The sequence below is a fragment of the Dryobates pubescens genome, chromosome 20 (assembly GCF_014839835.1).
Source record: "Dryobates pubescens isolate bDryPub1 chromosome 20, bDryPub1.pri, whole genome shotgun sequence".
In the NCBI taxonomy this organism is placed as follows: domain Eukaryota; kingdom Metazoa; phylum Chordata; class Aves; order Piciformes; family Picidae; genus Dryobates; species Dryobates pubescens.
Genome location: NC_071631.1, coordinates 13,190,431 through 13,315,089, shown reverse-complemented (window position 1 = coordinate 13,315,089; position 124,659 = coordinate 13,190,431). Strand labels below are relative to the sequence as shown.

Genomic DNA, 124,659 nt, shown 5'->3' with positions numbered 1-124,659 from the left:
GAGTATTACCTGTGCAAGCCCTGGGGGCAGTTCCCTGCTCCAGGCAAGTGCCTACACATGGACCTGGGTACCACCACTGTGCTCTGCCTGCTGGAAACACAAGCACAGGTGCAGGCAGAGCAGAGATATTCCCTCATGCCAGGGAGGAGGAAATGCAGCACACCAGCATGCCACAGGAGAGAGGGTTGATGCCTTGTGACCTTTTCATGGTTGTTTTATCCTCTCTTGGCTGATTCCTGTGCCCAGGAGGGATGTCCTGACCGTGCCCTTCCCTCAGCGCTGCATCAGCAGCCATCGCCAGTGGGATTGGTAGCATAGAGTCTTGCTGTGCTCCTTTCCAGTGCTGCCTCCTTGAATTTCCCCCCTGAACAGGTGATGCTGCCACATCCCTCCCTGGGGTCCCTTGCCATGCAGCCCCTGCAGTTGGCAAGTCTTGCTCATGCTGCCATCCTGCCTTGCCCTGGCACCCAGCCCGGCCCCCAGCCCAGGTTCACAGCAGTTTCTCCCAGTGTGGAGCTGAGAGTCATCTTCCCACTCAGCTGGAGGGCTGGAACAGCAGGTGGCTGAGGCAAGATGAGTGTTGAAGTCCCTGAATGCCTTCCACTGGCTGTGGGGCTGCTCAGAGCTGCCTGCAGAGCCTTAGGGCTTCAGCCACCCTCTGTCCTTCACTTCCACCTCTGTGGAAAGCTGGTGTGGGAAGCAGGGGCCAGAGAGCTGCATGAACTTGGCCAGAAAGCTCATTTGGTTAAAATCAGATTTGAGCTTCAGTAAGAAAACACCCAAACTAATGAAATTATGGGCAGTGTGAATTAAGGGGCTGAGCTGAGCTGATATCTATCCAGCGAGGAGCAAACAGCAGCCGGCTGAATCGGGAAGCCATGCTTGAGCCTAGCAAAGATACAGCCATTTATTTATTTATTTAAATTCTGCTTAGATTTAGGGTGGAATTAAAGCCTAGTGTGGAGTCTGATCTGTACCTCTGGGTGGTCCCTCAGAGATGTACCCCAGCAGCTGCTTTGGTGCTGGCAGATAAACTCCTCTTTGTCCTTTAGCCTGGGAAGCGTTCGCTGTGCTGGCAGGGCTGGAGAGAGGAGAGGTGCACAGCCTCTTCCCACATGGCTTCAGTGGCCCATACAACCCCTGGGAGAGGGGCATGGGGATTACGTGACCACAAAGTGGTTTGTAAAGTCCTTCCAAGTTTTCTGCCCTCCTTTCCCAGCTGTCCTGCAAGAGTCCCCATGGAAAAGAGTGTTTTCGACCCCTGTCCTGGAAATGAGTGTTGTAAGGAGCTGAGCTTTGGTTGCCAACAGAGGGCTAGAGTGAGTTGCCCTTTCTCCCTGATACATGGAGGGGAGGCAGTGAGATCTCCAGCAGTCTGCAGGAATGAAGGAGCCTGTGTTGGACCTGTGGGGCTGTCTGATGGTGAAGGGGAACTGGGGAAACTGGGAGGCAGCTGCCATTCCCTAGCAGTCAGGATTTACTCCTGTGTGCAGCTCACCCTGCAATTTGGTCCTCCTGTGCTCTGCTCACTTGCAGCATCCTGTGCTGCTGGGGCAAGAAATAGGGTGGGGTGGGGCCAGTCACACACTTTTGGGTCTCAAATGGGTGCCAGAGGCTCCCTGCACACATTCTGCTTTTCTCAGCCCTATCCATTGCTGTCCTCAGGAATGCTCCACCCACAGTCCTTCTACTAGTCTCCCCCATTGCCTCTGTTAATGACTGATGGCAAAAATTACTCTGGATCCTGCATGTGCTGGGGGACAGGACCCTGCAAGTTGAAGCTTCCTCTCATCTCCTTTCCTCTGGGTACGTGGCTGCAGTGTCCCATGGTGTGGTGGGAGGGAGTGAGGTGATGCCACACAGCCTAACTGGCCCCACTCCTAGTGTTCAGGGTGTGGTTCCAGCCTGAGGAGCCCCAGGGCTTCTCATCAATTTGGAGAGAAGTGCCCCCAGGCAGCTCTGACTCCATGCATAGAGCATCCATGGCCAAGCTCACTGCCTTTAGAGAGACTCCACTGTTCCCTGTGGCTGTAGGGACAGCACCAGCACAGGCAGAGATGGCTGAGCAATGGTTTTAAACTAGAACAGGGTAGGTTTAGATTGGTCATTAGTGAGAAGTTCTTTACTAGGAGGGTGGTGAGACACTGGAATGGGTTACTCAGAGAAATTGTGGATGCCTCATCATTGGAAGTGTTTAAGACCAGGATGGATGAGGCTTTGAGCAACCTGGTCTAGTGGGAGGACTAGACATCTTCCTGGCAGGGATTTGCAACTAGATGATAGATGATAGATGTGGCAGGGAGGTTGGAACCTGATGATATTTAAGGCCCTTTCCAACTCAAGCTGTTCTGTGATATGACTGTGGTGTATCCCCTCCCATGAGCACTTCAGGTGGTACTGCTCTTTCCCTGCCCTTTCCCTTTCCATCTCCAGCCCAGCAGATCTGAGCAGCTTTGGTGGCTCTGCTGACGCCGGGCTGGAGGCTGCCTGGCTCAATTACAGAGCTGCCTGTGATGGGGGAGGCTTTGCTTTCTGATAATTATCCAGACAAACAGGCCTGGACCATCTCCCTGCAACCCCGAGGCAGGGCAGAACCTGGCTGGTTGAGGCTGGACAGACATGATCTCATCGGGCAGCAGTGATTGATGGGGAGGGAGAGGAGCTGCAGTCTTCACCTGCAGCTGGGATGGGCAGCAGCATCCAGACCCTGTGGGATGCAGCTTTCTTTGCAGCCCTGGAAGGTCTGAAGCTCTCCCATGGGAGCTCCACATCCTCCCCATACAGCTCCTTCCTCCCATTCCCTCCTCTTCCCTTCTCACCCGGCCGTTATTTGCCTCTGTAATGACTTTATCGATCTCTCCGAGGGTACCGGGGCTGGGCTGCAGTGAGAGCTGCTGCACACACTCCCTGTGAATCATCTTGCTAAACCCTTGACGCTAATGAGCCTTTGGCAACCGCAACCCAAAACCTCTGCTCCTGCCTGTGCCTCTCCCCGCTGTGCCTGCCTTGTCGGAGGCTCATGTGCATTAAATAGGGACTTAACAGCTCTCTCTGCATTTGGCAGCCAGGCTCCCCGCTCCAGCCTGAAGTGTCAGGGTTAGTTACAGCAGGCACCCATCTGCTGGTGCCCACATCCCCTCTGGTTCCAAGCAACCATGGGTTGTAGCTCAGTTCTGGGGTGACTTTGAGCTCCCCTAGCCTTGCACCACGTCCATCAGATCTCTCATGCGATTCCAAACCCAGCGGAGAAGCACAAAGCTGTCACTGTGTTCTCTGTGCCCTTAGATGTGTCAAATAGTTGCCACTAGCTGGTAGGATGGAGATGGTGTGGTCCTGCCTGGTGCTGCCTTTGAAACTGCTCTCCTATATTCTGTCCTCTGGGATGGTTCTGGATGTTCTCATTCCCCTGCTCTCTCATTCCCCTGCCTTGATGCAGGTCCAAGCTGGCTCCATCCACTGCACCAGCATGACACAGATGAATTTGGGTTGGGAAAGAGCCCAGCCATGAGCCTAGACTGCACAAAGGGGACACAGAATGGGAGCAGAGGGACCCTGCTTGCTTTGCCCTGTGACAGGCACCGCTGGGGCATCTCCAGACTTGCCTCAGCCTGCTGTGCTCTGAGCCAGCACTGAGCTAAGATGTGTCTCTCTTCACTTTCTGCCTGGCACAGCTGCCCCAGACATGACCAAGGAGTTTTATTGCAAGAAAAGAAGACATTTGGGTCTGTCTGTGGGCCCCAGAGCTCCCAGGAATCAGGGCTCTGGTGCTGCTCCTTTCAGCATCTCGCACACCTTGAGGAGATTGCACAAGAATTTGTGCCCCTTTCGTTGTTTAAGATGCATTTTAGGGACTCCAGGGAACACAGGGATGTGACTTCAGTCTTTTCTTTCCTGGTGCTGCCCAGACAGGGGCCATGGAGGGCTAACTCCCCATCTGCCTGGCATGGGGAAGGGGCTAGACTGGGCCCTGTCCCCATCCCTCTGTCATCCTGGAAAAGCTTACACAGATGTGTCCCTGCACACAGAAATGACACTGGGCAAAGTGGGCTGTATGTTGTCTCTGCTGATGTTCTGCACCTGGCCTCGATGCCACCACAACTGTCCCCATCTCCTGGGTCTGCCCGTAAGTCTCCAGTCAGGGACATCATTGCCGGCTGCCCTCAGTCCATAGCAGTGTGCAGGGCAGGCTCTTGTGTCAGCGGTGTCCCCAAGGCCAGTTCTGCCTGCTCACCAGCTGTCCCCAGCCCTGCCAGAGCCTCTGTCACCCTGGGGCAGTGAGTAGAGCTGCTTGCCCTGTCCCCATGTCCCTCCCAGCTGGCACCTCGAGCTGCATCTGCCTTGTTGTGGGAGCTAATGAAGGATGGAGACAATTTCAGGGGCAATTGATTAAATCCTAAATCAGGGAGGTTTCAAATGGCCTTGACCTTTCCCAGCTGTGGCAGGGGAGGCTGATCAAAGGCTGTTAAGAGAGAAGCACTCTAATAAAGATGTGTTATGCTGCAAAAGAGCTGGATGTGTCCTTTGGCCACTCCCTTGTATCTTCTGGCATGGCACAAGTAGGAGGCACCAGCAAGTCCCGAGGCTGAGCTGGCTCCCTCTGTGCTGTGGCTGTCCTCTCCCTCTTGCCAACAGGGCTGTGCTACTAGGGAGGTGCTGGAGCTGCTGGAGCTGCTTCTGCAGGCAGCTCATCCAGGGCTGCTGTCTTGGTCACTGTGTGGTCCCACGATGGGACCTTGAGAAGACATCAAGGACAGTTTGAGGACATGGTGGTGCCCAATGCCATCTGAAGGCAGTGATGAGGATGGATGCCAGCAATAATGGGGGTGAAGGTGTGTTGTTTCCAGCAGACTGCCATGTGCCGATCATTAAGGTACAACCCATGGGCTGTTGTGCATGCCTGATTGTATTGTGTGGACACAACTCATCACACTGATGACAGGGACATGCTTTGGGTGGCAGGAAGGGATGCTCTCAGGGCACCCACCCTAAACACCAGGAGCTGCTTTTGAGAAGCCCAGCGGGAAGTCCGGGGTGGGGGCGGCGCGGGCTGGAGGGGCAGTGCTGTGCCCTGGGGGGGCAGTAGCAGTGACAGCTCTTGCCGCGCCCGCCCGAGCGGCCCGCCCGCTTCACTTTCTCGCCGCTTCTCGCGCCCGAACCGAAGAACCGAGGGCGGCCCGCCCCCGCCGCGCTCCCATTGGTGGAGGCCGCGGTGGTGGGCGGGGCGGCGGAGGCGACACGTGCGGCGGCACCAGGAAGTGGCGGCGGGGCCGTGGTGGGGAGCGGGGACTGGAGGCTGCGGCCACTTCGGGGGCAGCACGGCGGCTGCAGGGACCGGGGGACGGCGGGCGACGGCACCAGGGTTGAGGTGCCCCCGGTAAGGTTTGGGGAGAGGCTGGTGGGGTGTCGGTGGTCCCTGCTTTGGGGCCCAGGGGGGTGTTTGGGTCCCACCTTCGGGCCCAGGAGGGTGTTGGGAACTCCCTTTTGGAGCCCAGGTGGGTATTTGGGTCTCATCTTGGGGCCTGGTGAAGTGTTTGGGATCACCCTTTGAGGCCGGAGAGGGTATTTGGATCCCACCTTGGGGTATGGTGGAGTGTTTGGGACCACCCTTTTGGGCTCAGGAAGGTGCTGGAGTCCCACCTTCGGGCCCTGTGAGGTGTTGGGGTTCCCCTTGGGGCCCGAGGGGACTTGGGGCGCTGGAGGGTGGGGGCTGTGGGAAGGGGAGAGTCTCCTTCTCTTTGGAGTCGGGCATCTGAGGGAGGATCAGACCCAGGCACCCACCCTACAGGGTTTGATAGCAACCGTGGGGCATGGTTGGGGGTCTGAGAGGGCCTTAGAGGGATTAAGAAAGCAATGGTGCGTGTATTTCTGTTGTGTTTTTATATGAATGTATAAATATGTCTGTATTTAGATATATTTATGTATAAACGTATAAATATTTGATGTATTTCCATGGCTATTTTTATACACGTGTGTATTTTGTCAGCAGTGCTGCTCCCTGGGCCCTTTTCCCAGTGCAGTGTGCTCAGATAACCTTCATCTGGTCCTCAGCAGCCACTTGGACACAGCCCTGAGCCATATTTCCCTAGGACTTGGTCCTTAGTCCCAGGACAGCTTTAGCCAGATGCTGTGGGGGTGTTTGCCTTCAGCACAAGCAAAATTGGGTTTCAGCACAAAGAAGTGCCACCAAGAAGTGGGACATGACTCATGTGCCCAGAAACTGCCCCAGGGATGTGGGACAAAGCATCCCCCTCACTTGGTGAGGTTTGAGCACCACTTCTTCCTGCTCTGTCCTGGTGCTGGCTTGGGGAACTGAGCCCAAAGTCACCCTGAGGTTGTGCACTCTATGGGATGTAGTGGATTCCAGCCCTCCTTGGCCCCTCTGAGCTTGGATTAAGTTGCAAAGGCTTCCTTAGGGCAGCATCTTAGACAGTGGAGGAAGGATGATTAGGCTTGTTCTGCTCTCTTTGGTATGGAGGGGTTCTTGGGGCACTCCCCCAAAAACCAGGGAAGAATTTGTTACTCTCTGTCTGGAAACACCAGGGTCTCCTGATGCACCTTGTCTCTCCTAGGTCAGCATGATCCCGGGGCATGGGCCGGTGATCCAGTCGGTGCTGGGAACTTTCCTCACGTGGGGGCTGACAGCTGCTGGCTCAGCGCTGGTGTTTGTGTTTTCCAGTGGGCAGGTGGGTGCTGGGGTCATGTCTTCCACCCCCCAGGAAGAGAACAAGGTCTGGGATGGAGGGCTGCACCGTGCTTGTGGGTGGGTTTATTGCTTGGTCCGAAGCATAAGGGACTTGATGTCCTGGGGCGGGAGGAGAGAAAAACCCAGCTTTATTTCTCTCCTGTGTCAACACAGAATAGGAGAAGGAAATCAAATTCCTGAGGCTGGGCTGTGGTATGTGCTGTAGCAAAGCTCATGGTGCTCAGGAGATGGGGCAGAGCTGCAGGCAGGGCTCTGTGTTTGGAACACCAGGTGGTTCTTCTTAACCTGGTTTTGCTGCCAGGCCTCCAGTGCCAGATCTGGGTCAGAAGCAGCAAAGTGCTGCTGGTGAAGGCATCTTGTATTCCAAAATTAGAGGCCTCTCTTGCTGCTCTGCTCAAAAATTGCCGGGATGGATTTATTATTTATGCCTCTCTTGTGATGATTTATTCAGGAGTTCGTTGCAAAGTGAGATTCCCTTTGCAGCAGCACTTTGGTTTTCTTCCTGGGGGAGGGTGATGTGCTAAAGAAATAAAACTCTGCTGGGGTACTGGAAGACTAATGGCTTTGTTTATAGCAGCTTCTAATCAGAGGAATTGAAATCTTCAAGAGGGGAAATGCAGGGCAGTCTGCACGGGTGGGCAGGGGAGCTTCTGGTTTGCCTTTCCACATCCTTTGGTGTGGGCACTGGATGGGCCAAGCCCAATCTAGGGAGTGCTGGTGGGTTGAGAAAGCCAGGATGCTCTTGGTGATCGTGGGGTGCCATCACCCCAGGATGCTGGCTCCGCTGCCTGAGCGGCATGGCTCTTGCCTCAAAGCACAGAGACCACTTGGAGTGCAGAAATGGGAAGAAGAGACTTATCTGAGTGTGGCAGCAATGCAGATGGCTTCACCCCTCTGCATGCTGGTTGCACTCTGCAGCTTCTGCCTGGAGCCAATGGTGGCAGTTAGTAACTGGTGTGGTTTGTGTTTGTGTTTTTGCAGAGGCGGATTCTGGATGGGAGCTTAGGCTTTGCTGCAGGGGTAAGTACAGCATCCTGCTACTCCTTATCTCTGCCTGTGTTCTCCTGCCCACACCTCTGAAGCCACATCATGCTTCATTTGGTTGCCCACTCACATTAGTGTTTCATGGGTAATTGCCTGAGGTGCAGGTGGAGCAGGGAAGAGCGCAGTGGCAGCAGTGGTGGTGGTCAGGTCCTGTGATGCCTCTTCAGTGAGGGTGGTGGTGGCACGAGGAAGGTCATGAGCTGTCCACGCTGGATTTGGCTTTCATGAATTAAACTCTTCTTATTGCCTTGGGTTTCTGTATCACTCTTGGGTTTCTTCATTGCTCTTGTGATGAAGATAGGCAGAAGAGGCTTTGTCCTGGAGGCTAAATGTGCAAAGCTTGCTTTGAGCTTCTTGCTGTCCTGCACAACATTGGTGCTTTAAGCCCTTGGTCAAAGGGACAGTAAAGAGACTGCAGCTCTACATCCAGACTGCACACTAAATGTGAGGATTATTGCATCTTCCTTGAAGGGAGATGTGAAATTTTGTGGCTTGAAATTGTGTTTGGGCTGGTGAATGTAGCTCTTCTCCTGCTGCCCAGCTGTTACTGTGATGGGGAGCAGGTGAAGGCTCATTCAGACTTGTTAGATCACATTTGTTTTCCTTCAGCAGAGCTCAGGGGATGTGCTCTGTGTGGTAGCTGCATCTTCCCAGGGGGCATGGTGGGTGCAGCGGGCTCTGCCAGGTGCCACTCGCTATGTCCTGGCTGTGTAGCTGGCACCTGGAACGTGGGCGATGCTGTCAGCTCTTGGGTGAACCACAAGCTCAGCAGCGTGGGTGATGTGTCCAGCAGAGCCTGGCAACTCTGCTCATGCCAAGGCTGGGTGTGGAGCAGGGCTCCTTCCTCCCTGTGCCCCTCCCAGACACTGTGGTGCCTCTAATGAAGGCACAGTTTGAGCGGTTGCAGCCCCGGAGACCATAGATCTTCTGCTGTTCCCAGTGCTGGGAGCAAACCAGCTGCCTGCCCTGGTGGTTGACATGAAAGGCTACAAAGCTCTCTGACAAGCTTCCCTGGAACGTGCCTGCAACCTGCTCATGGTGTGAATAATTCATCCTGCCTGCTGGATGGAGTGGATTCTTGTGCCATCGTTTGTAAATTAATCTCCCGTGTTAGGAATTGTCTGCTCCGGAGCTTTCCTCTGAGCTTTGGGTTTCTGAGCTGTGTGTCTCTGGAAGACACACCCTTGTCCCTGCAAGCCAAGTCAGAGCCACTTTTGTGGGGCTTAGGAGATGCTGCTGGGGACAGGGTGGGGCTGGGCTGTCCTCTTGCTGTGGCATGCTGTCTCCTGGCACAACTGTCCTGCAGCCGGGGGGATACTGGGGCATGGCAAGGTGTTTGCCCTGGCTGAGGGCTAGCTCGGGTGCTGCCCCATCCTGGCATCATGCTGCTCTTGTTGTGGCCACTGTGTCACCCTGCCAGGCCACTGAGTCATCCCTGCGTGGCAGAGGTGTGGCTTGGCTGGGGCAGCAGAAGTCCTGCAAACACTTGCTGTTCCCCCAGCTTCTTTTGATTTGCTGTGCTTGGAGCAGCAGAGGGGAGGTTTTTTCCTGGGGTTGCTCAGTGACTGGGTTGCAATGTCAGTGTGGACACCTTGTGATGCCAGGTCCAGCTGGCAGAAAGTGCTGCCACACAAACCACCCACGAGCTGCGGCTTGTGAAGGTTTCTAGGCCATGTTCAAGGCCTTCAGCTGCCAAAGCAGGTGCTGGTTGGGGTGAGGTGTCTTTGTCACCCAGGGTTACTGCAGACCTGCCCTGATCCTCTGTGGCCAGGACCAGCTCTTCTGGAGGAAGGTGCCAGGGATCCAGAGGTGATTGTGCCAAGGTTGTTCCTAGGGCTGCTGTGCTCACAGCTTGCTGTGCTCACAAGTCCTTGCTTGGTGATTGAGGGTTTGGTTGATAGTAATGTGGTGAAAGCACCAGAATTTGGAGCTTTTATCCTCCTTCTTGCTTGGTTTGCTCCAGAGGTTCCCCTAGCAGCTTGTGTCTGACAGGGGCTGGGTTATTCCCCAGCCTGGCAGGTTGGCTTCATGTGGGGGGGGGGGGGCGGAAAGCAGGTGGGTTTGATAGCTGTTTGTGAAGTTTTCTGTTTCTTCATGAAGTGTTTCTCCACATAGTGATGTTGCTCTGATCATGGACATTGCTCTTGCTCTAAAGGAGTTCTGTTTAAAACACAATGACTTTGATGTAGATCTCTTGCAGCTACGGCCAGGCTGTTTCTCCAAGTACTGGGATAGAGACAGAACTTTATCTGGGCTCTGAAATCTGGGCTGCTGGGTTTAATTAAACTTCCTCTGTGCTCTGTGAGAGCCAGCAAATCTCCTTTTCCTGCACTTTTAGGGGCAGGTTCCTGCTTCAAATCTTGCTGTTTCGGTGCTTAGCTCAGGATCCCTGACAGTCTGTGTTCCAGGGAGTGAGAACAGAGCTTTCTGAGACCAGGATCACTGGGCAAATGGGATAACAGATCCTTCTCTGTCCTGTTGGTAACCATTTGCCTGCTTGTTTTCTGGGAGCTTGCAAAGCAAAATAAACCCAGGATTAATAACAATCTTCTCTTACCACTGCTGAGCCATGAGGAGGATATGGGACAGGGATGGCCAGGTGAGCTCAAGGAGGATGATGTGGGTTGCAGAGTGTTGGTTTGGGATCCAGAAGATTGTGGCTTAGTGCTGCCTTCACTGCAAATGCATCATCTGATCAGGAGGGAAGCCAGAGTAAGCCTGGGCACAGGGTCTAATTGCTGCATGCTGGGAGAGCTGCCTGCATGTGCTGGGAACATCCCAACTGCCAAGCAAAATCTCCTTTTGGCATGGCTCAGGCTGACCACATCTGATGGCACAAATGTCATCTAGGGTGATGGGGACCCACGTGGCTGGTTTTAATGGCACAGAGGAGCTCAGCTTCTTCCAGCCTGGTACCTCTGCTCAAGTGTCTGAGCATTTAGCTCCTTGCTGCCTCAGTGTCCTCTCTGGAATTCATGGATAAGGGAGGATTTGCTATGTGAAAGCCTCTGAGGTGATGTGTTTCCATGGAGACAAGACTTCACTTGCTTGGGCATCTGATGTAGAATTCTGGCTTTTATCTTAAATCTTGATATTCTGAAAGAAGACAATACTTCAGATATTCTCTGTTATCTTGGTGTCATCCTGGAGGTGCTGTTCTTGCAGTTCTCTTTGCCCTGCAGCCTTGCATGTCTGTGCCTCTTCCTGGGTCATGGTTTGATTTCTTCTGTCCCAGGTGAAGCAGAAAATTGAATATTCCCTCTCAGTGCTGCTTAAAACAGCATCAGCAATTTACAGGACTCTGCTGAGGCTGGCTTTCATTGTTGGAGCCTTAATGAAGTCAAGCTAAAAGGTTTGGTGGTGAAAGTGTCCTGCCCCTCACCTTCCACTTTTGCTTCCCACCCTGCCAAGGGGGGGATCCTTCACTCATAATCACCTTGAGTTTTCTGATCCACACCCTGTTGATGTGGCTGCTCGGCTTGAAGCTGCTGTTCCCATCTTGGTCGCATAGGAGTGTGTTGAGATGTTGCTGCTTCCAATGGACAAGATGTGGGCTTTAATTTGGATGCAGCAGTGTGGCCCAGCAGGACCAGCTGTGGCTGGGGATGAAGATGCTTGTCCTGTATATTCTGCATTTGCAGAAGAAAAGCTCTGAAGCTGCATGGGATGAGCTGGGGCAGTGCTGGCTGCATGGTCTGGGTGGGGAGGAGTGTTGGCACCCCAGCATTTGGGAGAGCCGAGATAGGGCATCCACATGGAGTCCCTGCCTGGAAGGAGATGCTGGTGGCCAAGGGTCAGTGATGGAGACCTGGTGAACCTGGGGAGAGGCAGACTGTGCTTATAAATCCTGCTGCCTGCCCCATTTTGAAGGTTTTCCTTTGGTGGGGGGGGACACAGACCTGGGTTCAGTCATTTTCTGTGGCACAAGGCAGTTGAGTTCTGTGCCCAGGTTTTGTCTCTGGTTATGCTGACGTGTCCTAGGGAGGGGTTTGGCTTCTCTGCAACCTGGAGTTGCTTTAGATACGCAGCTGCCTTCTGAGTGCTTTTTCCTCCCCCATCTACCCCAGTTTGTTCTCCCAAGAGCTGGTAGATTTGTAGTGTTGTTGCATCTTGGCTTTGGAGCACAAAGTCTCTTTGCTAAAATGTCCAAATCCAGTTTGGCAGCAGGTGCGTGTCCTGGTGCCAGCGAGCTGGTGCTGTGGGTCCCCTGCTCCCTGTCTTGGCTGGGCTGAGTGAGGGGAAGGCTTTGTGCTGAAAATTGGACCCTCTACCAAAGTGGCTTCATGGTTTATTGATCTGAGGAGAGCCCAGGCAGGCTTTTTCTCTTTTCTTCCTGCCTTTGACAGCAGCTTGCTTGGTGACGTTGGTGGGCTCTGGGTTCCTGTCACCAGCTGGACGATTGCACAGACTGTTGTGATATTTTTGTGACTTCAGTCAGGTTGCTGGCAGAAGTCCCCACCCTTTTCTTAGTTCATCAGCATCATCTGATAAGGAGTGCTGCTGAACCAGAGGGGCAAGTGCTGAACAGGGTGGGCAGGAGCTGGCATCCTTGGGCAGAACCTTGGCTGCTTCTCTAAACCCACAGCTGAGCTCAGAGATGGGTTGAGGGGAGCCTGAAGGACTTTTTCCCTTCTCTTGGCTGCCGCAGGACAATGACTTCCAGATCCTCCATCAAGTAGGGTTAGGAAGTCCCTCTGCATAAAAAAGTGTAGGGCTTTTCCTTCCCAAACAAGGGAAGGTGCTTGCTGCATGCCAGCAGTTTGCTTCTCCAGCTGGTGAGGCTGGGGTGACTTTAAACTCCGTCATCTTCTTCCCCCGGAGCCTGTGTATGGCAAAGCTGGTGGGAGCTCCACCTGACTTCAGTGGTGATGGGATCTGGAGGCTGAGCAGTGTCAGGCCTCTGTTTTCCGTGGGGAGATCCTATCTTAACTTAAGCTGACAACATAATTCTGCAAAGCCTTTCCCCGTTGCTTGTGTTTCCATGTTGGGGAGTGTGGTTGTTTTTTAAAGGAGGTGGCATTTGAAATATGAAGTTTGACAGCTGTGGTTAAGCCTGACTTGACAGCCTGCTTTCTTCTTACTCACAGTGAGCTGAGATTTACTCCATCCCTCAGGGACTGGTGTCTCCAGCAATTGGCTTCTCGTTCTTTAGTTAGAAGTGATTGAAAATGTAGTAGTTTATTACGCACTTCTCTCCTGCAGGAGAGGACTTGTGCTGTGCCCTGCAGCATCTCCTCTGAGCAGCCTGCAGATGGGACTTTGAAGGGTTCCTGGATGGACAGGTGGGGTCAGCTTTTCCTCGTAGCACCCCTCCTACTGCTCTCTCCAGGCTTGTTTTGTTTGTTCCCACTGGATCCTGACCCTGCACACCTTCCTTGGTGGTGTCCTGGGATGTATTAAGAAGAGTGTGGCCAGCAGGGCAAGAGAGGTTCTCTTGCCCCTCTACTCTGCCATAGTGAGACTACATCTGGAGTATTGTGTCCAGTTCCGGGCTCCCAGTTCAAGAGGGACAGGAATATGCTAGAGAGTATCCAATGGAGGGCTGCAAGGATGCTGAAGGGAGTGGAACATCTGTCTGAGGAGGAAAGGCTGAGTGACCTGGGGCTGGTTAGCTTGGAGAAGAGCAGGCTGAGAGGAGATCTTATTCATGTTTATAAATATCTGAAGGGTGGGTGTCAAGAGGAAGGGGACAGTCTTTTTTCAGTGGTGTCCTGTGATAGGACAGGGGCAATGAATACAAACTGGTGCACAGGAAGTTCCACCTCAACATGAGGAAAAACATTTTTGCTGTGAGGGTGACAGAGCACAGGAACAGGCTGCCCAGAGAGGTTGTGGAGTCTGCGTCTCTTGAGACTTTAAAGACCCTTGTGGATGTGTTCCTGTGTGACCTGTCCTGTGTGATCCTGCTTTGGCAGTGGGGCTGGGCTTGGTGTTCTCCAGAGGTTCCTTCCAAACCCTACCGTGCTGTGATTCCAAGAGTGGGCTGCTGTCCAGGGTCAAGGTGCTTGCAGTGTTGGCTCTCACTGCTCCCATTCTATCTCCCAGGTCATGCTGGCTGCTTCCTACTGGTCCCTCCTGGCCCCAGCTATCGACATGGCCGAGGAGTCCGGCAGCTTCGGAGCCTTCGCTTTCCTCCCGGTGGCCGTGGGCTTTGCTCTGGGAGCAGCCTTTGTCTACATGGCTGACCTGCTCCTCCCAGCACTGGTAAGTGGATGTTCCTGGGCTGGGGAATTGTGCTCTTCCTTCAGCTCTGGCCTGGCAGGGGCTGCATTCAGATTGCTTTCTATCACAGGTTTAATAAACCCTGGGCTTTCTCCGAGCCCCAGGATGGCCCTGCCAGTGCCGAATGCAGCTTCAGGCTGGCTGCACTTGGAGTTTTGTTTTCCTTTTCCCCCCCTTTCCTATTTTTTTAATTTTATGTTTTTTAACTTCCTTCACACTTCTGCTTTTGTTCTTTTCACTAGCAACACTTGGCAAACAGCTCAGGTGTGACCTCCTGTTTCAGCCCAGGGGTTTAATTTGCAGTGCTTGCCAACCCTCTGAGTGTTTCAAAATCGAATGAGCCATCCTACCTTTGACAAGTGTTGCTAAATAAATAAATAACTTGAAAGCTGATGTTGGGTTGGGGTTCTTTTGGTTTGCTTGCTTTTTTTCTTTTACAGTTGAAAACACCAGAATGTCTTAGTCAGGAAAGATGCTTTCAGAAACTTTCAAAGAGCTGTGCACATTTGCTCTTTGTTTCAGTGGAAGGGAGGATTGCCTGTGGTTATGAGGAGTGTGAGGCTTTAGGTTTGAAGGGTGTTAAAGCTGTGTCCAGCCTGCAGCATCAGCTTGTCCTGCTGCCTTGCTTTCTGAGCCTCTCCTAACACCTACAGTCAAACACGTCCTCTGCTATGAAGAAAATTGCCCGATGTTCTGGTGTGGCACTTCCAGTGCAGATGGATGAATTAGAGTGAAGAACAGAGACATAACAGCAGTGTCAGATGACTGAAAGCCTGGTCCTGCTCCTCACCCTCTGCATACCCATGTCCTGCCTCTTTTCAGGACTCCCAAACCCTTTGCAGGATGCAGTGTGGGGCTGGGGGCTGCTGCTGGGCAGCTGGAGCCTTTGGAATGCTATCCCGTCTGGACTTTTTCTTTTGCTGCCCCAAGGTCTCTTGCCTGTGTTGGCCCTGGCAGTGACCCTGGTTACATGGTGCTGGATGGGGCCCAGGGTGTATCTGATCAGCTTCCTGAAGCTGATGTTTCCCAACAGGGAGGATAAACAGTTGTACCACAAACCCCACTTCTTCCTGATGCTTTGGTGTTCATCTCTGCTGCCTTTTGAAGTGGGAGAAGGAGATCAGGGGAGTGAAATTCTTTCATTGCAAAGAGCAGGATGGAGTGGTGATGAGGGTGGCCACCAGGTGTGGTGGGAGTAGTGCAGTATATATGAAAAGTACACAATTGTATCTTGCTTTAAATCCATAAAGATGGGAGAGGAGCTGTTGTGTCCTGGTTTCACACAGCTCTTTGCACCACACAAGAGAGGACATCCCACTGTATGCTTGTCCTGTGGGACTTATGGTAGATACAGGGTCTGCAGCCCCTGGCTAATGCTGCTGCCTGTGGGCTTTGCTTCCTGCCAAAGAGATGTTCCCTGCACTGGGGTGCCTCCTGCAGCCAGACAGCAGGCAGGACCCACCTTGTCAGAGCTTGTACAAGTGCAAAATGCTGCTTGCCCTTCCACTAGATCAGTTGGGCAGGGTCAGGAGAGATGAAGATGGATGAGCCTTCAGCTGATTCCCTGACCAGAGGCAGCAGCCATGGCTTCTGGGGCTGTTCAGCAGCTCTGCATTGGGCAAGGGATGGGACTTTTGGGGTGCTTTAGGAAGAGGACAGAGTACCCTGAGACGTGGTGAAGTCATGTGGGATGCTGTGGAAGGGTAGAGCTTACAGCTGAATGTATTGAAATAAAAAAATCAGCTGGTGCCTGGTCAGTCCTGAGCTGTCCTTGGGGCTGTGCTGGCTGGAGAATTTGGCTCAGGATACATCTCCCTTCACTTGGAGCTCAGACTTCTCCCTCAGGAGCCAGTGCTGCTCGGACAAGGGTTGAACCATTGCCTTTTCACTTCTAACAAGTTTTGCTTCTTTCCAAATGAGCTGAATTCCCAGGGCTTTGTTTTTCTCTCCCCTACTTAGGTGGTGAAGTGATGCTGGTGAGACCAGGAGGCACAGTGCCCCTGGGAGGTCAGGGCAAGGGATCTGATTTTAGCAGGCTGCTCTTTGCACAGGGAGCTTGCTCTCTGCCTGGCACTTCTCCATAATTGGTTTGCTGGATATCAACAGGTGGTAAGAGCTTCTAATGACTCCTTATCACCCCAGCCCTGCTCCCCAGGGAGGGAGCAAGGCTCTGCTCCCGCTGGAGCTCAAAGTAGTGCCCAAGTGTTTGCTTAATGTTTGAGCTGAGGGTTAAACCTCCAAGACAAACTGGTTAATGGTGCTGAACAGCTGCAGTCATTAAATTCCTTACAGAAGACAAATCTATTCTATTCCATCTTCATCTTTCACTGCTTCCTTCTGTGAAGCCTTTAAAGTGTTTTTTCACCCTTTATGGAGGAGGAGATGCTGGCTTGGGAGTGCTCTGCTTAGCTGGTTGAGGACAACAAACCCCAACAGGTCATTTGGGTGCATTTGGAGAGCAAGACCATTGCAGATCAGACCTCAGGAGGTGTAATGAAGGGGCTCTCCTTTGCTTTGGCCACTGTCTCCTGGCATGGTGTGTTCAGCCAAAGTGTGTCTTCACTGAAGTGTGTCTCCTCACATGTTGTGTGCATCAAGTGTCTTCACCAGCTGTGCTGGGTTTGGGGGCTGGGGAGATGGTGACAGAGCCTGGTCTGCAGCAGGACATTGCTATAGTTCCTGGAATATCTTAAACCACTACTGAACAGCCCCAGCAGCCCATCTGTTTCCTCTCCCCTGGCCACGGTAATGCTGCAATGGCTTTCTCTCCTTCCTTCACTCCAGTTTAACCCTATGGCTGCTTTTTAAGTAAGAACCTGGCTTTCAAATGGTTTTTGGGGAGACTTGTGGATGGAGAGGGACAGATGATAGAGTGGTGGAGATGCTATTGCCTTTGCTACAAAGGGTTGGGACTGAGGAGCTTCCATGTCAAGCCCTGAAGCCTTTGAGGGAGAGTTCACTTCACAACACTGCTCAGTGCAGTAGGTCCCTGATTGCTCAGTAGCTATTTTGGGTCTCCTGCTCAAGAATGCTGGAATATTAAGTATTATTATTCTCATCCTTCAACTCTGTCTTGCAGCTCTGCTGACGTGGCTGGGTTTTGTTCAGAGTGGGGTGTTTCATTGGATTTCCAGAATGGATTTCTTGCTTTGCCCTCTCTCTTCCTCCAGGAATCCAGCAAGAGCTCAGAGAATGCATTCAAGTTTTCAGACAGTCCCTGGCTGCTTTGGTTCCTCACATGCACATGTGTTGCTGTTGTCTGTGAGCTGCCAGGTCCTGCAGACCTCTCCTGACAGTGCTGTTCGAGTTTCCATGGGCATTGCCATGCCTATGTGGTTGGCTTTGGGTGGGATGCTGGGTCTAGGTACAGCAAAAGTGCCTGGGTTGAGGCTTTCAGGAGCTCCTTTGCTCCTGTGTTTTCCAGGTCGCTGCCTTTAAATGTTCCTTCAGGCAAGCAGGAATTCACAGGCATGAAGAGACATTGAGGTGCTGGAGTGGGTCCAGATAAGGGCAGCAAAGCTGGTGGAGGCTCTTGAGCCTAGGTTGTATGAGGAGAGGCTGAGGGAGCTGGAGTTGTTTAGTCTGAAGAAAAGGAGGCTGACTCCCCCTCCTCACTCTCTACAACCATCTGAAAGGAGGTTGGAGCTAGGTGAGTGTTGGTCTCTTCTCAGAAGTCATTACTGATAGGGCAAGAGGAAATGGCATCAAGTTAGGTCAGGGGAGGTTTAGTTTGGACATTAGGAAAAACATCAACACTGAAAGGGTTCTCAAAGGCTGGAACAGGCTGCCCAGGGAAGTGGTTGAATCACCATCCCTAGACGTAGTGAAAAGCTGTCTGAATGTGGTGCTCAAGGGTACGGTGTAGAAGTTGCCCTGGGAGAGTTTGGTAGTGATTGGTCTCTTCCAGCCATAGTGACTCTGTGATGGTGGTGGGGTTGGGAAGGTGACATAGACAGGGTTGAGGAGAAGGCAGACTGCCACAGTGGGAGATAATGAGCCCCTCGTGGGCTGCACAGCAGCTGAGCCCTACCTGCCCACGTGCCCCCAGCTATTACCCGCCTGCTTCTTTCCGCTCCTGGCTGTGTGACGTCCTCCTGGCTCCACGATCATTACACTAAATAGCATAATGAGGCTTAATCAGCTTCATCTCCTCTACCTTGAGGCTTCATTTTGCTTGGAAGCATCTGTCCACATGCAGAAAGCAGCTCTATCACTCCCACCATGCTGGCTGCAGGTCTGCAGCCAGAGCTGAGCTTGGTCCAGGAACCTAGATGGGTGCTGCAGCATTGGGAGGGTCTAGGGTCAGCCCTGAGGTCTCCCCTGGGAGAGCTGATCACGTTCTAAGGGGAGGGAGAGCAGGGCAGATGTTGCAGGAGAAGCAGGAGTTAATGTGTAATCCAGGGAGGGAGCTGATGGGCCATTACTCAGTTATAACTAGGAGCCTGCCAATACTTCTCATGTAAAAGATGATTGGGGATGGGAGTATGGGGAGCCAGGGCTGTAATTCTGTCCTGGAAATACCATCTCCATTGGACTGGTTTTTCCCTTGTCAGCAAGATGCAGGCTTTGTAGTTTTGGGGGTTGTTTGTTTGTTTGTTTTTTCCCTGAGTACAAAGTAAATCAATAAAGCTGCATGTGGTGGTGGCTGGACGATTCCATAGATTTAAGCCAAGGAGTAACTCCAGTGCCCTTTACAAACCTTTCAGCTGGGTTGGTGGGTGCCAGTGCTGGCCCCTCATGCTGCAGGACAGACCAACAAGGCTGAAATCCCTTCCTGGGGGCCCAGAGGTTGCAGTTCATATCCATTTGGCAATATTTTGGGCTGTGTTTTGCAGCTGGGTAATGGTTTTCAGGAGCAGGCTGGGGATCTTCACGTGGGATGGAAGAGAGTGGAGCTGGGGGTGTGTGTGTGTGTGTAGATGTTCATAGCAGGAGGCTGGATCCCATTAACCCTCTCCAAACGTAGCTGTGTTGTGCTCCTGCCCTCTTTGTCTTTTTTGCAAGTCAAGGCTTGCAAGCTTCTTTGGCATACAGCCTGGGACTGGGCATTTTGCAGAGTGAATTTTAGGCTATTTTTGGTGAGCACCCCTGGGAAAGATTGGAGAACTTGATAAAGAGATATCTGAGGGATACTCCCCTGCTTTAGAAGGAGGGGGGTCTCATTCAGCTCAGCTCGTGCCTCCAGGATGTACGTTTTGCCTTCTCAATCTGTGCAAGTCACGTATCAGGGGAAAGCTGAGAACAGAGTGTGGATGGTGAGGCTGCAGGAGGGGGAGGAGAGACCATCACACCCACTCCAGGCGTAGATGCATGTCATTTAAAATTGTAATTCTTTCTCAGGGCTGAACCACAGCTGGATCAGACCATGGCAAAGTGTCTTGCTTTGAGGGGGCTCCCTAGGTAGTGATCCCTAGCACATTCCCTGTGCCCTGGGGTAACAAGGCAGAGCAATCCTTTAGTGCCCTAGGTGTAGCTTGAGGATGTTAATGATCAGCTCAGCCCTGGTAGCAGTGTGTGCTTCTACCCAGTGAAGACAGGCAGCTTTAAATCCTGCTCTGCCTTCTGATTTGCATGGAGCTGGATCTGATGGGTTAATTGTTTCAGGAGGCAGTGAAAATGTGCTGGGTCTTGTGGCTGGTGTTAATTTATAATCGGAATCAAGGTTTGTCTTAGGCAATTTGCTGATTCCTCCAAGACGTGCCCAGCACAAGTTCCCATTCTTAATGTGCCTCTTCCTGTTCATCTGCAACTCCTAGAAAGTTAATTAGCTGCACATCCTCATTGCTGTGCTAGGTAGAGGCTTTGTTGATTCCAGCATTAGCCAAGGGACATGCCTGTCTGTAGGGCAGGCTGTGTGCATTTTCTGGCTTATTGAATGTTTGAGTGGGGGATTGAAGCAGTGTCCAGAGAGCAGCCCAGGGAGCCAGGCATGGTGGTGTGGGTGGCATCTTGCTGAGCTCAGCCTAGCAGCTGCATGTCTTGGGTCTCATAATCTTGGGGGTCATGTCATCTTGTGGCTCCAGTGAGGTGGTTTTGGTGGTGTTGGGGCATACAAAGTGACTCTTGACCCCTTTTTGACATGCAGGCTGTGTTCAGTCTCTCCTGGTCTGTGCTGCTGCCAGCCCTGCCTGCTGGGTCCTGCTGCCTGCAAAGGCAGCTTGGCATCGCCCTCCTGGTGAGAGCTGAGCTGGCATCAGGGGATGCCTGGATACAGACAGTGGGAATGGGCAGGTAGACAGCTGCATGGTTGCAAAGCTGGTCTGCATCTTGCTCATGCTGCCCTCAGCTCCTCAAAGCAGAGACAATGCAGCCCTGCTGCCATCACTGCTCCCTCAGACCTCTCAGCAGATCAGTGCTGCACCAAATCCAGCTTGACCTGGGGTTTAGCTTGTGCAGGGGCTGCCTTTGCCCTGCAGGGTGGGTGAGGATGGACTGGAGGGTTGCGTGAGCTGCGGCTTGACACTTGCATTCCTGATTTGCTCTGATTTCCTTTGCTTAGGGGAAAATAAATAGCAGCCCTTCTGTTTGTTTTGGTTTGTGGCATTCTGGCCCTTTTCCACTGGCCATGAAAGGAAGGAAGGATCTGGTTCTGATGACTGAGGAAGGGAAACCTTTTTTTGGGAGACTCATAAGGCAGTGTGGCAAAGCCTTCTGTTGGGAAATGTCCTTCCCCTTCTAGGTGTAAGTAAACAGGAGTACCTGGGCAGGAGATTTATGATCTTCTCAAACAAACCCAACCCAACTCTGCCCTGAGGCTGGGTGTGGAAGGTTATAGATCTGTGTGGGACTGAGAGAAATACAGAATTGTTTTGGCTGGAAAAAATCTCTCGGATCATCGAGTCCAATTGTTGACCTAAGATCACCATGGCCATTAAACAAGGTCCCAGAGTGCCATGGCCACAGGTTTCTTGAGCACCTCCAGGGATGGTGACTCCACCACCTCCCTGGGCAGCCTGCTCCAATCCCTGACCACCCAGTCAAGAAATTTTCAAAATATTCAATCTAAACCTCCCCTGGTGCAACCTGGGGAGATTTCCTCTTACTCTATCACTAGATTCTAGGGAGAGGAGACCAACACCCACCTCACTACAACCTCCTTTCAGGGAGCTGTAGAAAGCAATGAGGTCTCTCCTCAGCCTCCTTTTCTTCAGACTAAACAATCCCAGTTCACTCAGCTGCTGCTCATATGCTTGGTTCCAGCTCCTGCATGTCCTGTTCCAAGGGGAGGATTCTGGACATGAAATCATCTCTGGTGCTGATCACAAAACCCACCCCTGGGATCCTCTGAAAGGGTCTTGTTAGAGTCTCACTTCTTGAGGCCACCACCCAGACACCCCTAGAGCTTTCTTTAAGGTCTGTTTGTCCCTATGATCCATGACAGCCTGCTGGCCTCCCACCCCTTTCCTGCCTGTGTGCAGTGGTTGTAGGGTTTGAAATCCAGTAGTTGCTGGGTAGGATGACATTCTTTGCAGGAGGGGAAAAAAAAATAAGGCATAAAATAGTAATTATCCTAATTTCTGGAAAAGCATTTCATTTTATTAATGGAGGTAAAGAGTTATTTTCTTCCAGAGAGCAATTTGTCAGCTGCTCTTAATTATAATTCTCTCCCACTGCACATCAGGCATTTCAAAAAACCATTACATGGAAAGCAGCTCTGCAGAGAAGGACCTGGGAGTGATGGTGGACAACAAGTTCACCATGAGCCAACAATATGGCCTCATAGCCAAGAAGATCAGTGATCTCCCAGGGTGCATTAAGAAGAGTGTGGCCAGCAGGCTGAAGGAGGTTCTCCTCCCTCTCTGCCCTAGTGCGGCCACCCGAGGAGTCCTGGATCCAGTTCTGGGTTCCCCAGTTCAAGAGAGACAGGGAACTACTGGAGGGAGTCCAGCAGAGGCTACAAAGAGGGAAATGGAGCAACTGAGGACTAAAGGCTGAAAGACCTGGGGCTGTTTGGCCTGGAGAAGAGCAGATTGAGAGGAGGTGCTGATCAATAGCTAAAGGGTGGAGGGCAAGAGGATGGGGCCAGATTCTTCTCTGTGGTGGCCAGTGAAAGGGCAAGGAGCAAGAGGCACAAACTGGAACCCAGGAAGTTCCCTCTGAATGTGAGGAAAAGTTTCTTTGCTGTCAGGGTGCTGGAGCCCTGGAGCAGGCTGCCCAGAGAGGTGGGTTGTGGAGTCTCCTTCTCTGGAGAGATTCCAAACCTGCCTGGACATTGTGATCCTGGACAACCTGCTGTGGGTGACCCTACCTTAACAGGGCACTTGGACTAGATCTCCAGAGGTCCCTTCCAAGCCCCCCTGTGCTGGGATTCTGTGAGTACACAAAGCTAGAGGTAAAGAGCAGGGGACTTTTGAATCCAGGTCCAGGTTAAATCCCTTTCCCTGTGTAGGGTTTGTGGGGACAATCCCTACCTGCTCTGGCAGCAGATGAGGTGTGGAGCAGTTTGTTGGCAGTGTGGTTCTGCAGGCTGACAGCAGGGTCACACAGGGAGCAAGGAGATGGAAAAAAATCCTGCTGTAAAAAAGCAGGAATTGAGGAAACTTGGTTTAATACTTCATTCAATGAACTCCTGCAATAGAGAAATGTTTCCCTACCATTCCCTTCCTCACCCTGTGTGGGTTTTGCTGGCTGATAAAGGCTTTTCTCTCCTTCCTGGCTCAACCTTTGCTGTTTGAATTTCAATTACTGCTTGGGACCTGGCTCAGAATTGTAAAAGAGGATCAATTTCCCAGAAGGAAGAGCACACTGGAATAGCAGATCTCTCCTGTACCTGCCCAGGAGAACCTGGCACACACCACAGGGAAGGCTGCATTGCTGTTACAGAATCAGAGAGTGATAGGGACTGGAAGGGCCCTCTGGAGATTGCCTAATCCAGAGTAGGTTCACACCCAGAGCAGACTGCACAGCCAGGTGTCCAGGTGGGTTTTGCATGCCTTCAGAGATGGAGACTCCACCACCTCTCTGGGCAACCTGTTCCAGTGCTCCCTTAATGGTAAGAAGTTCCTCCTCATCTTTAGATAGAACTTGTTATGTTCAAGTTTGTTACTGCTTGTCCTGTTGCTGGGCACCACTGAGAAAAGATTGGCCCCCATCCTCCTGATACCAGTCATTCAAGTATTGATAAGCAATGATAAGATGTCCTCATCTGTCTTCTCCAGGCTAAAAATGCAGGTGTGCCACAGGGAGCCATAGATGGTTCCTTGGCTGTTCTTTGATCTTAAATAAATCTGCCTTTGAATTTGCTCATAACATAACCCCAAATTAATGCCTCCCCTGTGAAAAGTAAACCTGCCATTAAAATGTCAAAGAAGCAGCAAGTGAGGTTGCAGTTGGTTGGGTGGTGAATGTCAGGGAGAGGAAAGCTGCTTTCATGTAGATCCCAGAAAATACATGTGCATAGATCTAGAACTGCAGCACAATGCCAGCTTGCTCTCTGGGTAAGCTCTGACTCACCCAGACTGGCTTGAGAGTCAGGCAGTCTTGAGGGAGGTGCTTCTGCCCCACTGCTCTGCTGAGACCCCACCTGCAGTGCTGGGTTGCGCTCTGGAGTTGTCAGCATGAGAAGGACATGGACCTGTTGGAGTGAGGCCAGAGGAGGCCACAAAAGTGAACCTCTCTGCTGTGAGGCCAGGCTGAGAGACTTGGGGTTGTTCAGCCTGGAGAAGAGAAGGCTCCAGGGTGACCTTCCTGTGGCCTTGCAGTGCTAAGATGGGGACAGATTTTTTTAGCAGGGCCTGTTGTGACAGCACAAGGTGAGATGGTTTGAAACTAAGAGAGGGAGATTCAGACTGGAGAGAAGAAATGGTTTACACTGAGAGTGGTGGAACGCTGGCACAGGCTGTCCAGAGATGTGGTAGATGTCCCATCCCTAGCAACACTTGGATCCAAGTCAGGTTGTTTGAGGCTCTGAGCAAGCTGCTGTACTTGAAGATGTCCCAGATGGAAGTTCAGCCCTGCAGGGACAGTCCTGAGCTTCCAAAGGAAGGGAAATGAGTTAGCTTCTTGATGGTGGTAATCAGGAAGTGCCTTGTCCCTTATTATGCCTCTCTTCTGTAATGAATTAACAAATTAATTGCATTAGGTGCAGAGAAGGATGAGCCTCTCCTGTGGATTTATTGCTCTGTGCTTCAGAAAGGTGCTTGAGACTCCCCTGGCTCTGCTGCGGCTCCTGCAGACCAGCAGAGGAGTCGTCGTCTCTCCTGGGCTTTGGTGCTATTTTGGTAATTATGGGATGTGCAAGATGTGGAGAGGAGAAAATGAGCAGAAACCATGTCCTTGGGAACAGGAGCTGGCTGGGGGCTGTGGGGAGAAGGGGAGGTGGGGAGAAGGGGCTGTGCACCAGCACTGCTGCTGCTCCAGACGTCTTCTGCACGGCCGCATCGCTAATTGCAGGTCCGAGGGAAGTTGTGCTTTAATGTGTTGTAATTAGGCAGTTCTGGCATGGTGTGGCTCTTCCTTTGAGGGTGATGGATTGATAGCCCAGCCCTCTGAGGGGCTCCTGCCATCCCACCCTGCAGCAGCAGCCGCCTGCTTTGTTCACCCTTTCCCATTAATTCCATCTGCACTGATAGCAAATCGCTCCTGAGGAGAATCTTGTGTGAAAAATGAGCTGTTAATTGAAGTTTGGTCTGCTTTTTCTCTTACCCTTGGAAAAAAAAAAAAAGGGAAAAAGAGAGCCTTGCATAAGGGAGGACTGTGAAAATACATGTTGCCACGCTACAAGTACACAAGGTGGGGAAGGGGGGGCGGGGGACAGGGAGAGAGAAAAGAGGCAAAGCTGGACTCCATTAGACTTTAATAAGCATGTGGAGAAAAAGCTCTTGTTAATCCCATCCGAGGCTTAAAGGTTTATTGCTAACAATTAAAATCTCATCTTGGAGTGCTGACTCCGTGCCACAAACCGCTCTGCCGTGTCCTGCTGAGCAAAGCCTGCGGGCGTCGGGGTGGTGCTGATGCCGGGGGCAGGCCTAGAGAAAATATCCCTTAGGAAAGGAAATACTCCTTAAGCAGATAGCTCTTAGGAAAAGCAAATAGCCCTTAGGACCTGGCTGTGACTCTTTAACAGGCAAGTTTCCTCCCAGCAAAAACGACTGGAAGTGGATGTAGATCCTGGTTGGTTCTGTGGATATGGAGCCAGGCTGGGTTTGGTGGCTTTCAGAGCCAGGCTGGCTTGGGTGGGCAGCACTTATGAGCTCAAAACCTCCATCTGGAGCAACCATCCTTTGAAAAATGAATTTGGAGGTTCCTCTAAGGGGCAGGAGGTTGGTGACACAGAACCTGTCTCCTGTTGCTGCTGCAGGGGTGGCTTTTGTTTGGTTAATCAGTTGTTTGTTTTCTGGGTTTGTTTTTTTGGGGGTAGGATCTCGCAGGCAAAAGCAGCAGAAACATTCCTGGGCTTTTGTTTTGGTAGTGGCAAAGGTTACAAAACCTCCCTCCTTTCTTGCCCTGTAAAACATCTCTGTTGGAAAACATCACGTTTTGTAACAAACCTTCTGGGTTTCCCAAAGAGCCTGGGATTTACTGGTGTGTTCCTTCCTCCAGGCACTGCTTGTCCCAGCCTCATGCTGCTGGGGCTGCCTTCCCAGACCCGGTGCCAGCAACATTCTTGCTGTATTTTTACTCCCTCCTGGAAAGGCACAAGCCCCCATGTGCCAACAGGAAAAATCTGTGTGTTTGGTTTTAATATGAACGTTACTTTGGCCCAAAAAGATGCATTAGGCTGTGCCTGTCTCCCCTTGGAGCCTCTTGGTGGATCTGGGGCAGATGCTGCTCTCAGAGGCTGGGGCTGGTGGCATGTACCTGCTCCGTGGCACTGATGCTCTTGGGGGTCCAGCCACCCTGGGAGTGGGTAATCCAGCATCCTCTAGCTGGAAGGGCTGTGAGATACTTTCCTCTCACTCCTGTTGGAGAACAGATTTGGCTTATTTGAGGATTTGGGGTGAATTTTGATAATTCCACCTTCCTCCCTAGGCCTGCCAGACCTAGTTTCTGGGTGATCTCAGTGTTGTCAGGTCATGAGGTCACTGTGGGTTTTGGCACTGCCAAGGAGGTTTACCCTCAGCTGCTGTCAGATGAGGCATCTCCCAGGGGAGCCGCTGTGGTTGGGACTGCTCCAGGTTCACCCTGCAGGTCACTCTGGCTGTCCCCAGGCTCCTGGTGACACATCAGGTGGTGATTTATCCCTGCTGCCCTCACAGCCCCTCAGCAGAGGCTGGTGATTAAAGCTGCTCTTTGCAGTTTTCAAGAATTATGAGTTATCAAAGTGGCTGATAATTAGCAGTGAATAAAATGTAGTTGCAATAATATTACATTAGTAACAGATAAACTGATAGCAGCCTGCCTTAATATTCACTTAAGCTGCCCTGTTTGTGGTTATTAGGGAATGGCTCTGGTGTCATGTTGCTGCCAGCTGCACTGTCAGGACAAGAAAAGCCTCCCAGCCTCGTGTGCTCTGCTCACCAGAGAGGTTCCTGGAGCAGCTCTGCCATGGGAGTGATGAAATGGTTGTCTCTGGATGAACCTTCCCTCCCCGGTTCCCGCGGCAGTGCTGCCATAGCTACGAGCTGCGTGCCAGGCTGGGCTGGGGGAGGATGCGGGGCTGCAGGAGCCAGATGGAAGATGCTTGGTGTGGGAAGCAGGGAGCTCCCGGGCCTCCCCCTGTGGCTCTGGAAACACGTTGGTGATCCCAGTGTGGGCAGCAGGGCCGGCACAGGGAGCACACACCAGTGAGCTGTGGGGAGAACTGAGGTGCTTGGTGTGTTGCAGGATCAAGCCCTCAAGGTCTGTTCCTCCTTGGATGTGTGGATACTCCTGTGTTAATCGAGTGCTGGACTGATCGTTTGGCTCCTGGTGCCTCTGCTCAGGGTCACCCTGTTCCTACCTGGTGCTGAGCAAGCTGATGCTGGGGGATTTTCACAGGGGCTCCAGCAAGCTTCATTCTTGTGGAGTCCCCTCACTGGTGGAGGAAGCAATCTAGGTCCAGCACTTGGCTCTGGAGTCTGCCTGATCAGAAGAGTTTGTGTGCTGCTGGTGGGACCCACCTGTCACCCTGGGCAGCCAGACTGGGCTGTGCTGGGGATTTGGAGTTGTCAGGGCCCGTGGGAGTAGAAGTAAAGGATATTTGCTTGTGTCCTTCAGCTACATATTGGATGTCATTAATCACAGCCATGACTGCACCCGCTTGAGCACAGAGAAGAGCCTTTTTTATTGCCAAGTACTTATTCTTGAGTTATTGATTTTAATGTTTCAAGTAGGGGGTTGCCAGTGGTCCTGGCTTTGAGAGGAGCTGCAATTCAAGTCTTCTTAAATGCATACCTGCTAACTCCTTCCCTTAACCCATCCCTTTGTGCCAGGTTAATGTTGATCCAACTCATGCTTTTTGTCCCTCCAAAGAGGTGGAGGAGCACATTGGTTTGGGGGATGCTGTGCTGGGAGAATGCAGAGCTGGCTGATCACCTGACAGTGGGATACCTCGTGGCATCACGGCCTTTGAACCCCATCCCTGGCACATCTTCACCTGCCTAACTCTTTCTGCTCTTCTGATGAGCACAGAAGATCCTTCAGAGCAGTCAGGTGGTGGCTGGCTGCTTTTTTTTTTTTAATACTCATTTTTCCCAATTATTATGTTTAAAATGTTGAACTTCTGTAGGTCAGAGATAGGACAAGAGGAAATGGCCTCAAGTTGTGTTAGCCAAAGTTTAGACTGGACATGAGGAAAATTTCCTTCCCCAAAAGGGTTGTCAAGCCCTGGCACAGGCTGCCCAGGGCAGTGGTGGGGTCCCCATCCCTGGAGGGATTGAACAGCTGTGTAGATGTGGTGCTGAGGGACATGGTTCAGTGGTGACCTGGCAGTGCTGGGTTAATGGTTGGACTTGGTGATCTCAGAGGGCTTTTCCAACCCAAGTGATTCTGTGATTCTGTGAAATGAGGATGACTTTGCAGGAGTGTGGATGTGAGCAGGAGGAGTTGCCTTCTTCACTCTTGATGGTGTGGCTGGGGCATGGTGCTGCTCTTTGAGAGCTTGGCACACCCCATGGACACCAGCTTCCTTGGGGATTGCTGGTGCTGTCCTTGGACACCCCTTTTGGAACTTTGGGAATGATGTGAGCAGCTGAGGACTCAAGAGAAGAACCCGAAGGGTGCTGGGGGAGGGTGGGGAGCAGCTCTTGGTGGGTTACAAATGAGCGCTGCTGGCACCAGGGATCCGTAACTGATGGAGGCTCACTGGGGAGCATCCAGCCCTTGAGCTGCTGTTTCAAACAACAAAATAGCAGCTTGTGGTTTTACATGCAAATGGGAGCTCTCTGAGAACTGGGAGATTTCCAAGGGAGCTCTCTTCCTATCTTATCCTGTTTCATGTTTTTAACATAAATCTGCATATCTGCCTCTGAAGAGCCAGGGCCTCCCTGCCTGGTGCCTGCACAGCCTCCCCACAGGCACAGAGCTCAGTCTGGATGTGCAGAAGTGAAGCTGAGGGAAAGACTGCACTGAGCTCACTGGGGGCATGGGGTGTGGGGAGGTGGGGTGTCCCACAGAAACATGGGCTGGGGATGTGCAGCATCTCTCCTTCCTCTCCTTGCTCCCCAACCCTCTTTTCTTCCCCTTATAGCCTTCAGGTCTCTGATCTGTTATCACTGTCTCTCTTTTAATAAGTGTGAAATGAGGGCCTCTGGGCACCATCAAAGCATGGCTTGTTGTTGTCTTTTATTGCCTCTGTGTTAGCTCCTGGACAAGTGAGGAACATTTTTTAAAATATTTTTTTTCTTTTAATACAGTAGTAAAATTTATTCCATTTCTTTTCCCTGTTGAGCATCTTTTTGCTGGTATTTGGTGTGTTATGGTCTCTGTTTCCTGTGGCTTTTATGGAGCCTGTTCCAGGGTGTTTGCTGGGTTATAGCCAGCAGTAAGATATCCCCAGGGAAGAGCAGCATCACCAACCTTCCCAGGCAGGCAGCACCTCCAGATGGTGCACCAAGTGATCTGCCCAAAGCCAAACCATCAGCTTTTGTCATCATGATTCCTTTATTCATTTATTTTCCTTCACTGGCCAGGTGGGGAAGAGCAGGTTATTTCTCAGAGGTGTCACTCACTCTTTCTTTTCAAAATTGGATTCAGTTCAACAGGGAACTTGTGCAGGAGGTTGACTGGGCAGCAGGATGCAATCCAAGATCTTTGCTTTGTCTAAAAGCAAGTGGCTGCCTTCTCCTCCCTGCCTCCCTCTTTTGCCCAGCAATAGCAGAGTGATGCCATTGGTACTGGGGTGATGGATGCGGTGCCCAGGTGCTGGCACTCTTCATAGTTTCATAGAGTGGTTTGGGTTTGAAGGGACCCAAAAAAATTGAGTCCAACCCCCCCTGCCAGAGCAGGACCATAGGATCTAGCTCAGGTCACAGAGGAACGCATCCAGACAGGCCTTGAAAGTTTCCAGAGAAGGAGATTCCACAACCTCTCTGGGGAGCCTCTGTTGAGGTGGAACCTCCTGTGCTGCAGCTGACATCTATTGCTCCTTGTCCTATCCCAGGGAGCAAGTGAGCAGAGCCTGTCCCCTCCCTCCTGAGCCCCAGCCCTCAGGTATTTATAAACATTTATTAAATCTCCTCTAAGTCTTCTCTCCTTCAGACTAAAAAGCCCCAGGTCTCTCAGCCTCTCCTCATAAGGCATGTACTCCAGTCCCCTAATCATCCTCGCAGCCCTTCGCTGGACCCTCTCTAGCCGATCCCTGTCCCTCCTAAAATGGGCAGGGACACCTGCCACTAGAGCAGGTCGCTCCAGGCTTCATCCAGCCTGACCTTGAACGCCTCCAAGGAGGGAGCATCGGTGACCTCCCTGAGCAAGTTGTTCCTTTTGGGTAACAAAAGCAGGATCTGCCCAGTTAGGGAGGTGCTCTTCTCTGCAAAGATGCCTTCTGTTTTCTTGCCTGTTTTCACACGTGGGGGCCCTGACAATCTAATGACCTTTCAGTTGTCGCTCCGTAAGCAGAGCCGAGTGCAATGGGGGACTCCCGCATCCCAGAATAGTTTTCCTCCAAGATCTTCCTGTCCAAGTCTCTTGTTGCATCTCACTTTCTGAAATAATCAGCCCCCGTGGTTATTTCAGATAACGTTAATTGCTGGCAGGAACTAATTAATGTGGGTTGACTCTTCTCATTCTGATGCGTTTTTAACCCACTGACACATTCCAATTAAGGGCCTCATGCAGGGACCCGACTGCAATGACTCAGAGCAGTCACAGTTGGAACAAATCCTGTGCTTCACTGAAGGTCACTGATGCTGCTTCAAACCACCAGCAGCCTGTGTGGCTACCAGCAAAGAGCTGACCTCACCTTACCATAAGGATCTGGAGAAGAGAAGGCTCAGAGGAGACCTTATTGTGGCCTTCCAGTATCTGAAGGGGGCTGCACGAAAGCTGGGGAGGGACTTTTAGGGTGTGAGGGAGTGACAGGACTAGGGGGAATGGAACAAAAATAGAAATGGGCAGGTTCAGATTGGATGTTAGGAAGAAGTTCTTCACAGTGAGGATGGTGAGACACTGGAACAGGTTGCCCAGGGAGGTGGTGGAAGCCTCATCCTGGAGGTTTTTAAGGCCAGACTGGATGTGGCTGTGAGCAACCTGATCTAGTGTGAGGTGTCCCTGCCCATGGCAGGGGGTTGGAACTGGATGATCCTTGAGGACCCTTCCAACCCTAATGATTCTATGATTGCTGCCTGCTCTTCCAGCTCTTGCTCAGGAGCTGAGGTGCAGAGGTGCAGGTGTCTCTCACGGGCGGGTAGGATGGGTTTCCCTACGCCCAGGGGGATTTCAACAGGGCACCTCATCAGAGTTTCTCTGGGTTAATGGAGGTGAAAGCACCTTGATTAAACTGCAACAGAGAGCAGACAGCAAATCTGTGATTAGTATTAATAGTGGTGGTCAGACTGTGTTATGCAAATGATGGGAGGATAGACAATTTAGTTATTCATCTTTAACCTTTAGTTTTATTGAAGGTGACCTTAACCCATGGAGGATCTCCTTACCCTCTCTGGCTGTTCAGTGTATGTTTGTTTAGTCTGCTGCCATCAATCCAGCAGCTAATGCTGCGTTCCAGCCTCTGATACCAGGTGTAGCCAGGACAATCCCTCCTTGTGCGTGCTCCTGGAGACTGATTCCCAGCCCTACAAAGAGACAGGGACTCAGGGCAGAGCTGGTTCCACTGGTTCATACAGCCACCATGGTGGGGCACATTCCTTTCTCTCAGCTGTGTGGTTATGCCTTTAATCTCGTGTTTCCTACTGGTTTTGTGGGTTTGAGCAGCATGGGGACATCCAGAGACATCAACCTTCCTGCCACGTGCCCAGCACTGTGGGGAGAGGCAAGAACAGTGTTTGCTAGGGTTTGGTTGGGTGATGGAGATAAAGACTCTGGCACATCCTTCAGCTGTAGCTGGTTTTGCTTGGAGCTGTGTCCAAGTTGGCAGGAATTGCTCATGGAAGCAGCATGGACGTCTGCTTAGGTTCCCTGCAGACTTTGCATGTAACTGGACAATGTTGACTTTGGCCATCTCTCTGCTTTCTGGAGGTCACAAATGGTGCAGGACTATAGTCCAAGTGAATCTGAAGTTTCATTGGGCCCTCTGGATGAGTCCCACTGAACTAACACTGGGTGGCTGTGAACATCGTGTCTCATTTGATGCTCACATGGATTCAGTTTTCAATGAACTAGTTCACTTGCAAGCTCAATCCATGTTGAAGACATGGTAGCCTACTGCAAGCTTTTTCTGGGGTTAACCCAGCAGCTCAACTGTCTGACAGCAGTGAATGTCCTTCCTTGTCTGCTGCTTTCCTTCAGGTTGATTTTGGAGGGTGTTGTGCTTATGGAATTGCATTTTTTTGTGCTTATGGAATTGTTTCTTGCTCTGAGTGCAGTGGAATTTTGGCTTTCTCTCTCTTTAGCCTCATGGTGCTGGGCCCACAGCTCTTGTTAACCATGTCCTCGATATTTCTGCTGGAAATGCATATTTTAATCTAGACAAGAGGGGAAGCCAGAAGATGTGTCCCCATGCAGCTGTGAGAAGCTGCTGTGCCGTGTGCCCTGATCAACTTCCCAACCAAGCAGATGCCAGAGCGTTCCCTCAGGATGGGGCTGGGAGAAGGTTGAAAAGGTGACTTGGGAAAGACCTTAAATTTCTCTCTTGCTTTGCAGGGTTTCAGTGGCCCTCCCCATGCAGCATTTGCCTTGAGCTGTGACCAACGAGTGGTGAAAGAAAAATCTGAGCATGACCCTGCCCAGCAGCTGGACTACGAGAGCGAGCTGTCCATCCGGATAGGTAGAGCTGGGCTCCATCCAGGCAAGCATCCTGTCATATACCAGCAGGGACAATATCCCTATTTGTTACACTGCCACCTAGGCTGGCATGTATGTGACTGAAATTGAATTGGTTTTGACCTGTGCATGCAAAATGCACCTTTTCCCCTCTCTGGGTCTGGCTCTCTGCTGGCTCTCACTCTGGGAATCTTTCCTTCTCTCTTCCTACTTCAGTTCTCCAAACCACTTGCACGTCTGTCCGGGCCTATGAAGTATTGATAATTAGATATCTCATTCACCAGGGAAATGAAATCATCAGCTTGCTTGAGAGAAGCTTATTTTCAGCGTGGGCACAGTGAGCACTAACCCTGCCCTTGCCAAGGTGCTTCACGACACTGACCCTTGGTGGCCCTCCCTAATTACAGAGTAGGACTGGCAGTCATGCTGTCGCTCCTCGTTTTGGAGGTTAATAGAATTGTAGCTGCCAAAGTGTGGAATGAAATGTCTTGCTGACAGCTATTTCCTCTTTAAATAGGTTTTAAAAAGGGAACTTTTTAGGTAAGGTGGTGGAACCTCCTGAGGTTTCTTCAGGTCCAGGGTGTCTATATGGGATGGTTGGTGACCTGCCTTTCACCCAGCTGTGTGTGGGGACACATCCTCTGAGGAAACACAGTTTTCTATTCCTCTGCTTAATGGCAGCTTTTCAGTAGACAAAGGAAGTGTAATTTAGTGAACTAATCTTATTGCTCCTCTAAATTTTCTTGGTTGGAGAGGAACTGAAATAGTGGCTGGCAGTATCTTGAGTACGATTGGGAGCAGATTGAGATGAAGAAATGCTCCTTCATTTTGCAAAGAACCTTAAATTGGGCTCTGCTATCAAACTGCATTGCTTAATTGCATGTTTGACAAAGTAGTGATTCAAATCCACAGGATTTTTTCAGAGCTCTAAATACCAACTTGACTTTTTCCAAAGGAGTGGAGGGAAGTTTTGTGGGGGACTCAGTGGGCTTTGCATCCTTGGAGTCTTTTGGCTCCTGTGACAAGTGCAGGTTTGAAGGCTGCTGCAGGGTTTTTGATATAGTTGTAAGGTGGAAATTTTACATCCCAGGTACAGCTTAATTTATTCTTGAAGTAAGAAGAAAAAGTAGGAAAGCCTGCAATTTTCAGAAACTTCAGCTGGTGGAGTTTTCTGGTTTGTCTTTGCTTAGTGGCAAACAATAACAGTGCAAATGGTTTTGAGAATAGAAACTTTCCATCAGACTTCATTGTGGTTCCTCTCTCTGGGGAAATGGTGGCAAGAATCTACAGCACATTAATTCTTTCATTGTTTCTTGCTATGGGTTTGGGGGGGGGGGTTGTTTTAGGTATTTTTTTGCTTACTGAAATGAACTCAGTATTTTCACAAGATACCTCAAAGCCTTCCAAGAAAGCAGCTTTCCCCAGCTCTGAGTACTGCTTGGGTGTGCTTTGGGGAATGCTCTGGCAAAGTAATGGGTATTTTCAAAGTCTAATGGGTACTAAGAGGAGTATTTCAGACTTAATCACTGTTGAATCATTGACCCTTCCTTCATATTTCAGTCTTTTAAAATCGCTAAAGCCGTGACAACAAAGAAAAATCTCAAAGCACACTGCTGCCTTGTTTTGTGGTTGTCTTTGCTGCCTGGATGTGGTTGTGAAAAGCAAGGGAACTGGTATGAAGGTGGTTGGAGACTGTGTAAATATGCAGCTCTCCAGGGCCCTGCATATCTGAGGTCTTTGCTGTAGGAGATGTACATGTGTGTTTAATATGGCTACCTGAGACCTTGGGGGCAGAAGTAACTGTGGTCACGCTTGGGTGGTGGGATCCTCATAGCTGCACTTAAGCAGTGAGAAGTTTGTGGTTTATCTTTTTCAGAGCTGTAGAAAGGTGGGGAGGGGGAAGGAAATACAATAGAATTACAAAATTTTTTTGGTTGGAAGAGGCATCTGATTTAAGATCATGGAGTCCAACCATTGACACAGCACTGCCAGGGCACCACCAAATCAGGTCTCTCAGCACCACATCTTTATAGCTTCTTGATCTCTCTAGGGATGGGAACTCCACCACTGCCCTGGGCAGCCTGTTCCAGAGCTTGACAACCCTTCTGAAGAGGAAATTGCTCCTCATGTCCTATCTAAGCTGCCCCTGGCACAACATGAGAGCATTTCTTCTTGCCCTATCACTTGTAACTCAGAAGAACAGACTGCCCCCCTCACTACAACCTTCCTTTGTGGTGGATCTATCCCTCATCTACTCTGTTAGGAGAAAAAAGTTCTTATTCTACTTTTCCCCTTAGTTAGCAGTGTATTGGAGTGGTTCTATTCTTCCCCACCATTCCAAATCCTTTGGTTTTCCCATCCATGGTACATGGGAAGCATGGTTGTCTAAACCTGGCTGGGAGCCCCTTTCTCCCTCCATGACTGGGGCTCAGCTTCCCTTGTCCTCCAGCTCCTCTCCAACTTTCTGCTGCCCTGTGGTCAAAGGCAGTGCTGCTGGACTGAAACAAGAATTTTTTAATGGGTTTCCTCTTGGATGCCTGGAGTAAGGCTCAGGTATCCACGTGGAGTGGAGTATGGGCGGATTTGGTATCAATTGCAGTGCAAAGTCTGTGTCTAGACTCAGTATTTGATGAGTGGGATAATCACTAGGCTTTAATTACTACAAAGGAAAGAGAATCCAGCCTTGTCTTTAATATACCTGGGTAGGCAAGAGATGGAAATGCCTATTTCTCTGCTTCCCTTGGAGCAGATTGGGATGAAGCAGAGGAGGGTTTGTCTGTTTCTCTTGGTGCAGGTGTAGCCCCCTCATTGCTGTGAAGGGCCCCAGTGGGCTGTGACCTCCCTGCTGCTGGCTGCTCTGATCCCTGAATCTCCCATTGCCAACACAAGGTTTTGGGTCAGCTCAACCTGCTTGTGTTGATGAAATTAAAACCAGGGGAAATAATTCTGGCAGGGTCACCATGGGCTATGGGACTGGAAGGCCAGGTTTGACCCCTTGAATGGTAGCTACATGCAGGGTGTTCTTGGGTAGTTCTCAGAAAGGATTTACATACAGCAGTGCACCTTGAAACCTGAGCTGTGACTCATGCTCCTCTCAGCTGTATATTTAACAGCCAGGCATGTTGGTTCTTTATCCTGTCCTGGTGCTTAGTGATTCACATTGCTCCAAATCAGATTACAAAGTGGAGTGGAGTGGGAGAGCAATGATGTTCCTCAGCAGCCTCCTCCGCTCTTGCTTTCACATCCTTGCTACCCTGTTGCAGGTGGAAGCTGTTCTAGTGTTCAGGGATGGACTTTCTAAGGTGTGCTGGGGCAGAGTTTACAGCAGCAGCATGGTTGTGAAGTAGCCAGAGTAAAATAACCAGTATCACTTTAGTGACCAGCTGGGAGCATCCTCAGTTGTCTCAACTCCAGCCCTGAGGAGTTAGAGTGGTAGTCTCTGAGCTGGATGCTGACCCAAGCTGAAATTAAAGGTCTGCTGAAGTACCTGGCTGACCAGCAGGACTTCTACTAGCCCATTGTCCATCCCAGATGGACAGACATCTGTGCCAAGGGGGTGTGATGTGCTTCTGGCATCATGCTGCCAATGCTGTTCAGCCACTGATGTTATTAAAGGGGATCAGGGTTTGTTTTAATGGCTCAATGGACATTTGCTGTCAAATGGTACTGTGGTGTTCCTGCATGGATGTTCAGTGGGTGAATCCAAATGGGTTTAGCAGCTGGAAAGATTCTGGTGTTTGAAATGGTCTGCTTAAGAAATTAAGTGGTTTGGAACTGCTTACTTTAAATGTGCCATGGGGTTTGGAGGCATCATAGAGAAACCTCATTACATAGAATTTGTATTTTCTTTCCCTTAAATCTGAGCTGCTGCATCAGAACAGCTGCAGAGTCACAGAGGCTTGGGTGATGTTTCAGCTGGGAAAGCTCTGGAGAAGAAGAAAGGGCTGGGTTGGGGTAGCACATGGGCTTGGGGGGCCCTGTTGCCAGGGTGAAATCTCCTCCACAGAATTGGCCACTTCCCACCATAAGAGCACCACTGCTTTGCTGATGCTTCCCCATAAATTTTCTCCTTGTTCCCTTCTTCCCTGAGCAGAAGCAGAGGCCATGAAGGAGGGATGATGATGATAATGTATAGTCTCTCCAGCCATGAAACTCATCTTGATTCATTGGGGGAATATTCAGCCAGAGCCTTGTGTGTGCATCCAAAAGGTTCATTAAGTCATCACAGCTTACATAATGCGAGGCTCCTCCTGCAGAGTGGGATGCTCACCAGTTTGAGATGGTTCCAGCTGTATTTGTGATAACATTGACACCTTCACACTGTACTTCATCTGGAAAACTGCTGCTTTCAAAAGGCATCAAGTCACGTTGAGGTTTAATAGCCAGGCTCAATGCTGAACGCCTCTGGCCATGCCTGCATTGATTTAGAAGATGTCCTAATGCCCTTTTCTGGAGCGATTCAAATGGTTATTGACCATCCTTGTCAGGCTGGGTTGTGTGCTTGGGTTTTATAGTCATGACTAAATGTGAAATTCTATAGGCAGAGCTGCAAAAAAAAATATTAAATAATGAAATAACATGGGAGCATGTCATGCCTCGTGAGGTGATGAAATGCTGCCTTCACACAGAGATCTGGCCCCCATCCTTCTGGCCTTTCTCCTTGGATTAGGGATTTTGACTTTACAGGACTACACACAACCTGGGGGGGTTCATGAATCATAGAATGGCTTAGGTTCATCTACTCCAACCTCCCTGCTGTGGGCAGGGACACCTCTCAACTAGACTTAGTTGCTCAAGGCCTTATCCAACCTGGCTTTGAGTGCCCCCAGGGAGGGAGCATCCCCAACCTCCCTGGGCAGCCTGTTCCAGAGGTTTGTTCTCTTTTGCTCTTGGTCAGTGTTGTTACTGGGTCTAAAGATCTTCCCTCCTTCCGTTTTCCAAGAAGCACATAGAAATGTCTTGGTTGTATGTGCAGAGGACCCAGTTCTGCACTCCTACGCTTCTGGCAGCCTGCTGTAAATAAACCACCCAGTTAAGCAGGTTGCTCTGGGTGTAAGTCATTAGGATTTTCAACTCCAAACAGCCTGATCCCCAAGGAAATGTCACCTTGGATCCTACCAGGAGAGAGCCCTGGCTTTAGGTGTCCCATGCTGTGTCAAGACTGCCCAGTCTCCATCTCAAAGGGCTCTCAGGATGGACATCTTCGTGTTTCATATCCCATCTGTTTCTTGCTGCTCATTCCCACCTTGCAAGGGTGAGCAGAGCCTGTTTTCACACACCGTGGTGCTTGTGTTATTACTACTAGGGAGGAGGAGGAGAACCACTAGCCTGCAGCAGCATTGGCAGAATGACTTCCAAATTCCTTGGGTGGAATTCTTTCCTGTGAGGATGACTGAGCTCTGGAGCAGGCTGCCCAGAGAAGTTGTAGAGTCTCCTCTGGAGAGATTCCAAACCTGCCCTCCTGGGCACTCTGCTCTGGGTGACCCTGCTTTAGCAGGGGGGGTTAGACTGGATGATCTCCAAAGGTCCCTTTCAGATCCCACCATGCTGGGATTCAGTGAATTCCTTAAGATACCTGTGAGTTAGCAGTAGGTCTTTAGGTTCAGTTGCCCTCTGAGAAGCCTTGAGCTGGAAGGCTGTCAGACCCTTTGAAGAGAAGTCTTGAGCTGGAAGGCTGGCAGAGGTTGGGGGCATTTGTGGAACTGCTCCCCAGGATGAGCCTGGCATAACGTTTGGTAGCTTTGTCCTTTACTTCATTCTCAGTTGAACAGTGCTGGAATGGGTATGAGAGCTTCTGTCAAGTTCAAGCAGCTGCTTTAGCTGCCCAAAGAGGCATGAGCTGCCTCCACATTTGCTGCTTTCATGATTGCTTGGACAGGGAGAAGTGCTGTGCCAAGAGGAAACAACTGTCCATCCCTCTCTGCTGATGACATCTGCGCCTGTGAAGTGTGCTCTTGGCATCTCACACTGCTTCCTGCTGTTCTTTGCAAGTGGTGTCTTTCATGGCTTCTTGTTACTGCATCCTTCTTTCCTGGTCTTTATCCAGTGTCCTCCTAGAAGAAATGTGGCCAGAAGGGAATAGCCTAGCTACAGGCTCCTCTGTTTAATTCTGTTCCACTGTTAAAGTTGGAGGGGAGTTGCAGCCTTAATTCCATCATCTCCCTTTCAAGATGAAGACCCCGCAGCGAGGACCTGCAGGTGGCACTTGAGCTTTCCAAAGGAGATTGTGTGGGTGGAAGAGGCCAACACAACATTCATTTGCATGGGATTTGATGTACACTAGCACTGGTGGCATTGCTGGAGGATTGAGCTGTGCCCTGCAGGTATTGCAGTGGAGGATGTGCTCTGCAGGGATGCCTCATGCTGGGCATGAGGCACAGAAAGGGATAGGCGCTACCTGAGGACGGGAAGAGCTTTTGCCTTTGAGGTGGCTTTTCCTGTAAGCCTCTTATCCTGCCTGTGTCAACACAGGCACAGATTTAGCAGCACAAGGACATGTCTTTCCTGCTCTGCTGTTTGCTCTAGGGTCCAGCCATGTTTTTTGCCTGCAGAGATGGAGTTAGCAAGCAGAGAGGACCAGGCAGGTCCATAGTGCACTAGGGTACCATTAGGGTAGTGGAACACTGGAACAGGTTGCCCAGGGGGGTGGTTGGAGCCCCATTCCTGGAGATATTCAAGGTGAGGCTCAACAGGGCTCTAGGCAACCTGATCTAGTTGAGGGTGTCCCTGCTTACTGCAGAGGGGGTGGACCTTTGGAGGTGCCTTCCAACCCACACCATTCTGTGATCTGCTGTGCTTGGTGGCAGAGGAGCAGGTGTCTGCATGCTGGCTGTGTGTGGTGGTGCTGGAGGGTGAGCTCCTGGGGAGACCTTCTCACCTGCATGCCCAGCCTGCAAGACCGTGGGTGGTGGGATGCAGTTAGCACCATGCTATGTGTGCTTGCTGCTCCACTCTGTGCTCATTTTGAGGTGAGTTGTTAGTCTTTGAGGTTTATTAAAGTCTGTTGAGTGATATGCTGGTTAGGACCCACGCTCCAACATCAGCTGTGTTGGCAGGCTTGGAAGCTGCCCAGAGGCTTTCTGTGTGTGGTGCTTAGGGCCATTAATCAGAGGAGTCATTTCCCAAATTGAGCCTCGTTAACTCTGTGCAATGTTATCAAGGAGCTTTAATTTCCTGGCTACACCTGACAATCTGTTAAGTCTTTTTAATCCTCCAGCTGTATAAAACAGGCTACTCAAGCTCCTTCCCATCTTCAGCCTCTAGATGCAGGCAGCTCTGATGGCTTTTGTGTGATGCTGAGGGAGTGGTGATAGTGCTGGGGTCAGATGTGTACAGGCACTGGTGCTGTGATAAGTCCTCTGGTAAGAGCTCTCCTGGCTTAGCAAGGTAACAGGGTGTTAAAACATGCCCTGAGGAACATCTCCAGTTGCATGTTGAATCACAGATGGCTTGAGTTGGAAGGGACCTTTATGGATCATACAGTTTCAAATTCTCTGCTGTGGACAGGGACACTTCACACTAGACCAGGACGCTTGAAGCCTCATCCAGCCTGATCCTTAAACACTTCCACAACTTCTCTGGACAGCCCATTCCAGTCTTACCACTCTCCTAATAAAGAATCTTCTCCTGATGTCCAATCTAAATCTATCTTGTGTCTAGTTAAAAGCCATTGCCCCTTGTCCTCTCACCACAGACCTTTATAAAACATCCTTCCCTGTCTCTCCTGTAGCCTCTTCAGGTACTGGAAGGCCACTAAAAGGTCTCCCCAGAGCCTTCTCTTCTCCAGGATGAGCAGACCCAACTCCTTCAGTCTGCTTTCATCAGAGAGGTGTTCTAGTCCTCTGATCATCTTTGTGTCCCTCTTCTGGACCCTCTCCAACAGATCCACCTTCTTCTTGTGTTGGCATCTCCAGAGCTGGATGCAATACCCCAGGTGGAGTATCACAAACCCATATCTTGCCAGAGTTAAGGACAAAAAACCTGTCTCAGCCCAACTCCAGGCTAAAGGAGGATTAGCAGAAGTGGAGTTTGGGTGAAGCCCCTTTCCCTGCAGCTGCTTTCAGGAAATCCTGAAATTTCAAGGTTTATTAAACTGAGCTAACAGTCGGCATCCTTGCCTCCAGAGTGGGGATTGTTTTGGCTTCATTCAGTGAGCACAGTAATTCATTTATTTCCTAGCTAGAGTTCTTCACTTGAATGGGGATGGGAATAATTTTCAGTCACCCTGAGGAGGCTTTAGAGGAGTGAAATGAAAATCAGGAGCTCTAGCAGCCACCCTGTGTTACAGTGATGTTAGCTGAGTTGCTGGAGCAGGTCCAGAGAAGGGCAGCAAAGCTGGGGAGGGATCTGGAGAACAGGGCTGGGGAGGAGCTGCTGAGGGAACTGGGGGTGTTGAGTGTGGAGAAGAGGAAGCTGAGGGGAGACCTCATGGCTCTCTGCAACTCTCTGAAAAGGGATTTGAGCCAGGTGTTGGTCTCTTCTCTCTAGTATCAGGTGGTAGGATGAGGTGAAATGGGCTGAAGTTGTACCAGGGGAGGTTTAGGTTGGATATCAGGAAAAATTTCTTTCCTGCAAGAGTGGTCAGATATTGGAACAGGCTGCCCAGGGTGGTGGTGGAGTTACTGTCCCTGGATGGGCTCATAAAATGAGTAGATGTGGCACTCTGGGACATGGTTTAATGGCCATGGTGGTTAGGTCAATGGTTGGAGTCCGATCTTGGAGGTCTTTTCCAACCAAAGCAATTCTGTGATTGAGTGATGCCAGGGCATGTGTCATGAAGTGTAGGGAGGCCATCAGCTGTGCTTTGGAGGAAAGGGAATAAACTCCATTGAAAACAAACAAAAACCAACCAAAAGGCTGTTCCCTGGATTCAAACTAAACCAGCAATCATTTTGAGGATAACAAAGTGTATCAAGAACCACAGCCCAGCTGTGTCACCAAGGATGCACTGAAGCTTTGAGTGGGGAAGGTCTTGTAATAGCTTTGCAATGGATGGGCAGGGCTTGGAGCCATCCCAAAATGGAGCTAAGGAGGGCACTGAAGTGGTCCCCAGCCCCCTGCACATCTGTGCAGAGCAATTTGACCACATCATGGAGCCAGGCAGGTAGATATATCTATCTATACTATGTGTAGCTATCTATATGTATAGCAGCTTGCTCTGGGGTTCTGGTCACGCTTTTAGGTGACCTCTTTTCTTCTCTGCAGTGTGGCCCTCAAGGGAGCTGTGTAGGTAGAAGCCTGTGCTGCTTTGGGATTTTTAATTATTGGTGGTTTGAGCATGCTGGAAGCATCCTGGCTTCTTTGAGTCCAGTCTGAGCAACTGCAAACCTCTGCAGCCAAGCTACAGCTGTTCTCTGGGTGCAAAGAGGGAGGTGGAGGAACACCATTGACCCTCTCTTTAATATCTGCAAGCTTGACGTGCTGGTGTGGGGCTTTCTGTCTCTGCAAGGCTGTGCAAATGGTTCCTGAGCTGCTGACAGATGGGAGAAGTTTGGCAGTACCCAGTGATGGGTTGGTACCCTCTGTCTCCTGACTGGGACCAGTGGGTATTTGGGTGCTCAAATGCCTTTGCAGAGCTGACTCTGCTCCCCCCAAAGATAGATGAATGAAGACTTTGATCATTTGTGATTTGGAGCTGATGGGTTGGGCCTGGGAGCTCTTGGTGAAGTCTTCTGCACCACTGCTGCTGCACCTGATGGGTTTTGCTCTTGCAGACCAGTTCAGCTCCAGTTAAATCAACAGCTGAGCAGTCAGGGAAGCTGCTGGGACAGAGCTTATCCTCCTGGGAGCAGAGGATCAGGAACCTTTTTTTTTTTTTTCCCCCTTCTGAAATCAGTGGGTTTGTTTTCCCTAATCACTGATTCTGATGTGATTTGTGCTGGTGATTTCTTTCCCATCTGATTTCAATTTCAACACGTTTTCATTTCAGTTCACTGTGTCCTGAGACAGTTGTTCATGTCCAGGCCCCTCTTTTATCCTTTCCCACATGGTATATGACACAGGATGATGGAATATGCCTTTTCACTAAAAAAAACCCCAACAAATCCAAATAATCAATGCTTTATTTCCTTTTCCCTTGCCAGGAAGCTTTCCCAGATACAAATATTGACTGTTCAGATAAAAGCTACATTTATCCTATAATTGCTCTTTAACTAGTGGGACTGGTGGGTTTACACCATAATTGCTCTTTAAATCAGTGGGACTGGTGGGTTTGTACCAAAATTGCTCTTCAAACCAGCACAGTGCAGGGTGGGTGCTGCAGGATGGAAGCTCCTTGGATGAAGATGTTTAGACACCTGCCAAATGTTGGTGACCTGAAGTGCTTGGATAATGTTCTGAAGCAGCCTCTGCTGTTGCCCAGGTTATGCACAACAGGCAGCTGATGTGGCACATCCATCCTGTCCGGCACACCAGGGTGGCTTCAGCAGCAGCAGTATTTTCAGTGTTATTTTCAGTGTATGCACACCCTGAGAGGACAGCTGGGCAGGAGAGAGACCCTGCTGTGGGAAATGACAGGGAGCTGGTGGTGTTCTGCAGCAGAGGTAGGCACCTTCTGGGATCCCTGTGCCAGGATGTGGCACCCAGCCCATGGGGAGCCCATGGGTGTCTGCTCTGCCCCTGTCCCTGTGGGGTGTGAGAGGATGGCTTCTGCCCACAGCCACGTGGGGTGATGGTGTGGAGCCACAGAGGGTGTCTGATGCAGGAAGGCAATATCAGGACCTTTCCAAATCTTGCTTTTTACCAGGAAAATCCCAGGGTGCTTTTCAGCAGCTGGTTCCACCCCTCCTCTGGGAAGGGTCATGCTTGGTGTGGTTAATGCTGTGTGTGCACCCACTCCCAGCTGTGCAGGGCTTGGTGGCCTTTCCTGAACCAATCCAGGCTGCATTTCCCCCAGTCCTGGCTCTCTGACAGCACCCATGTCCCAGGGGCACTGGGAGACCCAGAAGCAGTGGGATGTGGTCCATCAGTCCCAGGATTCACACTGCTCCCTGATGAACAGCACTGCAGTCCCTGTGCCAGGCAGGCTGGAGAGGGGGTGCTGAGAGTTGGAGCAGGAGATTCTCTGAGCTTACGGAGGGATTTTTAGGAATTTGAAGGCAAGAAGCTCTGTGAGGGGCAGAGGTAATGAGGGCTGTGCTCTGGCAGCTCCTGCCTTGTGCAGAGACCCTGCTGCCTAATCAGGCAGAGGCTGTGATTGAGGCTTTGTCAGCTCCTGCTCTTTCACAGTGCCTCGATTTCATTTGAATTTCTCAGCATCTAAAGAGAGGGAGCTCCTGCTGGTGCCGTTCCCGAGGAGGGAACTCAAACTGCAGAGCATCTTCCCCTTCATCTGCCTGTTCCCTTGAAAGGGGGAAGAGCTTTGAAGCAGCTGCTCTGCTTTCCCTGCCTCCAATCTTCCTGCTGCTGCCTGCTGCATCCCAAAGCCATTCAGTAATGTGAAAATGTGCTTTGTGGCTGGGACGTGAGGAGGGGGATGTGGACCCCTGCCCAGGCTGGGACAGGTCCATGCACCAGGAATCCCAGTCTGGTGTCTGATAAATAACCCCAATTAGAGAGTATTTTTCTGCCTTTCACATCGGCACTGCCAGACCGAAATGAGTTTTGGTTTCAAGCTGAGCCCACGTAATGAGTTAGTTGCTCAGACATCCTGTCCATCACACAATGTCCTTCTCAGTGGGCTGCTGTAAATAAGGGCTTTATTTCATCCCCTTACAGAGGGCAAACAGCTTTCAGCCTGGCTGGGTGGATGATTGTTTGGCTTGGGCTTGGTGTTTCCTTGACTTGCAACATGGCACACATAGAATCAGAGGAAAAATCCCAGAACCCCAGGCTGGTGGGCTCTGGAAGGCACCTCTGGAGATCTAGTCCAATCCCCTCTGCTAAAGCAGGATCACCCAGAGCAGGTTGCTCAGGATTGTGTCCAGGCAGGTTTGGAATCTCTCCAGAAAAGACTCCACCACCTCTCTGGGCAGCCTGCTGCAGTGCTCCAGCACCCTCAGCAAAGTTTTCCCTTCATGTTCAGATGAGAAATAGGCTGTTCCTAGCTCGAGCAGGATCTGGGGAAGCGGTGCTGTCCTCTTCAGAGCCTGTTCTAGGAGTTACTTCATCCAGGTTTGGATGCAGAATTGCTGCAACATATGAGTAGAGATCTTAAACCAGCCTTTTCTCTTATTTTGTAGCAGTGTGGAAGCATGAGGATTGGTGAGGCTGGAGCAGCCCCAGCACCTGGAGCAGGAGCCAAGCCTGGCAGCTGCCTGCAAGGGAGGTGTAATGAGAATGTGCTGCCCTGAGTGTCTCTGTCCCTAGGGCCTGGGCTTGGGTGATGAGGCCTGATGGCAGCAGAGCAGGACTCACTGCAGGGACAGATTTGGCAGTGGGATTTGGGTTAGATTGGATATTAGGACAAATTTCTTCACAGAAGAGGTTATGAGGCATGGGAACAGGCTGGCCAGGGAGGTGGTAGAGTCACCGTCGCTGGAAGTATAGAAGATGTGGCGCTTAGCGACGCAGGTATGGGCATGTGGTGCTTAAGCATATGGTTTAGTGGTGGGATTATGAGCTCTAAGCAAGCAGTTGGGGTTGATGATCTCAAAAGCCTCTTCCAACCTCAACAGTTCTATAATTCTTGGGAGCTCAGCAGGAAAAGGTCTATTTTTTGCCCCCTGCTTTTAAAAGACTTGGTGGTTTCTTTGTATCTCATGTAAGCTTCCATTAAATCGCTTTATTTTTCAGACTGTGCTACCTGCAAGCCCTAAAGCTCCAGCATATTCCTGGCCATCTGTGTGTCTCTGTAACAGCAGAGCACTTGCCCCAGGCCCCGGTTTTGCCATCCTGGTGTGAGCCAAGTGGGTGATGCCCTCTGGGGCATGTGCTGCTCAATGATAACTCCCTTCTCTGGGGGTCTGGAGAGAGGGAGCAAAGCTGAGGCTGATTCTCTGTAAAGCCCTGAGATGTATCTGTGGCAGCAGATGGTGAGAAGTGCCTTAAAGTCAGGATGAAACAGCACTGAATTCCCAATTATCTATAATTAAAATGCTGCTTATTTATTTATTGTACTGCTGCTGGGCGGCTCCCCCTTTGTCAGGGGCTCTGACTGTGGGCTGCAGCTTGGTGCTTTCTCTGCACCTCCTGAGGGGAGTTTACAGCACCCACAAGCCATGCTCTGATTTAAAAAATAATCAGTAAATTGTTTGTCAGGCTCTTTCTGCACAGGAAGCTCTTCTCAGCATGCAGGTCATAGAAGGGATTGAATTGGAAGGGACCTTAAAGATCATCTGGTTCCAGATGGGGATTGTCTCCCAGTGTCTGTCCCAGGAACATGCAATTTGTGGAATAATTTTTTATTATTTTTTTTCCAGCTGCATATCCTTTGCTAGGTGGCCTTGGGCAGCTTTCCCAGAGTGTGACAAGGTCGCTGACACACTTGACTCTGAACACTTCATTAGCTTCAGAGGAGAGCTCAGCTTGCTCTGAGTCACAGCCGTGCCAGGCTCGGGGGTATTGGCCGTGCTCAGGAAGATGCCTTGCTGCTGGGTGCAGCAGCCCTGAAAAACATTTGTCACTTTATGCACTGTGTCAGTGTTTTGCTGGTCTGGTTCTAGGGGTTAGATTTGGGGAGAGTAGGGCTGGCCTCAGTACCATGTCGGTGCAGGGCTCAGAAATGCCTTCAGCTGGAAACAGGAGTTGCCTGGGAGGCTGAGTGCTGAGGGCTTTTCCATGGAAAGGCAGATAAAGGCTGCTTAAAATAATCCTTTAGTGAAATACTGGAGACAAATGTAAGAAATGGATGTTTTTCATGTCTGTGTGTGTGCTTCCCAGCTGAGTTCCCGTGTTGCAGTGGAGGAAGGAGAGCTTAGTGCCGTGCCACCAGCTGAGTCATCCCTGGCTTCCCACCCTGGGCTGAGGGAGATCGATTTGCTTTGGATTCAAAGGAGAGAAAAACAGAACCCAGCTCTCTCCTGTCATAAACACCAGCAGTGGTTCAGAGCCCTGATTTTTAAGTGATTCTTGAGAGGTCTTTGCTGCCCTCCCTTAGTTCCATGTCTCTGCCAAGCTGAGAGGATGGTCCTATGGATCTTCTATATACTGAGGAGCAGCAACATGCTGGAGCATCCCCTCTGCCCTATCTCCAGTGAATGCAGTGAGCTCAAGCCTGGTTAATGGGGAGGATGATGATGATGGGCACAGCTGTGTGCTCTGCATGGCCAGGGCTGTGTGCTTAACCCTCTGCAGGGGAAGATGTGGTCACACTCCTGGAAAACTGGCACATCTTTGCTGCAGGGCTTGGAGCAATCACAGAGGAGTCCTGGTGTGAGATGGACTGTCACAGAATCACAGAATGTTAGGGGTTGAAAGGGACATTGAAAGATCATTGAGTCCAACCCACCTGCCAGGGCAGGAGCACCTAGAACAGGTCACACAGGAATGCACCCAGGTGGGTTTTGAATCCTGACCCCCTCGAGCTGTCCAGGATGGCTGGCTTGGAGCTGAAGGCTGGAACCTGTTTCTACTTAAACTCTGCCAGAGACAGGAGGTTTTATTTCTGAGATGTTCATCCTAAATCCATAAATCAGAATTTATTGAAGGCAGAGAGTCTCACCCTGAGGCTGTGGCTGGATGCTGCAGGTTGAGCCCTAGTTTTGCTTTTCTGGCTTTACCCTAAGGAGTGCCTAAAATAGGAAAATGAAACATTTAAGAGGAGGCTGGATAGTGCTGTCACAAAGAAAGTCTGGGATCTTTTCAGTAACATGGAAGGATGTCTCCTGCTCTTCTGGCTCAGTTCGTATCTGTGTTCTTCCCTTTGGGCATTGCCCTGCTGCAATGGCCAAGTGCCTCGGAAGTGGGGTAAGTGAAATCTGCTGCTCTCCTTGCTGGATGCTCAGTTCACACCTGCTAAGGAGCATCCCTCAGGCATGGACTGGATGTTGGTGTGGGAGCATGCCTGTGGGTGCTGTTGGGATCCAACCCCCTATGTGTTGGTGTCACTGCAGGATTTAGGGCAGGGTCTCATCACCTGAGTCCCTGCCAGCTCTATGTAGCAGTGGTGCTCTTCTCCAGCCTCCTCTCTTTTCCATCCCACAATCCATTTAAAATGTGCTTTGTTTGCAAAAACCCTGTTGTCTGCTGGATTTTGTTCCTGTGGATTGAGGGGGTGGCTTATGTGTGATACCATCAGGACATCACACTCTGAAACTCTCCTGGCTCAGGCTGCGGGCAAGCGGGCGATGATAGATTGTGCTCCCAACAGCAGCCTGATGGTTTGGCTTTGCTAGGAGAGTTGGGCAAAAATCCAATCCTCTTATCCCTTCGGGAGGAGCTGGGATTGATTTTGTAAGTCCGAGGGCTGAGCTGCTGAGAACAAAGGAGCACTTTATTTATTTGCCTCAGAAATCGATTACTTACTCATTTTATTTCTCAGACTGAGAGTAGCCTCTTTTCCCAAGCCTGTGCTTGGGCTGCCCAGCCATGGCAGCCACAGATCCAAAGGGATCAGTGCCTTTCCCAGCTGTGGCTGGTGGGGGGTGAGGTTGGGAACCCCAAATGCGTCCCTCCAGACGTGGGGTTATTGCAGAGTGTGTGGGAAGCTGCTGAGCAGTGAATGCAACCTGTGTCCTGGGGTGGTCTGTCTCTAGGAGCTGAGAAAACATCAGCATCTGCAGAAGTTGTTGCTTCACAATTTCTCCCAAGTATCCTCCACCCCAGGAAGCCTCATTTTCAAATGAAAGGTTTGGGAAGATGCTATACAGAGAAGCTGTTAGGGGCAGTCTTGCCCCTAACTCCTGCTAACAGTGTCACTTGGCTGTCACTATGGGCCCTGCTCCCTTGTGCCTCTTGCATCTGTAGTTATCATAGAATGGCTGAGGTTGGAAGGGACCTTAGAGATCATCTACTTCAACTTCCCCATCACGGGCAGGGACAACTCTCATCGATACTCAGCTGCTCAAACTGTCCTTGAACAACCCCAGGGAGGCATCCACAACCTCCCTGGGAAGCCTATTCCAGAGTCTTGCCACCCTTGTACTGAAGAACTTCTTCCTAAGATTCAGTCTAACCCTACTCTTCCTCAGCTTACAACCATTTCCCCCTTGTCCTATCACTAGACACCCTTATGAAAAGTCCCTCTGCAGCCTTCCTGCAGGATCCCTTCAGTTATAGAATTGTTTGGGTTGGAAAAGACCTCTAAGATCATAAAGTCCAACTGTAAACCTAACAGCACCATTGCCATTACACCATGCCCTGGAGTGCCATGTCTGCTTATTTTTTGAGCACCTCTAGGGATGGTGACTCCACCACCTCCCTGGGCAGCCTGTTCCAGTGCCTGGCCACTCTTTCAGTAATGAAATTTTTCCTAATATCCAAGATCTGGTTAAAACCCTGGGCTCTAATGCATTTATTCATTCCTTCTTATTTCCAGACAAAATTAATTTGCAAAGAGAATTTCTCTAGCTGAAGGCACCGTGCCCTTTGTGAACACAAAAGGAGCAAGTAATGTTGAATACTGGCTGAGCCAGGATGAAAGAGTAAGAGAAGTAATGGAGAGCAAGAACTGAGGCGCTCATCTTGCCTGTCTCTAGTTTTGGTGTCTTGTAAGTGCTGCCAGGAGATGTCATGGTGGAAAGCAAGCAGCAGTATCCACCCTTCTGCTCTCTGGCATGGTCATGTTTGTACTGATAGCTTCTCCTGGCGGTGGTGCCAGCCTTGGTTTCTGCTCTGTGGATCTCCATGCTTTCATTCAGCTTGAATTAAAAGCAACAGGCAGCAGTGTAGAAGGAAGATGAGCCTGGGTATAATGTGGCAGTAAGAGGTGGAGTGAAATGCTGAGAGGGTGTGGAGCAACTCTCTCTGAGGAGGAAATGCTGAGGGACCTGGGGCTGATTAGTCTGGAGAAGACTTAAAGGGGTTCTTTTCAATGCTGGTCAATAGCTAAAGGCCAAACTCAGCACTGGTGGCCAGTGACAGGAAAAGGAACAATGGGCACAAACTGGAACCTAGGAGGTTCCATCTGAATGTGAGGAGAAACTGATTTGCTGTGAAGAATCTCTCCTCTGGAGAAATTCCAACCCCACCTGGACATTGTGATCCTGGGCAACTTGCTCTGGGTGACCCTGCTTTGAAGGGGGTTTGGACTGGATGATCTCCAGAGGTCCCTTCCAAGCCCCACCATGCTGGGATTCTGTGAAATTGAGGTTTGTGTATGGAGGGAACATGATGCCAGAGCATCCTTGGGCAGGAGACAGCGGCACCTCCTTTGCAGGTGTAGCCCCAACATGCCAGGACAGTGCTGGGACCCTGTAGTGATGGCAGCAGGGGCTTCCTCCAAGCCCATGGTTGCATGCCACTGTGCTGAGTTGCTTTGGGGCTGCTTGGAAGAACATGAGCCCCATCTTCCTGTCTGTAAGATTATCATCTGAGCCCTAATAAGATAACTCCTGGTAAGAATCCCTGTTTTCTTTTTAAGCAGGTAATGAGATTATTTACTTTTTTTCTCCCTTCAGAGATTTGCTACCTCTGATCTTGCTCAGATCAGAAGCTGTTCCCTGCCAAGGATCAGAGACCCAAACATAGCTCAGCGACCTGAAATGATTAAATTAACTGGAATGTGCAAAACTTTCAGCATGAAATGATCCAGTGATGCACTTTATCTACTGGGAACTCTTTAAAGAGCTCTTGGAAGTTAGCATGAATTAGTTTGCTTAAGAGGACCTGGTGCATGTAATTGCAGCCAGCATCGTGCCATTGCTCTCGCCCAAGAAATTAATCTTTAAACACCGCAGACGTGGAGTGGGGAAGGCTTTGGCAATCCTCCTGTCTTCTGACATTGGGCAATCTGTGTTGCCTAAGGGACTAGCAGCACTGTGGCCTTGCTGTTACTGCAGGTTGCCACCATCTGCTTGGTTGTTTCCATCTCACCTCGTGATCGCTCTGGTTTTGGTCCTTCACTGGGAGGTTGGTGGCACTGTTCCCTGGGAGGTTGGTGGCACTGTTCCCTGGGAGGCCTTACTGGGGAAGCCTCTTCATGGTTTCTGAGGTTCTGGTGGTTCTGCTGGGGTCTCCCTGTAGAGCATTACCCATTCACAGTTGTTAGTTACTTGGGAGAAGATCACAGCAAACGATGGGAGATCATTCTCCTTCTAAACTTCTCCACATCCTTCTATTCCTTGCCCTTTTGCTGCTGTAGCAGGAATTTATGGAATCATGGAGTCACTAAGGTTGGAAAAGCCCTCTAAGATCATTGAGTCCAACCATTCACCTAACACCACCATGGCCATTAAATCAGGTCCCAGAGTGCCATGTCTATGTTTCTTGAACACCTGCAGGGATGGTGACTCCACCACCTCCCTGGGCAGCCTGTTCCAATGCCTGACTACTGTTGCAGTAAGGAAATTTTTCCTAATATCCAACCTAAACCTCCCCTGGCACAATTTCAGGCCATTTTCTCTCATTCTCTCATCTGATAGTAGGGAGAAGAGATGAACCCCACCTCACCCAGTGATCCTCGCGGTCTCTTCCAACCTTAGTGATACTGTGATACTCCAACCTCCTTTCAGGGAGTTGTAGAGAGCAATGAGGTCTCCCCAGTGCTCTGGAGCAGTTGCTGGGAGCATGGCAAGAAGGAGGTACAGAATACAGAATTAACCAGGTTGGAAAAGACCTTTGAGATCATCAAGTCCAACCTCGTAAGTGCCTCATTCCTTCTCTTTTTAAACACTTCCAGTTGTAGTGACTCCACCATCTTCCTGGGCAGCCCACTCCAATGGCAAACCTCTCTTTTCTGTGAAGAATTTCTTCCTAACATCCAGCCTAAACCTCCCCTGGCACAGCTTGATTGATCTGGGTCCTGGGCAGGGGGGGGAGGTTGGAAATGTGCTGGGCAGAGAGGCTGCCAGTGTGATGTTTAAGCTGGGGTTTGGGTATCAGACTCTCCTGATGCCCTCTTTGGAGATGGAGTGGAGGAAGGACCTGGGAGGGCCAATTCAGGGCAGGTTGGTATGCTCCAGTCCTCTTGACTCCAAACTTCAGACAGATCCCAGCAATGATGGTGTGTCTGGGAGCGAGAGGCAGTCAGTCATGCTGAATTAAACAACCTTTTATGAAAGCTCCTGTGCACGCTTAGATAAATGAAGGCGCCTAATAGACAGTGAGTCATGACACTCTATTTATCTTCCTTGCTGAAAGCCTGAGCAGATGCAGGGACCTCTTTTATCTGCCAGAAACATTGGAAAATGAATTTGTTACGTACGGGAGCAGGGTGGGGGGCTGGAGGGGGGAGATCATGCCAGCAGGCTGGGGCTTCAGTCACTGCAAAGCAGTGTCCTGCTCCTGTGCCTGCCACAACCTCTGGCATAGTGATGGGCTTGGTGGCACTGGGCTCTGCTTGGGCAGCCTGTGCTTGCTGCTTGAGCAAACGGAGCTTTTGGTAGCAGTAAAGGAATGCTATTTTTAATAATACATCCTTATTATGACCATAGTTGGGCAACTCCTTTTCCAGCAGTTTTTGTAGGAGCTGGATTTTTCCCTGCTTTGGGGACTCATTCCAAAGAAGAGAACCTTTTCCCTTGGCAGTTTTATTTCCAGCTCCAGCATGATTGGTGCTGTCAGACCCGATCAGAGCAGAGATGTGCAACCCGGGACTCCTGCCTGCTCCCCTCTGCCTGGCTCAGAGCCTGTGGCACTCGCTGCCTCTCCCTATACCTACCTGTGAGGGGGAGAGCAGATATCCCTGAGAGGTGCTGTGCTTAATTACTTGCAGTAATTAAAACCTCTTCTGGAGGTGCTGGGTAAGAGCAGTGTGTCTGCATGGTGGCAGGGAGCAGATGCTCGCTAACAGCCATCTGCTCTTTAGCAGTGAGACCCTTCTGTGTTCCCTGAAACTTAGATTGGACATTAGGAAAAATTTCTTTATTGCAAGAGTGGACAGGCATTGGAACAGGCTGCCCCGGGAGGTGGTGGAGTCAACATCCCTGGAGGTGTTCAAGAAATGTGTGGACATGGCGCTTTGGGACCTGATTTAATGGCCATGGTGGTTTGGGGTTGATGGTTGTATTTCATGATCTGAGAGGTCTTCTCCAACCTTAGTGACTCCATGATTCTATAAATTCTTGCTGCAGCAGCAAAAGGAGGGCAAGGAATAGAAGCATGTGGAGACGTTTAGGAGGAGAATGATCTCCCATCATTTGCTGTGATCTTCTCCCAAGTAAGTAACAACAGGTAATGACCTCAAGATGCACCAGAGAAGGTTTAGGTTGGACACTGGAAAGAATTTCTTTACTGAAAGTGTAGTCAAACATTGGAACAGGCTGTCCAGGGGAAGTGATGGAGTCACCAGCCCTGAAGGTGTTAAAAAACCGAGATGGGACACTTCAGGTTGTAGTCCAGGGGTTGCAAAGGTGCTGTGTAAAAGGTTGGACTTGATGATCTTAGAGGTCTTTTCCAACCTTAATGATTCTATGGTGAGTCTTAATTACATGTGTGTGTTGTGGGATGGGTGGTTGGTGTCAGGGAGAGCAGTTGGACTGATGGCTTCAGAGCCAGGTGCTGCCACTAATCCTTGAAAAAAAGCCTTTAAAAAAAGAAAGATAAAATGAAGAAAGGTAATTGTGGTGTCCCCAGAAGGCAGAGCGTGCTGTTGCTGTAATGCAGAGCGAAGCGTGGGTGCTGCTGGGAGCGTGCCTGTGTCTGGCTCCACTTCCTGAGGGCTTGTGCTGTTGATTTTTGATGCAGTTTCTCTTCTGGGGCTTCCTCATGGTTTAAAAATGAAGGAAAATGAGAGGCTAGGGAGAAGAGGATGGTATGTACTGGTCCCTGTGTAGAGGAGCGTGCTGGGGAATGGTTCTGTCTGCCTCCTGCAGGCACCACTGTGCTTTGTGCAGCCTTCAACCAAAGGAAGAATGCTCCTCACTGGCTCCTCTGCTCCCCTGCCCGGGGTCCCTGTGGACCCACAGAGATGGTCCCACTGCCTGGCTGTGGCCGTTTGCACCCCATGTGAGTGGCGATGCCTTTGTGTTGCAGCAAGACTTGGAGCCCCGGGGAGGATTTTTGCAGAGTAGCAGCACTGATGGGACCTGTGTGCCACAGGGATGAAGCCCAACTACCACAAAACATTTGTAACATCTGCTCAAAGTTAATGGAGCAGGGAGGGTTTACGGAGGGGAGTGGGGAAAGGGCTGGGGTTTGCTGAGAGAGTTGTTAACAGCGTCACGCTTGCAGTACGGCTGAGTGTTTCTGTAAGGGCTTGGATTGACTATCAGGCCTTTGGGAATCCTCGAAATTTTCCAAGTAATTTTGATTTATTTCAGCCATTAGGGGAGAGAATTTAACGTGCAATTATCTCCTGCACCTTGGGAAAGGGATGTCAGCTATTCACGTTATCATTTTCTTCAGCAAATTGTTCCTTTTTCCGCACTCCACCCCTCCCAGACAAAGGGTCAGACCGAGCTTGCTCAGCTCTGGTTTTGAGGGAGCAGCTGTGGTGCATAATAGACATTTCCAGCTGCAAGCGAGCAGGTACTGGCAGTAGTGAGGGTGGTGTGGGGCTCAGAGGAGCTGAGAGGAATTTGGCAGCACGTTCGCTGGCGCTGAGCAGCTGCGGCTCTCCTGCTCTGTCCTGGTGCTTTGCTGTTACCTGGGCTTGGGGGCTGCTGCCCCGTGGGTGCAGTTAGAATGGATGATGTAGAAGGAGATGAGAGAGGCAAAGTGAAAGCTTTTGAAAGAAGATTGTGTGCTGCTTTTCTTCCTCTGCCTCGTCCCTGTGTGCATCAACGCCAAACCATTTTTACAACTAGCCGGCAAGTGACAGCTCATCGTAGATTTTAATAAGTCTATTGTGCATCCCTGCTTGGCACTATCTCTCCTTCCCTTCTCCCACACTTTTGAGATGGGAGCTGACAAATCTTTATAAATGAGGATGCTATTTCATCCCTTGCAAGTTTAAACTGAAGGAAGAAACACCAGAGCTGCCAGCACGGGACTCACGTTGCTGTGAGAGCCTGGAGATCTCTGCTTTGGCTGCTGGCAGGTCCAGAAGCAGAGTCTCATTACAGGAATTTGATGGGGAGAAGATGGAAAAGGATTTTGGAGCTGTAAATGATTTTCCTTCCAGTATCTTCAGCCAAGGGAGGCTCCAGATTCCTGTGAAAACATTTGCTCCAGCATGGAGAAAGAAGGAGATACTGGGATGCTGCTCTGGAGAGCGTGCCTGTGCCATGGCTACTCGCTCCTGCCAGCCCCCCCCCAGGCCCATCTGCCCCCTGGTACTATGGGGCTGGGCTGGAGGGGAAACTTACAGCTGATGGGAGGCTGAAATGAGTCTCACAACTAAGAGGGGATGCACAGGCTCTTTGCTTTGCTAAAGAGTGAATTAAGTAGCCTCATCCCTGGTTCTGCAGCCTGGTTGAGTATTTGAGATCTGTAGGAGAGAGGCAGGACTAAGCCAGGCCTAATTAGAGAGGAGGAGGAGAAGAGCTCTGAAGCAGATGTGAAAAGCTAGAGAGCTCCACAGACGTTCATTTGACTCGGGGAGCTGAAGTGCTGTCGTGAAGAGGGCTGGTTGTTTCTTTTTGTGAGCAGAGAGAGTAAATAGTGTATTCATCTGTTTGTGTACCCCTTCTGAGCGCAATAAAGCTGAGCTCACGGCTAATGCAAACAGTTTTCATTAAGAAATAATCAAAAATAAAAAGCCATTTCAGATGCTGATAAGAAGCCAGTTGGTTTTTATATTTCACCAGCAGTTTAAGCCACACTCAAAGCCATTTATCTTTTTCCAGTGCTGGCTGCAGAGGATATGAAAAATGCAGCAAGCTGCACACATGTAATTAAACTTTTGGCAGAATCTTTGCCCTGCAGCTTCACTAAAAAACTCAATAATGATAAATTGAGTAGAATCTACAGAGGACTTTCTTTTTGTTGGTGGTTGTTGTGATCAAGCTTTAAAATAATGTATGTGGCACAGATAATGATTTGCCACATAATAGCCTTGGCATCGTTCTTCCCATTCCCCTTGTGTCAGCTATTCTTTAAAAAGCACCCCTTGTCCTGCTCTTATCACTGCTCCAATTTGCTATTGAAGCTTTTCTGATTTCCAGCCAAGCCTCTGTTTAGCCCTAATTAGTGTTTTGTTCCCCTCAGCCCGTGCAAGATGCGGCGCTTCAAGCTGGGAGCGCTCTGGGTGCTGCGTGTTGTGTGACAGCCCCGTGAGTCCCCCTCCCATGCCGTGGCTGAGGCTGGGAGCTGGTACCAGCACTCCACTGTGATTATCCTTTTCTTTTTAAAATCTTTTCCAACACCACCTGAAGTAAAACACATCACTTGACCCGTGTGCTGTTTGTAGTTCTCCCTGTTAGATGCCACACTACTGGGAAAATAATGCTGTGGCTGGTTTTGGTGGTGCTGCCTTTATCCTCTGCTAATGCACTGATAATTTGTACAAGAGGCAATTTTGTGTTCCACTTGTCCATCCAAACCACCCTCAGCACTTCCCCTCTAAAAGCTGCATCTATCTTGTTTATCCTCCACAGATTTTCCCCCCTGCTTGCAGCTGGTGGGAGCAAAGCTCCTCACCCCTGTGGGCACTGTGGCATCTCCCTGTCCTTTGTCACCACTGCCCTCAGAGGAGCTTCAAATATGCTTGTGAAAAGTCTTAATTTCCATCAAAAGGTTGTTTGTTTGGGTTTTTTTTCAGTAGTAGCAAGCAGACTGCTTGTGAGTAAAATGAAATGATAAAAAGATATCTGCCAGGAGTAATATCTGTGTGAATGGATCCCTCAGCAGGTGGCAGGGTCATGCCCAGCAGTGGAGCTGGTCTGGGCATTGGCTTTTGTTAGTGAGAGGCCTAAATGGATCTTTTCTGGTAATTTGATACTGGGTAGAGAGTGCTGTTGGAATGCTGTGGTAGTTCTTAACAGAATGGGGACATCTGCAACTTCCCCAGTTATGCAACGTGAGGAGGTGAATGTTGGTCATGCATAGAATCACAAACCATGGAATGGTAGAGTGATTGAGTTGGAAGGGACCTTTAAAGCTCATCTCTCATTGCAGAGAGCAGGGACATCTGCAATTAGAGCAGGTTGCTCAAAGCCCCATCCAACGTGATCTGGAATGTTTCCAAGGATGGGACATCTACCACCTCTCTGGGCAACCTGGGCCAGTGTCTCACCAGTCTCAGCATAGAAAATGTCTTCTTTCTCTGTAGTTTAAATCTCGTTCTATTAGTTTCAACCCATTACCCCTTGTCCTGTCACAACAGGTCCTGTTCTGTCTGTCCCCATCTTTCTTATCAGCCCCTTTAAGCATTGAAAGGCCACCATAAGGTCTCCCTGGAGCCTTCTCTTCTCCAGGCTGAACATCCCTTGCTCTGCTCCCCTGCATTTTTGTGTCTGATGTTTGCAGGTATCTAGTTTCCACAGGTATAGACAGCCCTGAGCCACAGCTGGGTCACTCTGAGATGTTCATAGCTCCTCTCCAGGGCTTTTCCCCATGCCCATGTCCAGGCATTCAGCAAACATGCCTTTTCTTGGTGAAAATTCACCTACAAAGAGGAGTCAGGAGAGCTGAAATCAAAGCATAGGCAAGGGAGCTGAAAAAGATGCTTAAATAGCAGCAAAAGCCTTGTTCTGCCTTGCTGCAGGAGTCCTGGGGGACACTTTTGTGGTGAACCCATCAAACCAGAGACAAGGGAAGTAAGGAGAAAGAACAATTGGAATAAGGCAATGAAAACCCCAATAAACCAGCAGCTCCCAGCAGTTCTGTGTGTGAATGCATCATGATAGCTGGGATCAGCTGGGTCAAGGTGGCAGCAGGAGGTGGCTCTTCCCTTCCTGGGGACTCCATGTGTGCCCTGAGGGGACAGCCACTGTTTCTGGGCGTTGTGCCACCATGGGCTGTCCCTTCCCTGCTGCCAGCCCAGGGAGAGGTGCCATTCTGCAGGTAATGGTGCAGGAGGAATGGCCAAAAGGGAGAGAGAGGAGTGGCACAGCGTGGGGACAAATGAATGTCTGCAAGCAGAGCAGATGCCAAGGCAGAGCTGTTCTGTTCAGAGACAGAAAGTTGGATTTTTGGAAGCGCTGATGACATTTGGTTTATCAGTTTTGTTAAGTGCCAAGCAAAAAGCAGCTGAGAGGTTTCAATTATGTTGGCTCATTATGTCTAAACCATCAGGACAGGAACTGAGACATCTGAGGTTTCTACCCATAGCTCTGTGGTGGATTTGCTGTGTGGTTCTGGGTGAGGTTGTCTTGCCTCCCGTGCCTGTCCCTTGCCTGGGAGCACACAGACATGAGCTGTACTCTTATAATCAGATCTTCCCCAACAAAATGAATCCCTTGGTTTGTTTATTTCGTTTAGTTTATCAGAGAAGATGAGGGTAATGTAGTCAAGGACTTGGCTGGACAGTGACGTGGGGTGATGGATGAGTCCTTGACTTGGCATTTTGTCTGTGCTGAGGCTGGGTAAAGCCAGAGGAGGAAGCTCTAGCCTGAGCCTGGTCCTGGAGCAGAGCTGGGGGCAGGTGAGAAAGAGGTAAGGGAAGATCTAAGATTGCAGAGGAGGATGTGTTGAGCACTTGCTTCTCTTGAGTCAACAGCTGGGTTTGGTTTTTAAGCCCAGAAAGAGTCAGAAACACGAAGGATGGACTGGACCAGGTCTCACCACGAGGTGAGGGAAAAGAAAAAGTTAAAATAAGAGATCTGCAGCAATGGAGTGCCCTGCCTGGTGTCAGTAACACCATTCTCAGCTGGTGCTGTGAGAGATGAGAGCGCAGCAGAGGTGAGGCTGCAGTGTCAACAGGCAGCCTGTTTGGGCCTGGTTGAAGAAAACCCAAGTCACTGACAGGGCATTCTGCATTTTCCCTGCATTCCCCCAGCAGGTACCGGAATGCCAAATGCAAAGCCTCCCCAGCAGCCACCAACACCTCTGCCTTCAGCAAGTCTCCTGTGTTTGTTCCTCCCAAAAACAGCCTCATGAGGTGACACTGCCTGGGCTGCCACAGCGTGGCAGTTGCTTCTGCTTGGATTGAATGCTTATTGCTCTCCATACAGGAAAAATATGGTGCTTTGTCACTTGGGTGTAAACACTCTTCACTAGATGTCACATAAACTGTTTTTCCTCCTCTCTGGAAAGCCCGGGATGCTGGAGGGGGATTCCTGCACCTCTCTGCATCCTCATATCACTGTGTTTTTTGCAGAGGTGGCCCTGCAGCATGAACAACATAATGAGCACAGGGGCAGCGTGGGGATGGTGCTGTGGTGCAAACCCTTGCCATGCAGGTCCATGGGTCAGTATTGGTGGCCAGAGCAGGGTCAGCTGAGGAAAATCCTGTGTGTGGGGCCAAGGGGATGTGTGCCAAGCAATTAAAATAATCCAGTGGCCTGGCAGAAGAGGAGAATTTCATCTATAAGTGGCTTCAGCCTTGGCTGCCGCATCGCTAAGGGTCTGCCGTGCCAGTGTTCCTGCGGTGAACTGGACAAGCCTCTTGGCTGGATCTGCTTGTCCTTGTTATTGCTTCAAAAAAATATTTACCCATGTCCCTGCGGGCTGGAGTGAAGCTCTGCCATCAAATATTACTGCACATTATTGTCTGGGCTAGGGTTTGGGGACAGAAAGTGTCTGGCTCTGTCCAGCCACCACCAATATTTATCTGTTTGCAGAGCGACAGCAGGGGTCACGGTTTGCAGCCCTGGTGATGCCGTGCGGGGTTCCTCCTGCCACACAAGGAGGCAGCAGGAGGGAATCCACGTGTGAGAGCTGCCCAGTCCTGCTGCCATCAAGTGGGGTTTTAGTCTTTGCCTTGTTTAGGGGTTTTTTTGGTAGTAAAATCTGTTAAATCCTTGGGTTTATTTGCTGTGGTGTTGAGCACTGTTCGTGGGCCGCCTTCATCTCGGAGGTGGTAGGATGTGGAGTGTTGCTGACACCTCTGCTTTCCCAGGGTCACTTCCTGTGTCGGTTTGCATGGTCTCCCTTACCCTGAGGTCCTTAATGGCAGCACGAGGTGCGATGGGCAGGCATCATCCTCCTGCCACATGGCAGGGGAAGCGCTTGGCATTCCTTCAGAACGGCTTCAGACAGATCCTTGCACTCTGGCTGCAAGAAAAACATCTTGGAGTGGGTCAAGGGATGGGAGAGAGAGTTATGTAAATCCAGGGGGAGAGAGTTATATTGTCTAAATGTCAGATATCTAATATGAAGCCACAGCTGTGTGAGGTTGAGGAATTTGTGCTCCTTGTTCCTTGGTTTTCCTTTGCCTTTACATGCTGAAAGTGAATGATGAAGGTCCTGGTGCGTGCAGGCTTTATTACGGTGCTGTCTGGGGCTTGTTCCACCCTTCACAGCCCTAACTGGGGCTCGGGTTTTAGTGGTGTCGTTTTAAATAGGTGGTTAAAATAGAGCCGGTAGAAGTGGTCCTGCTGGGAGCAGAGGTTTGGGAGAGCCTGGGGTTGTCTGGTGATGTCTTTGTAAATGGCAGTGGCAAGTGTTTTGGTAGCGGAACAAATAGTTGCTAATTGCAGCTCAGTGCAACCCTTTTGAGACCAGGGTGAAATCGAATGGAAGTGTTTGGAGCTTTTCCTTCAACTGCAAAGGCAGTGGAACTGTAGACGTGCCAGGGTTGGGCTGGGTGGGATGATGTCATTATGGGTCCCTGTGGCTGCTGCCTGGCAATTCTGTTGCAGAAACCCAGAATCCAGTCACGGTGGGGGTTGGAAGTGATCTCTGGAGAGGCTCTGGTCAAAGTGCCCTGCTCAAGCAGGGTCACCAAGGTAGTTTGGTCAGGTTTGCATCTAGGTAGGTTTGGAATCTCTAGAGAAGGAGACTTAGCAACCTCTCTGAGCAGCCTGGTCCAGTGCTCTGGCACCCTCATGGTAAATATGTCTTTACTCATCATCCTCATAAACCACTGGCTCCAGAGCTTGGCCCCACCAGATCAGGGCTGTACAGGTGGGTGTGAGCCTGGAGTTGGGGATCCGTTTCGGGCCAGGACCAAGTCTTAGGATGAGGTGGCAGAGGAGGAACTTCTGTCTTAGAGTCTCCCTGGTGCTTGGGCTGTGTGATCTACGTGTGGGGAAACCCCTTAGCCTGACCTGAATCAGCGGGGCCAATGCACCCCCCTGCAGCCCTGCTTTGCTCAGCATTCTTCCTTCTCTGTGCTTTTTCCTTGCAGGAGGGGAGGCAGGAGGTGCCCAGCTGCCCATCTTGTCTCCCTCTTGACTGACTTCTGGCTGTTCTCTGTGCCCCCAGATAAAGGTGAGAACGGGGAGCCCTATCAGCGGAGGAGGGGCGCAGGGGCCAGCCTGCCAGACACACCCCCAGCATTCACTGTGACCAAGGATGGGGCCCCCACGGCTGGCAGCAGCAGCTGGAGGCGAATTATGCTCATGATCCTGGCCATAACCATCCACAACATCCCAGGTGAGTTCTTACTGCTGTCTACAACTACCTAAAGGCTGGGGGTTGGTCTCTTCCCCCAGGCAACCATCGACAGAACAAGAGGACATAGTCTCCAGCTGTGCAGGTGGAAGTTTAGGCGGGATGTTAGGAAGAAGCTCTTCACAGAAGGAGAGATTGCACCTTGGAATGGGCTGCCCAGGGAGGTGGTGGGGTCCACATCTCTGGAGGTGCTTAAGAAAAGCCTGAATGAGGCACTTAGTGCCATGGTCTAGTTGATTAGTTAAGGTTGAGTGATCAGTTGGACTTGATCTTGGAGGTCTCTTCCAATCTGATTGATTCAGTGATTCTGTGTCCACCTGTCCATCCATCTCAGCTCACAGGCAGCCCCTTCCTGGGCTTGCTGCCATCCTGGGAGGATTGCACAGGGCTGTTGCCTCCTCTCCCTCCTCCTTTCCCTTGCTGCTCGCAGATGGCACTCACCGAGTGGGTGCTGGGTGCCTTTTGACGAGGTTTAGCACATTAGCTCTTCTGCTCTTGGTAGGGATGAACCATGTGAGGTCTTGGCAGCAAAACCCTGTGTGGGGAGGGGGTCGGGGGTGGGGGGAGCTTGTGAGCTTGGGCTTGCTGCTGCGTTGTGAACATCTGCAGCCTCTCGTGCTGCTGCCAGGCTGTCGTGGGCGAAAGTGGTAAATCCAAGAGTATATTGAGAAAGATGAGATTGTAAAGATAACCAATTCTGGGCTCTTTTCCTTTCTCCTCTGGTCTGTGTACCAGCCAGAGATGCATTTTAAAGCGCTGCGCTTCCCAGCAGGAGCATCTGCAAATTGGGGTTTTCTTATTCAAGGGATGGAGTTTGCCAAGAGATGGAAAGCTGCAGAGCCCTGAGTCTTGGAGGGCTGCATCCTGCCAGGGGCTGGGCTTTGAGACTACGGAAAAAATGCCATAAAATAGAGATGAGATAAATCTGTAACAGCTGAGGACGTTTGGCTGCTCTGCAGTTCTTGGTGATATTGAGACTATTATAAAGGAACCTTTTCAAATGCTTGCTTTGCTGTTTTCTTCTCTCCTCCCTCTTCCTCCTCCCCTTTTCCTTCCTTTTGTTTTTCCTTTAACCATCAGAGCTGGGCAGGGGCAGCTGCCCCATGTCCTCACGTGTGCTTCTTGATTTTGAGAGAAGCTTTTATCAGATTCCAGGGCACCCACCTTAAATCCCATCCTTGGGTGAGAAGCCTCTGTTCCGGGTTTGTGGTCACAGATCCTGCATTTCTCCCCCTGCAAGGGCACCTCAGGGTTGAATGGCAGGAGGAAATCAAAGCAAGCACACCATGAGCTGCCTTGGCATTGGAGCTGTGCCGTGTGTGGGTGGTGTTCTCCTCAAGCACTCATGAGCTGCTGTCCCTTCCAGCCTCCCTGTGCTTGCTTGTCTCTGGGCAGGAACTGGTCATCAGTGCCCAGCACGTTTGGGTGCTTCTGCTCTCGTGGCTTGGGCTTTCCACCTGCTCAGGCTCTCATTTCTCCGACGAGAGCATTGCTGCACCTTCTGAGGGTTCTCTTCCCATGCACCAACAGTTTCTGTAAGTTAAGGCTGCTCTGGTCTTGTCATCAACAGCAAAATCCTTTCCTTGATTTCATCCCCTTTTTTTAAATTATAGGTAGATAAATCAGATGCCTTAGCTCAGCTCCATGTATTGCCAAGAGAGGCGGATGCCTGGCAGATGAGGCAAGGAGGGAGCTTTGAATTAGCAACACACACACACAAAGGGGGAAGGTGTTTGCTCTGAGTGAGCCATAATTGGATTTTACCCTTCAAAGTGTCAAGGAGCTGAGGTGAAGAGTTGTGCTGTGTGTGCATCTTGCTGCCTCTGGCTGTGTCAGCTGGAGATTCCTGTCTCTGACACCAGCAGAGAAAGAAAGTTTTGTGGAGGAGTGAAAAAGTGTCACCTGTAGTGATAGGTTAATGGTGACACAGCCCTGGCTGCCACAGCGACGCCAGTCTAACCTTTCAGTGCTTCTGCAAGAGTACAAAGCCACCCTTGGAGGGCTGCAGAGGCTCAGAAATTCTCTCTTGCATCTTAAAGGTCACAATATTAAAGCTTAATGTCCAGAAGGGTGTGTGGAAGTGATGGCCTGTGGCTGCTGCTGCTTGGCCTCTGCTCAGAGGCTCAGCTCAGTGAGGGTTTCTGGGTCGTGATGGGGTGTCTGTCCCTGCCAAGCTCTGTCCCCAGAGTCCCCCTCCTGCTGTTTTCCATCTGGTCTGTGCTTTTCCAGCAGCACCACAGTACTGTTATACTGTTGTGGGGCTGGATGGGTGACAGTGGCTGTTTGTGCTAGTGGGGCCATTCACTGCCTGCAAAGTCCAATACCCTCCTTTCAACAAGGATTTGCCCAAAGCCATCCAGAGGTTTCAAGGTGCAGAGGTTGGACTTGAGGCTGTGGCTGCCATTGTGCTCCCCAGAGCACCAGTTTCACTGATTTCACCCTAATTAATAATTCAGATTAAAACAGGAGCTTGTGGCCTGCCCAGCTTGTCACCAGGGCCTCTGGTCTTTCATGTCAGGTAGTTATAGGAGTAGGGGGAATGGACCAAAAATAGAAAGAGGTAGATTCAGATTGAATGTTAGAGGTAGATTCAGATTGAATTCTTCCCCATGAGGGTGGTGAGACACTGGAACAGGTTGCTCAGGGAGGTGGTAGAAGCCCCATCCCTGGAGGTTTTTAAGACTAGGCTGGATGTGGCTGTGAGCAACCTGATCTAGTGTGAGGGGTTGGAACTAGATGATCCTTGAGGCCCCTTCCAACCCTAACGATTCTATGATTCTATGCATGAAGTAGAAGCTGGTCCAGTCTACAGGATGGGGCTGGACTTGGCTGTCACCTAAGTCCTTTTGCCTTCCCAGCAAAGTCTCAGCAGCGCTGGTGGCACTTTCCCTGTGTGCTGTGGAGCAGGGTTTGGCAACACTGTAATGTTCTCCCTCAATTAGCTCCCCGCAGGCGGGAGGGCTGACACTATAATTAGCACAGACTCCAGCAGCGTAATGACACCTCAGGCAGCATGGGGAGGGGGAGGCGGGAGGTGCTGAGCTGACAAGTGGGGGACGATCAGCACCTTGACACCTCGGCAGGGCTGCCAGACATGGGCTAAGGACTTGCCTGGCCCTGGGCTGGCAGAATTGCTTGGTGCTGGTCTCAGCAGCAGTTATCTAGCTCTGCTTCCACATCTGCCTGCTCCCCTCTGAGCCCAAGGCACTTGCAGGGAGCCTGACATCAGAGGCTGTCCAGGTGGTTCCCTCATCTGTATAAAGCTTCTTAATGGGGAGGAAATTTTTTTTTTAGCTATTTGTCCTGTTGTGACAGGACAAGGGGTGATGGTTTGAAACTATAAGAGGAGAGATTCACACTAGATAGAAGGAAGAAACATTTTATGCTGAAGGTGGTGAGACACTGGCCCAGGTTACTTAAAGAAGTGGTAGATGTTCCAGCCCTGGAGAGCCATTCCAGGCCAGGTTGGATGGGGCTCAGAAGAGCCTGCTCTAGTATAAGATATCCCTGCCAGTTGCAGTGGGGATTGGACTAAATGGCCTTTAAAGGTCCCTTCCAACCCAAACCATTCTATGAAACTTCACATCCTTTGGGTAGGATTCAGTAGAATAGAATAGAATAGAATAGAATAGAATTAACCAGGCTGCAGCAAGAATGATGCAACTGAGGGGTTGCTCCTGTCCATGCTCGCCTTTGTGGACCTTTGGTCTGGCCAAGTGCCTCTGGATGTAGTTGTGCTCCTCTGACCCCTGTGGTGTTTCATATCTGAGCTCAAATTATACCAGGTTCCTTCCTCCAGTGATTAAAACCCTTACAAGGACCAGATCTGGCCCTGTTCTCCTTAGTTTTTGGGGAACAGGCTCCCTCTTATTACTGAGGGAAAACTTCTGTGCTTTGGGGGTAGTGCAGCACTGCATGGAGGCTGCCCAGAAGTGTTGTGGAGCCTCCTTCTATGGCGAGATTCCAAACCTGCCTGGACATGATGCTGAGCAACCTGCTGTGGGTAGCCCTGCTTTTAACAGTGTGGCTGGACTAGATGATCTCCAGAGGTCCCTTCCAAGCCCCCCACCAGTCTGGGATTCTGTGATTGCCAGCAGAGAACAGTTTTATTTACTCTGAGCCCCGTTTAGGGTGAGCATGTTTGGGTTCTTGGCACTGCATCTCCCTCTGCTTTCAGGCAAACGTGCTGGAAGCTGCTTCATGTGCGGCTGAGATAATTGACCGTGGAGCTCAGCCTGTGCTCACTTGAGCTCTGCCAGCAAGTGAAAGGTTTGTTAATTTGTTCCAAAGCTGGGGACTGTCAATGTAAAGAATAAATTGATAATGACAGGAGATGCCAAACTGCAGACTGTTCCTGCTAATTAATATTCATATATGCCAACTTTAGTGGAACATTAATTATGTATTTAATCAAGCCCTGTTTATTCCAGTTTATCTTTGTACCTTGGGTGGTTGTTATGCTGAAGACTTCAGATTAATTAAAACATAACTGGTGTATCACAAATAACAATTAGTGAGGTGTGAGTTGAGCTGCCTTGCTCTTTGTGCTAATTTAGGAGGAGAACCTGGTAGGACACGGCTTGTGAGGCTGTGGGTCCACTGCTGGTTCCCCAGGGAGCTTCTGGAGGAGCCTGCTCTGCTTTGAGATGAGCTGTGGTGGTGTGTGGGATGGGATGTCACTGCTGTGTGAGATCAGGAGGTTCCTCCAGTGTGGAGGTGCTGCAGGAGCTTTGAATTCTTACACCAGCCTACTTGAGGTGGGGGACAGGACCAAGGCCATGTTCTGAGACCATGGTGGTCCTTCATGGCACGTTCTCAACCTTCATGTGCTTCATGCCTCAGTTCTCTCTCCGGAATCATGGTGCTTGCATGGGCTATGTAGGGGTCTGTGCCTGCCTGGGACCCATGGTGACTTAACCAGAGCCTGGCTGGTTTTCTGGTGGGTATGTGGCAGTGGGCACGGGGGGAAAGAGTTTCCTCTGGCAGGTGGGAAATGTGGGTTTCTCTTCCACAAAAACCACCCAGCCGATGGCAGGCACCTAGCTGAGATCCCACTGCTGTGTGAACCACCGGTGCCCATCCCTCCCATCACCCTGAGGAGCATCTCCAGGCACACTCTTCTCTGCTGCCACTTGCTCTGGGGGGAGGCAGCACAGCTGCTGCTGGGGCAGGTTGCTAACAGGCAGGAGGTGATGCTTCTAGCCACCCTAATGTTGCCATGGAAACCTGAATGTTCCTTTTTCTTTGCAGTGCTTTGGGGCTGGAGGGGTAGGCAGAGCAGGGTGGCCCCATCCCCAGGAGCTGTGCGGAGCCAGCGTCATTCTTTTTGCCCCAGCCCTTTCCTTCCTGTGAGCAGACATCTTCCTTCTCCATATTCAGTCCTATCCCTCCTTGTGCACCCTCCAGTTCCGTTTCTGGGATGTTTCTGCCTCAAATGTCACTGCTAACTGAAGGTGTCCGGGAGCGGCAAATGGGATGTGGCAGCCTTGCTGTGGCATGCACAGAGCCACTGGGGCATGGTGTGAGGTGGCACTGATGTCCCCTGTCCAAGTCTCACATGGCTCCACCTGAGAGTTCCTCTACAGTTGCCAGAAACCCATTAAGAAGCTGGAATTTATGATTTTTTAATGAGAAGGAATAAAGCAAGGAGCAAGACAGAGTGTGGGAGCTAAATATGGAACAGGTTCACCCTTGGCAGTGAAGGTGCTGTAGGCAGGGGAGGGAGAGGTGGTGGAGTGTTGCTACGGGCAGGAAGGACAAGATTTCAAATGGAGAAACTTTCATGTCTGTGGGAAGGATGAATGAGCCTCCTGGGAAGCTGCACTGGCTTGGGTGGAAGGTCCCTGCACCCCCAGGTGACAGTGGCCAAGTTCATCCCCCTTGGAATGCAGGTGGAGATGGCAGTGAGAGGCACTGGCTGCTGGCACCAACACCATGCTTTGGCATGTGTCAGGAGTTCTGGGGACTCTCCTTCTCTGCTTGCCCAGGAGGGAAAGATTTATCCCCAAACTCATAGGCTGGGTATTGGCCAATGTGAGATGATGCCTGGGGGAAGATGCAACCCAGGGCTAGCACAGAAGAGAGGGTGCATGATTTAAACGCTGGCACTTTGCTTGTGTCACCCTGTCACCAGGCTGGTATCAGTGTCTTTGGGTGTCCTCACATCCAGGTGTAACCAAGTCCTTTACTTCAGGTGTTCCTCATGTTGGTGATAGACTTAAGCCAGGCACCTCCTGCCCAGCCCTTTGGCAGCCCTGTGGCTCCTCTCCAGGCAAGGTGCAGGCTCTGGCAGCAAGTGCTGTCACCCCTTTGTTTCATCCTGAGGACACAGGGGTGGAAGGAATGTCTGCACCAAGGCACAGTAAATGTCAGGCTGATGTGAGACAACCTCATTTGCAGCTTCTTCTGGGAAGGAGAAGGGCTCAGCTGAAGGTCTTGGGGCCAGATGGCATGAGACCTGCCACTGCCCTCTCCACCACCTCTGCACAGTGGGATTTGGCTGAGCACAGTCCAGGGGTGAGAGCTGCCTGTTGAGAGATGGGAGCTGCCTGGACATTTGCTTTGCTTTATGGCTTCTTACAGCCTGAACCAGTTTGTGTCCTTAGTGTCTCCTGCTTTATTGGTGTCTGGGGGAGAGGAGCAGATAGTGAGGTTTGGCTCTGGCTGTTGGCTGATGGGTCTGAGCTGCTGCCATCTTGCAGTGCCAGCTGCAGGTGGGGGAAGCTAGTGGAGACCCTGGTGTCATCTCTCCTTGACCCAGTCCCTTCTTGTGGACATCTCCAGTGATGGGCCCCATCCATTGCTCCTTGCCTGACCTGTCAGCATGTCTGCTAAGCCCAGCTGCTGGCATTGAGGGCTGTAGGTGTCCAATGACTCTTTCTGGTGACCACCAAAGCCAAGTGTATCCTGGGCTGATCCTCAGCAGTGTGGGCAGCTGGTGGAGGGAGGGGATTCTGCCCCTCTGCTCCACTCTGCTGAGACCCCACCTGCACTGCTGGGGCCAGCTCTGGAGTCCTCAACACAAAAGAGATCCTTCCCTGCTCTCCTTTTGCCCTTTCTCAAACTTTTCTTCCCCTCCCACCACTGGCAGAGCTCCCTCATCCCTCCCAGGAAAAAAAAGAGAAATCTTATTTTCAGAAAGCACCAAATCATTGCTAATTTATTTCTCTTTCAAAATCCTCATCTTTTGTTTTTGAAGCCTCTCTGGTGTCGCTCCCCCCCGAGCAAGGCAGGGGGAAAACCTTCCAAGAACAAAAGCAAACCTGATTGTATGGCTGGATGGGTTTTACAGCCTTCAAGGGCAGCAATTACCTGCCCAAGCTGCTGGCAGCCACACGAGGGGACAGTGGGGACTCTTCAGATGAGCGTTCAGACAGGTTGAAAATGTCACTGAGGGTGTTTACCTGTGTACTGGAGGAAAAGGTCTCAGAAGAAAAGGACCTCTGTGTGTGTTTGTGGTCTTCTGAATTTCCAGTTGCCTTGGAAACACAGCATAAAAAGCAGCACTAACTTGGGTAATCACAGCATTTGCATCCTTGAGTCCAGGCTGAGAGCTGAAACACTCAGCGACTCCTCAGAGCCCTGATCTTGTGCCAGAGCTCAGGATGGGGATAGGGAAAATGACAGCAGCCATCAACCTTATGTTGAGAGGGCAAGGAGAGTACAGAGTGCTCCTAAAATACCACTGCTGGATGATAACTGCATCCAGTGAAGCTGCCAGAGGAGCCGAGGCACACCTCGGACCCAGGAGGCATCACACACTTGTGCAAAGCCCTTGTGAAAAGCTCTCACACTACTCCAGCACCACTCACACAGGAGATGGGCTTGCTGGTCTCCCAAGTAACAAGTGACAGGACAAGAGAAAACAGCCTCAGGTTGTGCCAGAAGAGGTTTAAGTTAGATGTTAGAAACTCTTCCCCTAAAGGGTTGTCAAGCCCTGGCACAGCCTGCCTGGGGCAGTGGTGGAGTCCCTATCCTTGGAGGGATTGAGAAGTTGAGTAGATGTGGTGCTGAGGGACCTAATTTAATAGTGATCTGGCAGTGCTGGGTTAATGGTTGGAGTCAATTGATCTGAAAGGTCTTTTCCAACCTAAATGACTCTGTGGGTGAGCACCTGAGGGCAGGAGCAGAGCTAAGGTGACTGAAGAGGTTGCTGATTGTGCTGGCTCTGGCAGATCTGCTCAGTGCAGCTCTGAGGCTGTGACAAAGCTCCTCCTCTGGCACTGCTCTTCCACAAGGTTTCCTTTGAAGAGAGATTTGCCCAGAGAGCAAAATGCAGGGGACAGAAGTGCTCCTTTGTCTGAATGACTAAAGGAGCTTTGACAGAGGGGAGGGAAGAACCACAAAGACTTCCCCTCTGCAAAGTGAGTCTCATGGAATAAGAAACTCAGCAGCACAATTAATGGAAGCAGGAATCACATCTACATGGAAACAAAGGATGGGGAATGAAAATCAACAGATGGTGTGTAGTGAACTGCTGATTTGGAGAGGAAGAAGCAGCCTATGGTGGAGATGCTCACAAATATGGAGAGGAGGAGGTGACACAACAGCCTTTGGCAATGGGCTTGTCCAGGACCTTTCTTCCCATGAGAGCTGGAGCAGGATGAGTGGAACTACGAATCAGTCAACAGGCTGCCGACCCCAGAGCATCCAAAGGGACTCACAGCCAGGAAAGCCTGGGGTTATGCAGGGTCCAGGGGCAGCACGGACCTCAACATGTCCCACAGTCATTGCTGAGGCTTGGGAAACCTCTGATTCTCTGCAGCAGATCTTGAGTGACACACTCAGCTCATTGCTGTGATTCCTTTCAAACATTCCATTTAGAAAAGCCTGCCAAGATGACACAATAACTGTACTGCTTCAATAGCACAGGTTCAGCCTCTTTCAAAGAAGATGTCAAACCTCAAAATGACTCTGCTTTGCTGGTAAGCAAGAGGGTACACAAAGATTTACATGGGAAATGAACAGAATGAGCTTGCTGCCAGTTTGCCCACACTCAAAGCTCACAGTCAGCTCAGCCTTCTGGTTGCAGCCCCTCTCGTGGGCATTCTGCACATACTCCAAAAATTATAAGTGGCATGAGCAGATACTTCAGGTGGGGAAAGACACAGAAAGAGAAGGGTTAATGTTTCTATGTCAGCCACTTACAGATCCACTGCACTGGAGGCTCTGCAAATGGATAACCAGGACATTAGGTCACTGGAGATGGGTATGGGAAAGCAGATCTTACCCACTGAGGGCTCTGACATCAACTTGAAAAATATACAGCTGTGTGCAACTTCTTTTTCTTGGCACCATCAAGCAAAGGCAAAGAGAGGCATGGTCCTGAGCAACCCTGAAAGGTGGAAGGATTTGTGGTGGGCCACCACTGCAGAGGGCAAGGCAAAAGCCCCACAGCTTGGTGTGTGAGGGAGGGTGATAGGCAGGTGTGCACATCCCTCAGGAAAGCTTTCCATGTCAGAGAGAGGTTTTCCAAGGATTTCAGTGGCTGAAGCAGTTGTCAGCCCCTCTTGCAACCAGTGACAGAGCTGGAGAGTCCACACAACGTGGTGAAGGCACCAGGATGGGGGGGGGGGGGCAGTTAATTTAGCATCTCTTTGCAGAGCTGCAGGACAAAGAAGATTAAAAACATGACCAATCTCAGCCACTGTCAGGAAAATGCTTCTATTTAACCTATACAAAACGACTTTGCCTCCCTTGGGCTTCCTTGGTGTTACAATTCAAGATGCTTTATCCTGATAAGGCATTACCCAGGGATCAGACTAATCCTGCACTAACTTCAGGATCAGCTGCAAACCCTCAGTGGGCAGTGTGTGGCAGAGGCTTCTTTTCCTCTCTGCTTGTTTTCAGAGAAAACCACAAAACTTCAAAACCCGAAACTGCACAGAGATACAAGACCATGCTGGAGGGTCACCACAGAGCTTCCTGTTGTTAATGCATGATGGTATGGAGCCTGTTCTGACAGCCTGGTGATGGTGGTGGCAAGGGCAAAAAGCAGGATATCTTTACATGCATCTACCACCTATCTGGGCAGCCTGGACCAGTGTTTCTCCACCCTCATGGTAAGAAGTGTCTTCCTTAGATCTAATCTATTTTCCTCCACACTCTCTTACCTTCTGGCAGGATCACTTCCCTCCTCTGCACCCTCAGAAGGCACATTCAGTGCCACATTGATGGTAGCCATGGGTACATCAGGAGAGGACCACGCAGGAGCTGGGACAGCAAGGACAGGTCCAGTGAGGATGCTGCCTGAAGCACAAAAAGCATCTTCCCAGGGAAGGCAGCCAGCACAAAATTCAGAAAGGAAAAGCCAAGAGGGAACATCACAGCAAGGAGGAGCCAGTGCAAAAGGAAGGGCCATGGAGGGGGGAGCAGAGCACTGAGTCATGTCAGGCCACCACGGGCAGACTGAAGGTGACAGTGTGGTACAACATGACAGCCACAGCAGGGCAGCCAAGGAGAGATTTACACAGTGCATGAAAAGTTGGCAAGGAGGACATCAGCCAAGGGAGCAAAGTGAGGGCCATGCTGCTCCCTGAGCACCTCCAACACCTTCATGCTTGGCCGGAGGTCTCCAGCTGCCCCCGTGCTCCTCTGCCAGCATTCAAACCCCAGTGAGCAGAGGGGACTGGATGTGTGCAGCAAGCTGCTGCAGCCTGGCATTTGTTTTTACAGTAATTTGACTTCAGTGTCCCATCAGCAGAGCTGCAAACCAGCACAAGATGTTGTGTCTTGTTGAGCCAGGAGGACAATGACAACGTTCTTGTCTGCTCTAATCCACAGGAGCATTCGAGTTGGCTGGGATGGGCTTTGGGATGAGGCCCAGCACTGATCCGTCTCTTCCTGTTCACTGTAGAAGGCTTCGCGTGGGAAAGCCTTCCCTTTTCCAGCTTTGCATGGAGAGCTTTGCATCCACACTGAGATGTTCCTGAGGAGCCCAAAGCTCTGCAGCCCTGCTGGTATCATGTGGGCTTCTGAGATGCTGCATCACTGTGGTGCTCTGGGCTACAGGAGGCTGCCTTGCCTTTGGACTTTCCAGGGAACTCTTCTCCTTGGGAGGGAAGAGAGGAAGGTTTGCTCAGACAGGAGCAAGCTGCTGGCATCAAGGCAGCCCACAGCAGATGTGGGACGGTCCTGGGACATCTGGACATGGCTCTGTGAGGCCAGTTCCTGATCAGCCCTGACACCAAAGGTCTGTATACACAAATAACTTAAAGGAAAGATCAGCTGAGGAGTTCCTTCTATTTTGAAAGCAGAAGGCTCAGCCATTAAGAGACAGCTCTAGCCAGTCCAGACTTGCTGCTCTTGTTCTGTACACACTTGAGTGAAGGGGAGGAAACCCCAAACTATGCAGAAGTTGGGAAGCCAAGAGACTGAACTCATCCAGGAAGCTTCTTCGCTTGCCCTGGTCTGAAGTCCCCTTCTGCCACCACTCACAGCACTGAACACTGTTTCTTTGCCTTTGCACTGTCCAATATCTATTTTTCAAGAAAACACTTATTTTTCCAGCTTCCAGGAGCACCCTATCCCAGGCTCTCACCATAGCTGGGCTCATCCCACTGCACCTTGGCTGCCACTGCCACGTAAGCCTGAAGTTCAAAGGATCAACTTGAAAGCGGCGTGGCTGATCCCATCCCATCAAACCTCTCCCTTATCACCCACTGCCCGGGTCTGCAGGCGCTTGGCAAGCTGAAAGACTGGGATGAAATTAAGGAGGCTGCAATTTTCAATCCTATTCAGAGCAGCTTAAGCAGCCTGGCAGGGATCACAGCCCTCTGCTGCTGGCTCTCTGTCTCTGTCAGCAGCCAGAAACACCCCCTGCAAACCCAGGGTGCAGGTTTTGCTGGGCTCCCCGAGCTCCTGCCCTCATCACTCCTGTGCTGAGCATGAAATGAGCTTTGCAGCACTGTGGGAAGCTCCTCATAATCCTCATGAGAGGGCTTGTTCACAAAACCAACTGAAAATTAAAGCCCTTTAGAGTCCCTAGAAATCCAAATGAGTAAACAGCAAGCGTTGCTCACGGGGCCTCGGTAAATTGCAGTGGCAAGAAGTTAACCCCAGTTATTGTGTTACTGATGTGCCATAAAGAGCAAGAAGATGCTTTTCATCCCAAGAGTGTGGATAGAGAACAATATCCTACAGGAATGTTAGGAAAACAGTAAAATCCACACAACAGTTTTGGGGCCCTGGCTCTAAGAAGGACATTGAGGTGCTGGAGCTGGTCCAGAGAAGGACAATGAAGTTGTTGAAGAGGTTAGAGCACAAGTCTTGTGAGGAGCAGCTGAGGAAGCTGGGGTTGTTCAGCCTGGAGAACAAGAAGCTGAAAGGAGACCTTCTTGCTCTCTACAACTCACTGGAAGGAGGTTGGAGTCAGCTGGGAGTCGATCTCTTCTCCCAAGGAACAGGCAATAGGACAAGTGGAAACAGCCTTAAGTTGCACCAGGGGAAGTTTAGGTTGGATGTGAGGAACAATTTCTTCCCCAAAAGGGTTGTCAAGCCATGGCACAGCCTGCCCAGGGCAGTGGTGGAGCCCCCATCTCTGGAGTGACTGAGAAGCTGTGTAGATGTGGTGATCTGGCAGTGTTGGGGTAATGATTGGTCTTGATCATCTCTTCAACCAAAACAATTCTGTGATCCTGACTCACAGATCCCACAGTCTGAGTGAAGGCAAAATCTTGGTCTTGGCAGGAGGGCAAAGATGAGAGGAGAGAGGACAAGCAGGATTTGTAAATGACTTCTACCTGCAGCAGCACTACCACAGCTCTGCCTGCCAGGGAGATCAGGTTTCTGGGGCAGATAAGGAGAGCACAGCTCAGTAGAGCTTTATGCCTGCTGAGCTTTGAAAACAATGGGAAGAATTCTGGATTCCACAGCAGTAATTGCCTGTCTTTGTGAGCAAAGGAAAGCACCTGCAATGCTGACAATACTCTTTGCATGATCTAACACAGACCTGAGGAGCACAGGACCATGGGCACCAGCACAGATGCTGGGGCAGAGACAGTCTGGCAGGGTTCATCATGAAAGCATCCTCTGATTATCCTCTGAGGCACCTCTGCTATGAGGACAGGCTGAGAGAATTGGGATTGTTCAGCCTGGAGAAGAGAAGACTCTGGGAGGACTTGAGAGTTGCCTTCCAATACCTGAAAGGATCCTGCAGGAAGACTGGAGGAGGACTTTTCATAAGGGTGTCTAGTGACAGGAAAAGGATGAATGGTTTGAAGCTGAGGAAGAGTAGGTTTAGACTGGATCTTAGGAAGAATTTCTTCAATATGAGGGTGGTGAGACTCTGGAACAGGTTGCCCAGAGAGACTGTGGATGCCCTCTCCCTGAAGGCCAGGTTGGATGAGGCCTTGAGCAACCAAGTCTAGTTGAGAGGCATCCCTGCCCATGGCAGAGAGGTTGGAGTAGATGATCTCTAAGGCCCCTTCCAGCCAAAGCCACTCTATTTTCTATGATTAAACAAAGCAAGTTCATAAATGGTTACTCGAGACCTTCTCCTTGGTCATGCCAGTCATCACAAATGCTGAACTTGCATCAGTGCTCTGCACCCCCTGGCCCACACTTTACCTCCAGGCTGGGACCACACATCCCTCAGTAGCACCTCGAGCCTGGCAGCAGCATTAGCAGAGCCATGAGTGAGGTTAGCTCCCCCTGTGAGCATTACTGAAGCTAATTCTCCTGGGTCAGCAAATGAACACAGGAAGGTACTACAGATGCCAACATGTCATCAATTATTCATCCTGCTCTTTGAAGAACTGTTAAGTTCCTAGTGGGGAATTAATCTTGCTCTAATGAGGTTTGTATTGCTGTGAGTTTAAGCCTGTCCCTGTCGCCACTGTTCAAACTCTGTGGTTTTCCCCCTCCAACACTGAATTCCAGTTCCCTTTAGGTAACATCATTTTGCCATTACTGCACAAAAAACCCCACAGAGATTACCCAATCTCAGAGATCTTCATGTTTCTAGATGTCCACCATTAGAAGAGGAGCATGCAGGAGGCTAAAGTCATTTTGGAAAGAGTTTTTTTTCCCCCTTTTCTAACTTAACCAAAGCAGAAAGCAGTGGATCTCCCTTTGATTTGAAACACAAATCATGTGGCTGCTCTGGAGGTGACCTTGCTCAGCCACCACTTGCACACACACATGGCAGCACATCCCACCAGCTCTGGTAAGTCTTGTGTTCCCCAAAGCTCCATCTGCCCTCACTTGCACAAGACCAGAGATCCTGGCACAACAGTGCCAGTGCTCTTCCTCTTGACCTGCTGCTCAAGGCAGGTGACCCAGCCACTCTCTGCATTGCGTTTTCTCTTCCACATCCATGAACACTGACTCTTCCGAGCGAGAGCACCTGGATTTCTGGCATGACTTCCCTATAAGAAGCTGCTTGGCTGGATCCCACCTCCCTGTGCAGCACACGACCCTTGGGACACCTCCCCCTTCAGCCCATGTGGCTGCTCCTTGGGGTGCTGACAGCACTCTCCCCACTTCCCAGGACTTCCAGCAAAATGCCTGGAAAAGAGAAGGTTCCAGGGAGACTTTCTGGTGGCCTTTAAGTACTTAAAGGGACCTACAAGAAAGCTGGGGACAACTTCTCTGGGCAACCCATTCTGGTGTCTCACCACCCTCCTAGTCAAGAACTTCTTCCTAATGACCAATCTAAACCTACCCTGCTCCAGTTTAAAACCATGGCCCCTTGTCCTATCAGTAGATAGGATAGCCATGAAGAAGTCGTCGTCCTCCACACGTGCACGTGAAGAGGATCTGGGCAGCAGCAGCAGATTGTGGTGTGGACAGAGCAAACACACAGAGATCCCTCCAGCATTACATTGCCATGAATTATTATTAAGTGGTGACAGAGTGCTTGACCTGAAGGCAGCCCTTCAGCCAGAGAGATCCCAATTCCAGCAGGAGCTGTGTCAGAGTCACATTGGCCAAGCAGGATTTCAGCTTGTTCTGTGCCTCCTCTGCTGCCAGCTAACGAGGCCAGAGCGCTCCTAATTATTATCCCAACCGAAAGTCCTTTCAGCAGAGCACAAAGGCAAAATGTAAATGATTAATTTGCTGTTTATAGCAGAATGTATCATTATTTGTGGTATGAATTATTCACACGTCCCCTCTCCTCCACTGGGATCCTGACAAACAACAGCTTTTGTCTGAAGGGAGTGTGGGGGGCCAGGGAAGTGTCCTGGTCCCTTTTCCCTGTGGATTTGCATGCTGCAGCCCAGCCAGTGCTTGCATCCCTGCCAGCAAACAGTGACAGGACAGAAAAAAACCACCCAAAATCCAAAGCACCAGTGGGATTAATCTCAGACAAAGCAGTTCTGGGCAATCATTATTCCCAGGATTATTTGCAACCATGGGCAGATGCAGGCAGCAAGCAGGCAGAGCTGTGAAGCCTCACAGATCTCATCCAAGAGAGTCCAAAGTGCTGGCTGTGATAGAAAAGCAACAGGAGAAAAACACATTTTGGTGCTGTCTGCAGTCATAGAATTGGCTTGGTTGGAAAAGACCTCAAAGATCATTAGGTCCAACCATGAACCTGGCCATTAAACCATGTTGCAGAGTGCCATATCTATGTATTTTTTGAACACCTTCAGGGATGGTGACTCCACCACCTCCCTGGGCAGCCTGTTCCAATGCCTGACCACTCATTCAGCGGAGAAATTTTTCCTAATATCCAACCTAAACCTCTCTTGAAACAACTTGAGGCCATTTCCTTTTGTTGTATCACTTGATACTAGGGAGAAGAGACCAACACCTTACTCTAGCTTCCTTTCAGGTAGTTGAAGAGAGTGAGGAGGTCTCCCCTGAGACTCCTTTTCTCCAGTTTAAACAATCCCAGTTCCCTCACAGCTGCTCCTCACAACCCTTGTTCTCTAGACCCTTCATCAGCTTTGTTGCCCTTCTCTGGACCTGCTCCAGCAACTCAGTGTCCCTCTTGCAGTAACAGGGAGCCAACAACTCACACATATGAGTGTGGCTGGGCACGTGGGGCAGAGAGCTGCCAGCAACAGCACAGCTGGTACCAATGGGAAGTGCCTGCTCAGGTAATCCCACAAATACAAAAGGTGGGTGAGAGGAAAACCTGATAAAGGGTTGTGGGGTGACAGCAATAGGAAAGCACAGCAAAGCCAGGAAAATTGCAAACGGAGAGAAAGGACCTTTCTGGGTAGGGGACTGCAGGAAAGCCACCACAGAGCTGCCTCAGCATCACACATTGGCTCAGCCCCATTCTCCTGCTCAAGGACAGCTCTATGAACCACTCAGGAGTTCACCCAGGAGAGGCTTCACTGAAGCACCAATTCAGCAGTGTCTGAGGCCCATGACAGGTGTGCACTAAGCTGAGGGAAGGTGAAACATCTCAAAAGCTTCTGACGTGCCCAGACAGCTCAACCTTGCCGCTTTGATTTCAAAGGATAACAACTAATGGTGCTTCCAAGTTTTCCAGGGATTCACAGATAGGTTCCATCAAGGTTATGCAAGAGGTGATGAAAGCCAGCAGATGCTGACGAGGTCAAGCCAGCCATCACCTGGAAAAGCAAACAGCTCACTGGTGCTTTAAGAGCAGCTTGGACGTGAAGAAAGCCAAGCCCTGCTGCTGTGTGTGACACTGTGGATTTAAAATGCCATTAAAAGGAGATTTTAAGCCCCAGTGGGCTACCAAATACCTTACTCTGGGGGACTGCCAGGCAATGCCACAGGAGTTTTGTCTGAAAAAGTCTCCAGAACTGGGTGTTCACACCAGTGTGCAACCAGCTAAACTCAAGGAGTTTGGAGGGGACCGGTGAGCGAACCTGGTAGGATGTAACACAAGGTAACTCTGGGTGACCCATGGCAACAGATACAGGTGAAAAGCCAGCCCAAGAGAGGCTCAAGGTTTGTGTCCATTCAACAAGGTGGAATTTGTGGAGCACAAGGCAATTTCCATAATCCCACCTCCTGGTTTACCCAGCGGGAGCCAGACCATTCATTTTCCATCCCGTTCCACTCTTCTGCCCCTTTCACCAAAGCACAATGAACGTGGAGCAAACTGTCACTTCAATCCATCAAGCTGTGATGGCTGAACAGGAGCTGATGAGGCAGCACATGGCCACTGCTTACCCCAGAGGTACCTGGTCTGAAAGAATTAAAGTAAGTGCCCAACATCCTAAAGCTCCTTCATCACAGAAATGCTTCTCTGGAAGAAGAAAACTCATTCCAGTATTAATAAAGCTAAAAGCAAGAGACCAACCTGTGCTGGGAAGAGGCTCTCCCTGACCCCACACAACCTGAATCCATCACAGATATTTAATGTTTCATTCCTCACACGCAAATGATTTCTCAGGCCACTGCTCACCAATGTTTAAATGCAAGAGACCTGTGAGATCTGATGGGGGAGAAAGAAAGAAAAGGAGCTTCCACATGCATATTTCAGCAGACTTTCATTCCAGCTGGTGAAAATACCACATTTAATAGGCTTTTGTCAGCTTGGTGGCTGTTACTGCTCACGAAACACTGATCGCCAGCTCAAAATGATGCTGCAGAGATAAATGGACATTATCAGTCCTCTGCTGGCTGTCCAGGTGCCTGCCTACAAATTGGTTTTTGAAATATGAGCTGCTGTCAGGAAGGTGACTCTGGTCCCCCTGCCCACGCTCTCCCCCCCTCCTCGTAATGGTGCCAGAGCGATGAGCTGTGACACCCCTGGGCTGCAGAGGAAAAACCTCCCAACCATGTCCACATAACACATGGAGTTACATTTACATCAGGCTGTTCTTGCATCATTTCCTCAGGCACCCTGGACTTGACATCTCAGCCTCTGTCTGCCCAGAAGGAGCAAGGGGAAGTCTAGAGGGACCTGAGCTGGTGGCCACAGAGCAGAAAGCAGCCCCAGGGCCAGGGCCCTCCCTGTCCCCAGAAGTGCCACAGATGGGCACCCACGCCATCGAGGACAAGGAAGCAGTGATGCACAGCATGCGCAGGCTCCCAGGAGTGCCCTGCTGGTGCTTTTTCAGTTTCCACCTTTACAGGACCAGGTTTTTGCTGGTGGCATCTTTCCTTGAGCAGAGGAGTGGGTGTCCCACGGCTGCTGGGGCTGCCACTCACATCCTTTGCCTGGCTGCCGGCTCCTCGCCCAGCTGCCTCCCCACGCTTTCCAGCTTCTCACACAGAAGCTTAATGACTCTGAGCAAGCCCTTTCAAACCATCGAGCTGCTTAATAGATGAAAATGTCAAAATATGTGCTGATGAGGTGACAATTAAGGGGAGGTTTAATGAAAGGTTAAAGCAACCTTTCTTAGAGGGAGCTCATGTGGCCGAGCTCCTCCTGATCCCACATGAGTCATTGTCATGCCAAATGCTTCAGTTAACATTGAACACACAGCTCTGTCTTCATGGGCTGCATCCAACCTGACCTTTCTCCTCTTCCCCCCGGTTGCTCACAGGGCCATGGCAGCACAGCACCACTGCAAAAAACAGATGCCACATCCCTGATGCATCTGTGCCTGAAGGGTCCCTCTGGCAGTCAGATCAGAGATGTGTTGGGCAGCAGCCTCAGAAAGCCACGTCCCAGACTGGTTTTCCTCCCCCAGAGCAGGAAACACTGTGAAAAATTAATGACTGTTTCAGTGTGCTTCTTTCCATCCTTCTGGGTCATGAGCACAGGCTGAGCCAGTCCCAGGGCCGGCATTCTCCTCTGCTTCCCTTGACCCTCTTGCAGCACTTGAACTCCATCAAACTGCTGCACAACAGATTCACCACACATGAGGACTCCTTCCCTTACCCACGTCTTCCTTCTCACCTTCTCTGAAATTCAAGCTACAGACAAATCTCCTCCTGTTTTTTCTCACTGAAAACAATGCCTTTCAGCAGAAATCAAAGGTGCTCCAAGAGTGTCCAAGAACAGCCATTAAGAAGCAATGCAACCAGCAGAAGCGACAGTGGAAGGAGCTGTTCTGCAGAGAACAGCACCACACAGATGAGGCACAGATTAATTGGCACAGTTAAATGGCTTCCATCCTCATGCTCTGGTGAGCCCCAGTGGGTACCAAACACTTATTAAAGTCAACAATTGTGAAATAGTCTCAGTTTCAATAGACTACCACAAAACCCCTCATCATTCAACATGAATGTTACCAACCTCTAATGGATCTCTGAGAATATTCATAGAAATAATCACTTGGCTTCCTAGTGGAGATGCAATATCACACTCATTGCTCCAGCCTTTCCCTCAGGAGGCTGAGTGCATGGGAGCACCTGTCCCAGGAGTATGAATTCAATCAGTTTTTGCTAATGACAAAATAACCAGCCTGGAACTCAGCCCCTCCCAAGGAGCAGCAATCTGACAGCACAGTGTGCAACCCCTGCGCGCTGCAGCCATCCGCAGCCGTCCTCTCTCCGTGCTCTCTCCTCTGCAGCAACAAGAGAGTGCATCCTAAATTCACCGTCATCTGAGCACCAGCTCCACCACAGCAAATACCAGCTCTGCTTTCAGTCTGATGGACAAGCTCTACCTGAGTCTTGCTGCCTTGGTTTAAGGTTTAAAAACCTGGACTCAACCACTGCCACGTGGCAGGAAGACGCTGCAGGGAGCTCCCCTGGGAGATGCCAAACCAACCCATGCCTTAGGTACAAACTTCAGCTTGAAGCTCCTTCCTCACCAGAGGGAAGATAATCCCTTTTGTTTTGGACACTCTCCACTAGCTGGCATCCAAGAAGTACATCACAGAATCAGAACATCTCACGTTGGAAGGGATCCCTAAGGATCATCAAGTCTAGAAGTAAACCAAATGCCTAAGAGCATCATCCTGGCAGACACTCCTTGCACTCTGATGGGCTTGATGTGGTGATCACTTCCCTGGGGAGTCTGTTCCAGTGACTGGCCAACCTCTTGGTGAAGAACCTTTTGGTAATATCCAGTCTGAACTTGCCCTGATGCAGCTTTTCTGCAGGGCTGCTCTCCAGGCCTTCATCCACCAGCCTGTATGGATGCTGGGGACTGCTCTGACGCAGGTGCAGGACTTTGCATTTGGCCTTATTGCACCTCATGAGATTCACCTGGGCCCGCTTGTCCAGGTGCCTCTGGGTGAATCCTGTCCTTCAGATGTTTTATCTGCACCCTTCCCCTTGATCACTAAGGTGGGCAGGCAGGACTTGCCCTAGGTGATTCCCAAAGGAGCTGCACAGAGGGGGCAGTGGTGGATCACAGGGCTCCTGCAGCTGCTGTTCTCCTGGGAAGGCTCCTCAGGTGGTTTTATTTGGAGTTTATGGGATTAACTGTAACCCAAACTGAAGGGATTAACTGGAATCTAAAATAACCTGGAAGGTGGGAATTTTCTTGCTGAGTTTGAGTTTTCTTCTGCTTTGGAGGCTGTCTGTACAAATGTTGCACTGGTGCTTGTGCACAGGGTGACCAGAAACTGGGGAGGTGGCATTGCAGGGCTCCTGGTCTCATCTGTCCTTGCAGAGGTGACTTTCTGCAGAGAGGTTTGTTGAGCCTGAAAGTTTTTGAACAGACTTTGGTGGTTTGTACTGCTCAGCCCTTTGTTGAAACAGCATTTTGGTGGGGGAGGGTCCCGATCCCTCCAGTGGCCTCATATGTACAGAAACCTCTCCTCTCTGTGCTGGCTTCATGAGAAGCTGCTGGTTTGGGTTCATGGTGGGGAAGTACCTGGGCAGTCTGGCAGGCTCTGGCATTGATCTTTGATTAAATTAATTTAGATCTTAGATTAAATGAGAAGGGTTATGACCTGACCTGGAGTGCAGGAGGAGGGATGGTCCCAAGGCTGTTGTAGGCTTTGACCTTACTGTTTTTTCCCTTCCCATTTCAGAGGGTCTGGCAGTGGGAGTTGGATTTGGGGCTATTGGAAAATCCACATCTGCAACCTTCCAAAGCGCCAGGTAAGCCAGCACTCTGCTTCTGCTCTCTGTGTCAGGTTTTGTGTGTGCCTTCACTTCTTGGAAGTTGTCTGTCTCTTCCACGTTGCTACTGAGCTGGGGTGGTTGGAGATGCATTGGCTGAAGCTTGTCTGGAGGTACAAGTGGGAGCAGAAGGAGCTGAAGAATTTCCTAGTGCTGCTGCATTTTCCTAGTGGTTTGGCTTGTCAGCTGTGACAGCTAAATGCTGAGATTTTCCACAAAAGCAGCATCCCTGTGGGTAGGAGCAGCTGCTGGAGCTGTTGGAAAGTGTTTGGTGGATTTGATTTCCATCTCTGCCAAGGAGGGCCACTGGACTCTGGAACTGGTGGCAATAAAGGCTCTCAGTTCTCCTGGTGTCTCTGCCTGCCTGCTTCTGCCTCCTGCCCACCTGTTCCTGGCATCCCTGCCCATTTCCTCCAGCCCTACCAGCAGCTGCTCTTGACAGGCTGTTTTTGGCAGTGCCAGCCTTGCCCCTGTGCTACCAGGCAAACCCTTTTGTGCTTCTCCCCAGGACTGGTGTGGAAACAGGGAGTTAATTCAGCTCCTCCAAACTCTCTAAGTGGGGGGCTTTGGGTGGATTTTCACTCCAAGCAGAAGTAAAACCTGGGTGTACAGGCTGGGTGATGGCAGGCAGAGTCCTGCTGCTTTCCCACCACCAGCCTTCCCCAGGCAGAGCTGAAATTGGCCTGACTGGGTTACAGAAATGGGGAAAAAAGGAAGGAGTCTGGTGCAGAGCAGGAGCTGGAGGAGCTCTGGAAGAGCTGCTGGCACCTCTCTGTGGCTGGCTAGCAAACGGCACCCTCCTGCCGAGCCTCCTCGATGTGCTGTTGCTGAACACTTGTCTTTTTCTGTTTGAGTTTGACACTGGAGGCTCGTGGCATGATGTGGGCCCTCTGCCCTTTGATTCCCAGCCCCATGCTGTAGCTGATGTGGTTTAGGAACACACAACGTAGTCAGGCTATGAGTCACCTGCCCAGCCCTTACAGCTCATGGATGAACCTGCTGTGGAGGACAAGGGGTGACAGTTTGAAACTAAAAAAGGGAGGTTTAGGCTAGAGGGAAGGAAGATATTTTTCACACTGAGGGTGGTGAGACACTGACCCAGGTTGCCCAGAGAGGTGGTAGATGCCCCATCTCTGGAACCATTCCAGATCAGGTTGTTTGGGTCTCTGAGCATCCTGCTGTAGTTGAAGATGTCCCTGCTCACTGCAGGGGGATTGGACTGTGTGACCTTTTTTCAAGGTCCCTTCCCACCCAAACCATTCTGTGATTCTATGATTCTGTCTCAGCCACCCCATTCCTGCCAGATGATCTAGGGGTCCCCAGGGCTGCTTGTGGAGCTTTCCAGTTTGTCCAGCCCTTTCTCTGCCTGAGCACAAGCTGCACTTAGAAGGGCTCCACAATGACACGAAAAAAACCTCCCTCCTGTACCCTGTTACATCCCTGGCTGATGGGGGACCCATCCTGACAGCATGAGCCAAGCACCTGGTTTGCAGCAGATACCCTCCAGATCTGTGGTGAGCCAAGTAGGATGCACCCACTCTAGACACCACATTCTCTAACCTTTTGAAATCAAAACCTCTTCACAAAGTCTGCAGAGGCTCTAGAGATGCTTGAACAAAAGGACTTTTTTTTCCCCCATCAGCTGCTCAGTAGAAGCTAAGAAGCCAGAAGCAGCTGGTTCTTTCTCTGTATTTACAACAGCATTAATCATGTTAGATGAAAGGTGGAGCCTGCACCATGAAAATACCAATGCAAATGTAGTCAGCTGTGAAAGGAGACAAAACAGCTTCATTGCCATGAATCTGTCTGTCACTGTCATCTGTGGGCAGCCCAAGAATCACTCAGTGTAGTTGCTTCCCCGTGAAGCCATTTGGAAATCTCCAAGAGTAAAGTTTTAGGTGACTACTTTACACTGTGCAGGCTTAAAAATAGCAGTGGAATGCTGTGAGAAATAAGAGGCAAGTCTTGACACATTCAAAGGGCAAATTGCTCCTTGGCCAACCTCAGCTCTTAGGGGACATGACAGTCGTGACCCACTCGTGTCCATTATTATGCAACAGTGTTTTAACCTAACAGCAGCAGGTCTTGATTTACCTCCTCCTTTCTGATCCTGCTTCCCCCAGGGTGTGACTAACCATCTTAGCACCGAGCTGAGCTGGAGCTGGGGTGAGCAGCTTCTTGGGGAGCTTATTTAGAATCATAGAATTGATAGGGTTGGAAGGGACCTTAAGGATCATTTAGTTCCAATGCCCCTGCCATGGGCAAGGATACCTCACATTAGATCAGGTTGCTCAGAGCCACATCCAGCCTGGCCTTAAAAACCTCCAGGGATGGAGCTTCTACCACCTCCCTGGGCAAGCCCTGAGTTGTGCAAAAGTATTTATGAACCCTCTGACTCTTCAGCAAAATATGCCAACAACCTGGGGATGTTGGTAGATACTTCCAAGGTTGGCTGTGATTTGCCCACACTATCAGAGGATCTTCCTTGCTGACTTGTGCTTGGAGAATAAATTACAGAATAGCAGGGGTTGGAAGGGGTCTCTGGAGGTCATCTAGTGCAACCCCCCCTTCCAGGTTTGCATAGGAATATATTCAGGCAGGTTTTTAATATCTCCAGAGGAGGAGATTCCACAAACTGTCTGGGCAGCCTGGTCCAGTGCCCCAGCACCCCCAGAGGCTTTCCTCATGTTCTAATGAAACTTCCTGTGTTCTAGGCAGTGCCCACTGCTGCTCATCCTGTTGCTAGGCATCACTGAGAAGAGCTTGACCCCATTGCCTTGACACCTGTCTTTTAGATATTTATAAGTATTGATAAGATCCCCTCTGAGCCATCCCTTCTCTGGCTCTTCTGGCCTAGTTGGCTGGGGAGCAAAGCTCTCGGGGTGAGCTCCTGTGCACTGCAGCAGCTCAAGAGTGGGTGCTGCAGGGTCCCTGCCTGCTTCAGCTGGATGCAGTGTCCCTGTGTTTTGATTTTTTTCATGAGGCACAGCAGTGCTCCCCAGCTTTGTTTGGTTAACACCTTGTTCCTGATGCCTTGCAGAGGTCCCACAAGGCTTTTCCTCAGCCGAGGACTTTCCCCTGCACTGGGGGTTGAAATGCTTCTTGAGGAGCTGTGGGGCTTCTGCCCCAGCTGTGCACTTGAGGCTTTGCTGGAGCAGAGCTCAGCAAGATCTCCAGCATGGTGAGAGACTATTTTGGGGTTTTAAAGCACGTTGGAGCCAGATGTGCTGCAGAGTCAGGGCTGTCAGGGAGCTGTGATGGTACCAACATGGGTGGTGTAAGCAGAGCAGTGCAGGTGCAGCCTCACAGATGATGATCTCAGTCAGGGGGATGCTGCAGAGTTTGGTTACAGTCCAAAACCCCCATGATTAGGAAGCAGGATTTGCTTCTCACCTTCTACACCACCTGGTGCTTTGTATGTGTGGCATCACCTCTGCCATTCCTGAGGAACAAGCAATAGGACAAAAGGAAAGGGCCTTAAGTTGGACTGGAGGAAGTTTAGGTTGAACACTGGGAAGAATTTCTTCCCCAGAGGGGTTGTAAAGCCCTTGAACAGGCTGCCCAGGGCCATGATGGAGTCCCCATCCCTGGAGAGGTTTCAAAGCTGCGTAGATGTGGTGCTGAGTGGCATGGTTTAGTGGTGCCCTGGAAGTGCTGGATTAATAGTTGGACTCAATGATCTTAGAAGTCTCTTCCAACCTAAAATATTTGATTCTGTGTCTCTCTGGACTCGGGTAGGGTCTTGCCTCACATCTTGGTGCTTGCAGGATCCTCCAGCCCTCTGAGATGCTCCATCCAGCTCGGTGCTGGCTGCCAGGCTCGTCTGCGTTTCTTTGCTGCCCCCGGGTGTGCAGGCTCCGTTCCTGCGATCTCGCTTCTCTGCCGGTGCCAGGGCTCGCCCCTGCATCACAGCCCCCTCAGCCTGAGAGGCAGTTCATGTGGGGCTTGTGGCATAGAACCCACTTCATCTGGCCTGTCCGGGGGTGTGGGTGAATTGCAGTCCTGTGCCCTTGCAGGTGGGGTCTCAGCGGCGGGGCTGGAGCTTTGCCGTGGTGGGCAGGCGGGCACTGGCGTTCCTGTGGCTTCCATGCAAGCCTTTCTTGGAAAGGTGACGTAGGTTTTATGGCAGTTTAGGTGGGGGTTAGGGTGACCTAATGTCTGCTTTTGGGGTGTTTCCCGTGGGGAGCTGAGCATCTGTTTGTCCTTGGGCAAGAGCAGGCTGTTGTAGGGCATCCCTCCCTCCCTCTCTCCCTGCTGCAGGACTGACTGCCTGCCTCCTTGGGAGGATGAAACCATCAGAAAAACATCAGAACTGGAAATAGTGGCTCAGGACAAAGCTGCTGCAGTGACAGAAAGGGAGCAAAACCCCAGTGCCCAGAGTGGAGAAGTGATGTCCATGCAGAGGAGCGGTGCCATGGGTGGGGTGTGCAGTGAGTCCATTCCAGATGTGTGCAGGGAAGCATGAGCTGCTCCTGGCTGCCTTCCAGGCAGGAAGGTAAAAAGAAGGGCAGCCATGTCTTAAAAAAGCTGTTTTACCTCCCCCCTCTTTGCGTGCTGTAGCACAGAGGGAAGAAACTCTCTCCACCTTCTGTGGCTGGTTTAACAGGAACCAGATGGGGCTGGAGCTGCTGAGATCAAGAGAGATTTAATGTGCACTTCCCTCGGCTGCTCTGGGGGTGCAGAGTGGGCAGGGATTCAGGCAGGGGTGCAGAGAGGGCTGTCCAACCCTGGTGCACTTTGTTGGTGGCTTCCTCAGGACTGGGTGCAAGAAGAAAAGGGCCAGGGCAGGTCTGTGCTGCTGGCCACACTCTGCACATCTCCAGTCCCCATGCAGGGGGAGTGTGTTGAGGTGGTTTCCCTCTCTCCCAGCCCCTGATGTATCATTTAGAGGACAAAAGCACCCCCCAGTACACCCTGGGGTTACCCTGAGCCCCTCATCCAGTGGGATGTATGCCTGCAATGCTGGGCAGCTGTGATATGGAGCTCAGGGCTGGCAGGGAGGAGATCCCACATGCCCATTCTGCCATCCCTTCCCTTGGGACCTGCTTTGCCGCTGTGGTATTGGCATGCAGGACCCTGCAGCATCTTCCGGTGTGCCCACGCAGCGTGAGCTCGTGTCTTGGCTGGAAACATGAGAGCAGATGGTGAGGTAAGGCCCTTGTGGACTTCTGTCCCCACCCATCAGAGGTTCTTCTTTTGAGAATCAGCACAGGGGACCAGTTATCCTCTTCCCCATCGTGCCCAGAATCATCCCTTGGTGTGATGACTGCGCTTGGAGAGAGCCTGGGGGAGCGAAGGGAGGGCCTGGGGAAGGGAGCCTGGTCCTGCTTCTTGCCCCTTACAAATCCTCCATGTGCTGTTTGCTTTCTGAGAACGGGAGGCAGCTTGTAGTCGTGCTGCAGACAAGCACACAAAAGCCAAATCCATTTTCTTACAGATTGTTGCCTCTTCCTGGCAAATTCTTTTTCCGTCAGAGAGAAATTCACCATGAAATTAATTTCCTCAGTCAGGATTGCAGGAGCTGCTGAATGTACCTGTGCTATGCTGCAGAGGGAACAGAGAACTGCCAGAAAAACTCACGTTGGCAATTCTGATTTTTAGCAGGAGAAAGGTTTGGGAATGCCTTTAGGATGTGGATCCCAAGGAGGTTGCTCCATCCTCAAGGAAGGTGATTGGAAAGCAGGATGGCAGCAATGGGGGGGGGAGCCAGGGGTGAACAGTGAAAGCAGGACCATCAGGACGGTGTCATCAGTGCAGTGAGCAGTACCTGGACTCAGATGGCTTCATTGGCTGCTTAATTTGGGGAGGAAAAAGGGAATCTGTTGCATAATTGACTTTGAACCATCTGGATTTTCTCTGCCAGTCCCTCTCTGGCTTCTCTGCTCCTCTGTAAGGAATCACAGCACCGTGTTCCCAGCTGCTGGGGCAGTCACTGGCTGGCAGCACAGGCAGGGGGTGATTCACCAGCTAGTATTCATGGCTTTCCCTTGGCTGAGCTGCTTTCCAGCTGGGATGTGAAACCTGTGCGCTCAGGATGCTCTTCCAGTGGAAATGATCCCCATGTGCCAGTTCCCTCTCCAGTGCTGGGTGCACAGAGGCTAACCCCCACCCCAGTCTCTGTATGGTGTCAGTGTGGGTGTAACCTTCCAGTGCTTCATTCTGCAGCCTCATTGTTCTTTTAATGCCATTTGTGTATCTGATTTTTTAAAACTTGATTAATCAAGTTTGGTTTTAAGGCTGGAAAATCAAGCCTGTAGCTGCTGGGAGATGCTGGAAACCCTGCTGGTTTCTGCAGAGCTAGAGCCATCCCCATTCCCACTCCTGGTCGCTGCTTGTCTCGCAGCTGACACTAGGTGGTAACATCCATGTTCCCACCAGCCTGTCTGTTCTGGCAGATTTGGAGCCGATTCCTGGTCTTGTCCCGCTGTAGGGCACGTCCTGGAGCTAACAGTACTCCCAAATGTGACTTTTTTTGCTGGCAAAGCACCTGCAGAGCTGCTCCTTCAGGTGTGAGAGAAGGTTCACATGAGTGGAACAGGTATGAAGCTAAATGCAGCAAATTACTTGGAGCAGATGAACAATGGAAAGGGGCTAAAGGTGTGAAACATCAAAGTGAGAGCGGTTCTGTTAAGCCCTGTGTGGTCTGGGCAGTGGCTCCTCTTAGGATCTCACCAATGCAAATCATTTAGAGAAGATAAAAATGGTGTGTGCAAAGTTTTGGCAGAGCTGTGCCTTAGGCTGAAGCTGAGTACATGTAGGGGTGGGGGCTGAGGGGCTGTCTCTTACTGCTGCTGGTTTAAAGCAGAGAGAGCTGGGGGCTCTGTTGATGGTGATGCTGGCAGCTTCCCCTGTGTGGCTGGGGAGCAATCCGTGGGGTTCACGTGGATCCCCTTTAGCAGCTACTGCAGTCAGAAGGGGAGCTGGCAGCAGAGGGGAACCCCTCAGCACTTGGGTGGGGAGCAGAGGGGTCTCCTTGCCCTGGGTGTCACCCCCTCAGCACCCTCTTTCCTGGGCACAGCTGGGTGATTTGGATCTGGATGAGTTGGACCTGCACCCAGTGAGCACCCAAGCTCCTTGGGCAGGCTTCCTTCTCCCTGCAGGAGCACCCAAATCCCACCAAGGAGTTTGCTGCATCCTCTTCTGCAGGTTGTGTTCCATGTGTGGGCTGAGCTTTGCTTACTGTGGATGCAAGGAACGGGGGGAACTGCCTGGTTTTGTGGGTGCAGTGTTTAATTTGAGCTTGCCCTGCCCCAGCACAGCTCAACTTGCAAAGTACTTTTGGTGCTGACAGACCATAGCAGCAGAGCTCTCACCAGCATCCCACCTGCCCCAGCTATCTCCTGAATGAAAGCTCCTATTTAGGGCAGCTGGAGAGCGGGTGTGAGTGTGGAAGGGATGTAAACAGATATATATATTTTCTTTTTACCCTCCCCCCGCCCGACCTCGATGATGATGGTGATGTTTCCTCCACCGCAGCACAATGGTTCCCATTCATTGGCCCTTTTGCTGGGAATGTTGGCCTTGTTTTGATCTGTTGTGCCCACAGATTGTTTCCTGTCCAGCTTTGGTTAAAGCAGACAGAAAAGAGGCTTCGAGTTGACAGGCAGACTTTGACTGTGGCTTGGAAAATATTATTTCATGGGACAGGCTGTGCCTCCCACGCTGTGTCTCTCAGGCTGGAGGGGAAAAAAAAGTGGGGGGAGGGGGAAAAGGAGGGAGGGAAAAAAAAAGAAAGAAAAAAGGGGGGGTTGATTAATGTAGGGAGATTGAAACCAGGCAAAATTTTTCTTTGAATGAATGGAAATCATTGTGGTCTGGGAGACAGCAGAAGACACACTGAGTTTTTCTGTCCTTCGCACACACACGCAACCTCTGTCGCCTGCTCGTGAATAGATCCTCAGTGCAGCTAATGAAGAGCTTGCTGGGGTGGGAGCAAAATGTGGGGTTGAATCCCAACCTCTTTATCAGATCGAAGTTGTGCACAGAAACACCTCATGGGGGGGAAAAAACCAACACCCACCTCTTGATGGTAGGTGAGGTGGGGCTGGAAGGGGATTTCCACCTTTCCCTGGGATCTCAGACAAGTGCTGCTCCTGCAGCCAGGCTGCTCCTGCCCTGCGTGCAGAACAAAGCCCCTGGTTACAAAACAAAACTGTTGGAAGATGCTTGTTAAGCACCTTTTAATGAGCCCCTCCTGAAGGTAATGTTTATTAAGCGAGAGTCGAGGAGCGGGGTATGTTTCTTGAGGGCTTTTCTTTGTGAATGGTCTTAAGCTGCGCCAAGGGAAAGTTTAGGCTGGATCTTAGGAAGAAATTCTTCACAGAAGGAGTGACTGGCCATTGGAATGGGCTGCCCACGGAGGTGGTGGAGTCGCCATCCCTGGAAGTGTTCAAAAAGAGACTGGCTGAGGCACTTAGTGCCATGGTTTAGTTGATTAGATGGTGTTGGGTAATAGATTGGACTTGATGATCTCGAAGGTCTTTTCCAGTCTGGTTAATTCTGTATTCTGATGGTATGAACCTAACATTTTCCCCATGGCTGATGCTCCAGAGAAGAAGATGGTGTGGAAGGGCTTGGTGAGCCACAGACCAAGACTGTGCTTCCTCAGTTGGTATCTTTCTCATCGGGGCAGCAATGGCTGAAGAGATGGAGAGGAGGCTCCTACTTGAAGCTTTAGCTTTAGGACTGCTTCACTGTGCTTGGTTTGCAGTACGTGAAATCTTAGGAAGTAGTCCCTAGTGTGAGGCTGAACAGGGGATTGCTGTGGCCAGCAGAGCACTGTAGGCTCCTTCCCCTCCCCCTCTCCTCAACACACAGAGTTGCACCACCAGCAGACAGAAGCCAGGCTGACCACAGTGTCTTGGCTTCCTCCTCTATCCAAGAAAAATCATTACCATGTGGATAATGAAATCAGCAGGACACCAAACACCACAGTGTGTGCAGCTTCTCCTGGAGCAGCTCCAGAGCTACTGACAGCTCACATCACCTCTCAGGGCCAGGTCTGTGGGATGGGTAGAAAAAGTGTGGTGGGAAAGCTGTGTGGCCTGTGGTGGTTTTTACTGAGCTGCCTTCAGTGCTGCCAGATGTTTTCCTCACCAGGAAAACATTTGTTCTCCTGCAGTGCTGGGACAGTCCATCATCCTGCACATGGACCTGCTTCTTATTTTGGTGTGATGCAAGGAGATAAATCCAGGGTCTTGCTGCTCAGTCCCTGATGTGGGGAGGTGTGGACAGGGAGCAGAGACCTTGTTTTCCAATCTTTGGATCAGGAGCAGAGTGGGAAGATTTCTCTGAGCCTCAAAAAAAAAGAGGTATCTTGGTTTGGACACAGAGATCTGGGTTGCTGGAGCCTGGGCTTGGGGTGAATTTAAGTTTGGGAGGAGACTTCCCTGATGCACCCCAGGTCTTTGGATCCCAGCAAGGACTGTCACTTGCCTGCAGTGCCCCAGATTCCCTGGGTGATGTATGGATGGTGGGAAGGCACATAACCCCTAACATCCTGTGGTCCTGTGTGTCCTGCTATCAAGCAGACCCTGGCAAAGGGAGCCCATTTTGGATCAGCAGCTGCTGTCAGGTGAGGCTCCAGCTGAGTAGCTCCTCAGTGGTTCTTGGCAGCAAACCATGTCTTGAATGGTTTACCTTGGCCTGATGATGCTGGTCCTGCCTTCTGCCAAGCTGGGGAGGTCAGGATGGTCTGTTCCCCCCATCTCTGTGCACCAGTGTTGGGGAGATGCTTTTTGGAGGATGCTTTTTTTTGCTTTTTGAACCTTGCAAAGTGGTGCTTGGGTGCATAGGGAGGGTTGTCTATTGCAGGGCTTCGCAGGGGCAGCTGCTCTTTCTGAGGCAGCTGGCAGTGCGGAGGTCACTCTTGGCTGATGGTGCTGCTGGGGAGCACATGAAGATGCTGAAGAGGGAATTGTGGAGTGGAGCTGTGCACCAGCTGCTGGGTCTCAGAGGTGCTGGGCAGGGAGATGAGGAGCATCCTCCAAAAGCAGCCAACCTGGAGGGCTGCTGGAGAAAATGGGAGCTTTGTGCTGACCTGAAATTCAGAAACCAAAATGCAAGGCACTCAAAATCAGTGTGCCTCAGCTGGGAAAACCTGCCTGGAGCAGTGCAGCCTGTGGTAGGGCCAGGCTAAGCAGAATCCCTTGGGATCTGTGGCTTCTGTCTGTGTGTTGGGGGCTCCTTCCCCACCTAGGTGCTGGCAGGTTTGGTGGCCACCCTTGTTCTTCTTCACTTGTGTGTCCCTTGTCTGACATGGGTGGGTTGAAAGCCTGTAGCAACACAGCCTCCACGGGGCCCCAGATCCTGGGGCTGGATGGGTGTTGCAACCCTTTATTCATTGCCCCAGGGTGGAAGAGGAGAAGACCTCCCAAGTCAGCAGGGAGGTCTCCAAAGCCTGGCTGGGAGTTGAGCTCCTGGCTACAAATCCCTTGCTGGCTGTTGGTGTTTACATCACCATTTGTATAAACAGTCTCCCTTCCTCTTCTCTCTTTTGTTTCCTTATCCCTTACTGAAGTGTCTAGACCAAGGAGGGGTTTTGGGTTGATTTGTAATGCTTAGAGAGACAGCTGGCCTGCCAAACAACATCTGGCTCTGTGGAAAGTCTGTGTAACTGTTGCTTTCTTCACTTTCCGTGGTGTCACTGCATCTGCAGATACAACCTGAAGGACAGGGGATATGTGGAGGTCTTTGGTTTCTCATGTCCTTGAGAGAGGGCTTCACAGGGAGCTGCCTAGACCTTTCCTTGGCTGTACTGTTGGCCAACTGGAGTGGTTTCTGTCCAAGCTATGGCTGGGTGCTGCAGTGGCCCAGCAGCCTGTGGTGGCCCTGCAAGAGGAGAAAGCTTCAGCTCTGCATTTGCAAGAACCCCAGAGCTGTGGCTCTATGGGTTGCAATACTTCTTCAGGGGCACTGAACCCCATGTTGGAGGTGAGGCACTTGTGGTTTTCAGTGCATCCATGTTGGGTGTCTGCATCATCTTCTGATGTTATGCAGGAGAGCAGCTGGAGAGGCTGCCCAGAGTGTGGGAGGACCATGGTGGGGTCCCACTCTGTGGTGGTCCAGGCTGTGTGTGAGGTCCAGAGGATGGCTAACAATGCAGACACTGCAGAGAATGGGCTAGGAGGTAGAGCTGGGACTGATGGTTCCAGTCTGGGTAAGCATCTGCCATTGAGCATGGTCCCTGCTCTCTCCAAAAGCACCAAAAGCCAAAGCCTGGCATTCACACGTTCTCCAGGACCTTACCTCGAAGGTCTCTCCTGCCTAGCTTTGATCTGCAAAGTGCACCCATTCAGTTCCTGTTCACCTTCAACTAGAAGAAAGGGCAAAGAAGTAAAAGCACAGAAAGCAAAAGCCATTATCCCTGTTTATCTTACCCAGATAATGCCCAACAAAGCTCACTTTCAGCACCAGGTTCATCTTTGCATCCCCAGTGGCCCATTCCTCTCTTTAGCAGCTTGGTTTAAAAATAAACCCTCTGAGGAGGGGAAATGATTTGAATGAGGACATTGTGACTGTACAGGGTGTGATAATGGGGCCTTTTATAGCTACAGCTGTTAGTAAATTGTTTAGTTCCAGGTTTTGGGGCTGCATAAAGGAGCTGCTCTGCTGCTTTCACGCTCTCCAGCTTGGTTTAACAGCCGTGCTGCAGGAGAGAGGGAAGTGGAGAAACCACTTCAAGTGCTTTTAGTTTTGCTCTTGGCTAACGATCCTCCATTAGGATGCAAACGTGGATGCGTGGAATCTTTGTGAGCCCCTCCACACACCCATGCCCTGGCCAAGCAGCTCTGCTTGTGTGGCCAGTTAGCTGCCCAGGGTGGGATGGGGACCAGTGGGATGCTGAGCTCTGTCACCATGCTGCTGCAGGCACCTGAGAGAGGAGTAAATTATGTACATGTATTTATCTAGACCTCTAGCTGGGCTTTGGCTCCCTTCAGGTTCTGTTCACCCCACAGCAGGGAGGAGTAATAATGTTGTTATTACCTACACTCATCCTTCTTCCCTTTCCTTGCTCGAGGCTTCTTTTTCTGGAAGCAGTGGGGGCTGTGTGTGTTGGCTGAATCTGGAGGAGAAGGCAAAAAAACCCCACAACACCCAAACACCTAAAAAATACCCCTTAAACTATTCACCACCATCCCACCTCAGCCTGTTACTCACACTGAGATTTCTATAGCAAGTAAAACAATTCTTCTATGTGAAATGTCTTTACAATTTGAAGATTCATCTAGAAAGGAGAGGGCTGGGGGTGGGGGTTCTATGAAGCTATCACCATTGCCTGGCACCTATTACTGGGAGTTTTTATAGGGAAGGCTGTAAGCCCAGCCCTGCTTTGAGACCACCCAGCTGCTGCCTGTGTTTAATTGTTTAAAAAATATTTGAATAACCTTTAGAAGGTTTCTGTATCTCCCTCCAGCTCTAGCCCTGCCTGAGATCAGTGCAGCCACATCGTTAAAATCCTGCTTTATTTATGGGTGTGTGCCTATATGAATATGTAAACATTTAAATTAGCTGCAGCCTGACACTGTTTAAAATAGACTAATGAGGTCTCACGTGAAGGTCGTCTTAAGGTGGCTAAAAATAGATGCTTCTGACTTGTAGGGTCTTAACTGGAGCCTCCTGGGGGTGCCTGGTGTGGGAAGGTGCTGCTTGCAGCTCCTCAGTGGTTGCCAGGGAAGGATGTTGTTGGTCTCTGATTAACAGTGGAGACATTTCTGTCCAAGTCATCATCTTTGGAAGTCGGCTCTAATGAGGTGTGAGCTCTCCCCATCCCTGCAAGTCTTCTCTTCGTGGTCATTGCCATTCTGCTTGTATGGGTTTGGTGGGAATTACAGAGTGCCTCGGAGTTGGGTGGCTGCAGGGCTCAGAGAGGCCCCTAATGTTGCTAAGCTCCTCTCCAAAGTTGCTTCTGAAAAGGAAAAGATGCTGTGAACAGTGGTGGGAGTCCTGCAACTCTGCATGCTGCTTTTTAAATGCTGCCTGCCTGTCCCTAAAGGAAAGTGAGGCAGAGGGGAACCCACTGCAGGAGCTGAGCCTCTCCCAGGGCTCACCCACCCATCTGCAGCCAGACCTTGGACCAGGTCCCTACCTCTCTGCATGGCTGAGGACCACCTGCTGGGAGCCCATTTGTGTGTTTGTGATGCCAGGCCTGGGAATATTTGGGTCTTGTGCTGGTCCCTTTCCTGGGGCAGGAACTGAACCCAGTAAACATGATGGGGAAGCGATGCTGGGAACGGGGAGTGATGGCTCCATCCAGTCATGATAATCTGTTACCTTTTTAGTTGGATAGGCCAGAACTGTGCAGATGGGAATTTGTCCTGTGTTGGATCCTGCTTTTCATTATGTGCTGCAAGAGCAAGTAGCAGGACAAGGGCAATCACTCCTGGCTTGCATCTCCTGCCAAGGGGGTTTTGCAGGGAGTGACTCCTGGGTCTCGGTCATGTCTCCTGCTCGTTTTGCCAGATAGTAACCTTGGAGAGACAGAGCTGGGTGAGGCTCAGCCGAGGCTGGCTGGGTCCTGCACTCACAGGTCAGGTTCACACTCTTATCTGGCAGCAGGAGAAAGCACCAGGGCTCCCTGAACCTTCCCTGCTGCGCAGCTGAGGTCAAAACATGATGAAAAAGAGAGAGGAGAGCAGGGCCGCATGGAGCTCGTGAAGCGCCTCTTTGTGCTTCCCAGATCGGGGGAGCTGTGAACTTTTACCCTGTGTGTGAGGCTGACTCATAAATCAAACAGTTACATAAATAACCAGGTAGATAAGAATAAAGATTTTTTTTAAAAGCCCAGAGGAAAAAAAAAATAGTCACTAGACAATGGGAGCTCTCCGTGAGCTCCGGCGGTAGATCCTCGCCTGCCCCAACGCAGCCAGGGCCAGGGCCAGCTGCGTGCAGCCAGTGCTCAGTGCTTATCACCCACCCTAATGGCTTTGACCTTGCTCTTGCCAGCAGCCACTCGTGCCAGGGCATGGCTGAAATGGGTGTGTGGATGTGTGTCCTTTCATCTGAGCCTCCCCTCGCTTTGTAGAGATGGGGAGGAGCTGCCCCAGCCCCACAGAGCATCCGAGCCCAAACTGTTAGCGCTTGGCTGATGGCTCTTGCTTGCAGCTTGTGTCTCATGGGATCAGAGAATATTGGAATGGTTTGAGTTGGGAGGGACAGCTTTAAAGGTCATCTAGTCCAGCTCACCTGCAGTCCACAGGAACATCTGCAACTGAAGCAGGTTGTTCAGAGCCCCAAACTACCTGATCTAGAATTGTTCCAGTGATGGAGCATCTACCACCTCTCTGGGCAGCTTGGGACAGGGTTTCACCACCCACAATGTAAATATTTCTTCCTTACTTAGAGTCCAAATCTCCCTCTTTTAGTTTCAAACCATCACCCCTTGTCCTGTCACTACAAGCCCTGCTAAAAGTCTGTTTTCATCTTTCTTATTGTCCCCTTTAAGAACTGAAAGGCCACCATAAGTTTTCCCTGGAGCCTTCTCGTCTTCAGGCTGAACAAGCCCAGCTCTCTCATCCTGTCCTCACAACATTGGAGTTCCAGCCCTTGGATCCATTGTTCTTCCACCCTTGGCCAGCTACATCCAAGGCCTTGCCCACCTTCCTGTGCCAGTCCCCATGAATGTATTTGGATACTTCATGCACAGACCCATCCTGATTGCCTTGATGTGGAAGTGGCAGTGGAGAAGCAGCACTGAAAGGGCCAGGCACTGGGAGAGCAGGTGGTGTTTCCTTTGAGATGTGCCTAGCATGCACAGCTCTAGCAGAGACCTGGCAGGAGCTTCTCTATTCCCAGGAGAAGGCTGGTAGAACAGCTTGTGCACAGGCTGCATAACCCCATGCCCCTTTTATCTTCTGCTTTTGTGGTTCTTCTTGGAGATGTGTGTCTATGCAGCTGTCCAGCCCATTCCTGCCTCCAGATCTCTGCAGCTCTTCCCCTGGTTTGTGCCCCAGATTCTTTCCTGCTGCTTCTTTTCCCTTTGTTTCCTTTCAGATGCGCTGGTGTCTTCAGTGCTGTTTAGAAAGCACCTTGCTCATGGCACAGTTTGAGTGGACGTTCTGCTGTTGACTTCCAAATGAAGACGTGGTGCCTGTTTTGCAGCTAGATGATCTTTAAGGTGCCTTGCAACCCAAACCATTCTATGATTTGGCTTTAAAACACCTACAGCAAGAGTCCCGAGGAGCCCCATGTGCCCATAGGTTCATAGAATGGTTTTGGTTGCAAGGCACTTTAAAGATCATCTAGTTCCAACTTCCCCCCAGCAGGCAGGGACACCTTCCACTAGCCCAGGTTGCTCAAAGCCTCATCCAGCCTGGCTTTGGACACCGCCAGGGATGGGGCATCTACAGCCTCCCTGGGCATCCTGTTCCAGTATCTCACATTCCTCACTGTAAAGAATTTCTTTCTAATATCAAGCCTAAATCTGCCCTCCTCAAGCTTTAATCCATTCTCTCTTGTCCTATCACTCCAAGTCCTTGTAAAAGGTCCCTTCCCAGATTTCCTATAATCCCCCTTCAGGTGCTGGAAGGCTGCTCTAAGGTTGGAGGTGTTCAAGAGGGGATTGGACGTGGCACTTGGTGCCATGGTTTAGTCATGAGGTCTGTGGTGACAGGTTGGACTCGACGATCTTTGAGGTCTCTTCCAACCTCGGTGATTCTGTGATTCCCTGGAGCCTTCTTTTCTCCAGACAGAACAGCCCCAATGCCATCCACCCCACGTCTGGTTCAGGGTGGGATCATGGTCCAGCAAGCATCAGGGACGGCCGTGGGGGGAACCGCTACCACCCTGAGCGGAGGCTGCTGGCGGGAGAGCCTCCCGTGCTGGGGGCAGAGCTGCATGGAACAGGTAGGGCAGGTCTGGGGGCAGCTCTGAGAGCCCTGCGCTCGCCGCCGAGCTCCTTCCCACCTGCCAGCGCTGATCAAACACCTCGACAGGCCGCCCGAGTGGGAGCCATGATGTAATCTTGGGAAGCCAAAACAATCAGGCCTTTCATGGCAGGCTGATAACAATCAAAACAGTATGTAAGGGCCTGCCATGCAAGAATACACATGCACATTATACACTGGAGGGAACTGAAAGCCGGAGTGAAAAGGGGCTTGTTAAGAATATGTAGCCTGCTTTCATAATCAGTTTGTAAAAGAATAGGCCCTTGAAAACAAGGGTTTAGGCTTATAGAAGGCTTTCTGTGCCTTGACCTTGCAAATATGCAGAGATGCCAACTTTTTTTTTTCTTTATTTTTTTTTCCTCTCTTTTTGAAAGTGAACTTGGAGTCTCCCAGCGTGGTGCCATAGCAGTTGGCAGGCAAGCTGGGGGTAGGAGGTCCAGCCCCAGTATGTTCCTGGGGGACATGGAGTGTTTCGCTTTTGCCACGAGGAGCTCCACCAGGAGGCTTTTCTTCCTTAAAACTGCAGCACTGGGCTCTGCTGCAGAAGAGGAGAAGCCAATGCTAGAGCGGAGCCGTCCCAGCATTGCTGGTGCTCTACAGAGCTCACGTGTAGATGGCACAGGTCCTAGTGGCGTTTCTCTTCAGTTTGAGAAGGTCATGGAGGATGTCAGTGTCATCACCATTTTACAGATGGGAAAGGTGAGGCAGAGAGAGGCAGAGAGCCGAGAACAGTAACATATCCAGTGCAAGTTGGCTCTTTGATGCTTCCAAGGACTCTTGAGTCCATTGTGCCCAAATGGAAGAGACATCCAAGTGACATTCCTGTATTGGCCAGGGTGCTGGTGGCAGAGCCCTTAGTAGAGTACACACATCCCCAGGCAGAGTCCAGTGTGCTTTCTCCTGGGATGCTCTTTAAACCAATGCACATCTGTAGGCTGGGGATGAACCACAGGTTATCCTCCTTGTCTGCAAAACATCTTCTAGCATAGGTAACCCATCAGACCAGAAGGTACCTGCTTGTGACAACAATCATCAGGATGAAATGTTGAGACATTGGGGTCTCTACCTTCCTTGCTTTGGAGCCCCTAATGCATCTGAACCTTTCATCCTGGTGATCATCCCTCTTGTTGGCTCCTCTCCTTGTTGTCATCTCCTCCATGTCCCGTAGCTCGGAGGCTGAGGTCAGCTGGGCCAGGCTGCTCCAGTCTGTCTTTGTGCATGTGTTTTACAATGTATTTCTTTGCAGTGGGGGAAGCCTTCCAAGAATCCCCACCTATTTCCGTAATAAGGCTGCCTTTGTTTGCCTCCTACACAATGCAGCTTTGATTCAGTTGCTTTCTCACCGACCGTGTTGCCGTCAGCTCCACACGGGAGCTACAGAGAAGGTGTGAGGTGTGCACGGCTCAGCAGCCAGGGGGGAGAGGAACATCCCTTGGGCTGGTTGTATTTCACAGTTGGAGGCCCTGGAGGTAAATCTTCGCTTGAGCACCCAGACATCTCCTGAGATGCTGCACTGGGCAAACAGAGGCGGTCCCTGAGCAGCAAGTGGAGGTACCCTCCATGCAGTGAACCAAAGCAAGGCAAATAGGAAGGCTGTGTTCCTGGCCTCCATGTTGGCACAGAGGAGATTAGTGTCCCTGGGAGAGGCTCTAAAGGCCTCAAAGTCCAAGAAATATTCAGACAGGACTGTGGTGGGAGGAAATGTTGAAGGAACAAGTGGCCTTAGGAATAGGGGAATGTGGTCTCAGCAAGCAGAAGACCTTTGTGGGGATGTAGAGGATCTGGAGGCTGAGAGATGATATGGAGAGCTTCTCAGTCTGATGCTGAGCCCAGAGGTCCTTTCTGCCCTGTAGATGTGTCAAGGCAGGTAGTGAGAAGCCAGACATGCAGGGGTGTCTGGTGGCCTTTGCCTCTTGCTGTGCCACACACTGAAGCTTCGTGTGCCTGCACCCCATGCCCACCTTGACTGTCAGCACCCACATGACATGATGCCATGGGGGGACAGGTTAGGGTCTTGACCTGGGAGGGAGCACACAGTGCTGCTTCCCTTCCAAGGGCTGGGGGAGGTGTGTGGCCTGACCCCAGCAGGTCCCCACTGGCATTGGGCAGATTGTGACCCAATGCGCACCATTGCACGTTGCCTGCCATGGTGGGTGCCGTGGCACATGGCATGTTGCTCACTGCAGCCCATTGCTTGCTGCACTTGCCAAGCTGGCTGCAGCCCTGTTTCTGGCACATACCAGACCCACTGGGCACCTGGTGGTGGTATCCAGGTAGCCCAAGCTGTAGGGCTGTATCCAGTTCTTGCCTTCGGGGAGTGCTGATGGGTTTTGCTAGTGGTGTGCACAGGAAAGAGGAGGAGGGTAGAAGGGACAAACCCACCTTCTCCTGATAGACCTTTCCCCAGGTTTCAATCCTTCCCCTTGGGGTTTTCTCTGCCCTGGGGACTGCTGCAGGGCAAGGGGTCAGAGCAGGGTTCTCTCCTCCCAGTGGGACCCGGGGGTGAGCTGGGGGCGGGGGCTGACCGCCCTTCCCGTACAGACCCCTCCATTCACACCTCCCTCTCCCACCCCATTAATTTGTTGTGGTCGGGGCCAGTAATAGCTGCTTTGTGCCGAGGCAAGGGAAGGAGGAAAAAAAAAAAAGAAAGCCAGGGCACAGACAGCGGCTCCAGTGTTTTCTAAAAGGGATGTTTTTTCCCCCCTCCGTTCTCTCTCTCCCTCTCTCTCTTTCCCTTGAATAATGTTTTTGATTGTAATAGGCTGTCCTGGTTAGGGAAACCCGCAGCCTCTCCCCCTTCCCCCTCCTCTCTTCTGTAAACCCTGGTAGAAGTTTAAACAACCCAGAGAGATTTTTCTCACCAGTCTTATTTTACTAATAGGAAACAAGTGTTTAAAGCAGCAAAAGGAGCTTTCAGCTGCTGGCAAAGGAACAACTGACCTTGCAGAGAGGCGCTGGGGTCCTGCTTGCAGCTGTGGGCTGGGGTAGGTCACAGCCCAGCACCTTGTTGCTGGAGTTCTGAGTCTGTCCTGGACAGTCAGTGTCCTCCCAGAGATGGGTCCCAGCAAACTCCACCAGCACACAGAGGTAAAGCCATGACAGAAGAAATGCTCCAACTGTGAGACAAGTTGTTGTTCACTCAGCCCAAGGAGCCCACTCCGTAAAACCCAGCCTCATTCAGTGTGGTGCATGCAATGTTTTGTTTCTTTCAGTGAAGGAGAAGCCCCCCCATCTCAAAAATCCCAAACTCCCACTGAGCTGGAAGGGACCCTGGAGCGGAAGGGAAGAACCATTCCCAAGGCTGGAGCAAATTCTTGCCATGGGTGGGCAACATGTGGCTGAGGGTGCCAGGAGCAGCTTCTGCTCTTGGTGCCCAGAGCTGGGGTGCAGCTTCCCCCAGTATAGAACATTTAACAGACCTTCCCACTGCAAATCCAGCTTTGGTGACTGATGGCTCTTCATGGAGTTGTTTCCATTTTGGGTAAGCTCCAGATGATGTATGTGGTGCTCCCACCATGGGAGCTGTGTGAGAGAGGCAGCAAGGGGGCACAAGGGTGCTCTGAAGGTGGGTGCTGAAATAGGTGTTGGGTCTGAGTGTCAAAGGGGAGAGGGCAAGCAAGGAGAAGCCTCACCTAGTTCTCTGCCCTTACATGCTCCTTCAAACCTCTCCTGTCTGTCCTTCAGTTGCCAACTCTTAGAGCCATGTTTTCTGTTGCTGGGGACGTGGGGCTTTACTTGGAGCAGGTCAAGTTCACCATCCCTGCCTGCCTAGCCCCCTGTATGAGGCTTTTTACCTCTTGTGCTTGGAGAATTGGTCTTCACGGCAGCCTGCCTCCTCCTAGGCTAGTTTATTGATGAACAGAACAACTCTTCTGGCTTTTGGTTCTACAAGTCCAAGTGTTGCCTTTCTGTTGGATTCAAGAGGGGTCAAAAAGAGAGAAAGAAACAAAATCCTGTGGCAAAAAATATCCTCCTTCTCTGATGTACCCCAAGGCTTGTGCAGGGGTGGTCTTGGTTAACGACAATGCTGGTGAGAGCTGGAGCAGGTTACGAGAGAGAAACTGGCTTCACTGGGGCACTGCTAGCAAACCCCACTGGGAGGGGGGAGCCCCAAACTCAGGGCTGCTCCAGACACTGGGATCCAGTGATGCTACGGCTTCTGGGAAGCCTCAGGTTGGAAACACCTTGTAGGGCCTCCCTGGACAGGTCTTTTCTCCTCCATCTGGTCTCTGTTGCTCCCAGGGCTGATGCTGAAGCCGATGAAACACAGTGGAGCTCTTTGAAGATGAAATTTGCTGTGTTCATGTTAAATATGAGCATGACTAGCCCTGGGGCCAGCAGCACTTCCATTCAAAAGGCTCATCTTTAATAACAGCTTTTATTCTTTCGCCCCAGCTCCCAGCAGCCCACCCCAGGCTGTGCTTTCCAATTATTATCTGTACATATATTTGTGTTTTTTTTGTTTGGCTTAGGAACTTAGCCATTGGGATTGGGATTCAGAACTTCCCAGAGGGCCTGGCTGTCAGCCTGCCTTTGCGTGGTGCTGGATTTTCAACGTGGAAAGCATTCTGGTAAGCCAAGTTCCTCTTCACTCCTCTTCATTCCTCTTCTCTCCTCTGCCAACAGTTCCTGATGGGTGGGTGCCTGCAGATTTCCTCCCCACATCCATTTGCTCCATTACTGAGCTGCCTTTGGGATAGGCTTGCTCCAGCCAAGAGCTGCTTCCCACAGTCTCTACGGATTGGATGTTTTTTTGATGGGGCTGGAATTAAGTTTCAGACCTGCAAGGTTCCCTCCTGGCATCACAAAAGGCTGATGCTGGGAGCACTGCTGGTTTCGAGCTTGGAGGAAGGGCCATGAGCACTGCCCTGCTTCTGAGCCTGTAGTTCCCAAGGGATGCAGCAGTGATCCCAGTGGGTCAGCCCATCCCAGCCTGCCTGCTGAGCACCTGTGGTGAGCTCCCAGATTCTGCACTAAACACAGGGGTTAATTTTTTTTGTTTATTTATCTAATTTTTTTACCCCACTCTCACTTCACTCTGGGCTGGATTTCAACCTCACTTTTTATTATTTTTGCCTTTTCCCAGAGGTGAAAAAGCCAAGGGCATGAACTCTGCGAGCACAGGGCTGCCTTCCTGCCTGTGCACGTGTGCTGGGCCGGGTGATGGATGGCAAGGCAGGGGGGAAGCTTGGAAATGGCTCCAGCCAAAGCTTTGTTTTCTTTCCCTCCCACCCAGCTCCAGTTCTGTAAGTGCAGCCGGTGCTGGGACTTGCACTGGGATTGCTGCTGCCGGGAAGGGAGTTCCCATGGTCAGGAGAGTTGAAGCAGTCGTAGAGGGAAACAAAGCGAGAAGGAAGAGCACAATTTCATCCTGGTTGAGGCTGTGGCCAGGTGTCCTCTTTGGGATTGAGCTGTAATCATTGGAGGTGCTTCCTCTCTGACCCATCCCTGCCCAAGAGCTGGATCCCTGAATCACGGAGTTACAGCATTGTAGAACAGTTTAGGTTGGAAGGGACCTCCAAAAGTCATCCAGTCCAAACCCCTCTGCAACAAGCAATCCTGTAGAGCTCCTGGGGGAAGGAGGTGGATTGTGGTTTATTTCCCTTCCTGAAAAAATCAGCTGGGTCAGATCAACCACTAGTTAAAGGTGATTGCCTGTTGCCCATTTAAAATAATCCAGGTGGTTTGGCTTTGATGTGCTTGGGTGCCCGACTGCCTCCCAGACATGGTGGCACTGGAGAGGACCATGGAGATGAGGAATTGCGAAGGCCCAGGGGAGGGCTCTTTTGCCTCTTCAGCCAGGTCCCTGATGGCTTTTAGTCTTGGCCTTTTGCAGGTATGGGCAGCTGAGTGGTATGGTGGAGCCCTTAGCCGGCATCTTCGGTGCCTTTGCCGTGGTGGTGGCAGAGCCTCTCCTCCCCTACGCCTTGGGCTTCGCTGCGGGAGCAATGGTTTATGTGGTGATGGATGATATCATCCCTGAGGCACAGACCAGGTGAGACTGCTTGGTGACCACCACTAAAGGCAAGATAGACGGAAGGGGAAGCACCAGGGACTCTGGTAGATCCCTTCCCTTGCCCAGATGAGATATAAAGCAGCACTGCCTCATCTGAGAAGCCAACCCTGGCTCCCAGGAGCTCACACTTGCTCTTTTCTCCCTGCAGTGGCAACGGGAAGCTGGCATCCTGGACCTCCATCCTAGGATTTGTGGTGATGATGTCCCTGGATGTAGGGCTTGGGTAGGGCAGCATGCTGCTCCCCAGGAGAAGACTTCAGAGCCATTTGTGCAGCAGCATTTGGAACTGGACACACCTTACCCTCTGGACCTTTTTTTGTACATATTTTTTTTCTTTTTGGATCTGGTTTGGTGTTGATTTCCTCTAATTTTGTATCTCTTCATCCCCTCCAACGCCATGTTGATGGTTTTCTAAGCACAAATACGGGTGGTTCCTCGCAGGTCTTGGTTTCCTTTCGCCAACAGGATTTTCTTTTCCCTCTGGAGGGATGTTGGACAGGGTGTAGGTTGGGCTGCAGGTCACCCTCTCCTTCCCCTTCCACGCTGGGACGGTTTCTCTGAGTCAGGTGGCTCTGGGTTTTGATCATCTTTGTTCTGTAGAAGATTAGAAATTCGCTGTCGTGTATGAAGCTGGTCTGTGGTTGGGTACCAAGGCATCTGAGTGGAGAAAACTCCTGACAGAGGCTCCATTTCCACCCTTTTTTCCAAAGGGCATTAGGGCTTAGATAACACCTCCAGCACTCAGTGGGATCACACCTCTGCATCCTGCTGGTCTTTGGGAATGTTGTAGGGTAGTTGTTTTTATGGATGCAAATAGTCCAGGCAGATAAAAATGAATGTTCTTGGGATGTCTGTAAGAGGGAAATGTCTTTTTTTTCCCCCTTGAATTTATTTCCTAAGTGAACCTTTATTCTAGTATGTCTTGTCTAATACCCCAGGTTTTTCTCTGGGGAAAAAAAACACAACAAACCAGAATAACACAGGAAAGAAGGGCTTTTGTGTTTTCTAGCATGTCCTCTTTGACAAGGCAAGGTGTGGTCCCCCATGTTGTTGTTGATGTGCTGCCTGACTGGTGTGCAGCAGGACACGCTTCCACGTGGGCCCAGGACTGTGCCTGGCCTTACCAAGCAATTCCTGGTTTATAACTGCTGGTTCAATGATCCGTAACTCACCAAAGAGCCAGGGCAGGCTTTTCCTGGTGGTGGCCCTGGTTGCACTTCACCCCACAGGAGAGCTTGGAGCTGAGTCGGGATGGGAGTGTGCTGGGAGCTCTCATCTTCCTGAGCATCCTCAGGATGAAATAATTCATCAAGGTGAATTAATTGTCCAGCCTGGGGAAACAGCTTGCATGGTGTGTACCTGCCTCTTCACCCTCTGCTTTTCAAGCATCTCATGTTGAGCAGCCATTCCTGAGCAGGCAGGGTTAGTCCCTTCCAGACTGAGGAGCAAGCCCTGCCTGAGCCTCCCTGTGCTTGGAGAGTGAGCAGCCAAACGCTGAAGGTGGAAGGATGCTGCAAACCCACCTCAAGTCCATCTTTGCTAAGAAGGACTTCCTTAGACCCTTCAGCTGGAATAACTGGATCTTCTGGCTGCCACCTGCATCTCTGTCCCTCTGCAGCTGTGGGGCTTTGGGGGGAACAGTGTGATGAGTCGGGGGGCGGGGCACAGACTGCTGTGAAGCTGCAGGAAGAGCAGCCAAAGGGAACAGCCTTGACCAAACTGAGCTAGAACCATGTGGATTTGTTTGGTTCCCTTATTTTCTTTTGGTTGGATTTCATTTGTGGGTCACTCTGGATGATACAAAACTACTGTTTGCCAATGGATTTGACCTTTTAACTGTGATTGGTTTCAATAAATGGGAAATTCAGAGTTTGCACTGATAGATTTTTCTTGCCACAAACCCATAACTCCGTGTCTCTTCCCTCTGCTTCTTTTCTCCAGGTGAATTGTTCCTGGCTTGTGGAAGGTCCTGCCTCTCAACCAGGAAGGCAGCCTCTGTGGGGAAGAAAACACAGGGCAGGGGGGAGGGGGGAAAGCTTTGCAGTGCCTCATCCAAGCACCCATGGGTGTGTTTTAGTGCAGCCAGCCAGCCAGGTCCAACCCTGACAGTGCTTCATGCCTTGTGACTCAGAAAAGAGAAACCACAAGAAGTCCCTGGGGATACAAAGCAGCTCTTCCTGCCCCGACCTGGGCTGTGGGTGCCGCAGTCGCACAGGGGCTGTACACATGGGCACATGTGTAGGGCCATCCCTGGCACCACGTGGGAGGTTGTGACCCCATGCCACAGCCCTGGAGCAAGCTGCAGGGGTGATGCTCATTTGGGAAAGCCCAGAGTGCTGGATGGAGATCGAAGGAGGACCTGAGCTTCCTCATGGACCTGTTGAAGCAGGGCTGGGGGAGGCCACAAGCATGGTTTGAGGGCTGGAACCCCTCTGCTCTGAGGACAGGCTGAGAGAATTGGGTGTTGCTCTTCCCAGAGAAGAGAAGACTCCAGGGAGAACTTCTGGTTGCCTTTCAGTACTTAAAGGGGCTGATAAGAAAGCTGGGGACAGGCTTTTAGCAGGGCCTGTAGTGACAGGACAAGATGTGACAGTTTTAAACTGAAAGAGTGAGATTTAGACTAAAGAGAAAGAAGACTTTTTTTTACAGTAAGGGTGACAAAACACTGGTCCAAGTTGCCCAGAGAGGTAATGCCCCATGGAGATACCCCATCCCTGGAACTATTCCAGGACAGGCTTGGGGCTCTGAGCAACCTGCTCTAGTTGCAGATGTCCCTGCTGACTGCTGGGGGATTTGGACTAGATGACCTTTAAAGGTCCCTTCCAACCCAAAGCACCCTATGACATGGCAGGGGGGTTGGATGATCTTTAAGGTCCCTTCCAACCCAAACCATTTTATGATTCTGTGGTTGTGTCTATTCTCCTTCCGAGTGTGACCAGTAGAAAGGTGGACCATCTCCCTTCACCTTTCTCTTCACCTTATTTCCAGACACCCTGGGAGTGTTTTTGAAGCTTTGAGCCCTGTTTTCAGCCCAACCCCTTCACCTAACCCTCCAAACACCTCAGGGGTAGCCACAAGCAGGAATTTCTCACAGGCTGCTGGAGATATTTTCTTATTTAATTTCTGGTGTGTGGTGTGAGCTGGTACAAAAGGGGAAAAAGAAACCAACCCCAACACCTCAGTATAGATTTAAGGGCAGCCTTGCAATCAGATTGCTGCAAGCTAATATCACATAAAGCTTTTAATCCTGCTTGGATGTCGCCAGTAGAGATAATTATGCACACTGGAGCCGCAGGGAGCGAGCGGGGAGGGTGATGCAGAAAGCACACATGAAAAATCCTTCTTTTTCTGTTTGTACCCTGGAGGTAAATGAAATTATATATCTGTTCCTTGGTGTGACTGAAAAGCTGGCTGGGGGCCAGGTCTGAAATTACCCACGGAAACAATAGCTGTCAATGGAGAGGTGGAGTTGGGAGCAAAGGCAACATAAACACAGCAAAATGGAGAGGGACTCGGCTGGCCAGCTGGGAAACTGAGCTGGAGGGGAAAGACAGAGAGGTTATCCCATGGCTGGAGCTGGTTTGAGGAGGATGGGGTCTGCTTGGCCTCAGGTTCTAGCCTGGATGTGACCTTCTCTAGGTGAGCCTGCCTTGGCAGGGAGGGTGGATTGGATAATCTTCAGGGGTTGGAGTCCAATCCATACCCTGGGTAGGGGTTGGTAACCAGAGGTCCCTTCCAACCCCTACCACTCTGTGACTTCATGATTCTGTGACTCTTGTGATTCTGTGCCCCTGTGGTTCTGTGTGATGTGCATGCCAGGATGCACACAGGGCTTTTCCCTCCTGGGGGCTCTGGCAGCAGTGTGGTCCTTCCCCATCACAACCTGAGCCCCCTTGGTGAAGCTCTCCTGTGTTTCTGCCTCTGCAAAATGGGTGCAAAGCTTTGGCCCTCAGCATGCAAATTGTGCCAGGGGAGGTTTAGTTTGGACAGTAGGAAAAATTTCTTTACTGAAAGAATGGTCAAGTGTTGGAACAGGCTGCCCAGGGAAGTGGTGGAGTCACTGTCCCTGGAGGTATTGAAGAAATTTGTGGGCATGGCACTTTGGGATTGTGGTTTAGTGACCATGGTGGTGTTAGGCTGACGGCTGGACTCGATGATCTTAGAGGCCTTTTCCAACCAGAACAATTCTGTGATTCTGTGGTGAGCACAGAATCAGGGGGGGAGGGAGGGAGGGAGGGGGGTTTCCTATCATTCCATCCTTTTGATGGATTGCAGATGGTCTTTGAAGAAGTGCCTGGACCAGCTGGAAATGTCCTTTGGTGGAGCAATCCACGGGGAAACTCCTCTGCAGACAGGAGAGCTTCCCAGGATGAGTGTCAAGTCATGCTTATGGCTAAGTGGTGGATGGAGAGGCTGCTGATAGCTCAGGTGTGCAGCACTGTACCTGTGTTTGCCAGGGGATTAGGGCTGTGGAGAAGGGATTATCTGGGGCTGTGAGTGTGTAGTGCAAGGCAGGGGCTTCTCCTTTTGGACTTGCAGCTGATCCATCCTGCCCAGAGCTGTGGTGCAAGGAGGATCATAGAATTGCCCCACGCCTGCCTGCCATGGGTCACGTCTGCCTGCACCAGGAGTCAGGGAGGAGGAATGGGTGGCAGGGAGCAGGAATGGGTGGCGGGAATGGGTGGCAGGAATAGGTGATAGGGAGCAGGAATGGATGGCAGGAATGGGCGGTAGGGAGCAGGAGTGGATGGCAGGAATGGGCGTCAGGGAGCAGGAATGGGTGGCAGGGAGGAGGAATGGGTGGCAGGGAGGAGGAATGGGTGGCAGGAATGGATGGCAGGAATGGGTGGCAGGGAGCAGGAATGGGTGGTGGGAATGGGTGGCAGGGAGCAGGAATGGGTGGCGGGAATGGGTGGCAGGGAGCAGGAGTGGGTGGCGGGAATGGGTGGCAGGGAGCAGGAATGGGTGGCAGGGAGGAGGAATGGGTGGCGGGAATGGATGGCAGGAATGGGTGGCAGGGAGCAGGAATGGGTGGTGGGAATGGGTGGCAGGGAGCAGGAATGGGTGGTGGGAATGGGTGGCAGGGAGCAGGAATGGGTGGCGGGAATGGGTGGCAGGGAGCAGGAATGGGTGGCGGGAATGGGTGGCAGGGAGCAGGAATGGATGGCAGGAATGGGTGGCAGGGAGCAGGAATGGGTGGCAGGAATGGGTGGCAGGGAGCAGGAATGGGTGGCAGGGAGCAGGAATGGGTGGCAGGGAGCAGGAATGGGTGGTGGGAATGGGTGGCAGGGAGCAGGAATGGATGGCAGGAATGGGTGGCAGGGAGCAGGAATGGGTGGCGGGAATGGGTGGCAGGGAGCAGGAATGGATGGCAGGAATGGGTGGCAGGGAGCAGGAATGGGTGGCGGGAATGGGTGGCAGGGAGGAGGAATGGGTGGCGGGAATGGGTGGCAGGGAGCAGGAATGGGTGGCGGGAATGGGTGGCAGGGAGCAGGAATGGATGGCAGGAATGGGTGGCAGGGAGCAGGAATGGATGGCAGGAATGGGTGGCAGGGAGCAGGAATGGGTGGCGGGAATGGGTGGCAGGGAGCAGGAATGGGTGGCGGGAATGGGTGGCAGGGAGCAGGAATGGATGGCAGGAATGGGTGGCAGGGAGCAGGAATGGGTGGCGGGAATGGGTGGCAGGGAGGAGGAATGGGCAGGATTGCCCCGCCCAGGTGCCAGCCGCTCGCCACCCCGCGCCCGGGTGCTGGGGAAGGTGAAGGCAGCTGCGGTTTGCAGGGCTGGGCGTGGGCAGCAGGAGCCCAAGCGAGGCCTTTGCACGCAAGCGAACAATAATCCCTTTCTTAGGGCCCACGCCGGCAAACCAAACACGGCGCAGAGCGGCGGCCGGGCTTGCGAGATGCGCGCCCGGGGGAAGCTCGTAGCACCTGAGTCATTGCTTATAAAGGGATGGATTTCACCTCCCTCCCCTCCCCTTAGGAAAGGAACAATTCAAACCTCCAGACAAAATGACTTCTATTCTTTGGAAGTGGACTTTGTTGTACTTGGCAGCCAGGCTGCAATTAAAGCTGAGACGCTCGCTCTCGTGCACGCACACGCAGGCCCCCGGCTCCAGAGCAAACCTGCAGCTCCTCTTCCTGCTTGCAGCTTGGGAGGGTGGCCCAAGCACATCATGCTGGCCTTTGCCATGCCACTTTGACATGCTTCATCCACGGCTCAAGTGTTGCATTAAGTTTTGGGCCACTCAGCTGCCTGGGGAGGCGGTGGGGTCAGCATCCCTGGAGGTGTTTAGGAAGAGACTGGATGAGGCACCATTGCCATGGTCCAGTTGATTAGATAGGGTTGGGCGATCAGTTGGACTTAATGATCCTGGAAGTCTCTTCCAACCTGGTTGATTCTGTGTTGGAGTGGGTCTGGAGAAGGGCAACAAAGCTGGTGGAGGATCTGGAGGAGAGGAATGGCTGAGGGAACTGGGGCTGTTTAGTCTTCAGAAGAGGAGGCTGTGGGGAGACCTCGTTGCTCTCTACAACTACCTCAAAGAGGGATGGAGTGACGTGGGTGTTGGTCTCTTCTTGCGTGCAGCAAGTGATAGGGCAATAGGAAACGGCCTCAAGTTGTGCCAAAGGAGGTTCAAGTTGGACACCAGGATAAGTTTCCTTACAGAAAGGGTTCTCAGGCATTAGAAGAGGCTGCCCAGGGAGGTGGTGGAGTCACCATCCCTGGAGGTATTTGGAAGATGCATGGATGTGGTGCTAAGGGACATGGTTTAGTGATAGTGGCTTAGCAGTAGTGGTGGGATTGCAAGCTCTAGGTGATTTGCTGGACTTGGTGATCTTCAAGGTCTCCTCCAGCCCTGACGGTTCTATGATTCTATCCCCAGCATGGATCCTCTAACCTCAGAACAAGCCTGGGTTTGAAGAACCAGACAGAAGAAGAGAAATTTGAGCTCAAGCTGCCCCTTTTCTAGGGCAGATATTATGGAAATACTGAGTTTCTAGTGGAGACATAAACAAATTTGACCATAGGAAGTTCCATCTAAACATGAAGAGGAAGTTCTTTACTTTGAGGGTGGTGGAGCACTGGAGCAGGCTGCTCAGAGAGGTGGTGGATCTCCATCTCTGGAGTCATTAAAAACCTGCCTGGACACCACCTTGTGCAACCTACTCTGTGTGAACCTGCTCTGGATTGGATTAGATGATCTCCAGAGGTCCCTTCCAACCCCTGTCATTCTGTGATTCTGTGATTTAATGCCAATCTCTCTTTTTGGGCACCCTCTAAGTACCAACCAGCCCTCAGAAAGCTGCATGCTCATGTCCATGTTGGGTTGGTGGGGCTACAGCTCACAGATGAACCCCCTGGCTGCCCCATTCTCCTGATTGATTTAGTTAAGACACTCTATTTCAGCTGATTGATGGGAGGGTGATGACCACAGAAAGGTTCCTTGCTGCTATCTCAAAGGGGCATTCTCCATGTGGTTTCTCATGTGAGGTAGGAAAGGTTGACTTGAGGTCCAACAATGGCTCCACTGCACATTTTTCAATCTAGAGGGTTGTTGCTAATGGGAAGGGAGAGAAAATGACATGCTGTGGGGGCCTGCATTCTGCACAGCTCCATTCTTACCATCTCTTTTCTTGTTTGAAGGCTTTTGCAGCATGGAGGGCTGTGGTTTGTGCAGGAACAGGGAGGTAAAATATTCTTAGTATGTCCTTGGTTGAGATTTCTGGGCTATGTTTCTGTGCCTTATAATCCTACAAGGGAGTTCTTGGGAGGAGGAAATGTAGCCTGAAGGTTTATTTTAATATAATCTTACAAAATACTGATGATAACTGGAAAGCTTTCTTTTTTTTTTGTCTGGAGCTGGTTTCTATGAGGAATTGTTTAAATCTTTCTCTTTTGCTGTTCCCTTCTGGTGTTTCTGCAGGAACAAGGGAAGCATTACAGACCCGACACAAGCTCGCTCCCCATCCTGCCTCCTACAACCCTTCTGCTGTGCCTGAAGCAGAAAACAAAATTACTGCTCCAAAAACCCCATGTGAGAAGAGGAGGGAAGAGAATGGCCTGGATCTGCTTTGCTTTTACTGCAAAATCATTTCCCTGCCATAAAATTACCAGTGAGAGCCAAGGGAAGATTAGGTCATAGGGAAAAATGCTGGTTGGGAAACAATGGAGGGAGGTGCTGGTAATGGCTGGGGTGCAGGACTCCCTGTTGCCCAGGGCTCACTTCAGGGACCCCCCTCTCAGCTGGACACCCATCTCTGCCAGGATCCTTGCCTCTGCCAGGACCCCCAAGTGTGCTGGACACCTATCTCTGCCCAGACCCCCATCTCTGCTGGACACCCACTTCTGCCAGGATCCCCATCTCTTCCAGGGCCTCCAACTCTGCTGGACACCCATCTCTGCCAGGATCCTCAACTCTGCTGGACGCCCTTCTCTGCCAGGATCCCTGTTTCTGCCAGGACCCCCTACCTCTTCTTGGACTCCTACCTCTGCTGTTCCCAAGCCCCAGCACTGCTGCCCCAGCTCCATGCAGGATAAGCAAACAGCATCACCATACCCAGCCCTTTTTATTTCCCAAGGTTAAAATGGACAAACCCTCTTGAGGGGTTGGAAGTCTTTTCCCGTAAATCCTGAATTGCTGTTGTGTCCCTGGAGGTCAGAGATCCCCAGGAATTTGGGGGAAATAGATGTCTTAAATCTTGTCTTGCTGCAGGTTTCACACAAGCTCTCCAGTGCTCTCCAGTTCTGGGTGGTGGCTGCCCAGTAAAATCTTTTAGAGACCCAGGAAGCAAATCCAGACAACGAGGGGGCCTCGGGGCCTCCCAAGTCATTAAACAAATTAAGTTGTTTAGAAGAAGGAGGCCCAGGTGACTGGGTGTGAAAGCCCCCCGAGGCCTCGGTAATTGCTGTGTAAAGGCAGCTCTGGTGGGTGGAAAAGAGACAAAGAGCTTTGGGGGGATTTTTCCTCCTGTCTGGTTGCCCTGGTGCTGCCAGTAGCAGCTCTAGCCCCGTTTGGCTTCATGGGGTCCTCAGGGACTTGGTCACAATGGTCCTGGGAGCCTGTGCTGGGATGACTGACATGATGCTCTGGCCCGGAGAGGTCTTGTCCTGTCCCTGGGCTTAGGGATGGGGCAGGCAGAGAGATCCTCCCCCAGCCTTCCCAAGTGTGCTTCATTCATTTAAATGGACCTTGGCTCTGAGTCCTTTGAGGTGTTTTGCTGCCTCTGGGACTGATCCTTGCTCTTGCTGCTTCCCCAGCCTCAGAAGGGGCCCATCAGCAACAGGGATTAAATAGTTTTGTCCTTGTGGAAATATTTTCCTCTTTGCCTTGTGCAAAGGTGAGCTGAGAGGCCACCTCCAGCCCGAACCACCAGCATGGTTCACCTGAAGCTCCTGTAGCTCCAGAAGGAAATGGAGGTGCTGCCTGGCCTTTCCTTTCAGCCAAGGAAGACACAAAATTCCCAAGCTCAGCTCTTGATTTCCATGGTTAGCCACACGCTGTGCTCAGACAAGATGCCAAGTTGATAAGGTTGGAGCATCGCATTCTCTCTTGGCAAGATGCTGTACCTCAGGAGATGCAGGAGGGAGCAGGAACCTGAGGACCCCCAGTTCCAGCTTCCTCAACCCTGTGTGCCAGACTCTGAAGACATCAACCTTTCAAGTCCCTTTTCTTACTTGATCAGCACTTCTCAAATCAAGAAATCTGAAAATGCCAGTGGGAAACACCACCTTCTGCTGCAGGGCTGTGGGCCAGTGGGGGACAATGTCTCTTCCTGAGTCAAATGTTGAGTATTTAATCACAGCTATTGAATAAGGTCAGGAGCAGCCCCACATGCCTCAGCTCTGGCATAGCTGGGCTTGGCTTAGAGGTCCCATTTGCAAAGGATTAAGATGTGGTCAACACTGAGAGGTCTCTGCAGGGTCTTGGGTTGCTGTTAATAGAGCAAATCAATGTGGAAAGTGCTGCTGAGCCCCAAGAAGAGCTCTGAGGTTCTTTCTCCAGTGGGCTTGGCTTCTCTCTCATCTTTCTCTTTTTTTTCTTCCCTCCCCCTCTCCTTGAAGCTCTCTGAAACAAGTGCTGTTTTATTGCAGATAATTTACCAGCTGCACAAAGGCTGCCTTGTCCTGCCCAGCTCCAGATGTTTAACATTTCACCAAAAACCTAATCATAAAGTACCTGTTTCACTGGAACTCCAGCTGACCTGGATGGGGAGAGAGCTGCCTTCCAGCCTTTGCTTCCCCTTCACAGGCAGCTGTTTGCAGATCCCAGCCCTTGACAGAGCAGGTAATACCTGGTGCAGCAGAGGTGACTTGGATATTGGTTTGTGCTGCCCCTGTTTGGGACTTGGGGTCTGCAGAGCTGAGCAGGCATGGCTTTGCCCGAGATGTGCTTAGAAGGGGCACCTTTGGGGTCTGATCTCTCTTGCTGATCCCTTTGGCAGGGGCTCTCTGCAGTGGATGAGTGCTGTTGGAGGGTGGCTGCAGGTAGGGCCACAGGCAGGAACATCCATTTCCCACCTCTGGCCCCTGCCTGTGAGAAATGGGTGTCTCCAGGATGGGAGATGCTGCCTCAGGAAAGGCAGCACGTCCTGCAAGGGGCTCCCAGGAGGAGAGCTGGAAGGGTTCATACTGGGAATTTTGTGACAATGGAGACAGTGGTCTGCAGATCTGGTTTGTCCTCAGGGGCTCTGGCACAGCCATGGGTATCTGGCTGCTCCATGACCCTGTGCTGAGGCTCTGTCCTTGCCATGCTGCCAGAGGTGCAGGAGGTGCTGGGCTCCTTCAGGAGAAGGTGACTCCAGACCCCCATCAGGACAGATCCTGCAAAGTCCTGTGGTCCTGTGGGAGAGTGGTTACCTGGTTCTGCTCCATCCCCACCCCATTCCTTCGAGTGCAATCCCTTAATTGTTTCAAAACACCACATGACAAAAGGCAGGGAAGTAATCACAGTCCCTAGCCCGCCCTTATCTCCAGGCAAACAGAGAATTAATTCTAGTGGTGGCTGAGGCTGGCAGGGCTGGCAGGCAGGGCTGATTTACTGACCATTGCAGCTATATTCAGCTTGTTATTGCAGCCATCACCATTGTTCTCATGAGGACCTCCCCGAGATGTCACGCCAGCACCAGCTGTTGCCTGCTCCCAAGGGCTGGGCAGGTAGGGCTGCCCCTGGTATGTCCTGCCTGGATGGAGGAGGGTGTGTGGCACTGCCCAGTGTCCCCTGGGGACATGCTGGCTACCAGCAGTGACTGCCCCTGCCATGCCATGGGGCTGCCCTGCTGATGAACTGGTGTTCCTGGGATGCCTTCTGCCCCAGAACCTGGGGCTGAGAGAAATGAATCATAGAGTCACAGAATTGTTTTGGTTGGAAGAGACCTTTAAGGTCATCAAGTCCAGCTGTTAACTCAGTATTGCCAGGTCACCACTAAACCATGGCTCTCAGCACCACATCTACAAGGAGAGGCTGAGGGAGCTGGGGTTGCTTAGACTGGAGAAGAGGAGACTCAGGGGTGACCTTATTGCTCTCTACAACTGCCTTAAGGGAGGCTGTAGACAGGCAGATGTTGGTCTCTTCTCCCAGGCAGCCAGCACCAGAACAAGAGGACACAGTCTCAGGCTGCGCCAGGGGAGGTTTAGGCTGGATGTTAGGAAGAAGTGCTATACAGAGAGAGCCCATTGGAATGGGCTGCCTGGGGAGGTGGTGGAGTTACCATCATTGGAGGTATTCAGGAGGAGACTTGATGGGGTGCTTGGTGCCATGGTTTAGTTGATTAGGTGGTGTTGGATTGGTTGATATGTTGGACACGATGATCTTGAAGGTCTCTTCCAACCTGATCTGGTCTGGTCTGGTCTGGTCTATTCTATTCTATTCTATTCTATACATGGCTTTTCAGTCCCTCCAGGGATGATGACTCCTGAAGATGCAAGGGGCAGCCAGCCCTGGGCTGCAGGTCTCCTGTGCCCTGGAAAAGTATTTTCTGTGGAAGGTTATGGTGGAGGGAGCAAACAAAGGAGGTGGTGATGGCCAGGGGAGCCTCGGGTCTTGTGTGGACAGGGCAGAGTCCAACCTATCCTTCAGCCAGATGAGGAATCTCAACTTCAAGCTCCAGGACAAGAACAAGCCATCTGCTCTGTGATAGTAGAGGTGGGAACCTTCCAAGTCTCTCCACAACTCCCTGAAAGGAGGTTGGACACTGATGTGGGTTGGTCTCTTCTCCTATATAACAAGTGCTAGGACAAGAGGAAACAGCTTCAAGTTGTGCCAAGGGAGGTTTAAGTTGGACATGAGGAACAATTTCTTCCCCAGAAGTGTTGTCAAGCCCTGGCACAGCCTGCCCAGGGCAGTGATGGAGTCCCCATCCCTGGAGGGATTGAAAAGCTGTGTAGATGTGGTGCTGAGGGACATGACTTAGTGGTATCCTGGTGGTGATGGGTTGAGTTGGACTCGATGATCTCAGAGGACCAAAATGCCTCTGTGATTCTAACCCTAGCACAGGGGAGGCAGGAGAAATGCTGCCCCATCCTTCTCACCACAACCCTTCACCGTGGGCCAGCAGAAAGGGCAATCAGCTCTCCTGGCAGCTGGGAGGCCTCGGGAGTAGTGGCCTGACCCACTGGCAAGTGCTCCCCAGCCCAGCAGCCCCTCATTCTCATGCAAAGCGTGCGGGTGGGGGTGGGGGGAGGTGGGCAGGGAATGAATCCCTCCATTGGGGAGCAGAGCCGGGCAGCTTCCCGCAATGAAGTAATCCTCCCCCGGCACCCCGAGCATATAAAGCACCGCGGAGCACAAGTGCCTCTCTGTCCTGTCTCTTTCTTCCCTTTCCCTTTAATAATCTTACTCTTTTGTCCCCATACGTTTACCCTTCATGTCATTGTCCCCTCCTGCTCGGGTAGCCGACTGCCCATCGCGGGCCGACCCTCTGCCTGGGAGGTGCTCATGGTACCACCTGGGGTTTTTCCCCCCCCCCCTCTTATTTTCCAGGACACCTGATGGATTTCTTTTCTTTTCTTTTTCTTTTCTCCTTTTCTTTTTCTTTCTTTCTTTTTATTTTTAAACTATTTTTCCCCCTCTGGTTTAGGGTCTATTAAGTTTACTCCTTCTTCCCCTGCCCTGGGAGCCCCGGTTAATGAGTAACCATAGCGTGCTTGGAGGCAGCTGTCTCAGACAAACTGACGGAGACTTTTTTGGAGCTGCATAAGGGAACGTTTGTTCTGCAGCTTCTCAATAGATCCTTGTGCAGGAGGCAAGAAGTGTGGGGAGAGAAAGAAAGAGACACTAAATCACTGGACTCCTTGAAAATCTCGCTGCGTGTGTGTGTGTGTTGTTTTTATTCCTCCCTATAATAGATGTTAGATGAGTCACCTTTTCAGGCTGAAATAATGAATTTATCTTCAGAAGGCAGCACACAATGTACTTTTTAACAGCGTTTTCAGCTGGAAAGTTCTTTTTAAGTAACTTAAGTATAAACCACACAGCCTCATATACACACTGGCATGGGGCTAGCATCACATGAGTGTGGATTTTCTTTGTCCCAGTCCCAGCACAGAGCAGATTTTGCTCTTGCAGTTTGGAATTTTACCTGTTCCCTTCCTCTGCTTTTGTCGTACAGAGTTTTGGAGGTTTTCTCAGCTCTTTGCTGTGGTGGCTGGGGGCTAAAGGCTGTTTTGCTTCCCCAGGATGCCTGGCTGATGGACTGGGCAGGAGATGGAGTACCCCACTGAAGAACAGATTGGGTGAGTGGGTGCTGTGCCCTGGATGTCCTGCGTGACCTTGGCAGTGCCATTTAAACCTCTCTTCCCTGCTTTGCTTTGTCACTATGCAAACAGGTGACGGATGTGCCTTCTCTCGTGCTGGCAGCAGCTTTTTCCCTCCTAGCACCCAGGAAGCTTGTGGAGTGTTGATGGAATGTTGTGAGCAGGCAGAAAGCTGTGGGAACAGGGTGTGAATTGCTCTTGGTGTCTTCAAATGTCTCTCCCTCTCTCAGTGGCTTCATAATTCCTTGGTTATTGTTAACCTTTGAGTTTCTTGTGGCCTGCTGTGCACCTCACATCTCCTGCATATTGAAAGCAAGAAAAAGACATTGAAATACTGGAGCAGGTCCAGAGAAGAGCAATGAAACTGGTGAAGGGTCTAGAGCACAAGTCTTGTGAGGAGTGGCTGAGGGAATTGGGGTTGTTCAGCCTGGAGAAAAGGAGGCTGAGGGGAGACCTTCTCACTCTCTACAGCTCCATGAAAGGAGGTTGGACACAGGTGTAGGTTGGTCTCTTCTCCCAAGTAACAAGTGATTGGACAAGAGGAAACAGCCTCAAGTTGTGCCAGAGAAGATTTAGGTTGGACATGAGGAACAATTTCTTTCCTAAAAGGTTCGTGAAGCCCTGGAACAGGCTGCCCAAAGGCTGTAGTGGAGTCACCGTCCCTGGAGAGTTCGAAAAGCTGTAGAGATGTGGTGCTGAGGGACATGGTTTAGTGGTAACCTGGCAGTGCTGGGTTAATGGTGGCCAAAACACTTCTGTGATTCTCATCACGTGGCACCAGCACTTCAAGCCCCCATCATGCAGCTGCCTGTGGCATCTCTTGTCTATCAGGACCAGTGATGGCAGTGAGATCCTTCCCATGTTCCTCTCTACACTTGTTTAGGACAAACTTCCCTGTACACTACAGCCTCACATCACTCAGTGTGGTTTGCACCTCACAGACCTCAGCCCAAGCAAACTGTGTTCGTGCCATCAGGGGTGGTACGGAGAGGAAAGGAGAGCTTCCCCAGGTGTAGCCATCCTCCCCTTACTGCTCCCCCGGCCAGATTCACTCCAGCTCCCTCTGAGGAAATTTCCCACTGCTCCTACAGCCAGATGAGGCAGCTGGAGCAGTGTCCATGCTGGAGCAGCCCTTCCTTCCCAGGGACCTGCTGGTGCGCGCCTGTGGTCCAGGCTGTGATCCAGCACCGGGGAGAAAACCAAAAACATGTAACCACACTTTTCCTCCTCTCCCACAAAACCTCAGGGTTGGTGGTGGTGTGGTTTTTTTTTTTTACTCTTTTTTTTTTTTTTTTTAATTATTATTATTTTGAATTTTGGGATTGGTTCAAGTTTTGGGTAAAGATTCATGTTGTTTGTGTTTTACCTGAAACGCAGCTCCCCGTTCCCTGGAGCAACAGCTCTTTACTGGCTCCCGCAGACACTTGGCACTCGCTGTGCTTCAAATAAAAAGCTTTTTGTTTCCATATTTCAATATATTTATATAGATTTAACTGGTTTGAGGAGGGTATTTGAAGGTCAGAGGACTTTCAGAGGTTATGGTGCTGGCCAGGCCCTGGGAACTGCCATCCTGTGGGAACTCATTCCCAGCTTGCCCTTCTCAAATCTCTTTCTCTTTTATTTTTGCTGTTATTTATCTTCTCTTTTACTTATTTGCTGGTGCCCATCACTAAATGCTTTTTAGGGTGGGTGGGTTTTTTTTTTTTTTGGTTGTGTTTTGGTTTGGTGTTTTGTTTTGGTTTGTTTTGGTTTGGTTTGTTTTTAATTGTAAGGATCAACAGCAAAGTCCATGGTGAACTTTACAGATGTGCCATTCACAAACCAGTGTGGTGAAAGTAACACAACCTCAGGCTGTCAACCCAACCCTGCTACCGAGAAGGTGTTTGGACAAACAAAACTTTTACAAGAAGCAGCAGTTTTGGGGCTCCACCCTCCCAGGGAAGGCTGCTGCAGCTGCAGGTTAGGGCAGGTGGGCTCCAGTCACCTCATGGTGCTTTCCCTGTTTATCTGGAGGAGTCAGCAACCCTCTTCTTTCTCCCTGCCAAAAACTGACTATTGGCAATTCAGTACCTCAAGGGGATTTGCAGCTGGAGAAGAACCAGTGCCCACTCATCCTCCCAGTCCTATTTCAGCCCCATTCAGCAGTATAGGTGTGACACAGACACCCCACAGCCAGCCCTGGAGCAAGGTACAGAACTTGCCTCCCCAGCAAAACCCTCTTCCCTTTCCATTCACCATTATGCTGAGGATTTCCTCTGCTTAAAAGCTTTCACAAAACAACCCAGAGCCAGTAGCCACAGGCAGTTTTACCCTGTGTGAGGCAGCCCTTGGACCAAACTGCCCTGTCCTCACCCTGAGTCCCTGCCTGGCAGGATAAAGGATGCTTTCAGCTGCTCTGAGTGGATCTGTTGGGAAACCACTGATTTTCTATGACTTGGAAACATCTGGTTGACATTCTTACATCCACAGGCTCTTGTGTAATTATCTTTATTACCTGGTCCCCATGCACTTTATCTTGCTTTATGGGCAGCTCTGCTCTCCCTCTCTGCCCACACCACCCACCATCATCACAGGAGCACCCGGGCCACTTTCCTAATTAAAACTTGGTGCTTTCTTCCCCTGGCTCAGGTCTCCCCTTCCCATCTCAGCAGTGGCTGAGGAATGTGAGACAGGAATGCTGTCCTCTCCAAAGGAGCTGGGGAAAGGGGGGTGGGGGCTGGCTATCACTTAAAAACAATGTCTTTGTGTTCCCAGCCTGCTGTAGTCATGCAAGGCCATGCCTGGGTGTGCTGGACCATCCATTCCATGCCAGCTCCCCTCCTGCCTCACCTGGCACCCACATGGCAGAGTTCAGCATCTTCCAAACCCTTTTACCATCACGTCATGTTCTTGCAAAACCAAGGCTGGGAGCATCCCATAAATCAATGCCAAGCAGCTCTGTGAATGAGTAGCTCACCTTTCCATTTCAATTCCTCCCTCAGACCAGCCCCAGAGGCTGGGTGCTGGGGGCTCTGTGTGGAGTAGAGGCATCTCACCAGCACCCAGGCACTTTGCGTGGTCCTCTAGACCAATCAGACACAGCTGGCAAAAGCCTGTGGAACTGCAGTAGTCATTGTGAGTTGTTTCAAGTGATGATGCCTAACAGCACCATGTCCTGTGGCCATGTGGCTCTGAAGGAAATGCCACTGGAAAAGGGAGCAAAGCTTCTTAATTAACCTATAAAAATGGTCCTTTGCTTTCTGAGGTCCCAGGCCATCCAACCACACTGTGCTTCCAAGTGCTCTAACTGATGTGAGCCCGTTAAAAACCACTTTCAGGTCTTGTTGGGTCAGCAAGAGCCTTTCCACTAACTCCAGTGGAAAGTTTTGAGTCTCATCCTGCCCCTGAGCATCCCAGGTCCATGTACTCCTATCCAACCCAGCACAATGAATCTTTGCTGCAGAGCAGCTGGGCCAGTTCAGCATCCCTGTGTCTGTCTGCAACCCAGTCCTGGCTTTGTGGTTTTGAGACACTCTGGGGAGGGTGTTCCTGGCTGAGACAGATGAGGGACAGCACACCAGACCTTGGCCTGTACAGCACCTTTCTCCTTGCTGTAAACAGCACACTAGCATTTGCCATTTGGGGTGCTGATGCTGTTATTTTCCATGCTTGTTAACCACTCCTGAAGGTTTCTCACCTCTCTGCCCGTGTTTCTCATTTGGTAGTTCAAATCCCACCACATTTAGGAAGGTGCAACCTCTTATGGGAGAAAATTTTCTAAAAGCAAAGGGAAGCTGGAGCCAAGCTGGGCTCTGGAGGAGATGGGAGAGGAGCAGGCAGCTCTTCTCCACCAGTGACTCAGAGACAGAGCAGTGAGCAGCTGCTCAGCCACAGCCAGACAGAGGAAAATCAGCTCCATCATTTTACTGACTCATGAGAAAAAAGGGAGCAAATGGGATCAGCCAAATTTCTGTGCTTGAACAAAATCAGTAGAGGTCTTGGAGGCTGGAAGCTGGACTTTCCTGCTACTTTCTAGCAGTGAAAGCTCCTCAGGCAGACAGTGCTCTGAATCTGCAGAGACATGCAGAAGTGCAGCGCTGGGCTGGCACAGGAGAACCCATGGGGAGCAGCACCCAGAGCCCTGGGTGCTGCTCCCCTGGGGTTCTCCTGTGCCTCACAGCATCACCCCTTTGGCTCAGAGATAAAGCCTGGATGAGGTGGCTCAGGGGGGAGTGGGGGCTGTGGCAGAGCCCAGCATCAATACATTTTCCCAGCCTGGCTTTTTGCTGCGAGTCACATTCTGCTGCTTGCCAAACAGGTTTTCGTTTCCACAACGTGGGGATGAAAAAGCAGCTCACCCCCCTCCTCCACTGCACTAAAATATCATTTTTTTTCCCTTTTTAATATACCATAAACGATGACCTTTTACCTCCTTCAGAAGGCAGCCAACACAAGCACAACAATGTGATTTGTGCAGCATTTCAGCTGCGGTTTCTTCAAAAAATTCATCTGGTCACAAGGTAATTAAGGGAAGGGAAGGGAAGGGAAGCATTTCCACTCCAGCTTTGGGCCCTGAAAACCTGCCAGGAGTAGGGTTTTTTTTTTCCCCCTTCCCCTTCACTTTCCTTATTTCTCCTCCAGCCTCCCCCCCTCCCCCTTGCTCACTTGTCCTAGAGAACTTCTGTGGTTTCACTTTGGCAGCTCTCCTGAGCCTGTGAGGAAAAAATCCTGACCTGCTGCAGGTGGGAAGATGCTGGATCTTGATCCTTGCTGATGAGGTGGGACATTGCCCACCTGGAGCCAAGTCCAGTGGCCAGCTGGATGAGGGATGACCAGGATTTTCCCCACTGACTGGCACCTTCTGCACACTCCACTCTCTCCCCCACCCCAAATTCAGTCTGGCAGAGGGTCTGTCTTGGAGAAGGCATCAGGCACGGTGGTGCTGGCCCTGTCATTGCCACCTGCTTTGTGCTGGTGTCACTTTTAGAACATTTTCCTCTACAACCCCCTGGACAGAGTCAAAAGTACGCAGGGTTCATCAAGCAGCAGGGAAATGTGTGGGCCAAGGAGCTTGTGCTGTAAGGACATAGGGGTGACTTTGCCAGGACTTGCAAGAATGAGCCTTAAATTAGCCCCAGAGCCAACAGCACAGTTAATTGCTCATTCATTCCACGGGTGGGTTAATAATTAAGTTAAATTATTAATTGGGACAATAATTAAACTAAACAATAACCAATACACGGGACAATTGAAGTGATTGCTCTCCGTGCTCAGGATTTGGTGGGGTTACTCATTTACCCAGCAGTTTACAGGACAGATTCTGCCCTCGATGGCCAGTTTGGTGTCAAACTGGTGCCAGTGCCGTTGGGATGTGACTCCCGGAGTCCCGTGAACTACAGGGGGTGCTTTTCCATCCCAAACCACCGCCTCTTCCCGAACAATATCGGGGGCCCGGCGAGGAGCAAATCCAATCAGGACCCTGCCGCCTCCCCGGGACCTCCCCCACCGCTTGCCCCATCCCCTCCCCAGGGCTGCTGTCTAGGACAAGCGGAGGGAGGGTGAGGGGACGGCAGGAGGCGGCTCCCTGCCCCGGGAGGAGGAACTACAAGTCCCGTGAAGCCGCGCCGCTCGCCGCCGCCGCCACCGGGGCTATATAAGCGGGGAATGGCTCGACCGCCGCAGTCGGAGCGTTCTTGGCCGTGATGTCGTCTGTGTTGCTTCTGTCCCCTGGCCACTTGCGGGCCCCGGACCTGCGGGGCCTCATCCTGCACCGGCAGCCCCGGGGCCATCACCCGCAGGGGCTCCTCCGTGCCAGGGAGAGGGGAGCGGGGCCGTGCTGGATCCCCGGAGGGGGATGTGGATATGGAGGAGCATGAAGATGATGCCGGGGAACGCGGAGCCTCGGGACCGTAACGGCGCTGGCTGCGTGGGGCTGCGGAGAGGAGCGGCTCGGAGGTGCGGCCCGACCGAGGTGGGTGCACGGCCCAGGGGGGAAAAAAAAGGGGCTCCGGGGTGGGGAAGTCAGGTCCCGCAGCCCATCCGTCGCAGCTCCCACCTGCACATGCTCCTGCTGCGGTTCTCCCAGTCCCGTTACTCGGCGTAGCCCCCCGGTGTAAGCCTCGGTGGGGGCTGATCCCCTCGGGTGCCCCCCAGTACCGGCACCTTTCGCTGCCCCCGTGTCGGTCCCCTCCCCACCCCACCTGCTTTTGTGCGCCACCGGGGCTCGGGGCTCTGACCCGGGGATGCTCCGTGTCCACTGGGAGAGCTTGTTCTCGGCTGGCAGAGAGGATCGGTGCCTCTGCTCTCTAAAAAACCGCGTGGCTGTTATTTGCCTTTGGGATTTATTTATTTTCCCCTGGGGGAGGGAGGGGGTGCCGGGGGAGACGAGGCGCATAGCACAAGACTTTTTCCTCCCATGGGAAAACCTTGTTGGAAAGGCTGACGGTGACCGTGTATGCCCGGGCACCTGCCTGTTGGGTTGATGAATGAGGTATGGTCCTGGAGACCCCCTCTGCAGTCCCTTCCCCTGATCTGCTGGGGGTGCTGAGGGGGTCGCCTCAGCCTTTGGTGTTGTCTGTCAGGAGTCTGGGAGTGTGAAACACTTGATCGGGGTTGGTGATGCAAAGTATCTGTGATGCACAAGAGCACTTTTGTGTGAATTCTGGAAAAATATGAATGACTGCCTTCTTTTGCTCGCTACAACAAAAAGACCACACCAGTCTAGACCTGCAACCAATAACACACACAAAAATGAGTGCTGTCTGCTCTGAGGGACCCAGCGTGCTGAGAACACCAACCCTTCCAGTGTGGAGCCTGCTGATCCACATGGAAGGCAAGGGATGTCTGTCTGGGGAAAGGATGTTTGAGGTTACTTTGATATAAACAAGAGAAGCTTTTATTGGTGGGACATTGTTAGTGTTGCTCGCTGCTGGCTTGGAATGTGCTTCCTCTGAAGGGTTTGGAGACTAGAGGAATTGCTCAGCTCTTACTAATTGAGACATCTTTTTATGATCACAGTCACAGCTGGTGGGATGATGGTGGGGGGGGGGAGGGGGAGAGGCTGGTGTGCAGTGACTCAGGCCTTCGGAAGAAGCTGCATTTCTGTTTGCCTGGTAGTGTGAAGGGGAGGTTGCAGGTTGGAGGCTGAAGCAGAGTATGCAAGGACATCTTTCTTCTCTGCTGTCAGGCAGGTGATGTTTTCAGGACCCCAGCTTTCTCATTTACCTGTAAAATAAAGGATGGGTGGGAAAAAAATTGTCCCAGATCTCTCCACCACACCTCAATCCTTCTCACAGGTGTGAGATCCAACATGTGTGGTGAGTTTGAGCCCCCTGACGGAGAGACATCATGGGGCAGAAAGGTGTCACAGTGGTTTTGTGCTCCCTTTTCTCAAAGGTTTGGCTACAAAGAGCCAGGACTGCTTGGACCTGCTCTTTCTGTAAAGCTGCTTGTTT

The 124,659-nt window shown here is 51.1% G+C and overlaps 1 protein-coding gene across 1 annotated transcript; it reads left to right on the top strand.

Annotated features, from left to right (window-relative positions):
• The first annotated feature begins 5,280 nt into the window (after positions 1 to 5,280).
• On the top strand, positions 5,281 to 105,329 carry SLC39A11 (solute carrier family 39 member 11). Its single transcript, XM_054171125.1, has 10 exons — positions 5,281 to 5,374; positions 6,570 to 6,683; positions 7,685 to 7,723; positions 13,793 to 13,951; positions 32,147 to 32,291; positions 60,491 to 60,661; positions 81,484 to 81,553; positions 101,931 to 102,029; positions 103,295 to 103,453; positions 103,623 to 105,329. The coding sequence occupies exons 2-10, from the start codon at positions 6,576 to 6,578 to the stop codon at positions 103,699 to 103,701; spliced, it is 1,029 nt and encodes a 342-aa protein (XP_054027100.1). The 5' UTR covers positions 5,281 to 5,374; positions 6,570 to 6,575; the 3' UTR covers positions 103,702 to 105,329.
• Positions 105,330 to 124,659: the final 19,330 nt, after the last annotated feature.

Coding starts and splice junctions, on each gene's coding strand:
- SLC39A11 (XM_054171125.1), top strand. CDS start 6,576: ATGATCCCGGGGCATGGGCCGGTGATCCAGTCGGTGCTGGGAACTTTC. Junction 7,724..13,792: donor GCTTAGGCTTTGCTGCAGGG/GTAAGTACAGCA, acceptor TCTATCTCCCAG/GTCATGCTGGCTGCTTCCTA. Junction 81,554..101,930: donor GCAACCTTCCAAAGCGCCAG/GTAAGCCAGCAC, acceptor TGTTTGGCTTAG/GAACTTAGCCATTGGGATTG.